Raw genomic sequence first — 144,179 nt, forward strand, 5'->3', positions numbered from 1 at the left:
TAGTCATACATAATCAATAATAATATGAAGCATAATGTTCCGTTACAAATATCCAAGTGAAATGTTACCATTATAGACCCGACGAAAATCACGCGCTATGTGTATCATTGTCGTATAAATATTATTATTTCGTATAATCTAAATTATTTGATCGTTCAAAATGAGTCCCAAGTCATGTGGTCTTTACATATATTTGAAATATCTAGAAATAGAAATTTAAACTTACACCAGGTTTGTTTACCACAACATCGTAGCAACCAATCGAATGCATTTCTATTTTAGATTTGATGTTTTGAAAGTATTTTTATTTTTTGATTGATACAAAGATGTACATTGCATCGACCAAAAGAGGTCAACATTACACTTGTTTTGTACTTATTGAAACGCTATAATTGCATATAATGTTAGTGTAACATTACCCCCCTCCCCCCATATGTTTTCAAAACCAGATGTCAGTAAATAAAAAACCATTGAGACATTTAAACGAACAAAATACGTATTTGTAAATTGAATGAACAATCATGGAATTGATATCAAATATGTTGGTTGTACTAGCATATCTTTTTTCAATAGAGGAAACATGTAACGTTTAAAATTTGTTACTTCCTTTCTCCATTTTAAAAGGATATTTTCCTTGTCAATAAAAGAAAAATCTTTGCGGTCGACCGATATTAAATAAAATATTATCAAAATAATTTTATAATAATATAGTTTCTAACTATTAACATTACAGTAAGCACATATAAGGGAAGAAGGAAACGAATGGCTTAAATAGGAATTAATAATTCTTTTTAGTACTAAGTAATCAAAATTCGGTTATTAAATGTGGGACATAATTTTAAATAGAAAAAATAACTCTGTATGCAATTTATATTTTCCCTGTGCTTATGGGTACAAATAACAAGATTTAAATTTGAAGATCTAATTAAACCCACTCGCTTTCTTAATCTCGTGGTTATGTAGCGGTGGGCAGTAGGTCCATTTTATATTTCCTATCTGCTATTGATCTTGTTTTAGTTTCCCAAACCAAAGTGTGGACAATTGTTGGCTTTATTTAAGGATAATCAAGTCTGTGTCAACAACTCCTCCTATACTACTTCATACAATGTTTTTAAATTTCTATCAATTTTACACACATATACATCAAATTATAGGCTTAAATGTACCTCTTTTTTTTGTGTTTTGATCATTTTCGTTGGCTTCCCTTACAAAAGCATGGTCTTTGCCATTGCTTATTTGGGCATAAACAACTTTTCCTTATCCTTGGATTACAATTATATGGCTGGGTGCGAAATATGACCCAGTAGAGACATCAGAGACAGAATCGACACTAATCTTCTATCTCAGAATGAATTTTTTATGTAAAAATGGTCTCAATGATCAGCATTTTCAACACTAATTAAATATATATAAGAAGATGTGGTATGAGTGCCAATGAGACAGCTCTCAATCCAAATAACAATTTATAAAAGTAAACCATTATAGGTAAAGGTACGGCCTTCAACACGGAGCCTTGGCTCACACCAAACAGCAAGCTATAAAGGGCCCCAAATATTAGTAATGTAAAACCATTCAAACGGGAAAAACGTTTGAATGGTACCACACCTTCTCCCTTTTCTATGTTTCTATGGAGTTTTAGACAATAGAATATGAGGGGTTACGTTCATCTGTTAGATTTTGAGATTTCGAAATTGCCTTGAGTTTAATTAAGATGGATGCACGAAATGTTTTGAAAGACAGCATATCTAATTTGCTTATTGGGTTTGAACATACATTGAATTATTACAAATTATATCTCTCATCTCCCTTGATAGGTAATTCTCAAGTTTTGTTTTCTCCGCGTACACATGATCCTTGTTTTGTGTTCATTATCTTAATAATTTTATCATAGAAATTAGACAATCATTTTTAGTATTAAAGAAAGAAAAATCTTCAAATCTCGCGTCAGAGAAAATTAATAATACCCAATATATTACACAATTAGAGAATTTCCTAAATTTTGTAACTCTTCTAGCAATGAAATATTTTCTTCACCAATATACGTATCTCGTTTCTAAAGTTTTTGTCAAAAAATCCATAAATGAAAGGATTTGCCATGTGGTTGAAGCCATAAAATCGTTCAATAACGGCGATAACAGGGTTGTACAGTGAACATGGTGAAATTAAGTACGATCCATGTATGTTTTCATGAATGTATAAAACTAATATTGGTAGATAGCTGACCAGGAATACTAAGCTGATCAAAAATGTTATTTTTACGATTTTACGCGACGAGGCTTCCAGTACCCTACGACGACCTTTGCTTACAACAATACTCTTGTTAAATGTTCTGCCAGCAAAGTTTATTCTGAAGTTAATTTGCTTAAACACAGTTTTGCCAATCTTCACATATATCCCGATTATTATAAAATTTGCAGCGATATAAATGATTAATAGCATAACATCATATGCAATGTTTATAGGATTTTCTTCGTCATTAATCTTACAGTCAAAATATCCTTCATTTATGAAATCTTTGTCAATAGTGACTCTACGGACAAATGTTACAGGAATAGCAAAAACAAAGGCTACTGGGACTGTCAACTTTATTATTAGGGCTGCAATCTTTGGTGTCATCTGACTTTTTGTTGGACAGCATATTTTTCTATACTGATCAATTGACATTTCTGTAACTATAAAAACAGATATATAAACAAGCATATGATCCATAGTTCTTATCACACGTCCGATAATGGTAGTATAGAAACTATATTCCATCAACATCTCAACTGAATTAATGGGCATCACAAGTCCACAAACTAATACATCTGTTATAGCGAGACCGATTATAAAAACTTGGTGTGTCGATGACTTGTATTTCCATGTTTTTATTCCTATGACTAAAACATTTCCTATTACTCCGATTACAGCAATACTGAGGCAGAATATTATAGCGGCCACGTTATCAGGCGTTCGTATGACCGTAGGGAAACTAGAGTTAGTTGTTTCCAGAAAAGATGTAGATGTTTCCGAAATGTTTTTGCTGATAGATTGGGAAAATGCAGATTCATTCATGTCTCTTTCAAGTCAAACAAGCGATGAAATAAAAACAAATGTTGCATGAATGATTTAAACCCGGGTTTCTCCAAAATTTTAATTCGAAGTAGGAAGTGTAATTAGAATGTAAACTTTTCCCATTTTTTTTATATTAGGTAGTTATAACGATTCAGTACGTTGCACATCGGATGAATTCAGTTATTTTTTTTTTTACATATTTAATATAGAGTGTAAATATCACGAAGCAAGAAATGTTACAAAAAAAAATGAAAATATCTCAATGGTGTTTTGTTGTGACTAAAGAAAAATATTATCACAGGAGGAAAATATTACTATTTTTAATTTCATTCAATCAATCATTTTAAGCTAGTTTTTCTCTTTGCACACCATTAGTGATTATTATATGCATGATGTGGTAATGTTATCGGCATTTTTTTTTTAACTACAAGTAGATCGAAATTATTAATCATTGTGGGCTCACAAGAAATACAAATTATAAACCACATTAAATGAACACATACTGACATTATTTCAAACATTAACATTATATGATGGTTTTAAAAATACCTTATCAGAGATAACAAGCTTATAATTTGGTTATGGATGACTCAGCAGTGACGCTCGAAACAAAACAGTAAGGATGCCAATTAAAACAATAAATATGACAGTTATGGGAGTGTTTTGTGAATTTATTTCAAATGTTCCAACAGGAATACATCGATTCTCTGTATATGCATGTATCCATTGGTGGTCTACGGCTGTTGTCTGCTCTATGGTCGGGTTGTTGTCGCTTTGACATATTCCCCATTTCCTTTCTCAATTTTACAAACAAGAGTATTTCAAAGCATATCACAAAAAAACAATTATGAAGTAGCAAAGATGAACACTTTTAAGTCTTTTAAAAAGTTTAAGGGCATACGATACAGGTTTGATCCCATGTTGAAATTTTGATGAAAAGTTGTTTTTATCCGTTTATGGTGGTATGGGTGTCTTGCGCCATCTTGGATTGTAAAAATCAGAGAAACTAAAGTACAGATTTTGTCTTAAGTTAGCAAAACTTGATGCAGGAATGCAGATATTTAATGTAAATTACTATTTAAAAGAACCAATTTATAAGAATATAACTTATAAATAAAAATAATTTCACAAGTGTAAAATATTTTAGGTTTGTTTTGAATGTTTTTTAATTGGCATTTTAAGGGGAGGTTTCTCTAGAACGGTGCATTTTCAGAAGGAAACTTCATGGAATTTTCCTTCTTTGTATTTTAGCTGGGAAAAACGTACGGTGACCCTGTCTTTTCTTTTGATATTCTCAAAGCATTGTCTGAAAGCTATCATTTCCTCATTTACTTTACAATTCTATCATTTTGTTTAGTTTCTAATCACAAAATGGTGTTTTTTTCTGAATAATTCATACAAAATGTGTAATTTTGTCACATTCTGAAGCTTGAGAAAATGCGCGTTGACCTATAATTTTTATTTTATTTTTGAACATCAATCAATAGATACTACGTTTTGGCAAAGTATGAACAAATTCTATCATTTTTATTTTAGACTCCCATACCACCTTAAATCAAATATAATTATATTAAAAAATATACCTTCATGTGCTACTTTTTAAGTAAAATGAGGTCGAGGTTTCAGATATTTGCTTAAATTTTGGATTTGTGGGCGTATTATTCCTACCGACAGAAATGCACAACTTTTTGGTTTTAAAAGATAAACACAAGCTGTTTTTTGTTAAATTATTTATAATTTCTCTTTTATATAAGTATCCTAAAATTTATCAAATGTTCATGAATGTAGAAAAAAACGTCATTATACGCTGTTTATTTATCAAATTAAAGAAAATAGAAAAACCAAGGCAAACGTAACTATGAAAACTGTTGCAATGTTGCTTCAACATTAAACATTCATATATTGTACATTTGTGTTTGTCTAATGAATTAATGGTTATTGCAAATAATTTAAAATGTTATCAAGGTTTCAAAAGCAATGCATATATCAATGTATATTTTTATGGTGAGTCTGCAGTGGTACACGTACGTAATGATTGTAGTTGTTCTATTTGGTAGTCAACGTTGGTTTTAGTTGACTGTTAGTAGTACAAGCTAACTTAGTACGAACATGTAATAGTATGAATGGACTGGTTTGTGTTCTATAGTACGTAAGTTATGAGACAAAAATCAGACAAATGTTTACTACTACAGGGATCAAAGGTGAGGTCTGACTGAACTGCCCAAAGTAAATGTCAATGATTTGTTATATTGTCCCATACATGAATATATATGATTAAGGGGTGGGGATCTCGACGGTTTTCAAGTTCTCAAACAGGATGGGGATGGGTGACCCCAGGAACTCTCCTTTATTTCATTTGATTTGTTATGTTGTCCCATACATGAATATATATGATGTTATATTTGTTATTCTCATAGGATTTTGTCAATGCTTAGTCCGTTTCTGTGTGTGTTACATTTTAATGTTGTGTCGTTGTTCTCCTCTTATATTTAATGCGTTTCCCTCAGTTTTAGTTTATTAACCCGATTTTGTTTTTTGTCCATGGATTTATGAGTTTGAACAGCGGTATACTACTGTTGCCTTTATGTATGGTTTAGTGGTGGGGATCTCATCGGTTTCCAAGTTCTCAAACAGGAGGGGTAGGGTGACCACAAGGACTCCCCCTATATTTCATTTGATTAGTTATATTGACCCATACATTCACATATATTGTTTAGGAATGGGGATCTCGACCGTTTCCAAGTTCTCAAACAGAAGGGGTGGAGTGACCACAAGGACTCCCCCTATATTTTATTTGATTTGTTATATTGTCCCATACATGAGTATATATAGAATAACCATACATTGTCTCGAAATATCAATGTTAGTTGTACAAGGCTTAGAAACAGGTAGAAAGCGAGGCTGTGCCGAGCATTTCTGCCGAGCATTTCTACCTGTTTCGAGCCGAGTACAAATAACCGATTGATATTTTCGAGACAATGTATGGTTATTCTTTATATACTGCAACTCTTATAAGTGTTCTAAATGAAGTATTTTGGGTAAAAACCATCATTTTTTAATTTGGAGCGGACGACGTAAAATTTCCGCGAACCTGTATGTTTTATTGACGTCATAAATAAAACTCTACGGAAACGCATTGTCAACGTCATAAACAAGGTGATATACGGTCAGTGACTGTATATCACATATGAATATACAGTCAATGACTGCTCAAATAGGACAGCTGCAGTATATATATGGTTAAGGGGTGAGGATCTTGACCATTTCCAAGTTCTCAAACAGGAGGGTGTACGGTGACCCCAGGGACTCCCCTATATTTCAGTTGAATTGTTATATTGTCCCATACATGAATATATATGGTTAAGGGGTTGGGATCTTAACGGTTTTCAAATTCTCAAACAGGATGGGATGGTGTGACTCCAAGAACTCCCACTTTATTTTTTTTATTTATCATATTTTCCCATACATGAATATATATAGTTTAGGGGTTGGGTGGGGATCTCATCTGTTTCCAAGTTATCAAAACTGGAGAGGGTAGGGTGACTCCAGCGACTCCCTCTATATTTCATTTGATTTGTTGTATAGTCCAATACATAAGTATGTATGGTTTAGGGGTTGGGATCTCGACCATTTCTAAGTTCTCAAACGGAAGGGGGTAGGGCAACTCCAGGGACTCCCCTTATATTTTATTTGATTGATTATATTGTCCAATACTATAATATAAATTGTGTTATGGGATAGGGATCTCGACCGTTTCGTTAGTTCTCAAACAGGAGGGGGTAGGGTGACCCCAGGGACTTCCCTTATATTTCATTTGATTAGTTATCTTGTCCCATACAAGAGTATCTACGTCAGGAATAGATTACCTTAGCTGTATTTGGCAAAACTTTTATGAATTTTTGGTGTTTAATGTTTTTCAACTTCCTACTTTATTTGACCTTTAAAATGTTTTTGATTCGAGCGTCACTGATGAGTCTTTTCGTGTTTGGCGTATATATAATATTTTAATCCCGGTATCTATGATGAGTTTATTTACAATCACTGGGTCGATGCCGCTGCTGCTGGAGATTTATTTCCCCGAGGTATCACCAGCCCAGTAGTCAGCACTTTTTTGTTGACTTGAGTTATCATTGATATGTTCATAATAATAAATTAACTGTTAACAAAACTTTTAATTTTTGAAATACTAAGGCTTATCTACCTCATGAATAGATTACCTAAGCTATATTTGGCAAAACTTTTAGGATTTTGTGGTGTTAAATGCTCTTCAACTTTGTACTCTATTTTGCCTTTAAACATTTTTTGATTCGAGCGTCACTGATGAGTCTTTTGTAGACGAAACGTGCGTCTGGCGTATATATAAAATTTTAATCCTGGTATCTATGATGAGTTTATGTATGGTTAAGGGGTGGGTATCTCGACCATTTCCAAGTTCTAAAACGGAAGGGGGTGGGGCGACTCCAGGGACTCCCCTTATATTTTATTTGATTTATTATAATGTCCCATACTTGAATATATGGTTTAGGGGTGGGGATCTCGACCGTTTCATATTTCTCAAACAGGAGGGGTGGGTTGACCCTAGGGACTCCCCCTATATTTCTTTTGATTAGTTATATTGTCCCATACACGAGTATGTATGGTTTAGTGGTTTGGATCTCATCAGTTTCTAAGTTATCAAACATGAGGGGGTAGGGTGCCCACAGAGACTCCCCCAATATTGCATTTGATTTATTATATTGTCCCATACTTGAATCTATGTTTTAGGGCGGGGATCTCGACCGTTTTCAAGTTCTCAATTAGGAGGGGTTGGTTGACCCCAGGGAATCACCCTATATTTCATATGATTAGTTATATTGTGCCATATTTGAATATATATGGTTTAGGGGAGGGGATCCAAACTGTTTTTGATCTGATATTGTACTTGTCTTCACGGCATCCATTGTCATTGTGTTTTCAATGTTGTTTTTGTCAGTGAGATGCGGTTTTATTCGAATTTACACATTTTTTTGTCGGCCTTTTTCTATATAAAGCTAGCGGTTGAACAAAATGAATATCGCTGTCATGAATAATAATGATGAAAATAAGTTTTGAGATCGTTTATTTGGAGATTTTGGTGAAAAGGTTTGCAAAGTTATTTTTTATTTTCTTTCAAGTGGAAGGTCTGTTGAGCGTTACTAGTAACTAAGTCGAAAGTCCGATTGCAAAAGTGGAACGTCGCGGACCTCGGACCTGCGTTGATTTGAACCCCTGCCTCCAAATTGAGAGGATACGAAAATTTCGTCTTCTAATTTGAAATTGCCGCCAACAACATGAATAGTTGAACTTGTTAATAGACTACTGAGTAGACGTAGTTGTACTACGTATTGACGACAATCAATATTCCTACGACTTTTGCCATTTTGGAAATCTTAACAACTTGTCTTTAGAGCTTTTCGGCGATTACATATTTCATACAATTGTTCTGTGACATCTTAGCCAGAAGCACAGGCGATAATAAACTACATAAGGATTCATAATGAGCACTACTTCATATGTGCTACTTCAAAACTTTTGGGTGATTCGATGATCATTGAAGGTTTTTCTGGTCATATTTTTTGTAATCCAGAATTAAAAGTATTAAAACATTGTTTAATTAGTTATATATAACATAGTAGCCAGCTTGATAATAACAATGGCACGTATTTCAGCATTTAATGGGTAGAACACATATCTAGGGTGCTCGCATAATGCAGCTTAACTGCATAAAAATCAGTGGGAAAATGCATTTATTCCCGATATGTCACAGTTTGACGTCGCGAAAATAACAATTTACCTTATCAACGTCATTACCTCCCCTGTAACTGTATCGTATGCCCTTTACTGGAACGCAACAGCCTACAACGGACCTTACTCGGGCATCAACATTTCATTTGAATATAAATATATATTAATTACGAAGACTGCAATTAAATATATGCAGCAATGCCCATCCAGACCACAAAATCTTTAATATATCATAAGATTTAGTAGTAATCGTTTTGTCTCGTACCGTCGAAGTGAAGCATGGATGTAGGACTTGTGTATGTTGTGTACGGAGGTGACAGCGTCAATGACTATTTATTATCGTCTCCGCGAGACGATATTAAGAATTGAACGATAGACAGTCTGCGGGCTGAATGCTTCTTACTATCTGATTGGAAGATATTGCTGACTCTATCGTAGCCAGCTTTTATTCATTGGTTGGGACAATTCGAAACCTAGTAAATGTACCAATTATTTTCATTTTAAATATTAATTTAAACGGGAATTTTCTTTCATCTCGGAAAGAGGGGGCGATCTTTACATAGTAAACACACGTATATGTTTCTGGAAAAAAAAGAAAGAAAAAACCTCACAGAGATCAAATATTTGAACAATTAGTATGTTTACATATAGCTATCATGCATGGTTACACTATTTCATCATAGTTGATAATTTGTTTTTACAAATATGTAAAGCATTAAGACAGTGATTTTAATTGCATGTGTTAAAAAGTATCGGCATCTAATTAGTTTCAGATTCAAACTTCAACCTTGACTTAAATAACACCTAAATTTTTTCGACCTCATCAAATATTATGAAGCTTATCTAAAGTCCTGTTCTAGCGGCTCGTCACCCCTACCTCTCAATAAAAAAACAATTATTAGTTTAGTTGAAATCTAAAATAGCACTGCAAAACTTATCACCTTCTTTATAACCAATGAGTCTCGACATTATTATAATTTGAAAAGATGAGAAAATCCGTCAGAAATATATTACTTGTGTTTCACATATATTTTTTAAATTTTACTACGTTCCAATCTCTACACATTTTATGCCTATCATGAAAGAAAAACATTCAGGCGAAAGCGCAACACTTTTCTAGCACAAGGAAGTAAACAAACAACCAAAGAAAAAGTAAACGAACAACATATCTGTGTAGAAAAATGATAGAAAGATACAAACGATGAAGACTCGTCACATCTTCTAATCCAGTGTGTTGATACATTATCCCAAAAACCTTGGTAAATTAAGCAAAATGTGTCAGCCTTCAATAATTTGGTAAACACTTTCCAATTTCATCAGCTAAGAGACGACTAGCTTTAAGAAAAGCTATTACTTTTTTTTGTATTGCTTTAAATTATGTATTACAATGCAGTATCTGACAAATCATTTCTACGGAGATAACTTGGCTGTGCCCCTCAGTTATGGACCATTGTCATTAAAACTTTTGCTTAGTTAAATATGCTAAAGTTTATGATCATGTCAGTTTGAAGTAGAATCACGAATGATAATTCAGTAATATGTATATGTGTAATATGCAGTTGCATTAGCCTTAGGATAATTCGTTTCTAAGAAGATTGTATAACCCTGTACCTTCTATCGTTTATTGACTTTGCATATTTCAGGGCTTTCCGTTTTTTATATACCATGGATTTCGGTAAATTTGTTATTTTACTTTCGTATAGTTCACGTGTTAAAATATTGGCATTTTGATTTAACATTTTCGTAATACTATCAAATTTATATAAAGCCGAAGCATGTTTCTGTGTCAACATTTTATTGTTAAAATATATTTCTTATATATTTATTCACGAAAAAAAACCCATTTATTTTTGATTGTTGGCTTGTAGTTTAGTCCAGTCAATAAATGTATGCGGAAAAGGCTTGAACATTAAAACTTACAAATCATAACAACAACTACCTGAGTTTTTTGTGTCATGGAGCTCTTCTGTATATTTGATATACAGTAGTCAACCAAGATAAGAGTAGAAAAAATAGATGAATTTGTGTTAAAATCGTGTGTTTTTTTTTTAAATTTAAAAGATCATTGATAACTGAACCAATTTTAACATTTATATTGCTGATGAAGCAGCACCGTCTTTTATTACAATATAATTTTATTACAAACATGATTGTATAAGGAAACGGACAAAATTTCCCAAACACAAATAAGTAGTGTGATGAAATGACTATTTCTATCTAACATTTAACATAATTCTAGAGTGTACAGTGTAAAACACACATATGATTGGAAACGTTTTTAACTTTAGGCCAACGCTTCGGAGGCCTAATCTTTTCATGCGTAAGACCATTTTTGGTGATATCCTATGATATTTATAGGTTCTTCAGCCAATTGATAACTTCTGAAAGTAATTAAGTGTCATCCTCTTTGTAGTTATGAACATCATTCCGACAGTTGCATTTCGTTTGTGTCATTCTAGGGAATCAAGTCATTTTCAACTGTTTTTTTAATGTTTGTTCTTATGTTGTTCTATTACACAACTGATGAATACACAAATGAATTTGTGTTTGTAAATTAGTCATTGAGCAGGGTCATTATATAATTAAAAGCACTAGTATAATAGTATACCGCTTTGCAATAGTCATGAGTCGTTTAAGCGAAGCAAAATCCGGGTCTCAAACCCAAACCGAAGGAAACACATCAACTATATGAGGAAAACAACAGAACAACAGAAACACTAAACTGCAACAATCAAAAAGATAGACAAAAATTACAGAATTTATAATTTTTGATTTTTTCAAATTTAATTGAAGATGAAATCATTTGAGGGGGGAATGTCCAAATTGGAATAACAATGACAAGTTTTGTTATATTCTGTTTTAAAAAATATGTGCAAGGATTTCAAAAATGAGATACAGAAACTGATTAACTTTGGGTTTGATTCGTAATAAAAGCTTATCAATAAGAAAACAACTGCTATAACTGTAAAATCCATATTAACATATAAGCATCATCAATATTGTTTCTTTACTATATGTCTGTGTGTTATAATTATATATTAAATGCCCTTAATGAGACTATTCTATAGCCCTACTTATACAGTTCTAATTAGTCTGTTTGAACAGTCCTTTCTTTCTGCTACTTCTCAGGCTCATGTACAATTTATTTATGGATATATTAGAAATATAAATTCTATCCACAGCGTTACAAGGTTTAGGCAACAGAGGTTTTGAGTGAAACGTCACATTTATATTTATTTTTAAATTTTGGATGATTTTGTGGAACGAAGCTTTTGACTTTAATATATGTCATAAATATTGCTTTAATGAGATTAGTTGAATCTTTCAACTCTGTACATATTTGGAAAATATTGACAAAACAATCTTAGATTTGGATAACATTTGACAAATTTTCCGGTCTCCTGTTTTTTTGAAGTAATTTCTGCATATAAAATTTAATCTGTTTCCGTTAGCAATCAAGTATGTTATGTAAAAACCAAGAGTGTTTTATACGACTTTTGTCAGGTTTTCCTTTTCCGAGATTTGTGATAAAATCTTTGAATAATAACCCCTACACATTTGATTATGACATTTATTAGGATAGTTCAGATTTCTAATGTACTAGCTGTCGTATATCTTATCTTAATAAAAACAAATAATTTTTTAGGGGGAAAATCAGAGATAAATGATAGATCTGTTTCGGTTTAATTTATGCACAATATATATATATATATAGATTTAATAGTTTTAATAGATTGTATATGACTCACTAGTTGGCCTTTGTAATTTTTGTTCAGTTGACATCTCATTGACGCATACATTTTCGAATTATAAAGGTTGGTAATAAAAAAAACAAGCGTTGCTTCTGCATGTGACAAGTTAATGCACACCAGTTAAAGAGGTCAATGATCCCGAGTTTTGACTAGTATGACGGAAGAAAGGCAGAACTGTGTTAAATTTTGAAGTTTTAATAAAAGTGGCTAATAAAAGTTATGACGGTAAATATTTTATGTTTCAATAAATGTTTGGTCTTTGTCTAACTAATTTAATAATCAAGTCAATTAACTTGTTTTTTTGAAGATGATAAATTTCTTAGTATCTTTACAAGCATGACGAACACCACATATGTATACTTTTTTATAAAGCTAACGATGTTCATTGAAAATACTTGCACATTAAAGTCGTTGTCCAGTGATTATTGAGAATGTAAAAGGTTGCTTACCAACAACCAGTTCACCACGATCAACTAATTTAATAAAGATAATTTTCCTTCTTTTTAAAAAAAAAACAAACTTATTTTTTTCAGTATGAGATCAGTTTCAAGGTATTATACACAGACATATTAGGGATACATTGTTTTTTAAAAGATTTTTCCTGGAGTAGCAATTCAGTTCGGTGATATACACTCTTTATAGACACCACGGTATGTTACTACCAATGTAATAAGTTAAAATTATATAAATATTTGTAAATGAGGCACTTGAATTTGATATTGAATATATCACAATTCTTTTATGTGATGTCATTTGTTAAAGTTTCATAAAACGCACTTAATAGATAAAATAAAATATCGTTATCTATTTTTTAAAGCACTGAATTTACTTGTACCTGAAACCGAAAGGAGCTCCTTATATGGAAATAATTCACATGTTTAAATAATGAAAGCGTTGCATAACAGAACATATATTTATTTTCCTTGTTTCTTGTAATTCGTAAAAGTGTTAAGACCCATTTGGACGGTAAGTTTTTTTTTTAATTTATCATTCTATTATCATAAGTTTGAAATATTTGATATGAATCTAAATTAAGTACAAAGGATGAAAAATCAACTATCTATAAGTAAGGGTAATTGTATCAAAGTGTATATAGCTGATATAAAAGTGGTTCACGATTATTTGGATTTTCAACAGATCATTGATTCCTTTGTAAAATATGACTTAAAACGATTGAGTCATGTATAACAATCTCAACATTTTTAAACCATTAAAAAGTGTATAATTATATTTAGCCATCAAAAACAATGATTTTTTTTAGAGAGTCTCTCAATGCAATAATTATGTGAAGTTTTCAAATATTTGGACTTTTAGGGGGAAACAATTGAAAATTTATTAAAAATTTCCAGGAGTAATGTTCATGATGCACATTTAAACGAAATAATTTGGGTTTTTAACGATCGTAAAAAAATTACAGCTGGTAAATTAATTTTAAAGAGTATCAGCTGTCAAATTTATTTATACCGAATTGACCCAAATTCTCCTATAAGATCCAAACATACTGAAACGCATATCTAAACTATAAAAAGTCAAACATAAACAATTGACAATGCATTGACTTGATAACGTGTATAAGCATTTCGTGTGTAATTAGCCTAACCGCCATCTTATTTACCACCAAGATGACCTCTGCAACGTGCAATTTGATTTTTGAAAATGTGTTACTAGTACTTATCGTATTTAAATCTATGCAAATGATTTTTCTTTTGTGTATCAAATCAGGAAACGAAATGGCTCATCCTTGTTCGACCCTCGATGTAGACATAACTTTAACTTTAACTTTAAAAAGTACATGCGCAGCAAATTTCCGGTAAAGAGATGAAATTGAAGGTCATATTTTTACGAATTCAATTGAGGTAAACATTTTCACTTGCAGGTAAACATTGCATCAACGACGATTTGTAGCTTATTTTGACAAATTTTGACCCCACTGACTTCTTATATCGCTTTCTTTTATGATTCTATTTCTTAAATAACACAAAATTGATAAATTATTTATAGTTATAATGCATGTGTTTTAAAACGTAAAATAAATGTGTATATTCACGGTCTATTTCTATTTTCTTTTTAGACATTGATTAAATGAAAGTTAATTATTTAATCAAAAGAAAGAGTTATCATGAATGTTTCGGAAGCACCAATAACTTTGGAGACCTTGAATACGGAGGAATTGATGAAACGTATTCCGACAATAGTTTATTTATCGTTGGTCATGGTTATTGGGATACCTGGGAATACTTTGGTAATTCTGATATATTTCGGATCGTTATGGAAACTCGAAGGAGCACACTGGACTTTTATTCGTACCATTACTATTGTAGATTTCCTTATATGCATAATCATTATCCCTTTTGAATTTTACCAACAGACACACCAATTAACATTTTATGCAGAAGGCGCATGTAAGTCGTTCAAAGTAATTAGTGTTCATCTATCTGTAATGGCTTCACTGTTGTTGATACTGATGTCCGCTAACAGACTGTATAGAATTTGGTGGCCATTAAAAGTTCCTTTATCATCACGTCAAGCTTTAGCTAGTGTCATTGGTCTTGGGATTGTTGTAACAGCAGTTTCCTGGCCTGAAGGTATATTAAGTGGAATAAACCTAAAACGACGAAAAAACAATATAACTGGGTATGACTGCGGTGTAGCTGACAGCTATAAGCGCACAAAACACCCCTTTGCTTACAGTTTCGTGTTGCTTGTAGGGTTTATATTATGTGTAGCTTCATTAATTACGATATATGCGATCATATGGAATAAACTCAGAAGGAGAGGAAATTTCAGGTCAACAAATTCTGCACATCTTCAGATAGACATCCCTAATGAATCAAGTGGTGTTCAAACAGTTGAATTAGAAGATGAAAGTAGCATTTCAAATAAAACTGTTAGTCCGAAAATAAATGGTTATTCTTCCAGGTCCGGTACAAAATCTCTCCAAAGACAAAGGAACGCTTCGCAAAGAAACCGTGAATCAAGAAAAGTGACAAAAACTGCATTTTTTATAAGCATTGCCTTTATTTTAAGTTATTTACCTTACATAACAGTGAAAATGGTCGCTGCCCTTTCAAACGGTCAGTACAAGTCAGATAGTATCATCCAAGGAATTATTCCAATTTTATCTAGATGTTTTTTACTCAACAACATTATAAATCCGTTTGTGTATGTTTGCCTAGATCAGACATTCCTTACACAATGTAAACGAGTATTATTATGTAGAGCAAGGTGAAATTTGCCTTAAAAGTTGCCAATTTTTCTTAAGGTACGACACATGTACACTGGGTTAATACCTCTGCTGGTGGAGTATTAGTCCACGAGGGTATCATCAGCTCAGTTGTCAGTGCTACGGTCACGGTACTTCGGTACTGACATGATTTAACAAACTTTACTAAAATTCTCCCTTTTTAAATTTTGAAATTATTAAGAATAATTAAGTTGGCTTTAGATGAATTTGGCTATTTATTTTAGGTATTTTTGACATATAGCTCTTCAACAGTTTCGGTACGTATACATCTTCGAAATTTCAAATGATTGGCTCTAAGCGTTCCTGATGAAGGTAAATCAAGAAAAGCGCTTCGGACGCAAGAAATTATTAAACATGTTGTTTTCAATATTGTATGTTTAATGTACTTTTTTTCCATCTCTGAAAAACAGATCCCCAAAGATTATTAAGATACGGTTCAAAGGAGATTATTTCGTGCATATTTACTGATTGTCTTCGCTATTTATTTATTTCTTCATGTTCATGCAAAATCTTTTGATGTTTTATTCTATTCTATTGTTCTGATTTTTTTTAATTATTTCATTATCATAAAAATAATCATTGTATGAAATTTAACACCCGCTGGGGTCAATAATTGGAAAAATAAAGAATTTCTATTTCTATAATGAAACGTGTTTTCTTATACATGTAGCCCATCTAAATAATAGAATATTCCCAAACGTAAGGCTAACCACGAACAGTTAGACTATTTATAACCACTCTTTTGATCAAATAGAACCTGTTTGTGGATACAAAATACTAAACTCCGAGGAAAATTCAAAAAGGAAAATCCCTAATTAAATGGCAAAATCAAATGCTCAAACACATCTAACAAATGGATAACAACTGTCATATTCCTGACTTGGTACTATTAGTTACATAGTGTGTTAGTGAACTAATATGATATATACGGGGTCAGTAAATTCTATATGGGGTGGGAGCGAACTCGAACCCCATATAGAATTTACTGACCCAGTATATATCATATTAGGTACATGTAACTAACACACTATGTAACGAATTTATCTAACCGACTATCTTTATTTGCTGAATTTAGACTAGAGTGGTCTCATTTGCTACCATAACACATCTTCTTGTTTCTATATTAAAGTGTTCAAATTTTAAGAACCTTCTTCAATTGGTCTGCACTAAAAAAAATAGTGTAAACAATAACTATTTATTATCAATAGCCTTAATATAATAATATTAAACAGAACTTTCGATACTTTTAAATAATCAAACAATGCCAAAGTTGTAACTCCACTACTAACCGTGTATTGAATTAAGCCCCGCCTCCCTACTAACCTAATATTGAATGTACACGGTCTCCACGAGGACGCTTTTAACCAATCATATTCCTAGAAATGTATAGAAGGTAAGATAAATGCATTTCTTAGTATGAAGAAAATGTTCTACCTTTAAACCTGGTTTTAAAGCTAGCTAAACCTCTCACCTGTATGACAGTCGCAGCAAATTCCAGTATATTGATAACAATGTGTGATTTTTCTTTTTAAGATTATTTACTTTAACTTAGAAACAAAGATGTTTTATGGAGTTTATGTATTCATCTGACTTGATATTCCATTATAATGATGATGACCAAAAAAATATTTGGTTGCAATTTTTTTATTCTTTAAATGAATCACTGTTCAACAGAATCAAATCATTAAGATAACTAAAAAGAGAAAAACACATACCACCTGATATACTAAATGTCACTGCCACAGATTACTGCGCCTCCTTTATCATACAGCATAACCGACATGTAAGGTAATTTTTATCACCAGGTTCAACCAACCACTTTTTCATAAAATGCCCTGTACAAGTCAGGAAAATGGACATTGTTATTTTATAGTTCGTTTCTGTGTGTGTTTTACGTTTCGGTGTTGTGTCTCTGTTGTGTCGTAGTTATGTTAGAGGTGGCTGTAAAAAACCTGAATTAGTCGAAAATAAATTGAATAAGGAAGACAAAAATTTTGTGTGAGGAAGTAAAATAAAGTAACAATTAAAGTCATAAACATTTATTCATATTTTAATTTTATTTTTTCCACATATTTTCTGGGTAGTTATTAGGCAAATGTCGTATAAATGTCCTCAATAACCTGGCTTAGTACAAACACCTTCAAATTATTTCGATTGGTAGTCTTGTCTATAAGAACATGTAGCTCATAGGTACATGTAAATAAAGGCAACAGTAGTATACCGCTGTTCAAACTCATAAATCCATGGACAAAAAACAAAATCGGGGTAACAAACTAAAACTGACGGAAACGCATAAATATAAGAGGAGAACAACGACACAACACTACAATGTAACTAACACACACAGAAACGGACCAAGCATCAGACAAAATCCCACGAGAATAACAAATATAACATCAAAACCAAATACATGAATTTGGGATAGACAAGTACCGTGACACGTCTTATCGCAATGTCAATTTACACTCAAAAATAAGAGAAAACAAACGACGCAACGTTAAATTGTAACACACACAGAAACGAACTATAATATAACAATGGCCATATTCCTGACTAAGATCGTGGAATTAGTATAATACTTTCATGGTGACGTTTACCTCACAATAAAAGTTCAATACGTCAGTGCGTGCTACACAAGGATACATGTATATAAATGACCTCAATTTGCACCACAAATAGTAAAAATAGATTTGAACAGGAGTAAAATGACTGTTACTTGAGGAGCAAAAACTGCTATCCATACGGAGCACCATTTTGTTGTAAGCCTTTTCTTCGGTTACCTGTTAGCAATGGTATTGTCTGTTTTTATCATGTTTTTTTTTAATGTCCCTTGGCATTTTCGCCCTTTTTCAAATTCTTGCTTTTTGTTTTGACGCTAAAAGAACACAATATTTAACAGTTTAAAAAAACAGAAGATTTAAAGATTATAAATGACTGCAGCTAAATATAAGTTCTGAGCCTAGTTTCCAGCAGTTTTGTGAAAAACAAAATACTCGAATAACAACTCGTGCAAGACAATCTGCTTCACATAAAACAGTTTTTCTTTACGGCTTAAAAAGAAAAAAAAGCACGCTATAACGGTGCGTCCGAAGAGTTTTTTCATGACTTATCTTCATCAGGAACGATTCAATGCAAACAATCAAAAAATAAGGATGATTGATAACTTGAAACGTTAAGAGCTATATGTACAAAAAGAACCTTAAAAGAACACCCAACTTCTGTCAATGTCAACTTCGCATAAGTGAGTTTCAAACTAGCAGTATTAATTTTGCTTTGTATTCCGACAGTTTGAAAGCTAGATTTTGTTCTTCAATATTCTCACATTTCTAACTGCATTTTTGCAGTAATGGATATTCCAAGGAGGTGCAAAGATATTTTACATGAAGCACGGTTTTGTGTTTGATTTTTATATGTGTCAAGCTTGCAACAACTTCGATAATATATCTTAGACTGTTGTTTAAGAAAGCCGATCTGAATTGTTAGGTGGTACAAATTTGTATGATTTTTTTAATAATTAGTGCGGATATTTTAAAACCCAAAATGGAACATACAAAATTCTATTATTTGTCTATTTGCAAAATAATAGTTTTATCTCAGAGTACAAAAAAATTCAATTTCAATATTTATGAAAGAAATTGAATGAAAATCACTTGCGTGTATGTGAGAGAATTCAATCACTGGATAATGTTTACAAATTTTAAAGTACAAATCGTGTTTTGTATTGTTGTGCAAAACAACAAACAAGAAAGTCCCAATGCGCAATTTATCTGAAAACATTTCTAATCACTTGAAGAGTTTTTGAATGACATGGCTTTTAGCTTTCAGTTGATGTCAAAGTTAATTTGACGTTTAATTTCAATACCAAGCTGCAGGAAGACATTCTGTAAAAAAAGAAAATTGCAGTAAATTTGTTCTAATTTAATAATGGTGTAATTTCACATCAATGCAACATCCATTAAAGATTTGGTAACTTCGGCAGAATCCCAACAGGAATGCAAAAATAAATGTCTTGAATCAAATTTATACCTGATTTATCTTTTGAAATTAGAAGCTTTCATATATCATTAACGAAAGAACAAATGTAGCCCTATATTTTGCAAAAATAAAAACACAAAATGGAGAATGAAATGGGGAATAGACCAAAGACCACTAACTAAAGCATCCTTTATATCGAGACCGATTATAAAACATTGGTGAGTCGATGACTTGTACTTCCATGTTTTTATTCCTATAACTAAAACATTTCCTAATACTGAGGCAGAATATTAATGTTATGTTCCTTATATCGTAACTATATACCCTTCCCTTTTCACGAATGTGACCTACCGAATTAGACTATTTTCCAGATTTGTAATATCATAAGCGACACGACGGGTGCCACATGTGGAGCAGGATCTACTTATCCTTCCGGAGCACATGAGATCAGCCCAAGGTTTTGGTGGGGTTCGTGTTGCTTAGTCTTTTTGTATCTATGTTGTGTCTTCTGTACTATTATTTGTCTGTTTGTCTTTTTATTTTTAGCCATGGCGTTGTCAGTTTATTTTCTATCTATGAGTTTGACTCTCCCTCTGGTATCGTTTGTCTCTCTTTTAACCACGTTATCAGAAAACGTTGTTCGAATGACTGTAGGGGAATTGGAGTTTCCAGAAAAGATGTAGATGTTTCCGAAATGTTTCTACTGATAGATTGGGAAAATGTGAATCCATTCATGTCTCTCTCAAGTCAAACAAACGATGAAATAAAACATGGTGCAAGAATAATTTTAACCCAGGTTTCTCAAAATTTAAATTCGAAGTAGGAAGTGTAATAATTCTGTGTTTCTGAATGTAAACTTTTCCTAAGGTAGTTATAACTATTCTGTACGTTTCGCAAGTGTAAATATCACGAAACAAGAGTTGTAACAAAAAGAAAAAAAAAAGAAAACATCTCAATGTTGTTTCGTTGCGACTACACAGAAAATGTTATTACATCAAGAAAATAATATTATCATTTTAAGCCATTTTCTCTCATTGCACACCAGTAGAGATAACTATGCTGACTGTGGTCATTTTATCGGCATTTTCTTTTAACTACTACAAAATGTAATAGCAAGTAATTATTAGCCATACAAGTAATACAAATTATAAACCATATTTATAAATGAACACATATTGGCATCATTTTAAACATAAACATGAGATTTTAGCTTAAATAATACCTCATCAAGGATAGCAAGGTTATAATTTTGTAATAGATGATACACCGCTGACGCTCGAAAAATAACAGTAAAGAGGCTTGTTTTACCGGTGAAGTCCACAATTCATCTAAAGACCATAACGCCGCTTAAGTCCATAAATTTTCGCTAAAGTCCACAAACCTTCCGCTAAAGTCCACAAACTTTCTGCTAAAGTCCACAAAATGACCTCAGCTAAAGTCCACAAGTAAACGCCGTTAAAGTCTACAATAGCAAGTTCCGCTGAAGTCCACAAAATTGTTTTTAATTAGTACTAACAAGAAAAATCGTATATTTTTTGTGTAGACGGGTAACACAGTAATAAATCGGTCAGGCTACAGAGGCCAAATAAAATATGAAGTTGTAAACCAATAAAAAACTGAAAATACCTTAAAGTTGCACCACTAGTAAAACACGTGTCCTTTTAGTTGTGACATGTCTTCTTATCATTGCACCTAGGAATATCACAGCAACAATCTTAAAACGTGGCATAATGTAAACATCTTACATTTATTTTGTGCGATAGGTTTAAGAAATTTGATAGTTTGTCCTAAGGAGAGATGGATGGGCAAAAACGACGAGCGACGAATATCAAATCATTCGTTCTTTATCTTAAGCGCTTCATTGGTATTGGAGATAATAGAAACTGACGTAAATATAATGCAATCATAAACATATATAAAAATGCAAACAATGTATATGGCAGTTATGGGAGTGTTTTGTGAATTTGATAACAAAAAGAAATTCAAACAGGATTCAATGTTCCGTATAATTATTTATTAAACAAGAAATATCACCAAAACACAATGATGAAGTAGCGAAAATGGGCACTATTGAATTTAATTCTTTTAAGAACGTCTAAACGGACCATACTCGGACATCAACGTTTCATTCGAATATATAAATCTAGAAGGCCGCAATTATATATGTGTAACCATGCCCATCCTGATCACACAATCTTTAATATCTTATTTAATATTCATGTATTTTGTCCCAAACCGTCAAAATAGTTGGGACAAAAAATGTGCATGCTGTGTACGGGAGCGGCAGCGTAAATAACTTGTTATTTGTTTGTTCACGGTAGGTATAGTGTTCGGCTAGGATCGTGGTTTTTCGAGTGATTTGATCGGGCTTTTTCGAGTGAATATGATAAAGTAAACAAACAGACTTCTTTTCTAACAAGACGTGATATAGAAGCTTGAGTTTAATATACAAGGGTATACATGATATGTTAGTATTTGAGATATAAAGATAGTATCATTCTTAAATTGCTTTTCGTTAAAAAAGTTAAATTTAGCCTTGAAATGCTTTTATTCCAAAATACCGAATAAAGCCATTTTCTTACCCATACCAATGCAAATGTCGACGGAAATGCATACATGGAATCTATATATCCGTAGATATACAGACACTTTACAAAATCCATTGTTATTGCATTGAAAACGACATTTTGAGACAAAATTCAGTTTTTTATTTCCGGTTTTTTTCGAGAGCAGTTCGGGATTTTTCGAGTGTGTCCTTTTTTATCGATTGATTATACACATTTCTTATAGCTAAATATGTTATGTGTTTACGTTTCAGAACTATAAAATAAAGGCTCAAATTAAGTAATTTCAAGGCACATGGTTTATCAACACTTGCATTTTATAAACAAGTATCGTTCATTTGTATATATTCTTTTTCTCACATCTTATAAATTGCATGTACAGTATATATCCGTGATGTAAACAATCTAATATGAGTGTTCCGGACCATATTATAAGTTATCATGCTTTGACCCAACTAACATGGTTATTTAGACGGTGTCGAAAATTGCTGAACGGTGAGAGCGAAAACAATAAAAGAAACGTGTCTAAAAAGTGGAAAATATGAATATCAATCAAGACATTACAGTGTTGTTCCTGGTGTCTTTCGAAGCACTAGACAACCTAGCTGGTGATAGCATATAATATACGAATTTTGTATTTGTCTATCATTGCTATAAGTAAACCGAAAGCAAATTTACAGATCTAACATTGTTGGGTTGATGTTTAGACGAGTTGTATATACATTATGTACACAGCCATGTATCACCATCATTGATGGCGATCCGATGGATACATCTGTTGTAGAGTTGTCACTGACTCAGACGTACTTATGAATATAATTATTTTCTGTGACTGTATATTACATTAATTTGTAGGATCCTTTACTATAGATAATTTAGCTGATCTGTAACAATAACATCTTCATGCCTTATATATCATGTACTGTAGTACGCCGCTAGATTAAAACTGACGTGGAAAGGTAACACACGGCCAGCGAAAGCTCTTTTTTTGAGAGCCCAGGTGGTCGTGTGGTCTAGCGGGACGGCTGCAGTGCAGGCGATTTGGTTTCACGATATCACAGTAGCATGGGTTCGAATCCCGGCGAGGGAAGAACCAAAAATTTGCGAAAGAAAATTTACAGATCTAACATTGTTGGGTTGATGTTTAGACGAGTTGTATATACATTATGTACACAGCCATGTATCACCATCATTGATGGCGATCCGATGGATACATCTGTTGTAGAGTTGTCACTGACTCAGACGTACTTATGAATATAATTATTTTCTGTGACTGTATATTACATTAATTTGTAGGATCCTTTACTATAGATAATTTAGCTGATCTGTAACAATAACATCTTCATGCCTTATATATCATGTACTGTAGTACGCCGCTAGATTAAAACTGACGTGGAAAGGTAACACACGGCCAGCGAAAGCTCTTTTTTTGAGAGCCCAGGTGGTCGTGTGGTCTAGCGGGACGGCTGCAGTGCAGGCGATTTGGTGTCACGATATCACAGTAGCATGGGTTCGAATCCCGGCGAGGGAAGAACCAAAAATTTGCGAAAGCAAATTTACAGATCTAACATGGTTGGGTTGATGTTTAGACGAGTTGTATATACATTATGTACACAGCCATGTATCACCATCATTGATGGCGATCCGATGGATACATCTGTTGTAGAGTTGTCACTGACTCAGACGTACTTATGAATATAATTATTTTCTGTGACTGTATATTACATTAATTTGTAGGATCCTTTACTATAGATAATTTAGCTGATCTGTAACAATAACATCTTCATGCCTTATATATCATGTACTGTAGTACGCCGCTAGATTAAAACTGACGTGGAAAGGTAATACACGGCCAGCGAAAGCTCTTTTTTTGAGAGCCCAGGTGGTCGTGTGGTCTAGCGGGACGGCTGCAGTGCAGGCGATTTGGTGTCACGATATCACAGTAGCATGGGTTCGAATCCCGGCGAGGGAAGAACCAAAAATTTGCGAAAGCAAATTTACAGATCTAACATTGTTGGGTTGATGTTTAGACGAGTTGTATATACATTATGTACACAGCCATGTATCACCATCATTGATGGCGATCCGATGGATACATCTGTTGTAGAGTTGTCACTGACTCAGACGTACTTATGAATATAATTATTTTCTGTGACTGTATATTACATTAATTTGTAGGATCCTTTACTATAGATAATTTAGCTGATCTGTAACAATAACATCTTCATGCCTTATATATCATGTACTGTAGTACGCCGCTAGATTAAAACTGACGTGGAAAGGTAACACACGGCCAGCGAAAGCTCTTTTTTTGAGAGCCCAGGTGGTCGTGTGGTCTAGCGGGACGGCTGCAGTGCAGGCGATTTGGTGTCACGATATCACAGTAGCATGGGTTCGAATCCCGGCGAGGGAAGAACCAAAAATTTGCGAAAGCAAATTTACAGATCTAACATTGTTGGGTTGATGTTTAGACGAGTTGTATATATATATATATATATATATATATATATATATATATATATATATACAAGTCTAACAGGTGACAAACCATACAATATATATGCCCACTGGATCTCAGAGTGATAGAGATACATGGTTAATACAAATATAGACTATTGGTTTCTTGTAAAACTATGACTTAATATGATTTAGTTATGTATAACAATCTCAGTCTTTCAGTGCAATTATTATGTGAAGTTTTCAAATACTTTGGACTTTTATGGAGTAAAAATTTAAAATGTATTAACAGTTTCCAGGAGTAATGTTCATTATGCACACTTAAAACGAAATGATTTGTTTTAACGATCGCCAATGAATTACAGCTGGCAAGTTAAATTTTAGGGCATTAACTGTCAAATGTATTTAAACCGAATTGACATAAATTCTCCAATATGATTTATACATACTGAAAAGCATATCTAATATCAATTAGACAAAGTCTAAAATAAATAACTAACAATGCATGAACTGGATAATATGTATCAGATTTTCTTGTGTTTTTATTCTAGACGACCTCTTATGACCTCCGACGACTGCTGAATTGTGCAATTAGATTTTTTTCAAAATAGGTAAAAAAAAATTGAGGCCCTTTATATTAAGATGGTGTGAGCCAAGGCTCTGTGTTGAATAACTATACAATACTTTGACCTATAATGGTTTACTTTTATAAATTGTGACTTGGATGGAGAGTTGTCTTATTGACACTCATACCACATCTTCTTATATCTAATCATCGTTTTTTTCTTCTTGTTCAAAATAACATATTTTTTTTCTTGTTCAAAATAACATAATATTGGGAAATTATATATGGTTACACTGCATGCATTTTGAAATGTACAATGAATGTGTATCTTCATGATCTATTTCTGCTTTTTAGACTCAATTTAATGAGAGAGTTACCATGCATGTTTCGAAAGCACCAATTACTTTGGCAACCTTAAATACGGAGGAATTAATGGAACATATTCCGACAATAGTTTATCTATCATTGGTCATGATTATCGGGATACCTGGGAATACTTTGGTAATTCTGATATATTTCGAATCATTATGGAAACTCGAAGGAGCACACTGGACTTTTATTCGTACCATTACTATTGTAGATTTACTTATGTGCATCATAAATATCCCTTTTGAATTTTACCAACAGACACACCAATTAACATTTTATTCGGAAAGCGCATGTAAGTCGTTTAAAGTAATTAGGGTTCATCTATCTGTAATGGCTTCTCTGTTGTTAGTACTGATGTCCGCTAATAGAATGTACAGAATTTGGTGGCCATTAAAAGTTCCTTTATCATCACGTCAAGCTTTTGTTAGTGTCATTATTCTTGGGATCGTTGTAACAGCAGTTTCCTGGCCTGAAGGTATACTAATTGGAATAAACCTAAAACAACGAAAAGACAATATAACAGGGTATGACTGCGGTATAGCTGACATATATAAGCGCACTACACATCCCTTTGCTTACAGTTTTGTGTTGCTTGTAGGGTTTATATTATGTGTTTCTTCATTAATAACGATATATGCGAATAAACTCAGAAGAAGAGGAAATTTCAGGTCAACAAGTTTTACAGATGCGCATATAGACATCCCTAATGAGCCAAGTGCTGTTCAAACATTTGAATTAGGAGATGAAAGTAGCATTGCAAATAAATCTGTTAGTCAAAAAATAAAAGGTTATTCTTCTGGCTCCGGTATAGAATCTCTCCAAAGACAAAGGAAAACTTCGAAAAGAAATCGGGAATCAAGAAAAGTGACAAAAACTGCATTTGTTATAAGCATTGCCTTTATTTTGAGTTATTTACCTTATATTACAGTGAAAATGGTCGCTGGTCTTTCAAACGGTCAGTACAAATCGAATAGTATCACCCAAAGAATTATTCCTATTTTATCCAGAAGTTTTCTACTCACCAACATTTTAAATCCGTTTGTGTATTTGTGCCTAGTTCATACATTCTTTACACAATGTAAACGAGTGTTGTTCTGTAGAACCTGGTGTATTTTGCATTAAAGGATGCGAATGTTCCTCGATACTTGTATGTTAAATATATATTTCTGAAAACGTGTAAATGTTTTTTTCTCTTATTCATTCATCCCATCTAAAGGTTGTATTTCTGTAAATATTGACAATGTAATTTCCCATAGGAACTCTTTTTACGACTAAAACTGTACCACTTTTACTATGAAGTTTTGAAAAAAAAATCTTATCCTAGAATTGAAAGTTCATATGCACCACAATTTTTTTCAAAGGTCAAAATATAGGGCTGTTTGACATATTTTCAACGTTTATATGCCCTGAACTTCTTAGAATTTAAACTAAATTAAACACTAATTTTCTTAACTAACCCTACCTCGAATGAAAGGTTACCACAGATTTCAATGTAAACAATATGCACATGTTTATCTACCGGTAACATTCCCAAGTTATGTGTCTGTGAGATGTAACACAGAGAGCATAACTGGGAACCAGTATGTAAACAAAATTAATTTTCTATGAATATTCAAGATCTCCCCAGAAGAGGCGTGTTTTGAGAAACAGCTGTATTTACAAAGTGCAACCTATATACTTTCGCACACGTAAGGCTAACTAGTATTGTGTGAAACAGCACTACAAGCAGTTGGACATTTTATTAGCACTCTTATTGTCAAATAGAACCTGTTTCTGGATTTTCCTTTTGATGCTTTCTTACTTTTAACTCAGAAATAAAAATGTTTTAAGGAGTTTATGTATTTATATGACTTGGCAATTCATTACAATGATGATGACCAAAACAAAAATATGCCATTTTTTAAATAAATCACTGTCCAACAGAATATGTTACTTGAGAAAACTTTGAAAAAAAGCAAAAAAACATATACCACCTGAAATCCTAAATTCTACTTCTACAGAATACTGCGCCTCCATCAACATAATGCATTATAACCCAAACTTAAGGTAAGTTTTAACAAAAGGCTAAAGTTAGCCAAAGTAAAACAAAGCAAAATCCGCACTGCCCAGCTACCAAAAGGGATGACCACTTATTGGAACAAGGAAATAAAAAGACGGCACATAATTTGGAAATGAAATATCATTTATGAGTTTGGTGCGTCTAAAACGCTTTATACTGGTGATACTGGTGATATGGATCCTTCCGTGCGTCTTTGAAGGATTCATGATCTTTGTTTTCTATGTCCTTTCACATATAATCCTGCTGGCCACGTTATTACCGGTGACCTTAACATTGTTAATAACACTTCTCTACGAAATGTGTTATCGAAAGGTGCCAAATATCGTGAGCCTAAATCCATCAATTGGAAATACAACTTTAAAATTTTGATGGATTCAGTCGAGGATTATTCCAGGCAATGGGCTAAGCGCGAGAAGGAAGACGTAGACACTCTTTCCGAATGGATCAAGGCAGTGAGGTCGTTGATACAAATCAGAATTTAGAAACTGAATGGGTCCATCAATGTCCATGCTACGTCAATCTTTAAAGACCCAAATGTTGCAAAACACCTATCTGACCTCCATGACAAATATGTTGTTGTCCCCGCAGATAAAGCCCCAAATAACATCGTTTTTGTGTGTAAAAGTCATTACATCAACTGCTTGATAAACGAATTAGGTATTGACAATTCACTTGGAAACTCAACATATACCCTCACGACACTTACCAAAGAGGAAATCCTGGATAATCATAGGTCTGTTCTATGTTCCTTTGGAATTTCAACCAAAGATGAAGAACTGGATCTTCCATCACTGTATTGGAACCTAAACTACATAAGTGTCCTTACAAACAACGGTATATTGCTCCACGAAACCTCTTTCTAAATTATTAACATCTATTTTATCAGCAATCAAAGACGGGCTTCAAAGTTATTGTGAAACTGCCTATTCTAAAGGTGGCGTGAATCAGATGTGGATACTGAAAAATTCAAAAGATCTTTTAGGGTATCTTGTCTTAGGGAGGGATAAATCCTACTTTGTAAAGAATTACTCTGATTCAAACAAAAAATTCTCTGAAACTGATATTATCAAGATGCTTGATTTCTTGATTGACAACATATTTGTTACGTTCGGAGGACGTGTTTTTCAACAGACTGTCGGCATTCCAATGGGAACAAACTGTGCCCCTCTACTCGCCGACTTGTTTCTTTATTATTATGAGGCTGACTTCATGCAGGAACTTCTTAAGAAGAAAGATAAGAAGTTAGCAATATCCTTTAACTCTACTTTCCGCTATATAGATGATGTTCTTTCACTAAACAATTCAAAATTTGGTGACTATGTGGAACGCATCTATCCAATCGAACTAGAGATAAAGGATACTACAGATACAGTTAAGTCGGCTTCATATATTGACTTACATCTAGAAATTGACAATGAGGGTCGGTTGAAAACAAAACTTTACGACAAAAGAGATGATTTCAGCTTTCCAATTGTAAACTTTCCATTTCTAAGTAGCAACATTCCAGCAGCACCTGCATACGGGGTATATATCTCCCAATTGATACGATATTCCCGTGCTTGCATTTCCTATCATGATTTTTTTAATAGAGGTTTGCTGCTCACAAGGAAGCTATTAAACCAAGAGTTCCAAATGGTGAAGTTGAAATCATCCCTTCGTAAACTTTACGGACGCCATCACGAGTTGGTTGACCGTTATGGAATAACCGTTTCACAAATGATATCGGATATGTTCCTTACGTCGTAACTACAATCCCCTTCCCTTTCATGAATATGACCTACCGAATTAGACTATTTACCGGATTTATAATCACATAAGCAACACGACGGGTGCCACATGTGAAGCAGGATCTGCTTACCCTTCCGGAGCACCTGCGATCACCCCTAGTTTTTGGTGGGGTTCGTGTTGGTTTATTCTTTAGTTTTCTATGTTGTGTCATGTGTACTATTGTTTTTCTGTTTGTCTTTTTCATTTTTAGCCATGGCGTTGTCAGTTTGTTTTAGATTTATGAGTTTGACTGTCCCTTTGGTATTTTTCGTCCCTCTTTTATAATAATCTATGATTTATTTTGATGAACGGTTTCGTGTATATACACTGGGTCTAATAAAAAATGTAGAATCGCATTGCAGACATATTCACAGTAGAACGGGTCAAGACTTTGATCCCTGGTTATTAAAACACAAGAATTCCGTCATAAAAAAAAATCACAAAATTAACCTTCTCTCTATTTAAATGTGACTGCATGCTTACTTTTATTATATTATAATGTTTCAGTAAACACATTGCAAACATGAATGTTTTTTTTTTTTTTTTACTAATATCATGTTTGGAATAAAAAATTGGTTCCTGCGTCTGTTGTGGTCTTTTGGTTTTTGGCAGATACAATATTCACTTGGCAAATATACTATAATTATATACAACTGTATTTCCTAACTTTGATATTTGCATTTTTACTGTTATTTTGTTACTATGCTTTGAATTTGGTTTAGACTTTGCAATGCAAAACGAATATAAGACTATCATGTAATATTTTTGATGTTTTATTCAAAATGTAAATGAAATATTTTGCAATTAATCACAAAACATTAATTTTTGTCATATTTTGTCATATTTCAAAGCAATCTTACAATCATGACTTGTAATCTAATTTTTTTCTATAACTTATTTAGAAGAACTAAGATTAAACGTTCTGAACATTTGTAGGAAAAACAAAATAATCTTGCTTAAAATTTCATTATACTACAGTACATTAGATAACATTTTCGATAATTACTTCCGCTATGTTTCATTCATGATTAAAAGACAGAAGCTATTACTAAGTTATCCTTCTTGAACCACTAAATTGCATTTCAATTATGACTATGCTCAAGGTAACCTCACATAATCGAAAATATTTTGCTCAGTGAGACGCAAATTTTGTGTAACAAGTTTAGCCATCATTTATGAAGTAAATGCCCTTGTGTTTAAGTTCTATTGAGTATTGTAATTATAATACTCTTTTCTCTATATGCTCTGGCTTCATATTGAACAAAAGTGATGGGGAAAGAAATCAAAGAGACAGTCAATCTTATAAAGTCGAAAATAAACTAACAAGGCCGCTGCAAAACAAAAAGAGATAAAAAAAAAAAAGCAACAGATTGAAGACAATACACGACATGGAAAACTATTAAAAGAAGACTGAGCAATACGAGTCCAAAATAACCGGGTGATCTCGAACTAATATCGTAAAAATATCCCATAGAACCCTGAGCACCAGCTATTTGTTATATTTGTTTTCGTCGTTTACTAGTGCCTGTTTATTTATTAATGGTTTTGTCTGTCTTTATCAAACATAAATTATGTTAGATTGGCCCTTGGCATTTTCTCTCTGTTTGAAAGTCATATGCTTTTTGAAATAACGCAGAAAGTACACACATTAAAAAAGAATTAAAAAAAAACATCTCAAGAAGAAGTCAAGTCAGAAAGATACACTACATATTACAAGCTTAGTCCGAAGTCGGTTCTCAGTAGTTATGTGAGAGTGTTAAAACTAGGAAGACAATCTGTTTAACATGGAAATAAAGTTTAAAAACAAAAATAGCTCTTTAGATTAAGGTGGACTAGCATACCACCATTTAAGCAATGAATATGTCTGCTAAAATTGTAGTATCATTTTTTCTTGTATGCTGTTTTTCTTTCGTAACATTTTCGTATTTCGTACTGTTTTTAGGGTATTTGATAAACTGAAAAAAATTTGTGTACAATGTATCTATCTTTCAAAAGTTTTGCTCCCGATCGTTTCATATGAAGGAATTTCCGGAAGCATGACTGCGAGTCGTGCACATTGAAAGTTAAGGTGATATAAATTTGACTGGGTTTTTTTCTATTAAAAGGTGTGGATATTTTACCAACCAAATTGGTACATATGAAATGCTAGCATTGTCAATTTTCAACATACTATTTGTACTAAAGAGTACAAATAGATTTCAATTTCAACATCCCAGCAGCACCAACATTTGGAGTATATGTGTTTCAATTAATACGTTACTTTAAGGCTAGCTCAAAGTAAGTTGATTTTGTTTAACGAGGAATACTGCTTTCCCAAAAACTGTTCAGACAGAGCTATGAATCAATCAAATTAAGGTCATCACTCAAGAAATTTTACGGTCGCTATCATGAGCTGATTGGCCATTATGACAAAAGTGTGTCAGAAATCATATCTGATATTCTTTTTCAGTCATAATAACCTTTCTTCATTACCGAGATGAAAAAAATAAATACCACGACGGATGCAGTATACGGTGCAGGAAATGCTTACCCTTCCGGAGCACCTGATTTCACTCCCGGGTTTTAGTGGAGTTCGTGTTGTTTCTTATTTATTATTTGTAACTGTTGATGTACATGTCTTTTGGTTTTATGAGTCTTTGATACTTCTTTGATTTGATTGTTATTGTCTTCAAAGTAATGTAAGAAATCTGATAAAAATCACTTGTGTGTATGAAAGCAGGGAATTTAATCACTGGATAATTTTATCTAATATTGTTTACTAATTCAAAAGTACAAACTGTGTTAGGTATTATTATGCAAAACAGCAATCTTTCAATGCGCAATTTATCTGAACAAATTTCTAATCATTTGGAGAGATTTTGAATGGCATGGCTTTTAGCTTTCACGCGATGTCAAAGATAATTTGACGTTTAATTACAATTCCAAGCTGCAGGAAGACATTCAAATGTGTTAAAAAAGAAAATTGCAGTGAATATTTTTTATTGAATAATAGTGTGCAATTTTACATCAATGCAGCATCAATATAGGATTTGGCAGAATCCCAAAAGGATTGCAATAAACGCAAAATTCAAAGCAAAATTCAGAGAAGGTTATCCAAAAAGGAAGGTCAATTTCTATTAATAATGTCAATAATTATTATACACAAAATTAATATTTTTATTAAAGTACTGTTTAAAAGTATAAAGAAATTTACAGATCTAGTAATTTTGAAACCTAGTCAATAAGTATATTACAAACAATGTTATTTTACTAAGCTTGATAAATGCCCCACGAAACCAATTTCCAGATAATCAGCATCTATATTGTAACAAATTTAAACTGCATTGCAAAGTACATATACTGTATGGGTAACTACATACTCTTGCATTTTTGGTGCGTTTTGAATGAGATATAGATACTGAAAAAAATCTAAATCTTCATCTGACGTCATTATCCTATTCATAAATATTCCTAATTTGTAATCGTAGATAAATAGATACTTTATTTCTCATAAAACCTACAGAGGAGTTAAAAACTTGAATACAAAATATATCAGATAGGTCGAATTAGATCAACTGTTTTTCATTAAACAAGAACTTACTAGTACGTAGTTACAAATATCTAAATTTTGTTAGATTAATCATAATTAATCAAAATTAAAACCACTCCGATTTAAGCAAATAACTTAATGAAACTCACAAAACCAAGACGCTTTATTAATGTGTATAGACAACATATTTGCTACGGTTTGTGGGACAAGTTTTTTCCATAGTCAATCGGCATTTCTATGGGAACCAACTGTGCTCAATTGTATTAAGCTTGATTTTTACGTCATAAGATCTATAATTGTTAACTTTTCATACACTGTGACTTGAGTGAGAAGTTGTCTCATTAGCACTGATACCAAATCTCCTTATTGATATACAAACCCAAAAAATTAAACTTATCAAATCAAAAATGTTTTTTTGTTTTATCTCTTAGACAAATTCAATTAATTATTAAGATATACTAGTACATCAATCATTCATTTTATGTATTAAATTACATGGATGTGAAATTGGGTTGTTGTTTCATATTACACATATTATATTAAGACATGGTTTACGCGAGATTATGAATAAAAGTTAATTACTTCCTGTATTCTTTATTTTTAAGTTCATTTATCCCCATTCTTTAAACATTTTGCTCTTCATTCTCTTTATAATTTATAGCACCCCAGTATTTTTTTTCTTTATTTTTTGGGGTCCACTTTTTCTGTAGATTTGACCCATTATTCTCTATGTTTTTATACCCATCCACACCGTGATACATGTTTGACGTCACTATGAAAAATGACAACTGCAACTGTAAATAAATAGTTATTAATTTTGAGGTTATGTTTTACCATGTAGGTCAGTTACATAACGATCATTTGAAAGCTGTGACAGTTGATTATAGTACTTAATTATCTGATAAAATTGAGAATGGAACAAATAAAAAGTACATAGCTATTAATGTATTCATACTACTACTCGTAATTGTGTCTTGTCTGTGAGGGTAATGGTTCCTCTACTGTCATAGGCTTCTGTGGCGTCACAAATGGTTATTTATTTAAACGATCAACCCTTCCTAACCCGGGACAGTGGTTTAACAGCACAACATGAGAACAAACTATAAAAATCCGTTGAAACAGGCTTAACCCACAGATTGATACAATTTGAAAGCAGTCAAAACATCAAACAAAAACAGACCGAAAGTGGCAGGGTATTAATATTATATTTATTCTGGTTACGAATTTAATATTTGTTACAAAATTTTTTTGTTGTGCATATTGTCATCGGATTAATAATGTATAATTTATAATGAACTTAATGTAACTACATGTATATAAAAACATAAAAAATTGCATACATTCAGATTATACATGCAAGTCCGAATAAACATTAATACCTTTTGTATGAATATGATCTATTTCATTTGTTCTTTTAAATTATATTTTAGCATCGTTCTCTTGAGGTCTTTTGTATATTATATTGAGGTACATGTATTGACTATGGGCGTGCTTTTTTTTTAAAGGTATAACAGAAAGAGATGTTAAGTATATTACACTTAAAGCTCAGACAGAGGATTCTAAATTTGCAATGTTTCCCTCATTATGAACTAAAGGAAAATAAAGACGTTTTTATTACCTACTAAAATAAACTTTTGAAATATAATTTGTCAAAAAGTTAACAGAAAGAAACAATTAGAGTATCTAAGTTTTCTTTACAGAAACCACAATAATAAAGAAAGACATAAACCAACCTGTCAAAGAACACAATTATTTTCTTCATGTGTAGTAGTTATATTTCTAGCTTAACTATTGATTTTGGTTTAATAATTTACGAGACATACATCACTGAGAAAGTTATGTAGACATACATGCACTTAAAAGAAATTAAAAAATATGTCATCTAATCTCAGTTTCTTTGACAGATATTCTGAACACACCATTAAATTTGTACTACAAATACTAAAATAACAGCAATAATTGACAGATAGAAGAAGGGATTAATGAATTCGTAAGAATTCGTGCTTCCGGGGGAAAGATACTTTGATAAGAACTTTGAGTGTATAGAATTTTACTGTCTCAAACAAAAAAAATACTGAAACTATTTCATTGATCATAAGAAGGTAATGGATTCAAACGAGACAAACCATCACATGAACCAAAATATATCAAAAATACGCTTTTGCTTTTGTTCTTCACATCTACTGTTATTTGCTTAATATTTATAACAATAAACCACCTTATAGGTGCAATAATTGTTAAGGTGGTCTAAATTGCATATCATTGAGTTTTACAACCCTTTTCGGCCAAATAATATGAGGATTCGTAAATAACATCTTCATTGCACAGATCATAGTTCATACAAGAGGAGATGATATGATGCACAATATAATATCTGATTATTGATCATAATATACCTTCTTTAAGTGACGAGGACGAAAACATCAATATTAATGAACAACTATAGAATTATTTTTAAAGAAGATGCATTCTCTAAACTACCATATTTCCCATAATATGAAATGTTTCTTGGGCTCCATGTGTATTCTATATGCCTATTATTCAACAAAAGAAAAAAAAATGTTAAAAATATGCGTGTTTTTATCTATGCCTGCTGAATGTTAATTCACGAAAAGTAATAATATTCTCAATTACTACGTACGATAAAAAAAAGGAGCTACATGAATAATATCAGTGGGTATAGACACCATACATTTTGAATTTTACAAAAATAACGTTTAAGCAATGGACTGCACGCTGTATTCTTTGCCCTGTAGCCAATATTCCGATACTTGATATAATTCATAATTCCTTAGCTAAAGAGGCAGAGGAAAGGTTATTGGCTTTATAGCTATTTTAATACTTTTCAAATGGTGTTTATTTGCAACCAATAAGTAAAAGACATGTTACTTTACATGCGATTATATTATCAATTTTGTTCATAGAATAGAAAAGCTGTTGAACATTTAATTGGAATGTATTCATGAACTGAAAGACTTAAAAGTTCGTTTTGTTTATATCATGTATACACCCTTTAAACACTGTTTTAACACTTTGAAATGACATTTATAGAAACCTTCGATGATTCGGGAAGTGTAGTTTATCCAATATGCGAGCTCTGTGCTGGATTTTCCACAATGAAAGCTTGTTCAACCATTCAATTAAACATGAAATGAACATCGATCTTTACTTGTTTACATGACTTTGGAATCAATAAAACTTTATAAATCTTTTTAAATGATGTTGAAATTACTGCTTACTGCGAAAATGATTAAAAAAATGAATTAAAGAAGAAACTTATATCTTTTAACTGATATCTATATTCAAGTTTTCAGTGCTTTGTACACAGCAAGTCTAAAATAGTCATCACTGACCTTCGAAATCTTTTACATGGATATTTTAAATGGAAGCAATAGATGTTATGGGGAAATCGTTGACTTTAATGGAAAAAAAACCTTTTTTATACTTTTCCATTTACAATTCAAGTTAATTTCTGAAAACGTATTCTTTATAAACAGAAGTTTATGTTTGTTTCTTAAATGGAGGTGGTCTGTTTTGAATTTAGTTTTGGTAGATTTTAAGGATTCTAGTATTATTTTCTAGATATACGGTATAATTCTCGACATGCTTTCCGTTATTTGAAAAAAATTCAGTTGCTTTAGGTGGGGATGGGAGGTTGGGAAGTCTAATTAAAAACATTCAAACCAAACTTTAAATCGAACTGACTAGGCGGGTTTAAAAAAACTAAATAAATATTAAAAAATAACCCATAAAAAAAAAACGCCAATAATATATTGGTAATGACTACTTCGTGTGTGTTTGGTAATGAGAAACGTTTTAGTGTGGTTATATGTAGAGGGTTACGTATCATATTCAAAAAAATTCCAAACCAATCCTTAAATTGATCTAGTTATAGTTCATCTCAACGAAATTGGTTTTTCTCACTTGAACCGGTACTGCGAAAATGAAAAAAGCAATCGAGTTGAGATGACCAATAATAATATGTTTATCGCTATTTTACCTTCGAAGACGTTATTAATTTTTATTGACATCTGGCACGTGCGCCCTTAGTTTCTACCGATTATTTTTCATATCACCTAACTGTTTTGAGAAAGGATACTATCAGTCAGTAAGATCAAAGGAAAATTTCGTAAAATAGCTACAATAGACAATATATTTTTTTTTAATTAAAAACAAACCGACAAAACACGTACACAAACCTGTGTATAGCTTACTATTTCTACCACTACGGTATTGTTTAAAATGTATCGTTTTTGAGGAACGGTGAAAAACACACAAGTTAGACGGATATTAATCATTATGAATGAAAGAACTGCAAAAATAAAATACATCAATTAATTAATCAAATTAAAATATCTCCAATAAAAAATCAAATAAAAAAATATGAAGTTGACTGAACAAGTTAGTTTGTAGTAATTCCGCCAGGTTGATAATGTTATGACTGCGATCATATATAAAAAGTAAAATCACAAAAAATACTAAACTCCGAGGAAAATTCCAAACGGAAAAGCCCATAATCAAATGGCAAAATTAAAAGCCTAAACACAGCATACGAATCGATAACAACTGTATTATTCCTGACTTGATACAGGCATGTTCTTAAGCAGGAAATGGCGTATTAAACCTGATTTTATAGCTAAACCTCTCACTTGTATGACAGTCGCATAAAATTCCATTATACTATATATCTTTTTTTATCAGTGAAATAAGTTTACACCACCTTCAAACATTAATATGGTTTGTTATTGGTATTATATATCAGAAAGCTCATATCACAATAACTTGACATCATCAGTGTCGGTTGATTATCATATGGTAAAATGATGTTCTAAAAGTAATCGTTTCATGTATAAAAAACTAATATGTTTTAGTCATTATTATTCATATAGAACATGATTAAAGATCGCAAAAGCAGGCAAAAATTGCATCTCACCAAATACCAAACTTGATCATTCTGTCCAAAAACGTGTACACGAGGTGGCTACAACTTACGTATTTAATGCTTTATTCGACGGAATGCTGCATTTTAAATTTCAAAAAATTGAATCAACAATGGCAGAAAAACGGATTATTGGTGTTATCATCACTTTATCCCACCTACAAAAGCGTTATGTATATAAAAGATTCATCAATAACTGTAGAATGATTAGGTGATTTATTATTACCGGTTTATTCTACTCCAGGGCTTGATGTGGAGAAACTGTCAATCAAACAAAGACGGACCTAACAATAAGGAACGGAATAATCATGAATTTCAAAACAATTACATGGATGATCTCGGGTTCTCCGGAGTTGTCAACATCAATGCGATAAAAAAAAGTTATTGATGTGAACAGTGAAGTTGTCTCAACAAAACAAAAACTGAAAATGCTTCCTACAGACCGGACAGCGATATCTTGTATGCTAAGAAGTATCTTACGTTTTACCAATAGCCTATATATAGGAGAACTACAAACTCGTCAGACGTGACTGAGTAACAAGAATAGGTCATTGAAAAAACGAAACCATGAAACGACTATTATTTCAAGATTTGATATTAAATTATATACAATTGCAAGTAAAACTAATTTTATCTGAAAACTTCAAACGACCTTTAATAGCTTACATGTAACAATATGATATGTCCTGTTCAGTCTTAAGCTTGATCGACAAGTATCTCTATCTTTTCCATTTGTTTCAACAAACACATAGACAGGTAAAATCTCATCCAGTTGATGGTGTTCACTCAGCATTGAACACAGTTTTTGTTTGAATAAAATAATAATAAAAAACTCATTAAATATACCCTATCCCTTACTGAATAAAACATGCATTACAATCGTAATATGGATTTTCGAAAGGGTCCATAGTTACGATACGTCATAACTTTTATCGTAACCTTCAGAGACTTGAGGAAATAACTTAAGAAGGTCTTGTCTTTAAAGCAACATCAAGAGAAAAAATAATATGACTGCTTTTGACATGCAATTCGACGACGAGATGAAAGTGTACGCTGTAACAGGGTCTACAGAAACAGCAATAACCAACTTGATTATACATGTATGGTTGATGATAAAAAAGTATATAGGTATTAACTTTAACACCCACTGACAATTGAAATATGCTGAATGTTTTAAAATGACTTAGAAATGCCAAGTAAGATCTCTTGCTTTTTCAGTATCAGTTCAAATCATGTTAGCACTCAGATACGTTAGATTTTATGACAATGAAAGCTTTCAGGGGGTAAATGTCGATGTTTATAACATTTCCAGGCCAAGTGTTTTCAACCCGATGTTCATAACATATTCAGGCCAAATGTATCCGAAATAACCGGTGAAGAAACCTTATATCCAAAGAGGGTTTGCAATAACTATATATAGATGCCAACTGACCAGGCTTGACTTCACAGCATATCATGTGAGTTTTGTTTTTTCAAACTGAGTCAGTGTCATTGACGGTGCACACATTCGCATAAAAGCTTGAATAGATGATGAACACCTCTATGTACCTAGAGGAATAACACCGTTATCATTGCATTAACCATTAAGATTATGAACATTGTAGCAAAATACCCTGGTGCAATTAATAATTCTTTTAAATCTGACTTATCCAAATCATTACAAATTATTCAACTCAAGAAAGGTACATTGGCTGACTTTAAGGGAATATTGACTATCCGTTACGGCCATGGGTTATGGCTCAAGTTCTAAATGCACGAACTTAATCCGAGAAACGATACAATATGGGATATATGAGGGAAAGATAATTTGTCGAAATGAGCTTTGTATTGTTGAAGGCTAGATTCAAATGCAAAGACAAAAGTACTGGACCACTTCCGAACGGAGTTGAAAAAAGGTGTGAGATTACCATTTATGACACAATGTACATAAACCATGGAATTCAAATACTGCGAAATTACTGTGATCATGAGAAACAACAAAACAGTTGACAATATTTCTGCAAAGAAAAATAGTCGATGCGAGAAGAACAAACTATAATCAACCAATTATTCTGTACATTTTGATTCGATATATTTTAGATCACACACCGCAATGAAGAATATGAAACATTTTTTTTTATATAATAACAAAAGGTTAAAACAAAATTACAAACACACATCAACAAAAGTATATGGTTGTGTTGTGCATAAATTTGAATTGTGTAATTGCTGCCTTGACCATTGCAAATTGTACCTGCCATTTCCGTTTAAACTGTTCCCCTTTTGGTTGCTAGTTCATGCATATAACATCTGTACATATTGTTCGCATACTTTTGTATATTATTAAGCCTTTCTTTTTTTATTTTTCAGCCTCCCATTTTCAATTTACCATATCTTCTAACAAGACAAATTAGAATAAAAACCTATCAATTTCAAAGTTATCATTTATTTTCACAGAATTGATATAAAATAATGTGTAAGAAAAATATGATTAAATAAAGGAAGTTTTTTTTTTTTTACTTTTGTACATTTTTTTACTTTTCAAATTTTGCATCAAACGGTGTATATCTGTTTAATTTCATACCACCCTGAGTTGAAGTAGAATATAGTCAGAAGCTTCAGCTCTTTTTCAATAATTGCAGATACATAGTTTTTACATTTTAAGAGAAAACGTTTTGCTACTATGAAAAAAAACCAGATGTCATGTAAATTCAATAATAATAAACTATGTACGATCGCCTAAAAACGACGATCAGTATTGAGCAATTTGCACATTGTTCATTTTGGACAAGGCATTATTTAAGTTGTCAATTTACTCCAGGAAATAAGCGGACATGTCAACGGAACTTCCTTGGTGATTTATAAGTATCGTTAATCATTAGAAAAGAAATCAATAACAATACAAGACATATAACTGTTACAGATTAAGTAACTATATCTTTTAACACAGAATGGAAAACATTTATATTCGTTTTATACTCGTGTTGCTTAGTCTTTACTTTTCTATGTTGTTTCTTGTGTACTATTATTTGTCTGGTTGTCTTTTTCTTTTGAGCGTAGCGTTTCCAGTTTATTTTCTTTCTATGAGTTTGAATGCCCCTCTGGTATCTTTTGTCCCTCCTTTTCAATGAAAGCATTAAAAAGATCAACTTTGACGTTAAACCTAGTTCACATATACCATCAGTTTCATTCGAGCTTGCTTTTTCTGTACGATTGAAAGACACTCGCTATATATTTCTATGTTTATTTGGAGACTTTTTTGAAATAGCAAGACTGATATGGAAAATAATATTGTTTCAATATTTCTTAGAGTCTATAACATTTTTCATTTCCTGTATTGTTTGACATTGTCCCTTTCTATCTGAAATGAATAAAAACAATATTATTTGATTTTTTTTATTGAGCCTATTTATTGGGACTGTTACCCCCTCCATTTGGGAATCCCATTTTCTTCTAATGCATATATACAAAAAAAAAAAATACCAGCGAACACAATACATGCAATACATTTTACTCTGCACTTCTTATAAAAGTAACCTTATGTTTACGTTATACAACATCTTCTTTTTTTTTTAAATATAACAATTTTCTCCTTCAAATACGATATAAAATAAGTAATTACTCTTTTAAAGATTACCATAGAATATTTGCTGTGTCGTTTTGCAAAACCTGGTAAAATCATAAAAAAAGCTCAATGTTCATCTCAGGGCTGAAACATTAATCTCAATAAAGCAGCATTGCATCTGGGTTCAACTGAAAGCGTCCTTTAAATAATGAAAAAAACTCTTTAGAAAATTGTTTTTAAAGATGTTTTTATTCAATATTAGTATGATGGATACAGTTTTGTTTCATTTGTACAATAGAAATCAAATATGCAGAAAAAAATTACTTTACTATACCTAGTATTTGGTTCAAACACAAAAAAATCAAACATGATATAGTAATACTTGAGTACTTAAGTAGCATCCATCCATACCTTTCATGTCATCTGTATGCATAGTATGGACTAATCATCAGTACTTGTAATGTAAAACAAAATGTTTTTCAGTGTATAGGTTGAATTTTTGATAGAATTATTTATGTTTACTTTTAGCTTGAACAATGGCTTCAAACAAAAAGTTTGAAGAAGAGGGAAAAGTATCATGGCTTTCCGAATATTGAGGTAACGCCATGCACCAATGATGTACAAACTGAAGATACAATGTAGTAAATCAAATGGACTTCCCCCTTTGATTAACCTTGGAGTTCGTTTTTTCATCAATTATATTCTTCTTAAAATTGCTAGAACATTCATGTATTTAATTCGTTTTTGTAATATATTACAAACATACGGCTTACATATTGGCTAAAATATTAGGGAAATTTGATGACTCCGTGTTATCAGTAGTTTTACCGAAAGAATTGCTAATCTATTGGCGGTTAAATTATAAAAAAAACATAGAAAAGACACACAAAAAGAAGCCAGTAAATGAATCTTGAAACGATGAAGTGGTATTTCCATCTAAATAATTTCATTTACCCTTTTGTAATTTCAGATTCCAGGAGCTAATAACAGAAAATCAGTTCACGATTTGGTTGTCTTCTATAGAATTCTCAGTTCACTTATACTAGATAACTTCGGTCATATGTCTCAATTAGACCATCGATCCTGAAAATTACCTTACAGAAAACGGACATTTATATGTTATCAATTAAGCGAAAGGCTTTGGTGATGATCATTATTTGCTCTTATCAAGTAGAGTCTGTCAGATCGAACATCAACCACTTGATGCATACATTCTTAATCGTATTAAAAAGTATTTAAGCTTGAACGATCGTCATTGAAAAATAAAGAAAATATTCAAGGTTATAAAGATAGGTAGTGAAAACACACAAAGTGTATCTTAATCGTACAAAAAGCATCTTATGTATTTGATGAAGGATTATTGTCTTGCTATCTTGCTATATCAGTCGATAAAAGTGACTATCTAAACATTACAATATATATGAATGGAGTAAACTCTATAGATCTAAAACATAATTTAATGAAGGAAAAAAAATGATATCCTGATTATTTTGTAAGACGAGAAGCAGCATGTCCGATCATTTCAGAAACAAATAGAGGAGAAAAGAGGTACAATGTTATATGACTTTAATACATATAAAATGTGGGATACAATTGTTCATTTTTCATTTAAGAGAGTCGGCAACCTCGTTTTACAATCAGTAACGTATAACCATGTACCTACATTTAAGTGGTAGGCTAAAGATGCAAGAAATCGTACACGGAAAATTATCATTTTTAAATAATAAATAACTTTACAAGTAAGCATTATATGATTGAAATATATAACAATAGCATCAGAAAGATTTTGTTAATTTTGTGAAATTGTAAAATTGTGGACTTAACCTGATAAGGCTGGTTTCTTTGATGATTTTTTTTTCTAATTAACCGTACTCCATTTAGGGTAAAACTGTCTAAGAAATCACTCTCACAACACATACTTCGATAATATTTTTATAAAATGATTGAATAAATGACCTGTTGGTGACCCTCTGCTGTTGTTTTTTATTTGGCCGGGTTGTTGTCTCTTTGACACATTCCCGGCCATTTCCATTCTCAATTTTACATATATCCTTTACATTCTATTTGTGTCTGTCTCAAGTCAGGAGCCAGAAATCAAGTAGTCTCTATCTTTCATCTTGGGTTTACGTTTTTTTGTTTATTACACAAAAGAGGGACAAAAGATACTAGAGGGATAGTCAAACTCATAGATTGAAAATAAACTGGATTGATAATTTAGTCTTAGATGCTTGATTTTTTTTTTTAACTGTTAGTGGCTTAGAACTACCTGTCAGATAACTGCGGGTACTCTCAGAGCTGTTCCTAGTGTCTTTTTGTTGTTTGGGATTTACAAGTACCCGGCCACGTCTACTTGTATTTTTGTTCATCTGATGAGTTAATATAAAAAAGAAGATGTGGTATGATTGCCTATGAGACAACTGTCCACAAGAGACCAAAATGACACAGACATTAACAACTATAGGTCACTGGACGGCATTCAACAATGAGCAAAACCCATACCGCATAGTCAGCTATAAGAGGCCCCGATATGACAATGTAAAACAATTCAAACGAGAAAACTAACGGCCTTTCTCCGTATATATATATATTGCTTTCAGATCATATAAAACAAGTATTGACGTCAAGCATTTTATTTTAACTGTAAGGTTATTTGAAAAATAAATACAACACATTAAATGTAGTGTGTTCCAGTAGGTAGTCTAACAGTCATTCAGCATGAATGAGTATTCCAAGAAATGAAGATTGAGGGGAGTTACCGGTACTGTGTACAAAATTTTCAGTACCCCAATTATTTGTTCTAATCCAAGCGTGCTCATCTCTCTTCATCCGATAGAAAACTGTCATTGAAGCAGACGTCCACGAGCCTGAATCTATCTCTTTTCCCCCGGTGGTTGTTACGACTTCTTCTTCAACTACTAACTCTGTTACAACATAATGGACGTTTACAGTAGCTACTGTCCATGAAAACATGTAAATTCCATCCTGGGGAGCAACAAATACTCCATCGTTCTTGTTGTAATGATCTCCTTCGTTAATGATTACAGTCTCGAATACAATTGTAGAATGTTTATTCAGAGTGAAAGCTCTCTTTACAATTACTGCATAAAATAAAACTGGTGGTTTCTTCCCTAAAACATAAATCAAGTAAAATATCATTGAAAAATGTTTATCCTGACACGTTTCTTCAAAATGTACAAATTCGGAAGCAATCAAGAGCTTATCTTATTATTTTTCACTTATTAGTATATATCATACAAGTACATTGTAGAGCTGGAATTCACTAGGTGGGCAACTGTTGGCACAGTAGGACAAAGGGATATTATATTGTTAATCCCAATGCGTAAAAAAATTAAATATCTAACATAGTACTTTATCTTCAAAGTGTTTAAAGCACAGTCCTGATTCCGAAAACCAAAAGAGTCGACACTCTAGCCTTTTTCCACAATTTGTAAATTTGCAATTAAATTTGTTCCACAAATTGCCAGAAATCTGATCTCACCCACTTTAAACAGCACATTGAAGTCGTATTCGAAATCTGATAAAATCATTAAAACTCCAACTTGACATTAATAAAAAAAAAAACAAAAGAAATAAGCACCGATACGTGCATATCTTATTAGAATCTGATCTCATACACTTTAATCACCACATTGAAGTCGTATCTTATAAAATCATTTAAACTCAAACCTGACATTAAAAATGAAAAAAAAGTAAAACCAGCACAGGTTTATGGAATACACTTAAACATTGTAAACGTATCAAAGCAAACAAGTGAATAAAGAACAAAAATGCAGTTGAACAGTACTGTAGTACTACAATATCCCAATACTTTCCTATTTTTTAATTAAATACATTATAGATGTAAGCTGTCACAAAACGATAATTTTAGCATTATGTTAACCTACATAGGCAAGAACATGATGCATAATACTAGATAAAGATGTGATGTGTCAATAAAACATAACCCAACAACAAAAGACACCGATGCATATATGATATATTTTCTTAGCATATTGATAATCTGTATTGCTAAATACATGTAGATCAGCAAACTTGTTTTTAATTTCAAGTTGAATTAAGTAAATAAATGTAAAAGAGGGACGAAAGATACCAAAGGGACAGTCAAACTCATAAATCTAAAACAAACTGACAACGCCATGGCTAAAAATAAAAAAGACAAACAGAAAAACAATAGTACACACGACACAACATAGAAAACTAAAGAATAAACAACACGAACCCCACCAAAAACTAGGGGTGATCTCAGGTGCTCCGGAAGGGTAAGCAGATCCTGCTCCACATTTGGCACCCGTCGTGTTGCTTAAGTGATTACAAATCCGGTAAATAGTCTAATTCGGTAGGTCATATTAATGAAAGGGAAGGGGATTGTAGTCACGACGTAAGGAACATATCCGATATCATTTGTGAAACGGTTATTCCATAACGGTCAACCAACTCGTGATGGCGTCCGTAAAATTTACGAACGGATGATTTCAACTTGTAAAGTACGTTTGAACAATGCAAATAATTGGAATTCGTTTACTTGTGCAGTTTTGCATTTTATGGTGCTCAATGAATTGTTTAATCAGTTAAATTGAAAATTGAATGTTTTAAGGAGTACAGATGCTGTTATGCTGTAGAGCTTAACTTGATCAAAGAAATAAATGAAATTTAACTACTCACATTTATCTTCTAGAGCTTCAATAAATCTTTCTATCCTCTCAACTCGACTTTCTAGCGTTCCTTCGTTGATATACGTTACATTCTGAATAGACTTACAAAAAGTTAAATGTCCCATAATACAAATCAAAACGAGGATTATACACTTCATTGTACAAATTGTCCTAAAATCAACTATCATCCGCTATTTTCAACTTTTCTTTAAGTGTTGTGCTAAACATCAACGTATATACATGCAGTTGGTATAAATTAACTGATTAAAGTTATATGCGTCTTCTAAATTACAAAACTTTGTAAACACTTCAAAACAACTTTTTTCTGAAAATACTTACCATTTAATTTAGCTGTTTTGGCACTTTAACATGCAGATATATTTGTAATGCATAACAGACTAAAATCCTAAGACAGTTTGGAGAAACTGATAGGTAAATAACTTTCATGTGAATGACTTCTTTAGCATATCTTTTAAACATGTACTTGTAATGACGTAAACACAATGATTCAGCGTACAGTTTAAGCCGACTTTAAATATTGAGTCGACAGATGTAAGAAGAAAATAGCCATCAAAATCATACGAAACAATAAAATGTCAATTTAAACGCCTATGACTCCTATTTCTGATATAAACCTTCGTCAAATAAGACTGAGACCAAAAAATTTGAAAAAAGACAATCACTTATAAAATTAACGATTACTGATATCACATACAAACAACGAATGATTCAGATAGCCCAAACTTGTATGTTCCTTACGTCGTAACTACAATCCCCTTCCCTTTCATGAATGTGACCTACCGAATTAGACTATTTACCGGATTTGTAATCACATACGCAACACGACGGGTGCCACATGTGAAGCAGGATCTGCTTACCCTTCCGGAGCACCTGATATCACCCCTAGTTTTTGGTGGGGTTCGTGTTATTTATTCTTTAGTTTTCTATGTTGTGTCATGTGTACTATTGTTTTTTTGTTTGTCTTTTTCATTTTTAGCCATGGCGTTGTCAGTTTGTTTTAGATTTATGAGTTTGACTGTCCCTTTGGTATCTTTCGTCCCTCTTTTTGTATCAGCACACAATATGATTAGATTTAACAAGTTTTACGTTTGCACATACTGGATCAACTTTTGCCTTTTTACATAAAACATGTTTTCTGCACACAAAAAAATGAAAAAAAATCATACAATTGAAATACTACACAGTTCAGATTTGCAATTGAATAGTTTATAAAATGATAACAAATAAATTTATAAATCTAAAATGTATATTTTATTTATGACAATACCAATGCAACGGCTGCAAGTGGCAGTGCACTATCACGTGGTACTGGTGTCTGAAGAACTGAAAATTAACTTTTATGTTCTATAATAATGCAAGCTTAACTGTAAAACAGATTTTTAAAGAACATCGACGTTTTCTGACGTCAAGAAGACAATTGGTAACACAAATTTAGGTTAAAAGACCTTACATTGGTAACAACAACACAAATACATCATGTAAACTATTATTTTATCTATTAAAGATCATAAAATCAAAGCTTATTTCAGTTGTACGCATTAATGACAGTATTAGGGGATTTCTAAATGTCCCAAACGGAAGGTTGTATTTAAACAACTACATGTATGCTCGATTTTCTAATGTTCCTGGAAATGTAATATTGTATATACCTACAATTTAGATTATAATGCAACACCGTTTGTAACATTCAATTTGATTGGAATCAATGTCAAAGAGACAACAACCCGACCAAAGAACAAATAACAGATGGGTTTTCAATGCAGCGAGAAAATCCCGCACTCGGAGGTGGGTCATAGCTGGCCCCTAAATAAACTGTGTATACAAATTAGTTCAGTGAAAATGGACATCATACCAAACGCCGAAATATATAAATGAACTAAAGTTATAAATCACACAAGATGTCTATTCCATAGTTCAACCTCCAAATATCACCTTGTCTAAAATGTTTATAATCAGATATAAAAATCGTCTTTTCTTATCTGTATTATTATGTGATGATAAATATACATATGTTAACAAATTACCAGTTCCCATGTATACAATGAACGCAATAGAATCATTACGTGATAAAACGAACAACGCAGTCAAGTTAAATGGTCTTAAATGATAGCACAGTCGGAGTTAATTATTGTTTAGCAAGTAATAATTGGTCACAGCAAACATAAAATCTAAACTAAATTATCTTGTCACGCAAAAAAATAATTTAGACCAATATTGAAACATGGAATACCATACAATCAAGACATGCATTATCTGTAGAACTAGAATTCCTCACTCAAACTGTGCAATTATAGTTGTCCAAAAATAGTCATTGTCATTTACCTAATAGGAAATAACAAAATAATCAAAAATTCAAATTCAATGCCAAAATTGGGAAATCTTTTTTTGACAGTTGTTTTATTTTCCATGAGATCCAATTACTTTGCTTTTGAGAAGACATATTTGATTCTAAGTGGAGTCTAAAGTACAAATCTTGTGTTTCAGCCATCATGTACACATGCAAGTGCCTTGTAAATCAATGTGAATTATTTCAATAAATTCTAAAAGCATGAACATATAGCTATGTTGGTATATAAAATTAAGAAGATCTGGTATATAATTAAGAAGATGTGCCATTGGAACAACTCTCTTACATACATTTATGTGGCGGAATTAAACATGTTTCTGGGCTACTTACACTCCTCCTTGGTCGTAACAGAACAACATTAGAACAAACTAGTATTAGCAGCTCAAAATATGTACAATACGTTGAACTCTTCATCTCAAACAAAATGGAGCCACTGGACATTAAACAACTAAATCAAATCAAATTCAATGCCACTAGATGTTAAGCAAGTAAAAAAAAAACAAGCTTCAAATCTCTTTCCAGGCATATTAAGTTGTGGCGTATCTTTAGTTGAACCAGTTAGATGTTCATTTGTGTGTATGATCCAACACGTCTGTTCGTATCCCGGTTCTTGGACTATGTTAAAATTATTTCCTAGTCAATTAGTGACAACGTTAAAGTAAACTGACACTCGCATATCAATCTATGTCGATTCGAATTCTTGTTATTTGTTGATTAATTCAATTCTTGGCTTCTAAATTGCGTTTTGATACACATCCACAGAAATTAATCTCTAGCTGTATTGAAACAGATTACAGCTGACGAATTCTATTGTCAACACTACCAAAGCTCAATTTATTTCTTCGCGAGAGAAATGACCGATTTGATAACACAGACGAAGAGATAATTGTTTTAATTGATCAAAGTGCTGGACGAAGGCAAATGACGATCGATCGATTTTTGCTGATGCTGTATCAAAATGTGTCCTGTTATGTTTTCCAAAGAAGAAGATAGATTAATTAAAAATCATGATACCGGAATATCAATTATTCAATTATTTCGTCTTCCTCATTAAACAAAAAGCTTTAATAGAACACGAAAGCATGTGAAACTAAAATCCTTGATATATATGTTATATGCCTTCAGTGTTTTCTTAAAATAATAAATTGTTGAAAGGATAAACTGCAGTTAAAACTAATCGTCAATGAAAACAAGGTGTATAATGAAATATGCGCATGGATTTGTATATATTATCTTGAAATGTAATATGGATTTTTGATCATTGTTAAAGGCCGTACGATGAGAGGCTAACTTCTACGTGGTTTGATAACTTGTATGATTGCCAGTAAGACAACTTCAAACCTTTGTCTTATTTCTATATTTTGTTAAAACAAATAACTATATCAAACATATGAAAACAAATCGCGGAAAGGAAACTAATTCACAAACCTTAACGGCACCAGTTAAATGCCACTTCCCCTTTTGATTTTTCAATCGGCTATTAAATTAAAAAAAAAATCATACTGTTTTTAGTGATGTTCAGAAGCAGTTTCATTGACACACACGCTGATCTTCCCTTATAAATAATTGACTGCGTATGCAAGTCTATAAAAAGTTAGAAAAATCAGTCAGAGGAATTTGGATTCATATGACTCACAAAGACAGCAAAACAACGAGGCAAGTAATGAAAAGGCATGCCTATAGGGGTCAAGATATCGTAATCATCTTTTCATATTTGTGACAGTGAAAAAGCGATGATGGTATCTTTAATATTCAAGGGATAAGGTACAGGTATTTGATGTACCTATCAAAAAATGTAAATATGTTAATAAAATTTAGTTTTAAGAAGAACAAAAATGTTTTAATACTTAGGAGTTGATCTCTGGAATAAAGGACATTTATCTGTAAGGTTCTATGTCACTTGATTTCTTGTGGGGAGTTTTTTCACTGGCATTGACACCACATCTTCCCTTTTTATATTTACTATAGTCTACTCTACTTTAACACTCTACAAAAAGGTATATGACAAATGTTAAAGGTCTCAAGTTGAGTGTATTTTTTTTTAAATATCACATGGCACATGATGATGCATGCAAATATACGTTTGTAGTGCCAATAGCATTCCAACATCAATCAACACATAAAACTGAGATAACCTTAATATATTCAAAACTTATTTGTAACCGTTGCCCAGTGTAAATTTCCAAAGCATAAATGCACACTATAGTAGAAAATTGAGAACAATTTGAAAATTGTAATTACGAAGAGAGACGAATTATGTAAATATTCATTGCATCTTATATTACTTCTAATACCAAGAAATAGAAATTGATAACAGATTTATTCAAACCTATTACCTCTGAAGAAACGCGATATTTTTGTCGCCATCAAAAGTCAATTCATCTTCTTCGTATGTGGAATACGATTAATATATTCTACCAGAATTTCCCTAAATACTAATCAATAATCATCAAAAATCTTCTTAACTGTCATTTCTGGTCAAAAACAAAGTGCCCGCTATTCAATTGGTTGTGGACTTTTCAGCTTTGTATTCGAGCGGTATAACATACTTTCAATTTGCTCATAATTTTCCAACGATTGTCTGGAAAAATATCTATCAATTTGTACATACTTCGTCCTTAAATAAGGTAAAATTCAGACCTACATTAATTTTGTACATTCTAAATCATTGATAACTTATTATTTGTATTACCGATTATATCATGAAGTATACTTGATAAATAAATCCCGCCGAGTTAGCTGCCTCAGTGGTATATCTGTACATTTTCATTTAAACATGCGGTGTTGCTGTAATGAATGGAAGACCGATGCGGTTATTTTCAATTTCTCAGTTCCAAGTAGAAATTAATTACAGTTGGGACTTAAAAATCACAAGTTTCAAATGAGAATTTCCTCTACCGGTCTTTTGTAATCTCGCTGAAGTACGTCAATTATTCATTTTTCATTATTCAAAATTCAATAATGATTAATGAAATAGTTCACTGTTCACTATTCAATGTAAAGTTCTGAATAATGAATGATGAAATAGTTTATATTCCATTATTCAAGTTGAAGCGGTGAATAGTGAAATAAAATTTTAAAAAATTGACTAACACTATAGCTATATCCCGTCTTTTTGAATTCGTCATTTTGTTGTAATCTAAAAATTATTGAAATTAATATCAGAAAAACAACAACGTTCTTTTGTACATTCCAGCAAAACCACATTTATACATGTATACATGAATGTACGGTATACGACGTTAGGACGTGGTAATGTACAAGTATAATGTCATGACTTCAGTTACTTGATAAAATACATTTTTTCTTAAATTGCAGCGTGCTCATGCACCGTTCTGTGCATAAATTGTAATGTTTTCTAAAGAATTTACATTTTCTCAACTCTGTTATGAACGGAATAATAATTTAATAAGATATTCTTTGCTAAAAAGCTTCATTCATATATGGATATTTCATTAAGCAATATACAATGTATAAAACAAAATGTAATTTGCATTGATGGATTGTACTTTTAGTAATATTTCAGAGCTTGACCACCGGTTACTTATTCCTTTATTGAACATTTGACAGTCTGATCAGTTAGTATATTTTCTAAATGACTGATGACAGACCAGTGGCACATATTGCGTTCCAAGTATAATAATTGCCATCGTCTGTGCTCTAAGAATTAATTATTAAAATACTTTATGCTCAGATTAATGTCAATAGTTAATAGAATATATTCTGGTGTGAACGTGATATCGAGTGTCAGCAGTCTATTGTAACGGAATTAGTCTGATATGTTACGTCATCGGACAAAATGTGCTAAAATAGTATATGAAATTTCGGATAATTAACCTTTTTTGTAAGTTTTCGATGTTTGTACAATGCATTTACAACAAAATTATCTATATCGTGAACTTGTTTTGTCAGTGAAAGCTTTATCTGTAGAGGAATTAAAAGACAATGATAAATCTTTTCATTTGTAATTTGTAAGTGCATGTCAAGGCTTTTGTCTAATTTATAAAAATAATTTGCAATATTTATTTCTAACAGATGATAAAGATATCAGGAAATTACAATATATCCGAAGTTGTCATTGCTTAATTTTTAAGTATGTTATCCAAATTTCGTACTTCTGGCATGTCCTTACTCGTGTTACTCTGTTCAAGTATATTTGTTAATATATTGATAATAGGTCTAAAGTATTAACGTAATTGTACAATATTTTTAATATAGATCTTAAATAGAATTATATTAACATAATTATCTTAGTAATAAGTATTTTTTTCAGTTGTATTAGTTGTTCTGTTAACTCTTTCCTTTGAAAACTAGATTTAATTTTGACTATATTTAAAAGCCACAATTTGATTTTTTATCAGGAATATGTCGGGCTCTCATTTCATAGAAATGTATTTGATTTGTTTTAAATCAAAAAGTCTATATCAATTGCAGTGAAGAAGTGTGAAGTGTGTTCCATACGGCCACTTCATTTTAAAACAACATATATAGTACAGCATCTAAATCACTCAATTCAGAGAACCAGGGAAATCGACAGATACGCTTTACCTGCAATAATATTGAAATTGGAAATGGGGAATGTGTCAAAGAGACAACTACCCGACCAAAGAGCAGAAATATATGCATAAACATGAATGTATTCAGTAGAGTGTGTCCAATAAATATATCACGACAAAACCTTTATTAATGCCAGATGAATTACAATACTAGATAAGAACAATAATACCAAAATTGACATAGAAAAGTGTATGGATTAAAAACAATACAACAATGATAAATAAATTGCAGTATGTAAATTGCCATTTCAATAAATTTTACTCTCGATTTCATAAACTGTTTTATTAGTTAAGGACATTCAGTTATTTTGAGGTTGGCAAAGCTCGTAAGATTATTCATGCAGGGTTTTGACACATCAGAGCTGTAAATTATCAGAACCAATTTGAAAGTCACCATCCGCTCCGTTAGACGTCTCAATCATCTTTTATAGCAAGTTTTTTTGTCAATACCTTATAATATATTCTGATTTGTACGTGTCAGTGGTATATTGTCGAAGATTTAATCCGATCTGATAGGAAACACTGCATCATTCTATAATTGACAATCTCTTTGGAAATATGTTTCTGTCATAGCGATCTTGTATCCGATTTATTGAATAATCCATTGGGAGTTACTAGTTTTATTTTGCCCACAAATGTGTTCTTAAATAAAATGAAAATAGGTATAATTTGAATCGATTATTTCATGCTTATCAGGAAATGGTATATCTGGTATCGTTATTTGACTATGTTTCCTGAGTCTATGTGAGAACATTTAAAACATACGTTATTACTTTCAAACAGGATATACCACAATAATTTAAAGATTTTTGTACATGACTTCAGAGTTCTAATTCAAAGTTTTTATTTTTAGATTCTTTTATTCTGAATTTCAAGTAGCGGAATGGATCGTAGATTTTCTTATTCCATATGGATTGTTGTTACCCTGTATTTTGAAAGGATTTATGCTGAACCCGAAAATCGGCTTACTGAAATTGTTATCGCAGGATTATTTCCGACGTCATATGACATAGAGGCCGGAGAAATTGGCCGTGGTGTTAGACCTGCTGTGAAGTTGGCACTGGACATGGTTAATAATAATACCGAAATACTTCCAGGATATGATCTGCAGATGACCTGGAATGATACACAGGTACTTATAAGAAATTACTTCAATTAGAGCTGCAGAAATTAATTTAATTTAAACAAAATGCCACAAAATTTTATGTTATTCCAATTTCACTAGGAACGAGATATATGATTTCAAAACAGTTTATTTGTTAACCCTACTATATTTATATTTCAAGAATTCATCGTCCATTAGTGTCTTGAACTGGAAACATTATTAATAAGCAATTGTGTCGCAAAACATTTCTTTAAACATTATATTTATTATAATAAGAATAAGCTACTGATCATGACTTGATATTTTAATATTTACCGAAATCCGGAAATTTTGTAGACTCAGTCCGTCAAAAAAATCTTTTCAGTTGGCCTATGTTGGAACATGTATTGCAACGCTTTATTATAAAAACGTGTTAAACTGATTTCGTTTTAATTTCTCATATAGTTATGCGTCAATTTTCTTCAACTTTTGATCTTGAAATGTTATACTTATATGGGGGTCAATAAGGGTTCGTTATGATCTTTCAAGACACCACTTTAATTTTAATAGTTCTACACGTAGTTTGTCACTTTCAATCATAGGGCAAGTTAACTGAGTTGCATCAAAACGGTTCTTCACACCAGTTAACATTAAAATTTAATTCAAACTAGAAGGTCCGTAATCAGATGTCAAAACTAAAAGCTCAAACACATCAAACGAAATGATAATAGCTGTCATATTCCTGACTTGATAGTTAAAATTTCAAACAATTATACTCTTTCATATCAGTTTTATTCAAACATGATTGTGGACACCTCAAAATTAATCGAAGCGACTTTTAGCGTAAAATTGTTTGGCCATTCTTTTCATTGAAATTTTCATTAAAGTTATGAAATGTAATCCATAGGCTTTATAAATAGAAATAATGTAAAATCTGTTTTTATTAAAGTCTAACTTGTGCACTAAGTTACAGTATCTGTCTATCAAGATTACTGGATAGACTGAGTATTCTCTGCAATGTTTAAACTTTATAAAATAAATGATAAGGAATCGCAAAATTTTGCATACCAAATGATCGGTAAAAAAACAACATAAGCTTCTTTGAAGTACAAGTAAAGTCCTTTTTAGGCGGTTTGTATATATAATATATCACTAGACCACTTTTCAAGAACTTTTCAGTTATTGTCCCAATTTTGCAATCCGCCAAATGAAGTTGAAAGTTGGAGGACCAGCTAGTGCATTAATGAAACTGCCAAACGATGTTGGACGACCCTTTTATACTGTCTAATGCTAAATATAAACCGCCAAACGAAGTTGAAAGACCCATTTTCACTGTCATATGCTACCAATATCTATAAACCGACAAACGAAGTTAGAAGACCCTTTTACACAGTCTAATGATATATATAAATCGCCAAATAAAGTTGGTAGACCCTTAACACCATCTAATTTTACATGTTATCAAACAGATGAAGTTGGAAGACCCTTTAAACTGACAAACGAAGTTGGAAGATAATTTACACGGTCTAATGATACAATTATATATAAACCGACAAACGAAGTTTGAGGACCTGTTTACACTGTATAATATATATTAATCGAAAAATAAAGTTGGATGACCCTTTTTCACTATCAAATGGTACATACAATGTATCAACCTACCAACGAAGGGGGAAACCCTTTTACACTGTCTAGTGCTAAGATTACTCTCGTTTAAAAGGAAAGTTGACCGTTTTTACAATCGATCAGTGCACTGGTGGCAAATTTCATTTACATAAACTCTGACGACACATTGTATTTTAGTTATATTAAATCTTTTAATGCAGTCACGCAGATAACAGAAGCAAAGCTAATTGTGTTTGCAGTTTCTGTGTTGAAATCAAATTTGATTAATTTCACATAAGACATCAAATGTTACGACACAGAGCGTATTCAAACAGTTAATGCAATTCTGTTTTTAAAATGAAACAGTGATTTCAGTATCACGGATAATGAACACTCTTGCTTTGAAATTTTAACAACATGAACCTTCTGTTGTATCAATTTTCTTTTCCTAATAACAAAGAAGCATCAAAGTATATAGTGCAGAATCCCTCATTCAGGGTCTAATATTATTGATAAAAGTTATGTTTACTGTTACTTTAGCTAATTAAGTCAATCATTAGTAAACAAAAATTAAAATTAAAATCAAAGATCAAATCATTCCATCGTAAATTTTACGGTTATGGAATATCCGTTTTACAGATGATATCAGATATATTCCCATTATCCTCTGTCAAATTTCCCCGAATATGATCTACCGAATTAGACTTATAACTGGGTTTATCGTAACATGTTTTATTATACATATATTTAGAATTTAATACACCGGCATACAAGTACGAGGACTAGCTAGCTATAAAACCGGCTTAAGGTGTCAGTATTCACCTCAGAAACTTACAAAACCTTTGAATAGACTTATTAAGAAGGGATATAATTACGATACTGTTGTCAAGTCATTAAAGATTGCATATTTTGGCGTTAATATTGACTCACTGATAAGGTCTTTGCATCGGAACTAAACACATGTATTCTAAAAACATTTGTTGGCATGACACGGGTTATGTTCTTCTCATATATGTTATGATGGTATGATACTAAACCCTTAACGGGAAGGATTGTGCCTGATGTTCATATGATGAAATCATAATCTTTCAGTCAGTTTAATTGAAGTCTGGAGCTGGCATGTCAGTTAACTGCTAGTAGTCTGTTGTTATTTATGTATTATTGTCATTTTGTTTATTTTCTTTGGTTACATCTTCTGACATCAGACTCGGACTTCTCTTGAACTGAATTTTAATGTGCGTATTGTTATGCGTTTACTTTTTAACATTGGTTAGAGGTACAGTTGGGTGCAGACCAAGCATTACATAAAGTAAACGCAAGTTAACGCGGCGTGCACATATTTCGTTAGTTGACTTTAAATTTCGCGTTTACTAGTAAACGCCCGTTTACTTCATTTACGTTAACGCCGTCAAAATGGAAATTTATAATGTCTACTCGAGTAAACACGCGTTTACTCTGTGTCCGTTTAGTCAGTAGTAAACGTCCGTTTACTTCAGATTTCACTAGTTTAATTTTACGTGCACGTAAAAGTAAACGGGCGTTTACTACAGATTTCTTAATTGTATTTTTACATGCACTTGAGAGTAAACGCGCGTTTACTTTTCGCGTTAACTAATTGTGTATATTATAAAATAATTGTCGGATGCATTTGTACATTTATTAACGTTGTTGAAATGACTTAATATTTTACGTATATGTGTTTTGAACCTTAACAATCAAAAATGCTTTTTTTTAGAAATATAAACATTTATTAATTGCAAAAAAGTCAGTTCCAAAAACTTTCAACAGCGGATTTTCTATTTTTCTGTTCAAAATTTACATGTACAAATATCGACTCACAATTAAACTGGCATATTTAAAAAAAAAAAAAAAAATCAATAAATTAATTAAAGAAGTGTCATTTCATTAAATCCAATCGTCAATATGTTGATCGAAAATGGACAGATGGATATTTTGATGTACCTTATCATGTGATATATTAGGTCAGTGTATCAAGGATACGAGTACAATCTACGTTAACGCGCGTTTACTACAAACAGTAAACGGGCGTTTACTTATTTTTACAAAAATAGAAGATACGCCTTTTTCGTGTTAACGCGACGAAACGACAAAGTAAACGCCCGTTTACTCTTTACAAAATTAGAAGACACGCGGTTTTCGCGTTAACGCGGAGGTAAACGCGAAAGTAAACGCCCGTTTACTATTTATGTCTACTAAAATTTCGTAGTTAACGCAGAGTTAACGCGGCGTTTACATGAAGTGCACGCGAGTAAACGCCGCGTCAACTTTTTAGGCCCGTTTACATGTAATGCTTGGTCTGCACCCAACTGTATAGGGGGAGGGTTGAGATCTCACAAACATGTTTAACCCTGCCGCATTTTTGCGCCTGTCCCAAGTCAGGAGCCTCTGGCCTTTGTTAGTCTTGCATTATCTTAATTTTAGTTTCTTGTGTACAATTTGGAAATTAGTATGGCGTTCATTATCACTGGACTAGTATATATTTGTTTAGGGGCCAGCTGAAGGACGCCTCCGGGTGCGGGAATTTCTCGCTACATTGAAGACCTGTTGGTGACCCTCTGCTGTTGTTTTTTTATTTGGTCGGGTTGTTGTCTCTTTGACACATTCCCCATTTCCATTCTCAATTTTATTTCATCCTCCATTTCTACATATGAAAATGACTGTTCTAAGACAGGAATATGACAGTTGTTATCCATTCGTTTGATGTGTTTGGGCTTTTGATTTTGCAATTTGATTAAGTACGTTCCGCTTTGAATATCCTCGGAGTTTTGTATTTTTGTTATTTTAATTTTTGATAAATGGCAGGTTTTTAGAATCTTTATTGAATTAGTTCACGATATTTCTCATCTATTGGAGATTGAGACATTGACATATATTGTATAAGGGTTGTTTTACAATTGTGTATTACTATCTGGATGTCTGTTGGTGTTTGTCTTATTGACGTATATCTCACATCTGTTTTTATTCATATCTAACAAGCCATAGAATATAATGACCATTTTATCAAACTGTGTTCATTTTGCTTGTACATTGTACCTAAGATCCGCAATTCGTGGATTCCTTGAGTCTACACAATCACGACTTGTTACACTGAACACTTTTGGTTTATTTTTTATAAAACGTTATCGTAAGTTTTTAACCAATTTCTAAACAATTTTTAACTTAAACTAGTGACGTTTTCGTTACTGTGGTTTACTGAAGACTTGATAAAGATGTGTTTTAGAAGCACATATCATTAACATTACTATCGGTAATAGTATAAGCGTAAATATTTAAACAATCTATATTTACGATTTTTGAACAGCGGTATACTACTGTTGCCTTTATTTAACTTTGTAAGTCCTAGTTATGATATCGAAATAATGAATATATATGTCGATTAAGTCAATTTATTCAAAGTAATTACGTTATATGTCTTTGATGGACCGATCTTTAATGTTTCATTTTGAACTGATATGCATGAGAGAGATAAAAAAATATATAAAAACGAGAATATTTATTTCAGGGTTCGAGAATATGTCTTAGTTTTCGTGTCTGATATCTGTAAAAATACTCATTATTGATATCAGGATAAACATTTTGTACGCCGGACGAGCGTTTCGTCTACATCAGAATCGTCAGTGACGCTCGAATTAAAAACGTGCGAATCACGTTGGTACTATTATAATTCCTCATTTATATTGTATTTCAAATAATGTAGCAGTAATTGTGTTACTCGGCAAATTCACTTTCTGGTTTATTGAATCAACAAGAATTGAAATAGAAATAGAAACACGTCTGGCAGATGTTCATACAGTATTACATCAGAAGTGTAACATTAGCATAGAACTAGATTTATAAGGTTAATGTATCTATAAGATAACTAATATCTGAACAAGATTGATGGACTACCGTCATTATTTGTCAAGAACAAATATAGGGAGAAAATGTAGAATTATAGACTTCCACTCTTTTGAAAATTATTTGAATTGAAGAAATGTATCAAACAATCATTTTTTAGTAGATAAAAAAAAAGGGTTCCAAAACTCTCCCTCTTCTCTTGCCAAGATGTGGTAAAATACATATATTGGTACATGTAAGCTCTACCAATCATATCATACGACGATAAAATAAACTGGAAAAACTGCAAGATACCTTGAAATCTAAGAGGATGGCGGACACAAGGATCACTATATCACCGGTTAAGTAAGCATTGATATAAAAATTATGTAATGACGTGCTCTTTAGGGCAAACATCGACTTAATTCTTCAACATATATAAAACAAAATCAAATGATTCAAAACATGTTAGAAATATAAATGAATGACAAAATAATTAGAATACAGAATTCTAATTTATTGTCCTTATACTCAAGCTCGCGACTTATATGGATCAGAATTTTAATCAGATTGAATAAATTGTATGCTGCATTAAATGAGCGATGCAATGTTTTTTTTTTTCAGTGTGACATGGCTAAAGCAACAAAGATATTTTTCGACATGATGCATGAAAATACAACAAAAGTAATGTTATTTGGAGATGCATGTCCTAACGTTACTGGTCCTTTAGCACAAATATCAAAGTGGTGGAATATGTCTCAAGTAAGTAGAAAGTTTTATGTTTTGGCACGTGTTGAATGCGTTGATAATTTTGATTATGTTTGGAACTACATAATTCAAAATACCTGAATTACTTTTTGTTAAATTACAGAAAATTGCATTCTCAAAACATATAACCTTTTGCAAGAAATCGGTATTTTAATATCAAACTGTCAAGTTTATGGGTTCTTTCTTTTTTCCAACTATGTTTATTATCTATGAAATTACATATTCAGGGAAATTAGAGAACAGACGTTAATATTGATATTTCATCATTTACAGTTGTCATATGCCGACACTGATCCAAAGCTGTCAGACAGATCAACATATTCTAATTTCTTTCGGACAGTTCCAAGCGATAGAGATTTTAACCCCGCCAAAGTGGCATTTCTAAAGCGATATAATTGGACAAGAGTGGCGACCTTATTTCAAGATGCATCGATAGAATCTGACAGATACGGTATTGTACGTTATATTAAAATGAAAGCTAGTTACATTTGACCGTTATTATTGAATTAAAACAGACTTAGTTAATTCCTTGAACAATAGGCAGCTCTATGGTTATGTTAAATGGTTACTTATATTTCAAACGTATAGACTATCAAGTAGTTTCGATTTATTTTTATAATTTCAAACTGACCATATGTGACCACATGAATTTCTGAACTATGAACAGTTCATTGGTGTTTGTCTTTGTTTAAACATCTATTCTTTCGTAGGTACTGCTATTTCGTTTGTGAGGTCAGTGTACTGTCCAAATTTAAAAAACAAAATAATATGTTATCCTTTTTATGAATTTTCAACTTGTGTATATGCACTTATGTATCGAAAGCCCTCTGAAAACCAAATATAATTTGCATCGAAAACTGTCTAAATCGAACATCTTTTTGAACGTAACTTATTTACGCAGTCAAAGTCATTTGCTGGAATAATGTTAAATAATTGGTGAAAAATACTAAATAACGATAACCGTTGCAGACATTAAGGAGTATTTTACATCAAAAATATTTGTGTTTTGTACGGAAGTGTATTAGCGCCACACATTTTTTTATTTTTTTATTTTTCTTCCTATGTTATACCGCAAACCTTTGCGATATAACGCAAACCTTTGCGTTATAACGCAAACATTTGTTTTATCTTATTTCTTATTTAAGATTCAAAGGAAACAGTAGTTATTAATGGAGGAGGCTGTATATATTAAAATTTATCACCTTTGTAGTCATTGCAAAGTATGTGGTAAAATGCTTGAATAATTAGATCATATCATTTACTAATAATGAGCAGAATAATATAAGAAGATGTGGTATGAGTGCCAATAAGAAAACTCTCCATCTAAGTCACTATTCGTAAAAGTAAACCATCATAGGCCAAAGTACGGTCTTCAACACGGAGCATTAGCTCACAATGAACAACAAACTATAAAGGTCCCCAAAACGATATCCAGGTTACTACTAGTATATATATTACCCAAAAAAAAATTCAGTAAATTGAGGTTATACCTAAGAAAAAAATAAACCCTGCTAATATAGCTATAACCGAATATAAATATACTTCCAAAGTAAGCTATCGTTTGAGAACTGTGTAAAGTAGGTTAGATTCAAACAAGCTACCCTTTGGCAATACATGTATAGAATGAAGATGTTTTATTAATAAAATTATGTTTTCTCTATTCAAATTGCTACCCAAGCATCTTAAAAATACTTCATTATATTAAAATGAAAATTCAATGACTTTCTCTCAAAGAATCTTGATCATATTCTGAGATTTAAAAAAAAGTTTCCTTATAAATAATTCATTTTAAAGCAGAAAGCTCATTTTATCTATTTGACTTGGAGGTTTCACAATTGTATGACATTATTTTTGATCTTTCAATTTTGAATATGACTATATACTAAACTATATCTATTTTCTTGTTAAATTATATACTTTTCTGATGCACAAATCAGTCTTAATGTATGTATAATTGCACTTCAAGTATTCCATTATTCCTATGCATATTTATTATAATGATTTGGCCTTGTATGTATGTTTCTTTTTTTATCTACTAGTAAATCACATCCGAAATGAATTACAGACGGACATATATACAAAACTTAATGAATAATTGAAATCAAGATATTTGCGTTATAAAGCAAATGTTTGCGTTTAACGCAAATGTTTGCGTTATATCGCAAAGGTTTGCGTTATATAGCGCAAAGGTTTGCGTTATAACGCAAACATAGGAAGAAAAATTAAAAAAAAAATGTGTGGCGCTAATACGCTTCCGTAGTTTTGCGCATCTTTTAGATCCAGTTTGTTAAGAATAAATATTTCCATCCACTTCCTTCTTTTTGTTCTGCTCATGTCCTGACCCTAAAATTTTATATAAAACTCAGGTTATACAATCATATCAATGAGTTATTTGCCAAATTAAATCCTTTTCAATGATATATCAGATCTATATCCTAGTATACATGTACATTTTTGTAAAAAAAAAAAAAAATGGGGGGGGGGGGGGAATCAGTCTGATTTATCTCTGGATTTAGGTGTTCCCTCAACGTTTCCAAAAAAAATGATGACCTACAGACATTAAAACTTCAAAGATAGCTGTTGGAGTTTATTGGACGTTTTCGTGCTTTTGATGTTGGTTTAATAGTCCTGTTGGCTGTTTGCCTTCACAGCAAAGTAAACATAATCATTGGAAATCCAAACAAATTAATATGAGTAAACTATCTTACACATTGTACTCCGTTGGTAACGTGCATATTGTTGAATTATATTTGTGTGAGGTACAATATATTAATGTAGGCTTTTGACTTTAAATTTTCTATGTTTTAACAAATATTAACATGATTAATACAAACTAAATTGACAAAACGGATAAATATTTTTTTTCTACAAAAATATTCAGTAAAATGTTCAATACAAATACTTTCATAACATTGAGTCAGAATTATTAAGTTTCTCTGTATCAGTTTGATCCGTTATAAATTGTATTTACTTGTAGAACTTGTGATATAATGTAATCCTGGTTTAATCAGAAGTCCATTGATTTAATTTCCCTATGCAGTTATAATGTCACCTTTGATATGTTGACTTTTCTTTACAAAATCTCGCACATCGACATGACTTCTGTTTTACTAGCTCTTTATGTTCTTAAATTTATAGAATTTATATTCTTACTGAACGATGTACAATCTTAAAGGTTTCTCAATCGGCAGCTACAGGATTAATACAGAGTTTTAATGCAAAGCTGGCAGAAGAGTTTTAGTATGTGACTTTAAATTTAATTTGTTTAATAGTTTCCTGACCTTTTACACCAAACGAATTTATTATACCAAAACAATTTCGTATTAATTGTCTCCTGTGTTTTCTGACAGCAAGCAATGACATTTTGATAACAGAACCCTAATTCATTGACACTGTATTTGATGATTGCTTAATTGTCTCATTAACTTTAATGAATATTGAACATGTAATCAATTTGATGATTCATGTGCATTTACAAATTAAATTTTGCTCTTTTGAGTCTCGAATATATACCAAAAGGATATTCAAAGGTATAAGTCGAAAAAAAAGACTGAAAACGCCAAAGCAAAACAAAAAGAAAAAAGACAAACAGCAGTATAAAACCTAAGAGATTTTGTTTCAGTGCGCATCAAGTGTTTTGAATAAACTTCATAAGGTACACAAATCCAAGAGGACACACACAAGAAAGCATTTACATGGAGTGGGATTAACATTTTATTATAACTACTGTTAATATATCCATGAAAGATGTAAGTGGAAACTTGCTATTAAGGTAGCACAATACAAAGATTTTTTTACTTCCAATCACTAACCTTTGAAATGCTGTAACTTTCTTATGAATGCATAGAAAATAACAAAAGAGGTATATAGATAGATACAAAAGATAAATCTTTTAAATGAATGCAATATTTTTATTATGCAATCATTATTTAATCAATTATTATGTAATTAGTGACAAAATGTGGGTAAGTTCACTTGAATGAATTTAGCTCTATCATCTTTTTAACTATACAGAAAATTTTAACGAAATCTTAATCAACACATCATGGGCTTCAAAAGGGTGTCTCAGATTGTCTCAACTCATCTGTAAACATCCTAACCACATAAAAGAAGATACTGTTTAATTAGGTGTAAAATTTGTTCTATACATTCTATCTGAAATCTGAGACACACTTTTGTAGATAATGGCCATAAGAACAACATATAATAAAATCGACCCTCTAGGGATACCTATGAAGAAGCTAATTTCATTAGAAAGTGGAAATTTGGTGAAAAATATTTTAGACACAGTTAATATTATAATTGGTTACATAATTGTTGCATAATACTAACATTGCATTAACTTGAAAGAGTAATCTGTTAGCTATCCAAAACTACCACTTTTATAAATTTTCAAGCATTATTAAGAAAGTTACAGCATTTTAAAACTTTGGAGTTGGAGTTATTAAAGAGCCTGTCCATGAGAAAACCATGCAAAATAGTCCGGAATCAATATTTGCTAATCTTTATGAAATCTTGTTCGTAGGTAAACCTTACCATAACTACTGTAAATAAATATAATGTTTTGATCTGATTTATATATCTTGGCCGTAGGGGGCGCCACCTGTAATTTGGAAATTTTTGGATGAAAACCAATAGAAAATACACAAAATAAGCATATTTTGAAACAATATTTAATGTATTTATAAACATATCATCATCAAAAGTGGCATCAATTGTAAAACATCATACAAAGACCTTTTCATAGCCATATATGCCATAAAAAAAAAATTGAAGTTACCCAAGGGCAGATAACTCTGTAAATTTTGCAATTTTCCAAATTTCCTATTTTCTAAAATATGCCAAAGATCATAGGGTTGTAAATACTAAGATAACACTTTTATTTCTTTCTTTTTGCTTTTTTTACAATAATTCAAGTCTTACTTGTTACCATATAACAGGTTTTGCTTTGCATTTGAATATTAAAAAAAATATTTCCAATCTACTATCCCCCCCTTTTTTAAACCTGAAAAATTGATAAAATTCCAGATTTAATAAAGCAAACAGTGACTTATTAAGAATGAACACTGGAAGTGAGGTTTTACTCAGATTATACAAGAGACTACATTAAATCAAACAATTCTTTTAAAATATCTCGGTGGGTATGGACAATTAAAAATCATGGTGTTATTGGTTGTCAACAAATTTGAGCAAAGGCAAAATAAATAAATAACACACTTTTAAAAAAATAATAATTCTACCAGATATTAAAATTTGGTCTAAATGAAAATTAATAAAAAGCAGACTACATAGAAATAATATACACAACAGTATTTAGAAAATGAAGTTTGGTTGCTTTAAGATGATTGGAGAGGGGGTGGCTAAACACCTTTTTTTGCCTGTTAAAAACAAATTATTTTCTGTGAAAGTACTTTATCAAATATTGCTGAATTATAAATAGAACATAAAAAGGTTGATATGATAAGATTCTAATACAAACCTATTGTGATAATGTAATTACAGATTTTAGAACAGTCCTATTGAAAAGGGAGATAACTTATCATATGGAGGTTAAATAGAACAAAAACACAATTTTCAGAAATAAAGTAACCCGCTTTGTTTCGAAATATTTTGAAAAGAATTCATGAATAGTTAGTTTTTCCTTGCTAAAATTTATAGCCAACTTGTTTTTACTAAAGCAGAAAAAGCTGTTTCTATAAAAAAAAAAATAACATTAATTAACAACTACATGTCTATCTGATATCACTCGCCCCTCTTCAACAGAAAGTATGATTTTTTTAACATGAAAAACATAAGTGACCCCAAAACTTTATTATCAGTTTTTGTATTTCCCTTAATGTAGCATTGGCCCATTTGATGGATTTATTAATTGTCCTGGAAATGTTAGTGTTGCATGTCTTCGGGCAGCATCATTTTTAAAAACACTAAGTCCTGGTACCAGTTTCATTAATCTTTCCTTTTTATGTTTATTTGCAAATAGGGATAAAATATGCATCTGACTTAATCTGTTGTTCTGCTGTTGATAGGATGCAACCATTGAATCAACGCCTCAGTCATTGTGTCAGGTTTGTCTTCTTTTAATGCTATCCACTTCTTGCACACATCCGTCAAAAGATTATTTTCCTGACCTGGTGCAACATACTGTGCAATCAGCTTGATAGCTTCTGTAATAATTTTGGTATGATATGAGGATGAACTTTTTGAGAGGCTAGTTCATGGCAACAGTAACTGTGAATTTTGTGCTGGAAAATTTCTGGAAAGCATTTTCATTGCAGCATTGACAATCTCTCTTGGAGCCATGTTTTCTTCTTCCCAATCAGAGGTTGTGGTCTGGGAAAATGTCTGAGTGGACTGTGTTGATAGTGGAAAGTCACATTCTGAATCTGAAAAAAACCCAAATTATAATGTTTTTTTAGAATTTTTGTACACTTTGAAATCTTAAACAAAGTTTAATTTTGGACCCCAATTTGGACCAACTTGAAACTTGGGCCCATTATCAAAAATTCAAATACATGTATAGTTTAAGCATATCAAAGAACCCCATATATTCAATTTTTGTTAAAATCAAATTAAGTTAATTTTTGGACCCTTTGGACCATAATGTAGACCAATTTGAAAACGAGACCCAAAATTAAAAATCTAAATACACAGTAAGGTTCGGCATATCAAAGAACCCCAATAACTCAATTTTTGATGAATTCAAACAAAATTTAATTTTGGACCCTTTTGACCTCAATGTGGACCAATTTGATAAAGGGCCAAAAATCTAAAATCTAAATGCATGGTTCGCTTCTGCATATTAAAGAATTCAAGAATAAAACCCCATTGAAATTGGTCAAGAAGTAAGCAATTTATACGAAGTATTATAAAAGTATTGTTTTTCAACTTTTTGGCCCCTTTTTAGCCCCTATTTCCTAAACAGTTTGGACCGTAACCCAGAAAATGATCAATCCCAACCTTCCTTTTTTTGCTATGGAACCTTATGGTATAATTTCTAAAAGATCCATTCACTAATACACAAAAGTTGTTGTCTGGATACTAGAAAAATGATTATTTGGACCCCTTTTTAGCCCCTTAATTCCTAAATTGTTAGAACCATATGTAACCCCCAATATCAATCCCAACCTTCCTTTTTTGGTTTCAAACTTTGTGTTTAGATTTTATAGATATCCATTTACTAAAACTAAGGTTATTGTCCAGAAACTAAGTGTCTTCAGACTTCTCTGACGACAGCAACGTGATACCATTAAAGGAATTAAAATTTTGTTAACTGTGCATTTGCATTCAGGTATCGCAGATCCAATTTATTCGTTCATAGTGTGTTAATTTACGTTTTTTGATTGAGTTAAGCCTTCCAATTGATATTTTATCTTGTGGTTGTCTATATATGTTGTGATGTTATGGTATTGTGTCATAAAAAGGGAGAAGGTTTGGTACCATTAAAACGTTTAATCCTGCTGCAAATGTTTGCACCTGTCCTAAGTCAGGTCCTATTTGGTCCTGTCATTCTCGATGTTGGTCCTGTCATTATCAGAGTTGGTCATGTCACGTTTTCTAAAGTTTCTTACAATTTTTTTTATTTTTTTTTCTTAAATCTATTTATCAAATGATGAAATCTTATTATATTTCAAATTTCAGAAAAATATTTTGAGAAATAAAAGAGAAATTAGCAATTTCATCTGGTCCGGTCATTGTCGAGGTTGGTCCTGGCAGTCAGCGATGGTCATGTCACATTTTCGAAATTTTTTGAAAATAAATTTATATTTTTATAACATTTTAGTTTCAAATTATGACATACCATTTTATGTTTCAAATCTGAGATAAGTCCTTTGAAAAATAAAAAAAGTTATTAGCATTTTTATTTGGTCCTGTCATTCTCGATTTTGGTCCTGTCATTATCAGAGTTGGTCATGTCACGTTTTCTGAAGTTTCTTACAATTTTTTTTTTTTTTTCTAAAATCTATTTATCAAATGATGAAATCTGATTATATTTCAAATTTGAGATCAATCCTTTGAAAAATAAAAAAGTTATTAGCATTTTTCATTTGGTCCTGTACCAATCGTTTTTTCAAAAGTTGGCATGATGCCAATTCATAACATTTGACGGTAAAAACTGTTTTATACAGTTTAAAGCATGTTTAACTTGCATTCTGCTATAAAAATGACAAAAAAAAACAATTACAAAGATGGCCATTTTTTCATAGGAAAATGCTTGTGCCAATGCTGGGATGTGTTCTAAAAATAGAATTGCTTATTTCTAAAAATAGAATCAAATATTTGCACTTTTGATGGTGTACACAGAGTCCCTACATGGTAGCCTTCCAGATACATGTCACATAACATTATATTTCGAAACTAGCTTCCGGACTATTTTTGGCATATTGCATGGTTTTCTCATAGACAAGCTCTTAAATCTTTGTATTGTGCTACCTTAATAATCAAGCTTATCTATGATATGCATTTAAACATCATTAACTAAATTTATGACCATCATTTTGGCTAGGAACTCGTAGAGACTGAATATTGCGTTGACAAACAAAGACTGCGAATTCAAATTAATTAAGTTTCCTATAATTCAAGTAACAATATGTCATACATTTAGCCAGAAAATTGTTTTTTGACATTTTAGAAATTGTTTAATTTTATTTTAAGACTCAAGAAAATCATGTTTTTGTTTGAATGATCACTGCTACTTAACGTCCGATGGCAAATACAATATTCAGAACCTTTTTTGTTTTTTTTGTAACGACGGCTTGATTTTTTTTCTTAAAGAGAGAAGAAACAAGACAATACTGCTAAAACACACTTTTACTTTGATGAGTTTTTTACTCATAACATGCATTTTTTAAAATAGGCACACAATAAGTTTATACAAGTCATCGATGATGCCAATATAGAAGTTTTAAAAGTGGAGAGTTTTCTCGATGATCCAAGCTCAGCTGTCGAAAATATAAAGGTATCCACTTATGTTTTACCAATCAGAGTTATGCCCGAATGACAACACTGGGTCAATATCGTTCAAGTTAATCTAAAATATTCCGCATTTTCGATTGAGTAAAATTTTCATCAAAGATACTAGGCTTATATTTTGGTACGTCAGACGTGAATTGTCTACATAAGACTCGGCAGTGTCACTCGAAGAAAACAGTTGAAAAGTAAAATCAAATACTTAGTAAAAAAAACATTTGAATGGTAAATTCCGAAAAAAAAACAGTTAAATGCAGCTAAGTCAATCTATGCCCGGGATATATTTCCCATAGTAATTTGATTATTTAAAGGTTTCATAAATTTTCTATTTACTGATAGTAAACAATAAACAAATGATTCTAGATAAAAACTTTAGTAGGAACAGGTAACGTAGCAATTTAAACCAAATAAAAAAATAGATATATATTACGCAAAAGGGATACATACCAAATGGATATCAAACTATAAAAAGACAAAAGACAACACGGTCACCATAGAATTTTTTTTAGAGATAACGGAAAAAACACAGGTTATAAAACACAGTAGACAGTTTGTCGAACATTAAAAAACATATTCTGGTTGTATTGCAAAACTAACTTCAAAATATATAGCAATAATACTATTATAATTCTACACTTTCCGTCAGGATTTGCTGTTTACATCTATAGATTGATACATGTATAAGGTTGACGTACTTAACTATTTTATTTTGTATTTTATTTTAACAGAAACTAGATGCCAGAATCATTGTTGGTTTCTTTAACGAAACGATGGCAAGGAAAATATTTTGTAGTGTAAGTAAGAATAGGAATAAGTTGATCTTTTGAAATCCCTCTTTTATCATAACATTTGCTCCACCATAATTTAATCACCCCTTTATCATAAAATGTCTTCCATTAGAATTATTCAAGTCCTCCACAAAAAATCGTTCACATATTTATTTTACAATTTATCTACTTTTTCCACTATATATTTTCACGTTTCCCAACCGATTGTGAAAAAAATGTTCTCCTCTCAGGTGAAATAGCTGTTCCCGGCAAATGATTAAGTCGGAAATTAATTATGACATCAAATTTTCTTGGGTTCTTCTGAATTGACCATTCAGTTGTTGTCGTTTGTTTATGTGTTACATATTTGTTTTTCGTTTATTTCTTTTATATAAAATAAGGCCGTTAGTTTTCTCATTTGAATTGTTTTACATTGTCATATTGGGGCCTTTTATAGCTGACTTTGCAGTATGGGCCTTGGTCATTGTTGAACGCCGTGCGGTAACCTATAAAGGCAACAGTAGTATACCGCTGTTCAAAACTCATAAATCCATGGACAAAAAACAAAATCGGGATAACAAACTAAAACCGAGGGAAACGCATTAAATAGAAGAGGAGAACAACGACATAACACTAAAATGTAACACATATAGACAAAATCCCACGAGAATAACAAATATAACATATATATATAACATCAAAACCAAATACATGAATTTGGGATAGACAAGTACCGTGACACGTCTTATCGCAATGTGAATTTACACTCAAAAATAAGAGAAAACAAACGACACAACGTTATAATGTAATACACACAGAACCGAACTATAATATAACAATGACCATATTCCTGACTTGGTACAGGGCATTTTTAAAGGAAAAAATGGTGGGTTGAACCTGGTTTTGTGGCATGCCAAACCTCGCACTTTTATGGCCATGTGAAATATAACATCAAAATGACAACACAGGACTACAATATAAATAAATTGGAGAACACAATTGACAAAGAATCACACGAACAACAGCCAACAAAAGGCAACAAGTTCAAAATTTTAATACGCCAGAAGTGTATTTTGTCCACACAAGACCTATGTGTGACGAACAGATACAAAAGTTTGAAAGCCGAAACGAGTACAAAGTTGAACAGCATCGAGGACCAAAAGATCAAAAAGGTTGTGCCAAAAACGGCAAGGGTTTTCTGTTAAGTTACCAGAAAATCCCTATAAATTAGAGTAATTTATACTTTTGCAAACAGTAAATTTAATAAAATGAATATTCAAAAGATGTACATGATAAAGCTGAAGTATTAACTAATTACAGGACACAACTGAAATACATTTACATAACCAGACATTTGAAACACAAAAGTAGACACATCCGAATACGTTTAAACCTCTACGCCAAGTGACGTCCTATTTGAAACTGAAAAATGACGAAAAAATGACGTCATTTGAATTAGTAAAACAGAGCATCAAAAAACTATAGTTGTTAATTTCTGTGTCATTTTGGTCTCTTGTCGAGAGTTGTCGCATTGGCAATGATACCACATCTTTGTTATATGTTACTGCTGAGAATTGGAAAACAGAAAATTGGAAAGTTGAAATCATAACACACACTTAGCTCTGAAATGAATGTTGTTGAGTAACGTATACTTTTATTCTTACTCTCGTGCATGTTTAAATTAATCGGACTTCATTAACAGGCGTGTGCTTCTAATACTAAAAAAACTGCTCACATTGGATTATAATTGAGAACGGACTGAAATGAACTCTACATATGTTTTGAAATCACATTTACTATTTGGTTGCTCATAACAATGTGTCGGTATTTCGACTCAGTAGCGACATGTTTTGGTCTTTCAAATCAGTAAAGTCGGTTGATCTGGTTTTGTTTTACCAATTTTGTCATATTTCTAATTGAGAAATGCTGACTCGGTACAAATCATCATTTTGGGTGAAGCATGCATAACAAGAGACGCTTATTCTTTCGACGCATAGTTAGCACTTCTGTATCGGTTCATACGTACGATTCCCGAAGTTTTAGTTTGCTACCTTGATGTGTGTCTTTTTCAATTGACGCGATCTGATCATCCATGCATGCCATCAGTAAAGTTCTGTTGCCTTGATTATCTTAGAAAACCTAAGTCTATCTTCTGGAATGAAACTTTATAAATATCTATCACATATTTGTTATGAATATCTTAGGTTTTGCATATGCAATAACCTCAAAATTGCCCGGGGCAAATAAGATTATATTGATATTGTGCCCTGATTCCAAATGACGTGACGTCATTGCATCCTTAACGACACTTTTGTGATAAAATATTTAAGACTTTTACCTGTTATATTTCATTAATTGTTATAATTGAATTTGTTTTCCTCTTTTCTGCAGAACTTTAATATGTGATAAATAGATTATAACTTGTCTTTTCAATATTGGCCCTGGTATCATCCTTCGACCCATATCGGCCCTCGGCTAAAGCCTCGAGGCCGACATGGGAGTCTTGGTATGATACCAGGGCCAGTATGGAAAAGGGCATGTTATAATCTATACATATATAAAAAGAACAATATTCTATTCATTAATGAGGTTATCGGTTTTATTTTAACCAAGTAAATTATTTCTTTTCCATCAACACAAAACGTGCAAGAAAAAATAAACTAAGATGTTTGAAATGTCAAAGGCCTTTTTGAATGCTTGAAATTGTCATTGGTTTATATCTTACCAATTATTATCATGAGACTTTTAATTTCAGCAGAAACTGTGTTAGTGTATCACTGTCCTTTAATCAAGTCATATACTAAAATTGCATTTTACTTGCAGGCATTCCAGCAAAATATGTACGGTAAAAAATATCAGTGGATTTTAGTTGGAGGTTATTCGAAAAAATGGTTTAGTACGAAAGATATTTCTGTCCCGTGTAGAAAACATGAAGTTTTACAAGCTGCTGAAGGATATCTTATGATGGAATCTTTAATCCTTACACACAGCAATGAACGTACGGCGTCAGGTTTGGTATGTTTTATCTGTTAAAAACTCAGACACCAGGCTCACAATTTGGCCATCCCCGTATTTCGTCTACATACACGTAACACTCGAATTAAAATCAAACCAGTTTCGCAGCCAAATAAATTTGTACATTCCGAGGCAAACAAAACCCTTAGCGATTTGAATATTCTCCATTTTATTAACAGAAAGTTTATAGAAAATAAATTTTAAATATCAACCAGGGTGATAATTGTATCAGTATGCAAGTGGCACATTCATCGATGAAAAATTGTGCTTTCAGCGTTCCTGATTTGGGTAAAGCTTTTCCGATGCTTAAAAGTTATAAGGCTTTAATTTAATTTTTAGACACCTAAAGAATACAAGAAACACTATAATGATGTCCGTGACAGAGAGTTTAGTGTTTTTCATGGTTATGCATTTGATGGAATATGGGTGATAGCTAAAGCCATAGATACAATCCTTAGAAACAGGAGATATCCTACCAATGTTGAAGAACATTTTTTCAGGGGTGATTCAATGGCACTGGCGTTAAACGAAACAGACTTTATTGGAGTTACAGTAAGTTATTATATCAAATCATACTTTTTTGTAGAAACGTTTGACTTATATACATATTACTCTAACGTACTTGTCCAAACAAAATTTGTAATACTAAAATTATGTCTTATAACATTGCAACTCACATCTTTTGGTAAAATTAAAATAATGTCATAAAAAATAATTAAATCGGGGTACCGGTATGCCAAAAATAACATTTTAAAACATAAAAATTTTGCTAGTATATATTTTCAACCAACATATACTTGTGTCGGATAAAATATATTTTTAATAATTATTTATTAGGGACGGGTACACTTCGACGGACCAGACAGAATTGGTTTGGTATCAATCAAGCAGCTGCAAGGTATGGATAGAGACAACAGTAGTATACCGCGGTTCAAAAGTTAAAAATCAATTGAAAGAAACCAAATTCGGGTTACAAACGAAAAACCGAGAGAACCACATCGGAAATGTTAGTCTAGATCAATGCAACCAAGTTGTATTGAAAAAAAGTCACTTCGAACAGAGAGTGTTGTCCGTCTTAAAATTCTAAACAGGGTTTACTTTTCAAAGTATATATATGAACCAAACACATATCATCACCACTAATTTATCTTGATAACTGTCAACATAATTCAGCTTTAAAATGTTCTTCAATGGAACAAAACATAATGTTTGGTAGTACTAACACAACAACACAGTGCAGATCAACTTATATAATGCAGTTTCAGTGGTACTGCAGATTGATTTTTAAATTAAATGAACCTAAGCGATTTACAATAAGGCCTGTGTCAAGGTCAATTAAAATCTGACTTTTTTCGTAGTTTTCGCGTTTACATATTTGTTTTTATATAACGGGGTCAACTCTACTGCATAGTAACTAATTGCAGAGTAAATGATTTTTATTAACGAATAATGATAAAAGAAATATTACTGTTGGCCAAAGGTATACACAATGTGCTGTAATGTGCTTTGATGGCCCACGTCAAATAGTTGTCCTGTTTGCGGGTATGTTGTGCGTCGCGTTTCCCGTTATTTAATTTCTAATGGTAAAATGCATACTTGCATCACAATGTGTACCCTCATTTGATGATATTGTAATAGTGTACTCGTCATCAGTGATAGGAAACAATTGCAGGTTTCTACAACCATCGAGTCAAACCGACTTCAGAACTGATGTTTGGACATTCGACATGTTTAATATTCATATTACATTATCATGTAAGCGTCCTGGAAATCTATATCAGTTATAGTTAGCAAAAAACCTAAATCGAATTTCTCAACTTCTTATCTTGTGCTCTTGTCTCAGTTCAAATTCCTATCAAATTTCTACACGCCGTACAATATACTATCCAAAGAAAACTTAACAAACATTCTGCAAATGTGGTCAAACGGTATATATAAACATAAACAATACAATTTGTTAACTAAATGTATTTATTTAGGAAGCAATGGGTTGTATATATTTTTAATCTAGAAAATTACTAAAACCACTAGATTATGCCAAGGTTATCAATATATAATCAGACGTGAAGGCACATTACATCAAATTGTTCAATAATGCTAAATGCATTAAGCAGTTACCTAATGACTCGTAGGAATTCTCTAATCATTAGAATGGATATTGTATCCACTTTGACACGATGGTAAATTGAGCGATTATAGATCCTATAGAGCAGTTTTATGACCTGTCACATAAACTTAAGTTTACATTTGTATTTATTGCCAGTAACAAAACTGAGGCATTTCGTCTAGAAAATAGGAATGGTATTAACAAGACATTTCATTCTTTAGAACAAGAAAAAATATTAAACCTTAATAGAGGGTGGTAAAGGGTTATTTTCGTGCGACTTTTTTTTGCCATTTTTTTTCTCCACCTGCAATCGTGACAAAGGTTCGTTATTCACCGTGTTTCGTGAAATCGGTAAACAGATCAACGTGCAGGAAATTTGTAATTGTTCGTTCATTTTAAAATGTCAATTTTATTTCGCATTCTTCCATGCAGATACCCCCTTTACGCCCCTCTTAATAGCATCTTTATAGTTATTATCCTTTGATGTTTAAGATATACCAACATTGAGATAAGACAAATCAAGCCTTGTTTTCATATGATATATGATGCTCCTAAAAAACATTTTACTTTACCCTGCTGTCGTTTTAAGATGGACCCGGCTTCTTGTATTATTCATTATAAAACACACATCCTCTTACTTGTTTTATACAGTTGGTAGTTCTTAAATCCATAAACTTGTCTTTTTAGATAAGAAATTAAAAGAAATTGGTACATATGACAGATCAACTGATGAACTTGTAATAACAGATAAAATACAGTGGACAGGTAATGAATTGTATATAAGTTACTAGTATTTGTAATACAAATGGTATCTGCAATTGTAACTCACAAATGTATGATATCGAATTCGAATTTGTAATGAACGTCATGCAGAAATATTCCATAAAGTTATTTGCAATTATCTTATACTTAGTAGTAAATAATAAGATAATGTAACGTTTTCGCTGGGTGTTGCTATAACGTTTTCGTTACCCTGAAGTGAAACTCTGACCCACTGACAAAACTAGACAATCCGCCAGACAAACTAATACTCGGCAATAAATACTGTTTCAAATGACTGCTCCCTTGGGTTAACTCAACCCTGTAATCCAATAGGTATATTTAAAGATACGTTGTTTCAGAAGACAGAAATAAATAATTTGTTTAAAGTTAATGATTTAATGAAGTGTTACTATGATCAGTTATAGATATGTTATACAGACAATTTCAATATTGTATCTCTTTTTACATCAGATCAACACAATAAATAACTCTTAAATAGTATAGAAATCTCTTTAATTATATAAGTTATGTCGACTTCTCAAATGTATAAGTTGCGACTCCGGGTTTTAATGTACTTTTTGTGAATATTCGACTTCGTAATATATATGTAAAGAATCGTTAATAATTACAGTTTCTATACTATTGGTATATCAAGTAAATAATACAAGAATAACTTTAACTGTTACTTTCTCTGAAGAAAAAACTATATTGACGTCTTATTTGAATAGCGACTTTAAGATTCGAGACTGCGTCGTTGAGTCTCTGTATAAAATATGGAATATGTTATGCTTCTGACTTTTCTGTACTTTTCAGTATATAATTTTGTGTACGTCTAATGATCTCTAATCTTTGAGTCTCTTATAATATAAAATTGTAAATGTATGTTTTACATAAAGTAAAACTCTGACAAAATATTTCCTAACTTTTTAAAAGTGCAAGACTCAAATTCTAAGTTACAGTGAAGAAAGGAATTATTATTTAGGCTTGTGATTGTAAGCAACCTTTTGCCACCGTAGTCCGATCACGACTAACGCGCTCAATGGTAGTTCAATATATATACAACAAAATGACTTATAAGACTTCATATTGACGTCAAAAGCGACTCAAAAGACTCTATTTAAGGTGGTACCTAACACTACAGGGAGATAACTCTGTAAAATCAGCAGAACGTTTTTATGACGTTGTGTTCATAAGGGAATATTAAGCTTCTCAATGATCAAAATAAGTGTTTGTCAAACTGCTATATAACCAGTGTATTTTTTCTGATAAAACAGGTGGTTCAAATTTTTTGAAATTTTTATATTTTTGTCAAAGGGTCAAAGTAAATACTTTGTCAAAATTTTAAGAAAATTAAACGAGCCAAATTAATTTTAGTTAAAGTGTTAGGTACCACCTTAAACGTAATATTGCCGTTCACGACAGTGCACTTTGACGGTTTACGGTAAAGCGACTCCAGTAAACATGGCGGACATTACAAGGAAAATGAGAGAATCTGAGTCTGTAGAAACTTGACCAGGTTAACTAATTCACTCAATATCATTATTTATTGCATAGCAATATAATATTTCCCACAGAACGTAACCAAAAGTTAGCATGCAATAAATTCTAATATTGCACTAGTGCAATAAATTTTCAAAATTCATGACGTCATCAACGACAAAATCTTAGTTTAATCCAATTTTTACTCTCAAATATTATATTGCTATACAATAAAAGGGTTATTGCATGAATATATTGGAATATTGTCCCTCGTAGAACATATATTGCACTCGCAAGCTCGTGCAATATAAAATTCTACTCGGGACAATATTCCCCAATATTCATGCAATAACTCTATAATATAGAGATTAAAACAACATAATACAATCATCAACAAATAAATAAAGGTAGGTCCAGTATAAGGAAATTCTGTATTTACACTGTACAAAAATAAATAGAAAGGCGACCCAGTTTCAGGTGGGACTTGACGTTATTTTTATCTTTGCTCAAGTTACTGTTCATAACACAATGTGATAATAAATTCTAATAAAAAGAAACATATTCAAAAATGTATTAGTATCTTATACGGTTTAACGGAGATTCAACTGTTATTAAAAAGGGGGAGGGGACACAAACTGTTGAACAACGAGGACGAAATCCGTTACATTCGTTACAATAAATTGTATGTGAAATACGACCAATGGCATTCGTACGTGCAGTATCAACTATGCGTGATAATATCAGTCACGGTTACATATAGATTTATAATTTATTACATTGATACAAGTAGTTTATCGGATTTATCCAATCGAGATAGTAAAATTTATAATTTAACTATCGAGATTGGATAAATCCGATAATCCACGCGTTACTATGTATAAAATAATCTGTTTCTCTAATGATTAAAAGATAAATTGTTCTTCTTTTCTAAACCAAAACCTTCTACTTTCCACGCAGTTGTCAATTTCATTAACACCTGTTAGAACATTTTGATCAGTTCAAGGAGCTAAGAAAGGTTAAGACCCTTTGACTCAGCCAATCATCTTCTGAGATCACCGGCAACTACACGTTGATTAATTTTTTTTTATACAATTGGTTTGGAAAGGGATAGATTTCAATAGAATTAGAGAAAAGGGCTTTATCAAACCCCTAATCTGCCGTCATGTCAAATAAAAAAACTTTTACGTGAGGTTTATAACAAAGTGTAAATTATATGGCTTTTTTCAAAATTGCATACCGTATCAATCCTCAAGCAATGTAATCTCTCAAGCAGAGCTCTTGTGATAATATTGGTGTCTTTTGTTGATACAGATGTGATACTGAAAAAATCATATGATATTTTCTAAAAACAATACAAACGTTTGTTTTTCATTCACGATAGTGTTGCTAATGTATTTGCATAATTTGAAGAGAAAAAATATGGAAGCTGCGTAATTTTGGAAGACGGAAAGATTTACCGAGCAAATGATAAATATTGCAACAACTTCCTTATGCAGGTTGTTGCACTGGCGTTTTAGTAGAACATTTCTTTTACTATTTGTTTCATTCCACCTCTTTATTTACATATACATGAACTTTAAGTAACGTGCATATAGACTCAATGAATCAATCAAAGCTTTATTCAAATTAGCACGTTTTTAACATATATATAAGGAGTTGTAACTATTATTATAGATAATTGCAAACATCACAATTTATCAATGATTCACAACTTCTCATAGAAAGAAAATATAAAGTCAGAATTTGAGTTACAATATTTGCATCTTCAACAGAAGCTGTAGGAATGTAGTAAAAAGTATTCTACTGTATTTTAGCACATTCCTTTTCTTTATTAAATGAATTAAAATTTAACAAAACACATTCATAATAAAGCTACAAGCAAGATTCCAAAACAAAAACATTCTGTGTATTATTTAATTACTTTAAGAAATTTAATTTTCAGGAAACGGTCCCCCAATGGACAGAAATCTAGTACGGACAGAAATGTTAAGAGTGTCACCAGTGATATACTCTGGGATAAGTGTCTTAGCTAGCATTGGAATTATTATCGCAGTCGTGTTTCTGGTAATCAACATTATATTCCGACACCACAGGTACATTAAGACGTGAAATAAATTTGTATAAGTGATTTTGATAAATATATTTATACATACAATGTACATTATAAGTAATTTAAAACAACTATTATATAATATTGATGTTCCTTATGAGACTAAATTACAAGTTTACCGTTTCTGAAGGAAACGGCGTAACTCCCAGAAGTGTCTGTTTAACACGGATCAAGTGCATGGTTGTCACGTAACGTGAGTCCTCGTATGCAAGATTCAGTCAAAGAAAATATAAGTTGTAAGATTCGTTAGAAGTTAGATGGCGATTTAATTTTCTTATTTTTTTTTACAATTTTTTAATTATTTTTTTTAATTCTTATTTTGCGATTTAATCTTAACTGATAATGACATTCTTAGGTTAAATGTTAACTTATAATGACATTCGTCGATTTAATCTTAACCTATAATGATAGTCTTCGATTTAATCTTAACTTATAATGACAGTCTTCGATTTAATCTAAATCTATAATGACAGTCTTCGATTTAATGTTAACTTATGATATTCTTTTTATTTAACAGGTACATTAAGATGTCAAGTCCAAATATGAACAATATAATAATAATTGGATGCATGGTGTCTTATGCGAGTGTTTATCTTCTTGGATCAGAGGGAGGTTCTATGAAAAGGATTCACTCGTCTTCATTATGTGTAGTAAGCAAATTCAAATCGGCTTAACTAAATTGACCAAAAAAGTATCACACTTTTCAAATGATATTCTAAACTAAACATATACTGACATCTTTTGGGGGAATCAATATTTGTCAAGACAAATATTGCAAAGACAATTCTGAACGGAAATAGAATTTGAAACAAGTGTTTAGAACTGGTATAAAGTAAGAAATGATTAGACAATATGTCTGTAATAAATAAAACAGTTATACTATATCAATTACTTCACATACACTAGAAAGACAAATCTGCATTGTGAAGTTGTTTTTGTATTATTAAAAATGACAAGCTCATTTTCAAACTTTTTTTTTCAAAGTCACTTGCAGTTTTGAATTTTAAAGTCTATAAACAGTATAATACTTGTCCCATGTATTTTCACGAATGATATATCCTTGATATCATTACACATTTCTTCATTGTAGATTCGTTCATGGTTCTTGGCAGTTGGCTTTTCGTTATCATTTGGGGCTATGTTTACCAAAACATGGCGTGTTCACGCAATTTTTACCAACATTAAATTAAACAAAAAGGTAAGAGGATATTTCCATTTTGTTTTTCTTGTAATAAGATTGTCATATATATCTGCTACTATGATGTTTGGACAATTTTTTTTTTATCAAAACATACAAATTTGGTGTGAGTTAGGCCGTCCATAATCTCGTTTGAATTTAAACGTGTTGTTTGTCGGATTGCTTAATTGTTTAATTTACGATATCGAGTTTCCTCAGATTTGGTGACCGTACTGTGACATTTCAATTGTCTTTATCTTCGCCATATGAACTCTGATGGACAGTTGTTTCATTGATAATCATACCACATCTCTCTGTTTTTATATGTTTAAATGAAACATGATTTTGAACCCCTGATATTGAAAAGCATGCAGCCTCTGGCCTTTGTTTAGTCTTGTATGATTTTTAATTTTAGTTTATTGTGTATAATTCGGAGTTTAGTATGACGTCCATTATCACTGTACTAGTATACATATTTTTTAAGTTGCCAGCTGAAGGACGCCTACGGGTGCGGGAGTCATTTCCTATTTTGTGCCAACTTGCACCTTTTGTATTCGAATTTCAAAACCTTAAACTATTTGTGTGAGCATGATACGCAAGGAAGAGAACTTGAAAAAGAAAATAGTTTAACAGACGAGTGGACAGTTTTACTATTAAAAGTTACCAATAAAATATTTTTTAAAACGCTTTGAATATGGAACGACATCGTAACTATTTTTTTAAGAATTCAGAAATCAGTTTAATATTTTCAAATAAGCTCTTACCACATTCTTTAATTTTGTCTTTCAGATTATTCATGATTACAAACTATTTTGTATGGTATTCACACTGGTATTGCTAGATGCCATTATACTGACCACGTGGCAGATCATGGATCCGTTGTATAAAGATACCAGGAATCTCAGTTCATATGTAAGACTATATAAAAGAGCTACTATCACACAGTGTATTTTGATGTTAATTCGTTTAATTTCGTTTAAAAAGCTTACAGTAGTTGGTTAATTTTATAAGGATATTGTTGCATTTGTCGGGCTCGTGGTTAATAAAAGGCAAAATATACCAGACGGGCATTCAAACGTATAAGTTGAAAATAAACTGACACTGACATGGCTAAAAATGAAAAACAAACTGACAAACTATAGTACACAAAACACAACACAGAAAACTAAAGACGGAGCAACATGATCCCTGCCAAAAGCTGGAGGTGATCTCTTGTTATAACGTAGTAGCAAAATGACATTATTTTCGTTATCCGAAATCGTCTAGGGTCGACTTTGATGGAGAGGTTACAACACTATTTTCAACACATATACATGTACATATTTTCTACAGTATCGAAATCTTGCATTGGATATGAGGTCGTACAGATGAATGGCACATGCCAATTTAAAATTGTGTGGATTTTTAGATATTAGACACTATTTTTAAATCTTATCCAAACTATAGTTGATATCATTTTTTGATTCTATGATTCGCCAGATTGTCGGTACATGTGCAATGTTTACTTCTTTTTAGACGTTTGTATTAAGTTTATTAATTTGATTTTGTTTTCGTAAGATAGAGTTTCGTTTCGTTTCGACTTTACAGTTCTATCTTTTGAAGCATGTGTCTTCTACCGTTTGACCCATTCAGTATATTGACGTACGGTAACATTTGAAGTTGGTCATTTTATAACGAATGTTTGGGCAATAACTGAAATGTCTTTTCACATTAATGTATGGTACAATCATTCATTTTATACCATGAATGAAGTAAAGTATACATGTATTTGAAAACAAAACTATTTCTCAAGTAAGTGTGCAGTGTAATTCCTGTTATGTTGAAACTTGATTTCTTTTGTATTACCGCATATATTAAGATTTATTCCTATGAAGAATAAATCCGGTTATCGGAGGAAAGTGGGCTAACGTTTTGGGAGTTGTCCCGCTTTGCACACGTGGTGGAACTTGTTATGTATTATGAGTCACGTTAATTATTTTAACCTTGATAACTGTGACGTCATCATTCTTTCTTTACCACGTACGATACAGCAGAGGGAAGACGCAAAAAATTAGGTTCCGTATGAATGAACTAATGTTTGTTTCAAAAGTCATTATTCTGAAGATATATAATATTAGGTTCTATGATAAGTTTACTTCTCTAACACTTGAGCGATATTGTTTTACCAATTAGATCATGGGTGATTATGAGGTTATACCAATAATGGAATACTGCACTAGCAGTTATATACCAATATGGATGGGAATCATATATGCCTACAAAGGACTTTTGTTGGTGAGTATTGAAGGCTACTATATTTTACATGTAAGATTGATTATTATTTTACAGTTTTAATTATATAACTATTTGACTATAGTATATCAATGAATAAGTTAGAAATATAATGAAAGGATATTTCGATGTAATGACTTAGTGCGTCTCTTAATTTTGATTGAAAACTTTTACTCTAACGATTGTTTTCTCTGTATAAAAAGATACATTGTGCATATACCATTTTGAATAGAGAGAAATGTGATCTACGAACACTTGTTTTTTCTCCATATACCAAACACTATGTATTAAAGTATTCCGAGGGACAGTGTCTACACTGCATACACAGAATATAGGTACTGGTTTTTTTTTGTTTTTTGTTTTTTTACTTAAACTTTATTAACCAATGATGATGTCAAAAACTGCATATTCTGACAACAACCGTCGTTTCATAAATGCTAGAGAGCTAAATATTTAGGATTTGAATGTTCACTGAAGAGACATTGATGGGTCTAAATGCATAACTTGTCCAGTAAAATTAGTTCAGTTGATATTATTACTACACATGTAGAAGAGTTGATTCAGTTTTACCTTTTTATTGTAGCATTAAAAACATATTTAAATACTAAGCTTATGATATTATCTATAAACAAAGATGTACAAATGTAAATACCACTTCAGTCTATGAAACATAAACATATAAGCTATCTCGAAAACGAACATCAATAAGTCACAATACGGCCTTTAAAAATCAGCATTATTATACAACAATAAATTATCATAGTCTTTAAATGTTGTGGAAGAACTGAACTCAGACATCTGGATATGTAATAAGCGAAACCGGATTGTTGTTATCAATAAAAAGAGAATATGAAACATTCTTATAAAATATCAAACTTGTATCGTTCAGTTTTATGTTTGCTTAAATTTCCAGGTATTTGGTTGTTTTCTCGCATGGGATACAAGACATGTTACTATATCAGCACTAAATGATTCGAAATACATTGGAATGAGTGTCTACAATGTTGTCATGATGTGTTTGTCAGGAGCAGCTATTTCGTTTGTGATAAATGACAAACCTAATCCAGAATTTATCATCATAAGTCTGCTGATCATATTCTGTACAACCATAACTTTGTGTCTTGTTTTTGTACCAAAGGTATAGTCGAAGGTTAAATTAAATTTTGTAAAAATAAGAACTACTTATATGTTAAGATTAAAAAAGGTTTTTTTTATCTCATTTTGCAAACTGCAAATCTAAACATGATGACAAATTCTTTGTATTTTCTCACAAATTTTGCCTGACTTTGTACGTGTAATTTCGTATGTAGAAAATGAGGTATTAAACCTGACTTGAAAGCTAGCTTAACTTCTCACTTGTATGACAGTCGCATACAATTGCATTATATTGACAATGATGTGTGAATAAAACAAACAGATATAAGAAGTAAAAATGTCAGAATATGGATACAACAGTCAACATTGGGTAATAATCTTAATTGCTATAAACACAAAAATTGTGTAACAAGAAACACAAAAAGGCAAATAGACAATTTAGAGCTTGAAATATTGTTAACAGGTACGAATAAAAGGAGTTTGACGACAGTAGAGAAAGAATGTAATGTAATATAATTAAATTATAATATTATAACTGCTGGAGATTTCTACAAACTGGACGTGACAATAGAACTGAATGTCATATGGCGCTCATAAACATAATTCGTGTATTAATTTGTAGATAGTTGAATTAAAAATTGATCCCAGAGGCGACGACAGAAGAATACGAGCTACGCTTAAAAGGAATGGAAAGAAAAAAGAAGAAAATGGTCCATTGTTTAGAAAAGATATTAAAGATGTCGAAGAACTAAACAAACACTACAAAGAAATTATTAAACAGGTATAATATATACAAATATGGAGATGTGCTATCATTGCTAATGATACAAATGTACACGTAAGTCCATGTGAATATCGTCGTTTTTATAACTATGTAACAGTTAACTGTTTGGTCCTCAGCAAATTATAATTTAGAAGGCTTTGATATGCCCTAGGAGTAACAAAATAAATGACTTAATAGTTTTCAGCTATACAAAGATACTGTTTATTGTAATTTGAAACGTCACTACAGACACCTGTAAACGAGAACATGGCCAATGAAGATCACCGTCGAAGAAAGGAAAGTAATAATGTTGAACTAGCAATTGCCTCTTTTGTCATAAGTTTTGATAGAAATTTTCTCAGTGGAAACTGAACAATTAAAATAATAGAAAGAAAACACATGTTCATATTAGAATACTTTAATGCCCGTTTCCTTGTATAAATCTTAGCTGTATTATAAATAGATGATTCTTGATAATTTAACGGAAAATTACTATCTAGGCAAAAGAAAGTGTTATGAGATTTTTTATTAGATGGACGTTTTTTTTTTGGAGTTTGATTTTTAACTGTGCGAGAAAAAAAAACCACTTTAATTAAACACGTGTCTACTATTTAAGAGGTACAATTCCATCCAATAGGATTGCAAACGAATAGCCCATACACATATACTATTTTAAAAATTAATGTAAAATGTGTTGCTAAAACAATTTTGCGATTTAAACATCTCTCGTTTTCCTTCTAGTTCAAACACACTTAGTACAAAAAAAAACACGAATGTTTAGTATATCTGTGTCCCTTTTGTTTTGTATTAAAACTGTTTATAAATCCATTTAATATATGTGGTTTTTTTTTGTATTCGCGGCTTTAAGATTGTAAGTAGTCCCGCTAGAAAACTAAGCCAAAAGATGATACTCAATCAAGGAAATTGACTTTGGATCATTTTCGATCACTAATGAGTCTTGTGTGAAAACACGCGCGTCTGGCGTAACGAATTATTTTAAAAACAATTTACACCACTGTGTCTATGCCACTGCTGGTGGACGTTACGTTATCGAGTGTATCACTAGTCCAATAGTCAGCACTTCGATGTTGACATGGATATCAGTTATATGGTCATTTATAAATTTACTGTTTGCAAATTTAAAGTGTAAATTATTCGAAATTCTTGGGATTTTCTTATCACAGGCATATTTTACCTAAGCACAACTTTTTTTGGAATTTTGGGTCTTCAAGGCTCTTCAACTTCATTTTTTGGTTGGCTTTCTAATTCTATTTTATCTGAGCGTCACTGATGAGTCTTATGAAGACGAAACACGCATCTGTCGAAACAAATTCTAAGCCTGGTACCTTTGATAACTATTTGGCCTTTTTTTTAGTTTCGTTTTGATCATGTAAGTCCTTTTCAATAGATATAGGAAGATGTGGTATGTGTGCCAATGAGACAACTCTCAAGCATTTATACATCCGTGGCGTTAAATTTTTCAATTCTTTTTTCAGGAAGGTAAATCTAGAAAGTCTCTTCGGAGGCACTAAATTTATAAATTAAAATATCACATTTTAGATTTCGTGTGTTCGTAGCGTTTTTCGACTTTTTGGGGCAAACTGGTGTACATTTAATTTACTATTTATGGGTCCAGTCCGCTGCTTGTAGACTGGCCTTTCTTTAATATTCTTGTTCTGAATACATATGAATGTTTGCAACTGCACGTTAAGCAGAAAGGTATATTTTTGTCATATTGCTGGTAGTAATAATTTCTAAGTTAATTCTGAAATGCGAATAAGCACAACCAACTTTATGAACTTTATTTCAATTTGTTGATAGAAACGTGCAGAAATCAGAAATCTACTTGAGCAACTTGGAGAAGATCCCGACTCCTTCGTTTACAAAGGAAAATATACACTGGGTGAAACACCACGAAAAACAGTTGTTGGATTGAAAATTTCTGATTCACCAACTAAAGTTTCTAGAGGTAAACATTTATGTTTTAGATAATATTGTTAAACAGAAGAGTATCATATAGAAATTCAACAAGAATAATGTCTTTGAAAGACAATAACAATCAAAACCAAGGAGTAAACAAAGACTAAAAAAACCAAAGGACATTTACATCAACAGTTATAAATAATAAATAAGAAACAACACGAACTCCACTAAAAACCGGGAGTGAAATCAGGAATGGTAAGCATCTCCGCACCGTATACGGCACCCGTCGTGTTATTTTTTTGTTCAGTTCGGTAATGATGGAAGGTAATTATGAGAGATGGTTCAACTGACAATGAGACAATTATCCACCAAAGTTCAAATGATAGAGAAGTTAACAAATGTAGGTCACCGTATGCAGGCTTCATAAATGAGCAGATCCCATACCGCGAAATCAGAAACAAAAGACGCCGAAATGACAAACGGAAAACAATTCAAACGAGAGAACCGCATGATTGGTGGGAAAAAGAACAATGAACGAATATGATAAATATCATCAAACGACAACCACTGAATCACTAGGTTTGTTACATCTTTTCAAGTCGCTGAATACTTTTGTAAAGTCAGATTTAAAACCAGTGTCAATCAAGCTCTGTGAAAGAATATTTTACTTTTTAGTCTCTTCAACAATGGAGGGAGAAGATTTGTCAATGTGTTCAGAATACACTAACACGTGGTCAGTTGATACATCTCAAGTAAGGAAACGACTGTTGCTAATGTCAACTAAGTCTGTTACAAGTTCCGAAACAACAAATACGGACAGCATAGAACTTACAGATTTAAGGTATGGGTCATTGAAAACAAATGTCGAATTTTTAGTACACCAATGATTTTTTTAAAATGTCTAATGGATAATACAATTGTAAGAGTTTAACAGAAAGTTTGTGGGATTTATGAGTCAAAACATAATATATTCTAATAAGATTACAATATATGTAAGTCCGATGTTTGCGTATTTTATGTGCGGCGTACAGTGTCAGAGTAACACATTTAAAATCATTTTTTTCCTAATAAGTATTTTCTTATCCCAGGCATAGATTACCTTAGCCGTATTTGGCACCACATTTTGGAATTTTGGATCCTCAATGCTCTTCAACTTTGTACTTGTTTGGCTTTATAAATATTTGGATATGAGCTTCACTGATGAGCCTTATGTAGACGAAACGCGCGTCTGGCGTACAAAATTATAATCCTGGTACCTTTGATAACTATTCTGATCGCTTAGATATTTGCAAAAGGGACTTTTTTAAAACGTTAATAATAACTCTAATAAACAGTTGGAGCTTTTGTATTATTATATGTAACATTTTGTTTTACAAACTAATTCAGTTAGCCTACATGAAATTCATGTACATCCTGTTCCCGCTACTTAAATCGGCCGCTAAATTGCCCCCCCCCCCCCCCCCCCCACGTTGAATATTGAACCTGTCAGTGTACATTTCAAAAGCCCAAAGTAACCTAGACATTTACAACAGCTCGTTTCTTTTGTAGAGAAAAGAAATTTCAAGCCATTTAGTGAAAAAAATAGAGGGTATTTTTTTGTCATGTCTTTGATGTTAACAAAATATTGATTAATTACACCAATGTTATAATTGTAAGAAGTGCAATAACATGTTGGAAACCAAACTAACAACAGAAAAACATTATCACTTAATCTAAGGGAGTAGTTATTTCACAACAGCATACAAAATTGAAGAAATATGTCTATCCTGTTACTATGGCTGCTATGGTATCAGTAACAGGATAGACAATAGTAGAGAAAAACTTCTTTAAAGGGTTTATAATAACATATAGTTGCACACATAATGACATGTATTGTTGTTTGAACTCACCTAAAGGTTATGTGTACTATTGTTTTTCTGTTTTTCTGTTTGTCTTTTTCATTTTTAGCCATGGCGTTGTCAGTTTGTTTTAGATTTATGAGTTTGACTGTCCCTTTGGTATCTTTCGTCCCTCTTTTATAACGTCTTAACAATTTGGCGTTTGCAGACGCAACACTGCTATCGGTAACATGATAGACAAAAAGGTTACAGGGTTGAACTTAATATGATAGTGATATATCATTAACGTACGTTCCTGGTACCAATAAACAAAACTAAACCCAAATGCGACAGATTTTATTTTGGGTTATTTGAAAGAGAGGAAAAACATTATGAATTGCTATCTGTGACTTGCATTACTGGTGGTTATTGTTATAACCTTCGAAAAATAATTTTTAATGGCATTTTTCAATACAACATAAAAAAATTGGCAAATAATCTTTTATTTCACAGAATAAATATGTATTGAAGTTTTCGCTTTTGAAAACGATCGCATTGTCTACGAAAAACAAGCTTAAAATTTTATATATAAACCTTTTCTAAATAACTCGAAATTTTATTTGAAAATGGTAACAGGAAAGACAAAATATTGCACCACCTATCGAAAAATGTTTCAATATATTCGTATATATACACCAATGTATATTGTTATATGTATGATATCATCAAAATTGCATCTTTTTATATGTTGTTCTATAAGTACTGTCTGTTGACAAGGGGTTTAAAAAAATGAAATAAATTTAGCACATTAAAAATTTGACATTTTTTTTTAAATACCCATATATCGAAATTATAAATACATGTTCATAGGAAATTTAAAACAACACTGTATACATATGATGCATCCGAAATGATATTATGTATTAAATGTTAACCTCTATCAGGAATTGTAATTGAATTAAAGAGTAGAATTGAATTGTGTGCAAACTTGATGAATTAGACTAGTATCGTCCTTCTAAATAATCATCATTGTAAAAAAGAGATATGTTATAATTTGCCTAGCTTTTGGACAACTATCCTTGAAGATGTTAGCAACTATAGGTGTCCGTGAAACCTTCAACAATTAACAAAACCTCACCACGTAGCAAGCTATAAAAAGTCATGAGATTTATTCTGATGGTTTCTGGTTTCATTGTGCTTAGCCTTATGTTATGCAGAGTTCATCTCGTTCCTGTATTAGTCTGGAAATCATGTGTTGCCATTTCATTTTACGTTACGGCACAATGATTTCGTTTTTAGCTCACCTGGCCCTGAGGGCCAAGTGAGCTTTTCTCATCACTTGGCGTCCGTCGTCCGTCGTCGTTGTCGTCGTCCGTCGTCGTTAACTTTTACAAAAATCTTCTCCTCTGAAACTACTGGGCCAAATTAAACTAAACTTGGCCACAATCATCATTGGGGTATCTAGTTTAAAAAATGTGCGGCCAACCAACCAAGATGGCCACCATGGCTAAAAATAGAACATAGGGGTAAAATGCAGTTTTTGGCTTATAACTCAAAAACCAAACCATTAAGAGCAAATCTGACAAGGGATAAAATTGTTTATCAGGTCAAGATCTATCTGCCCTAAAATTTGAGATGAATCAGACAACCCGTTGATAAATTGCTGTCCCTGAATTGGTAATTTTAAGGAAATTTTGCTGTTTTTGGTTATTATCTTGAATATTATCATAGATAGAGATAAATTGTAAACAGCAAAAATGTTCAGTAAAGAAAGATCTACAAATAATTCAACAGGACAAAAATGGTCTGTTGATCCCTTTAGGAGTTATTGCCCTTTATAGTCAATTTTTAACCATTTTTCGTAAATCTTAGTTATCTTTTGCAAAAATCTTTTCCTCTAAAACTACTGGGCCAAATTAGGCCAAACTTGGCCACAATCATCATTGGGGTTTCTAGTTTGAAAATTGTGTCCGGTGACCCGGACAACCAACCAAGAATGCCGTCATGGCTAAAAATAGAACATAGGGGTGAAATGTAGATTTTGGCTTATAACTCTGAAACCGCAGCCTTTAGAGCAAATCTGACAAATTTTCAGATGAATCTGACAACCCGTTGTTGGGTTGCTGCCCCTGAATTAGTAATTATAAGGAAATTTTGCTGTTTTTGGTTATTATCTTGAATATTATTATAGATAGAGATAAACTGTAAACATCAATAATGTTAAGCAAAGTAAGATTTACAAATAAGTCAACATGACGGAAATGGTCAATTGACCCCTAAGGAGTTATTGTCCTTTATAGTCAATTTTTAACAATTTTCATTAAAGTTGTAAATTTTAACTAAAATTTTCCACTGAAACTACTGGGCCAAGTTCATTATAGATAGAGATAATTGTAAGCAGCAAGAATGTTCAGTAAAGTAAGATGTACAAACACATCACCATTACCAAAACACAATTTTGTCACGAATCCATCTGCTTCCTTTGTTTAATATTCACATAGACTAAGGTGAGCGACACAGGCTCTTTAGAGCTTCTACATGTTCTAGTTTAACATCTCAGCTCTCACACTGATAAACGTGGTTGGAAATGGGACGTGATTCATATGAGATGCATGTCTTGCATGTCCTCCTGTAACTCATCTCCTTACTCCGAGATCAATATGACTACTGTAAACAGGGAAATTTTCGCGGTCGTTTTATTTTCGCTATTTTCGCGGTAAGAATTGAAACGCGAAAATAAAATGACCGCGAAAATATCAAGGAAAATTCTTTTTATTACATTTACGTTTACAAATTGTGACTTGTAAATACAATTATGTTAATGACACCAGTAAGAAAAGTATCACCTCGTTGAATCTACTACACAGATTAGTCAGATCGACACCTTTTATTTTAATTCATTCTTAATTAGCACAAAATGATTAGATCTACTTTTCTATTATTGTGTATGTGTTTTTACAAGCATTGAAACATGACAAACTTTTAATCTACTTTTACATTAATGAACCGAAAGCAAAATATTTCTGATTGATTTTATCACTTGATTTAAGATACATGCAAAGCTTGTCACTTTTGAAATCCTTTACGAAATTATTTATACAGGCCACTGTGAAATCGCGAATTCAAAACAGCGCGAATTTGGAATGTGTTAGTAAATCGCGAAATAAAGACTGCGCGAAAATTTCCCGGTTTACAGTACTTATTAAATGAATAATAATAACGAAGGGTAATATACTTTATTCCAGTTGTAGTAACAACTATTGCGATTCTTTTTTTGGTCTACCAAATAAGGTTTGATCAATAAGTGTATACTTATATTTTGATCACCAAGTGTGTACATAAATTAGTTGCACAACAGTTATTGCATAATGTAGAGCAGGATCTATTTACCTACCGGAGCACTAGAGATCAACTTCTGTTTGTAGTCTGAGTTCTGAAACGTTCATATTGCTTCGTTTTTTTTATATTGTTTTTAGTAAATTGCATTTTGTTGTCATTTGTCATTTTGTCGTTTTTTGCAATGGCATCGTTTAATTTAGTTTGTTTGAATATCTATCCTTTGGCGCCTGTCTTTTCAAAAAATAAAGCATGTTATGCCTAATAATTGCAAAATTTACCCCTTTTTGTTTTCAAATTATTTACTATACCTGTTACATTTTATGTTAATTGTAATCCGTTCATTTGACATTATCTAAATAATTATTTTTTTACATGTGTGAGATTCTATTTTTCTTTGAGAAGTGTCGTAGATTATTTGATATAAATCATGGCAATCATGTATATTTGACAGAAAAGGTCAGAATATCCGTATGACAAATATGAGACAATCATCTTACGACGAACAAGAGGAATTCGGAGGTGTTTACCTTGGTCCACCAGAGTGCAATAAAATTCAAAAATGTATTGGGAATACTAACGGCAGGTATGGCATGAGACATCAAAAAAATATCCGTACAAAAACATGGAAAGTTCTTACACAGTCGTAAATTTTAAGATTTAAGAATAACTATTCAACGTCCAGTGTCAAATCAAATACATATTTAGGACGAGAACGTTTTAGTGACTATGATTGGTTGTGACCCTAGCTTTAAACAGAAAAAAAAACACACTTGACCGGACTTTCAGCTCTTGTCCACAATGTAATAGTCCGCAGGAAGACCTGTCACGTGTTCCGCACCTGTAGTGAGCAGATATCGTGAGAATACCGAGGTGGTTTAACTTAATTGTGTCATTGCTATGTAAATAAAAAAAATTCTTAAAAAAAGTCACTTTCATCGCATACTTTTCTTTAAAACTGATATAGTGTACATAAAATATATAAATACAATGCATTTTTGATACATACATGTGGTGAACACATTTTAACAGTTAAAAGTTGCAAATGAATTAATTGATAAATAGGACATAATCAATAAGAGAGAATTTTAATTAAAAGCCCTGCTATACCATAACATAAAGCAACAAATTTATAATTATATGTGTTCAATAAAATATATTTTCATCTACTTTTTTTTCTTTTCACAGAAACCATGTGATTCCAAATAATAGGATTAACGAAGAAATGCGATTAACTGATCTGAGTTTGACAGTAAAATATAATGCGATCTCCGATGTTGATAGTTTGTCAAGTTTTCCAGGTATTGTATTTATCAGTATTCAGTAATATGTATAATACGTTGTCCAAGTGTTGGTGATCATACGTGCTTGAATCAAATAATAAACATGTACCTCTTTATTTTCCGTAATTCTATATCATATTCTCATTACAAAGATATAGATAATTTCTGTATAATTCCTTTGTAATCTGTTTGTTTTTCAATTTTGGAACGACTATTTGTGGATCACTTCCAGTGCGCAAGTCACTTATTCAATAAGTGTATATAAATTGAAATGTTGAGGCAGTATATGCATTATTTCCTTAACGCAAACCGATGTCTTACAACCTACAACCATATTAAAATTACCGTACTGGAGTTTTGAAATTGAAAATCTGGAGTATTTGAACATTGAATTCTGAAGTAAATCAGCAATTAAAATTTAAGAACATTACATAAAAATCAATATCAAAAAGGGCATAAGCAGACCAACCAAAATCTCTTCAGGTCAACTTGACCTTATAGAGGTCAACTTAATCTGAATGTTTTTACAGCTATATATTTATAAACTGTACTTTTATTTACAAAATGTAGCATTTTCAACCTGTCAGTCTAGACATACATATAATTGTATAATTGTTTTATAATTATTTTATTTCATTTGAGGTGACTTATAGGTCCATTGAGCCGGGTGTATTAATATTTATCATATATTATATGGTTATAATCTGTAACTAATTTACATATGTCACTATAATAAATAATTAATTTTACTTACTTACTTGCTTACAAGTAACATGGTGGATGATAAGCACTGACTCCACTGATATATTTGTAAATAATACATGAATTCAACTTTGACAGCTATAATATACTTCAACACTTTTGATAACAATATCAGTGCTTACGCACATTTGTTTCGAAATTAAACTTTATTAAGTCGGTCGTGACTTTAGGACGCGTGAAAAAGCAGATACAAAAATATACATGTTCAACTATGGTCAGCTATAGAATGTATAAATACGAATTAAATATAGAAGATGTCTTATCTATTTTGCTTCAATAATGGAAATTGTATTAAATTTCATAGCTGTATTTTGTTTATTTCAGATGAAGAGTTGACATATCTATAGACATTTTACTTTTACATTTAATTATAGTATGTGCACTTCAGTGACTTTCAATAGCCAATTGTGCATTTGTGGGAAATCCTGTGATACTGTTAAAGAATTGTAACTAAAATAAAAAATAAATATTTTGATTTCAAATTTCTTAATTATGCATGTTAAAAAATTGTCATGATTACATATACAATAGTTATCAAAAGTACCAGGATTATAATTTAGTACGCCAGATGCGCGTTTCGTCTACATAAGACTCATCAGTGACGCTCAAATCGAAATATTTATAAAGCCAAACAAGTACAAAATTGAAGAGCATTGAGGATCCAAAATTCCAAAAAGTTGTGCCAAATATGGCTAAGGTAATCTATGCCTGGAGTAAAAAATCCTTAGTTTTTCGAAAAATTCAAAGTTTTGTAAACAGGAAATTTATAAAAATGTCCACATGATTGATATTCATGTCAACACCGAAATGTTGACTACTGGACTGGTGATACCCTCGGGGACGAAACGTCCACCAGCAGTGGCATCGACCCAGTGGTTTAAATAGTTATCAAAAGTACCAGGATTATAATTTAGTACGCCAGACGCGCGTTTCGTCTACATAAGACTCATCAGTGACGCTCAAATCGAAATATTTATAAAGCCAAACAAGAACAAAGTTGAAGAGCATTGAGGATCCAAAATTCCAAAAAGTTGTGCCAAATATGGCTAAGGTAATCTATGCCTGGATTAAGAAAATCCTTAGTTTTTCGAAAAATTCAAAGTTTTGTAAACAGGAAATTTAAAAAAAATGACCACATGATTGATAACACCGAAATGTTACAAACTTCAGGTAGATGTTAGCTTGTAATGTTTTCTGACTTTTGGATATAGCTATCTTGTACTAATTTCTCACGTGATTATTTTCATAACTTGTGCATTATTATTTACAGAAAAAAATTCAAAATTTACCATATGTTCCTGACAATAAAACGTACGCTTTAATCCTTTTGTCAAAGCAGAGGTTTAAAGAAACATAGCTATACCAAAGCAATGTAATATGTATGTGTTACGTTGATTTCACATTTGTAGTTTTGTTTCGGGCAGTAAATACACAAGAAACAATCTAAGGGTTACAGATTCTTTATTTCGAAGTTATATATCGTAATCCAAAATGAATACCCTCCAATAACAATACATTATATTAATGGATGCAATAAAATTAAGTAACCGTAAAAAAGCTTTAAAACATTATGTTAACAATGTATGAACAAGGTAACTATTTACTTTTCCAACCATTTAAATAATAAAAGAATACTATATAATTTCATTAAATCGGAAATGGTGATCTTTAATTGTTTTGTCTCATGAATACATCTAAATACCAAATCTAATCATAATGCATATGCCGGTGCATTAGTAACATATTATAACAGTAATGTAATGAACGAATTTTGAATAAGCGTATTTAAATGTAACATACACAAACAAAGCTAGAACATACGTATGAACAAAGCAGAAAGCACTTTCTAAAGCAGACAATTCAATAAGCAACACGCACTTAGCTTCAATATAACACAACCTAACTCACAGGTATTTGTGAAAACTTTAATATGATGAGACTGTCGTATAAGTGAGAGGTTTTGCGCTGTAAAACCAGGTTCAATACACCATTTTCTACATTTGAAAATGTCTGTACCGAGTCAGGAATATGACAGTTGTTGTCCATTCGTTTGATGTGTTTTGCCATTTGAATTTGCAATGTGATTAGGGACTTTCCGATTGAAATTTCCTCGGAGTTCGGTATAATATTCAAATGAGAATCAGGTTGATGACAACATGGTGCACCATCAATATGGTAGATACCTGCAGAACAAATATTAAATTCATAACTAACCTAATCTGAATATCAAAATGAGATAGTTAATATATGTATCAGTTTATGACTTTATTTAATATCTGACATTATTATGAAACATTCATTCTATAAGATTCAATAGTTTAATCCAATTTACTGAAATTTAGATGTTTTATATAATTTACGGTGTTTAACCATATGCATAAGATCACAATTATTAAAGAGATTTTAAAGTTCTTTTAAGTTTTCTATGATAACACTAACATATCACTTCTACACAATAATCAATAAAATTGAGAATTAAAATGGGGAATGTGCCAAAGAGACAACAGCCCGACCATAGAAAAAAACAACAACAGAAGGTCACCAACAGGTCTTCAATGAAGCGAGAAATTCCCGCACCCGGAGACGTCCTTCAACTGGCCCCTAAACAAATATATACTAGTTCAGTGATAATGAACGCCATACTAATTTCCAAATTGTACACAAGAAACTAAAATTAAAATAATACAAGACTAACAAAGGCCAGAGGCTCCTGACTTGGGACAGGCGCAAAAATGCGGCGGGGTTAAACATGTTTGTGAGATCTCAACCCTCCTATACCTCTAGCCAATGTAGCAAAGTAAACGCATAACAATACGCACATTAAAATTCAGTTCAAGAGAAGTCCGAGTCTGATGTCAGAAGATGTAACCAAAGAAAATAAACAAAATGACAATAATACATAAATAACAACATACCACTAGCAGTTAACTGACATGCCAGCTCCAGACTTCAATTAAACTGACTGAAAGATTATGATTTCATCATATGAACATCAGGCACAAACATACATTTATTCATAACATTCATAAATCAAGCATACATGTACATATAATTATAAGTTTAGATAATTATTTTATTAGCATAAGATGAATAACTGACCTTAGAAATATAAAAACCAAACTCCAAACAGAATCTTATCAGATTTTACTGAGCATAGAAAATGGTTTCCATCACACAAAGTGACCATATAGAAATATAAACTTCCCGCCAAAGAATTGACAACTAAACGATACCAATAAAACCCAATTGAAACACCTGATAAAAGTCATACCTGAGCGAGCCTGAAATTTAAGCTCCGTACAGTTTAACCATGCAACAACATTATACTACAGTATAAATTATAATATCTTCTGAAATAAAGTTGGATTAAAAATATAAAAATTATCAAATCCTAAAATACCACTTTACCACACACTCCCCACCCCCTCCCTCCAGCTGTAAAATGATGTACCGTCATTTCTTTGGACCGAAACCATGCAGGTGGTCTTCATTCCCTTTTGGAATGTCTGAGTTCTTCCAGTGGCAATTTGTCAGCATCCTGAGGTACATCATCATCCTTAATCGTAGTATCTTCTGATGAAATACTCTCAGCATACTTGGAAGCGCTTCCAGTAGGTTCAGTCTCTTCATTCTGGCGTCCCCAGAAAGACCTGTAACCTCATCAATGTTATCAGTCTATGAAAATTTGTACTCATCAAAAGAAGACCCTGATAAATATTCAGGTGATTCTATTTTTTTTTAACTTAAATTTTATCTGTTTTCAGACAGTATGACACAAAATTAGCCAAATAGACGAAAATAAGTCGAAAAAACCTGACAAATCCGTTACCATTCTACACCGTGTTACAGATCTGGAAAAGGATTTATGCGATGCAGATATTTCAGAATTTTATTGCGTTAAAGTTTTAAAAACATTTAAAAATAATAAAAATCCCTGGTACAGACGGGCTTACTGCTGAGTGTTACAAATTTTTCTGGATTGATATACAAAACATGTTTAAGAAAGCTATGAATATTCCGTTGAAACCGGAACCCTCTAAATAGATCAAAGACGGGGTATTCTTACTCTTATTCCTAAGAAAGATAAAGATAGAACACTCTTGTCGAACTGGCATCCCCTTGATACCACTTGGTTTTTATTTTAAGATGTATTTTCTGCGCAAATTTTATTAGATTCCTTTAACGATTTTGAGAAGTGTTAAGGATCAAAAGTCATTTTTTTCTAAATCCGAAGCAACATGGATTGGAAGAAATAAGTTTAACAAAGAAGGTTCCCTTCTTACTAAATGGACGGATGGTTTTAAAACCGTAGGTTTGAAATTAAATGCTTCTGAAGAAATGGTTGGTTCTAATTTAGATACAAGCATAGAAAAAATGGAATCGATAATTAAACTGTGGAGGATCAGAAACCTTTCCTTGATCAGTAACATTGTAATTCTTAAATAACTTGCAATATCGAAGCTCATTTATGTCATTTTATCTGAACATGCAACAAAATCTTATGTAATTAAAATACAACGTGATATTGATAGCTTTTTTAAGAAATGGTAGTACATCGAAAGTTAAATCGGAAGTTATTCAAAAGTTTTCTAGCGAGGGGGTACAGAAAGGCCCAGATTTTGAAGTACAGCTGTTGTCTTTTCGTATTATGTGGGTAAAAAGAGTTCTGTCAGAACATGACTCCAAATGGAAACATGTTTCCCAAGCATTTTCCTCCCTTTTTGATTTAGAGGATTTATTTATGAGCAGATGTGAATTTGAGTTTTTAAATTAACCTCTTTTTTATATAGAAGTGGTATCTGCTTGGAAATGTTCAAGGGTATTTTCCTCCCGTTAAATACATTTCATTTTAGAAAAGAATTTATTTGGTTCAATCCGTTTATCAAAATTGATCAGAAGAGTATCTTTTGCAGCTCTTGGTACATGAAAGGCATAAGGTTCATCAATGATATTGTAGATGATAAAGGCGAATTTTTGTCTCAGGACGCTTTTAGCAAAGAATATAACCTGAATGTTACATTTGTAGACATTGTATCTATTAAGCTTCCTATACTACGTGACTGGAAAGATTTGTTATTACAACAACACATGTCACCTAACAGCAACTCATTTGGATTCGTTTTTGAGCATGAGAATAACAAAAATGCCTATAAGTAAATTATTTGCTAAAGATGTATATTCTTTTTTATCGATCGGGGAAGTCTTTCTCCTATTTCACAACAAAGATGGGAAAAAAATTTAATATAGAAATAAGTGACGAACAATGGAAAAATATTTATTCACTTGCTTTCAAATGTACTATAGAAAGAAAACTACAAGCTTTCCAATATAAACTATTACACAGAATAGTTTCACATACTAATCTTCTTGAAAAATATAAACTTTCCTTAACTAATGAATGTGCCAGTTGTAAAGAAATAGAAACTATAGACCATACATTTTTGGAATGTACAGAAATAAATCAATTTTGGAGAGATTTTTTTAATTGGTGGTATCTAGTTTTTTGAGTAAAACTATTTTTGAATAAAGACAGTGTCATTTTTTGTGTATTGAATTCTGATAACTTAGTTTTAAATTATTGCATTCTACAGGCAAAGTATTACATTAATTATGTAAAGAACACACAATTATACAGACTGTTCATATATGTGCAAGCTTTTCGTAAATTTTTGAAAAGACGTATGGAGATATTAGAATATTTATTTATTTCTAAAGACAAACACGAGTCTTTTGTCAACAGATGGGAGGGGGGCTAGAATTTATGGATCTATTTAATTAATTTTTTTTTTTAATATTGTTATATTATAGTGTATTCCAAAGTATTCTTAAGATGTATCATATACTGAGTATTCAAACCACTAACTTGTAAATTTTTACTATGCCTTATTTGCATATCAATAGTATAACAATGCCATATATGTCCTGTCATTCACTTATGTCTTGTAAAAATGTATGTATGCACTGTAGAACACCAAAAAGATCAATAAAAAAATGTTATTAGTGTTGGCATCGAAGTCTTCTGCAAGAGATGATCCTGAAATAGTTGTTACTGTGTCATCAGCTGAATCATCCTTGGTTGCATGAAACACTGGTATGCTATGGTGCTTATTAGCACGTGAGCGTGGTCTCTGTTTGATACGTTGTAAATTTACTGGTTCCTGGTCTCTGATGAAGTCAACTGGAAGAAGTACGTTTCTATGGTGTTTCGTTATTTTTCCTTCTCCATCTTTACGGATGATGGTAAATACAAGAATATCTTGATGTGGCTCATCTAATAAAACATATGGTACATCTTCCCATTTATTACCCACTTGTGTCTGCCATCGAAATATACGATCTCCACCAACACACGGCCACCCTTCTGTATAGAGGCTTCTCTGACTCCAAGATCGTATGCTTCCTTCTGAGTTACTTGTGCTTTCTTGGATGATTCTGTTGCCAGTTGATAGGCACAACCAAGTCTACTACGAAGACCTTTGATGTACTTTATGGCTGGAATCTTGGTGAAGTCCAAAAGCTAAGTCAATTGGTAGACGTGGCTGTCGTCAGGACATGAGGAAGTACAGTGCAACTCCTGTTTACTCGTGACGAGTGCATTTGTAGGCCTGAATCATGGGAGCAACGTAAGATATCAAGTAAGACTTCTTCTGTCGATCTAGTGTACCAAGCATCCCCATCAAGGTGCGATTACACCTCTCTGTCATACCATTTCCCATAGGATTGTACGGGGTTGTTCTGGATTTCTTCGTCCCAGTCAAGGTATATAACTCTTTGATCGCTTTGCTTTCAAAATTCGCTCCTCTGTCAGAGTGGAAACGTTTCGGAATTCCATAGTGAACGATGTAATTGTCAAAGAGTGCTTGGGCAGTAGTTTTAACTGTTTGATTCCGCGTTGGTATAGCCTGTGCGTATTTAGTGAAGTGTTTCATGACGATAAGTACATCTTCGTATCCAACGCTCAAGCTTTTCGAAATCAATGCAAACTAGTTCTAGTGGAAATCGGGTAGTAATGCTGAATAAGGGTGAAACGTGACTACTAACTGGTGTTCTCCTTTTTACACCTCTACCGCACTGTCCTGTCCAATCATCAACTGCCTTGTCCAATTGTGGCCAGTAGAATCTGTCACGCATTAGTGATAGTGTTCTGTACTTGCCTGGATGGCCCATATAATCACGCAGTGCCTCCAGGACGATCTTTATACATGTATGTGCAGATTGTATTACAAGCTGTGATTTCCTGTCATTACTAATCACTACGTCTGGGTATAATAAGCCATCTTTGAGAATAAAATGTTGAAACTGTTGCTCAAGAAAGGATATCCGACATCTGCTATTGTAGATTTCCTTCCTTCTCTAACATATCTCACAAACGGCGTTATCTGTGAATCCATGACTTGTGCTTGTTTCTAATCGATGATATCTTCATCTATCTTTGTAATCTTCATCATCGTAATCAGATTGCACTACATCTGGGTTGACAGCTAAACTCTCGATGAATGTGTTCGGAAGCTGTAGATTTCAGATAGCCTGTGCGATATCGATATGATTTCTTCACTATCGGAATCTGTACTTTGTGCATCTGGAATTCGGCTGAGTCCATCTGCGTCTCCATTTTCTTCCCAGGTCGGAACAAGATGTGAAAGTGAGAGTCTACAAGGCTGCTTAACCATTTTTGACCGGTGGCATCGAGTTTAGCTGTGGTCAACACATATGTCACAGAGTTGTTGTATGTCATGACTGTAAAGTTGCTTCCTAAGAGGTAGTCCCTGAACTTCTCACAAACAGCTAACTTTCAAAGCGAGGAATGCCAAATTGTGTGGTGGATATCTTTTCTCAGACTTTGAAAAGCTTCTGCAGGAGACTGCTAATGGCATATCCAAGTATAAGTTCTGACACAAGCCGTTCCTTCAGTGTTTCAAAAACTTTCAGAAAAACATTGTCTTAAACAATGTTAAATATACAGAATGCATAATTGCATTTTAAATTAAATGATAAAACATTAAGAGTTGCCTTTCTTTATTGCAAAATAAATATTTTTCCTTCCATTGTATGCGTAAATATATTTTAATTCTTGTTTAAATTTTTTTTTTGTATTGGTCTAACGCCTTTGTTTAAATGATCGGGGACTATTATTCAGACGTTATCATAGTTATTGTACAATGATGATCACATGATATTTGAGGATATCAATTTAACATGAGAATCTATAAAAGAATTAATACATGTATATAAAGTTATAAAGCATGAACTTGAATTTTAATTTGAAAATTGATATGGATTGCATTGCAGAATATGTCCGAAAATTGGCAAGGAGAAAAGACCAAAATGTTAATTGTATTTCAATAGGGAATTTTTCATAGAACACAAGTCAATTGCCATTTTGCTTTCAAAAACACTATATAAACGCGACATTGAGCTCAATCAATCCTTATTTAAATTTAAAAATGCAATAGAAGAAGTACTAGCACCATTCCTTTATGATGAATTCTTATGTGTCTCTACAGACAAGGCATCTGATAATATCAAACGACATATTTATAACGATACAAAAATTAGCAAAATATTTCATGGGATATTCCAAACTACCTAGATGAGAGATACTGACAACGCATTACAAAATAAACGAAAAACGTCGAAAAAACAAACGAGTTCACAAATAACTTCATAGAAAGTTCAAGACTAAGCAGAACCAACCCCTCCAAAGATCGGAGAGATAAGTACGTCTGCTGCACTAGTGGAACCGTTGTGTTGCTCATTCATAATATATACATAATCATCAGGTGAAGAAATTATTTCATGTGTAAAAATTGTTTGTTTGTATCATAACATGCATAATGTCTAATGACTTCACAAGCTCGGAGAGATAAGTGCTTCCTCTGCATTATGACAACCGTCGTGTTGCTCACTCATATTCCTTACGTTGAGAAATTATACTATGTCTAAAAATGGTATGTGTCAGAATGTCAAATGTCAAAAAAGTCAAATATTTGGGTTTTTTTTTTTGATTTCTATAGTACATTTACACTTGTCTATAATGCTTCGATAGATTTGGAAACTGAAAGTTATCATTTACGTTATTAATTGTTCACTTTACTTGCACATCATAATCTACTAGTCTTTATGTAAAAGGATGTAAGCGTAAGTCGATAAGTTGTGAACAATTTGTTGTGAAGTAAAACCATAACTTGTAACATCGTGTATTGCTAAACTCCCATGTCACTGGCTATGATTGTAGTTTTGCTTTAAGAACATAAGGCAAAACAAACGCCACTATACACAGCGCAGTTTTGTTTTTAGGGTTTTAGTATATATATATGTGCTTTGATAATCATTAACATCATTATTGGACAAATACTTCGAAAGAGGGATGATGCAAATTTAAACGCAACTCAGTCTATCGGTTGACAAGATCAGCCGTTTCTGTAACATCAACAGAATTAACAGAATTAGGGGATATACCAAGTGACAGCGAAAACAGTACGGGAGAAGTAAATAAAGTTCTGACAATGAATACAAACAATTCAACTACTAAATATAAAAAAAAAAACTCGTGTTATAAACCGTATTTGCCGTCACTTGCGATGACTTTACTTTCTACAATTTCAAAGGATGAGACTGTAACAAACACATGAACTCGAGCAGTAATACCAATGATATATCGTTTGTATCTCATAAATAATACAGTAAATGCCTTGTTATATAACTGGCTAGATAAAACTTTTCGATCCAATGTTAAAAAATTACCATCGAAAATATCATTGTAAGTAAAAAAAAGTATCTAGCGTTACACGTAACAAAGCTTTGCTTCTGTAAAATTGCATGTATTAGTTTTAACAAGACAAATAATAGGAGTTACAAATGATAAGGCCCAACACCTTTTGTCTTTTGTTATGTCATCTGTATAACTAAGTAACTTTCAGAAAAACTTCGCCTTAAACAATGTTAAATACAGAATGCATAATTGCATTTTAAATTAAATGATAAAACATTAAGAGTTGCCTTTCTTTATTGTAAAATAAATATTTTTCCTTCCATTGTATGCGTAAATATATTTTAATTCTTCTTTAATTTTTTTTGTATTGGTCCAACGCCTTTGTATAAATGATCGGGGACTATTATTCAGACGTTATCATAGTTATTGTGCAATGTTGATCACATGATATTTGAGGATATCAATTTAACATGAGAATCTATAAAAGAATTAATACATGTATATAAAGTTATAAAGCATGAACTTGAATTTTAATTTGAAAATTGATATGGATTGCATTGCAGAATATGTCCGAAAATTGGCAAAGGAGAAAAGACCAAAATGTTAATTGTATTTGAATAGGGAATTTTCCATAGAACATAAGTCAATTGCCATTTTGCTTTCAAATACACTATATAAACGCGACATCGAGCTCAATCAATCCTTATTTAAATTTAAAGATGCAATAGAAGAAGTACTAGCACCATTCCTTTATGATGAATTCTTATGTGTCTCTACAGACAAGGCATCTGATAAGATCAAATGACATATTTATAACGATACAAAAATTAGCAAAACATTTCATGGGATATTCCAAACTACCTAGATGAGAGATACTGACAACGCCATTACAAAATAAACGAAAAACGTCGAAAAAACAAACGAGTTCACAAATAACTTCATAGAAAGTTCAAGACTAAGCAGAACCAACCCCTCCAAAGATTGGAGAGATAAGTACGTCTGCTGCACTAGTGGAACCGTTGTGTTGCTCATTCATAATATACTGTGAAAGTACTTTAATTCGTGGGTATCAATTTTCGTGGTTTCAGAAATATTTACAAGTTCGTGGGTTTTTAAATTCGTGGATTTTATAAGTTTTCTAAAAACAAGTACTTGACAAATTAAAGCCTTTAGGAACGAAGGTTGCAAATACTAATAGTCTGGATTGAAGAAACTTGCAAAGTAAACATTGACCGGTGTAAATCATAGTGACAACACTAATTAACCCAAGATTAAAGACCATCAAAGGTGTTAATTAGGCCATAAACATGTCACCTAAAGATATCAGTAACATAAACAAATTCTATAAACGTATCTTGAATTGTCAAATAATTCTTATCAAAATCCAGCCCAGCATGAAATTATTATTTCCCATATGTACAAGAACTATGAGGATATAAAATGAACACTTTACATACTAGCATATTAATCAAGTTAATACCGGAAATCTGGCTTTCATCGATAAAAAATATTTTTTATGAAAATTAAAAGATCATAAGTTGTGCAGTTTAGGTTATTAAAGATTAAATGGGTATAATCCTGCATGCAGTTGTAGTTCTGTGACTGCTATTAGAGTATTCTCAGATTTGGGGTTATTCAATATATTCTGTAGATCATATCAGTAGTTGAACCTACATGGGGATCATCCCATGTCTTGATTTGGACAATGGTTGTTTTATTTCGTTGGACACTTAAATTCGTGGATAAAGTCATCCACGAAAACCACGAAAATTGGTACCCCACGAATAAAAGTACTTTCACAGTATTCATAATCCATTCCTCAGGTGAAGAAATTATTTCTTGTCTAAAAATTGTATGTATAAAAATGTCAAATGACTTGACAAAATCAAAAACTTGTTTTTTTTAAATTTCTAGTTGATAACGCTACGATAGAATTGGAAACTGAAAGTAATCCTTTACCTAATCAATTGTTCACTCTACTCGCACACAATGATATACGAAATATATCCTTTAACGCAGACTCCAGTAGTGTTTTATGGGAAAAAATATCAAACCGGAATTCTCATTTATAATTTTTTGGCTATTTTGAACAAAACTCTAAGTTTTACTCCTACGTGTACGTACATTCCGATGATTACCAACTACCGGGAAATCCTTTTTGATAAGATCTTGAGATTTGCATCTACGCCTAGTTCAGTGAATGTCAAATGAATTTTATCCTGATTGGTTATATACCGTTTATTCGTGACTCCTTTTTTTTAGACTAATCAACTAAAGAAACGATACAAAGCAGTGCAGTAGTACATTTATACATTTTTGTACAAATAGTTGGTAGCTAAATTGTTGACCAAGTGGTCTGTTGATTACAGAGTAATATCATTTATCGAAATCCCCGACACATCTATTTTGTAATATGAGGACATAAAAATATATTTGATAATTATAGTGTTGCAGTACCCAATACAGAAAACATCGTCCCTGAATTCCAAGTGAACTTGATGCTGAATCACTTGTAACAAAATCGTGTATAATAAAGGCAACAGTGTATACCGCTGTTCGTAATTAATAAATCGATTGAGAAAAAAAAACAAATCCGCGTTATCAACTAAAACTGAGGTAAACACATCAAATATAAGATGAGAACAACGACATAACAGAAACACAACACTAAAATGTACAACAAACAGATACGAACTATAATATAGCAGTGAGCATTTTCAAGACTTGGTCAAGGACATTAAAAAAATGGTAAGTTGAATCTGGTTTTGTGGCTAGCCCAACATCGCACTTGTATGGCAATGTCGAATATATTAACACTAAAATGACACCATTACATGACAAGAATACAGAACAAATAAATGCTAGAACATCCAGGACAGAGGGTACTGCAAATAACAATACAATATAGTAAATTTCGACAACGAAACTACAGAAACACTGATGTGAACAAAATCAAACGACAATGCAACACACAGAGAAACAAACTATACGATAACAATTGCCATTTTACTGACTTGTATAAGACATTTATTTAAGAAAAAAAGTGTTTTTTTTTATAAGAACAAAGAAGTGGTTGAATAATACATGATTGTACTTGGTCCTTAACATTATCATTGCTACTGTGAAAAGCCGCCATGCAAAAACAAAATGACCATGATTCACGTGACAGGGTCATATGCCATCTATGTATGAACATTGTTGTATAAACGTCATAGGCCTTATTAATCAGTACATTCTCAAAAGGAAGTAGCACGACATTTTAAATTTCATTGGGGCACACCCTCATGCCTAGAAGTAGTACATACATCAATATTCTTGCCTAAGATCAGTATATCTGAGTGGTAACATCTCCGTAACTAAACAGTATCTACTACAACCTCTGCCGCTGGAATCTCAGCAGGTTTACATAGAATCGTCGTCCAAGTAAGCCGTAACAGGCTTCGACAACGCACGATTCGACAGAAAGAACTATCTGTTGGATCTAATTTTACCAAGGTATAGATGTACAGACAATAAGGCAAGTGTTCTTTGGTATAATAAATTGAAAGAAATTAATTCCGAATTCGGTTAAGCGGTGAGTTAAGTTTTACTTCTCTAAAGATGTGATTTACGAACCAGCGTCGAGATATCTAAAGCTTTTCACCCACTGTCCTAGTACAGTAGGTTTTAAGATTTCACAGTGGACGCATCATGATGCTAAAAACCATGTCCTAAAGGCTGGAGCAAAACACACATGGGTATTCTTTTTGAAATTTGATTGATTAACGATTGCGCGTCGAATAAATACTTTTTAGCAGGATAATGATTGACCATGAACAGCAATGATATTCGTGCATATGCACAACACAAATGCATTGACAGAAACACAAAATTTGCCGGGTTTGGAACCCATAGATCACGAAATTGACCGCCAGCACCAAACAAATGTAACAGTTTTGCAAATCCTTGTTCATTGCTATGTATGACATTCTTGTATTAGCAAAAAATACATCTGAAATGGATGTTTCAAGGTTCGAGTGGTTCAACACATACAAATACAATATACTCTTATGGAGAGTGACATTCTACTAACTATATCGTCAACTTTTCATTTTTACAGATTCAGATTCAGATTCAATATTTTATTAAAGTCTCACCACATACAACATGATTAAAACAAGATACAATTATAAAATTAATTATACAGTAAACATAGTTAAAACAATTAAATACATGTATGTGCCATTCTTAAAAGAATTATGAGATACTATTAAAATACAAATAATTCTTATTCATTTTATAAAATACTACAAATACAGTAGTTAATGATATAAAATACTGTTTTTCCTTGTTAAAATGTTATTGCAGGTTTTGGCAACAATATTACAAATATTGGTATTTTTAAACATATATATATAAATTTTTCTTCATCAGCCAAGTTTAAAAACATATCATTTTGACACAATATATCAATAAAAAGAGCATGTCTTAGATCTTCATACAAGGGACAATTTAAAAGTACATGTTTTTCTTCCTCTAAAATATTGCAGTTAAAACAGATTCTTTCGTCTAGATTTTTCCTTTCATATCGAGGTCATTCCGATGTATTGCTATCGCCTAAATTTCCATTATGCAAATTAGTTTCGGGGTTTCAACCGGTCTATAAAAATTACAGATCCGCGGACATTATCTAGTGCAAAATAACATTCCATATCGCTTGTTCCAAATTCATTTTTTCAATGGATACTCCTGTTAATATTTTTTGAAAACACAAATTAATAATATGAAAATGTTTTGTTGTTAGATATATTTATAAAAGTATAATTGATAATAGCTATGCACACGTACCAATAAATTGTGTTCAGGCTTGCGGAAGAATATCGAAATAACGTTTTGCGATACTCCCGGCAGAAACCGGTAAATCTGTAATTGGTTTTGCGGGAACATATGAATGGCTTCTCATATCAAATCTTCTAGAAAAATCATTTTTTTTTACAGAAGACAATCACAATGCACTGGAACTGCACTATTATTAGAACAGTAGAATAGAATGCTATACAAATGGATGATAATTATATATACACACAACTGTTATATTAATCAAATATAATAACAAACCAGTGTATACTCTGGGACTATTATGCTAATATAATAATAGTCCCAGAGTATACATTGGTTTGTATCATTACAATATAATAGTTATTACGTTGCGGTCGAATTTCCTGTCATTTTTTCCTCACCCACACACGAAATTTTCTCAGAGAAAAATATATCTCTGTACATTAACCTCAGTTTCGGGTATAGAGATGTGATCTTTTTCTGTGCTTTTGACCATCAACAAGAACTTGCGGTCATCCGATGTCCAGTACTTCAGTACTTTGGTTACTAGATCTTGCCCTGTTGATCATTTTTGTGATTTAAAGTGTTTAGTTTTCTATTATAATTCAAATCATATTAGCCACAACAGAAAAATTAATATCAACTCCGTTTAGTACTGTATATAATTAAGTTTACTTTGTCTTTGTGCAGAAAATTAAATATAATTTGATGTATTATATACTGTAATAATCTGTTATTTCAAAATCAAATGTCAACCTGTTGCACTAAGTGTTTAAATGTAGTGTATTACAGTGACTAAACTTAATAATTGCTGATACATGTAGAATGAATGCTGACATAAAAGAAACAGTACTTAAAACTAATTGAATTATAGAATAAAAGAGATATACGTACAAAGTATTTCAAGTGCTTTCAGCAATGATATATGCTATCTTACGTATTCGTTTTTGAAGAGTTGTCTCATTGGCAATCATACCACATCTTTTTAATACTAGAAACGAGCGTAGGCTGAATGTTATACCGTTAAGATGAAAGGCAGTGTCCGTATCCTGGATTTTCACTTTGCTTCATAAACGTTTTCAATTCTTAATAAATCATGAATCATTTATGAAAATTTACATAATATAAGTAGATGTACAAGTGTAGGAAGAATGTAACTTACTAGATTTCCGTTCAGATAACACATATAACAATAATGAGATGTGGTATGATTGCCGATGATACAATTATCCACAAAAGTGCAAATTAATTGCATATAGTCAAGTATACGGTACGACCTTCAACAATAAGAGAAAGACTCACATGATTTAGTCGTCTGAACAAGACTCCGCCATGGAAAATAAAAAACACCATGAAACAATTCATTTACGAAAACTAAAATGGCATAATGTATAACAATATAATTTACGAAATACAAAAATGACAAACATGAACTAACGACAACCACTGAACTACAGCCTCTTGACTTGGACACAAAGTGACAGGGTTAAACATGTTTGTGAGCGCTCAATCCTCCAATAACCCTGAGACAGTGGTGTTTTGTATTTAGATGTCAGTTCACGTTTCTTTAAATTATACGCCGGCAGTAGTTTAATGTACTTTAGACGGGTTCTACTACTCTCTAATGTTTAGTTAACATGTACATGTACGCTTCTTAATTTATTTGGTCGTTCGCTGTTTTATTTTGAGCATTTTAGTTAGAATTGAACGCAAGTAAATAAATACTAGAATGTTAAAATATCAAAAAAAAAACAATTTATTATAGATCTTGAGGTTATCATTTATATAATACATTTATTCTGGCAAGAGTAGACACCGATGGTTGTTACTGAAAGTATAAGTCGATAGAAACTAACTCATTGACACAAAATCAGATTTTGAAGTAATTTTTTGAGTTATAAGACATTTTTAACTTGGAATGTGTCCTGACTCAAAGCCCAATTGTGGAGTAAAGTTTTTTTTATAAATAGTCGTGTCCATTAAAAAATTACCATGACATTGTCTATAGGTGATTTTATTTCTTATCCGTATATAGATTCTCCTATAGTTCCTTTCTGGAAAAAATAAGATAAAATATAAAAATACTGCGTAAGTTTCCAGTACATCATGCTATCAGTTTTTATGTCACTAATTATTTTTCTGATTTATTTTAATTCGTGTTCTATATTTTTAAGTGTGTATTTGGCAACACTTTTAGGAATTTTGGATCTCAATGCTCTTCAACTTCGTACTTTATTTGGCTTTTTTAACTTTTTTGGATTCGAGCGTCACTGATGAGTCTTTTGTAGACGAAACGCCCGTCTGGCTTATATATAAAATTTAGTCCTGGTATCAATGATGAGTTTATTTGTAATTAATAGGAATTTTTAAGATTTAAATTTTAATAATCTTTACATTTTGAGTTATATAAAGTCACAAATTAAAGTAATCATCGATCTGTTTTCAGTTTTCAACATTTTGGCTGCAATGTTATCCATAAACACTCTTAGACCTCAGTTTTAGTTTGTTACCTGGATTTTTTTCCCTCTCAATCGATTTATGACTTTCGAACAGTGACATACTACTTTTACCTTTATTTAGACGTATTTGGCACAATTTTTGGAATTTTTAGTCGTAAATGATCTTCAACATTATATTTGTTTTGTTTAGCTGTCTAACTATTTTAATCTGAGCGTCACTGATGGGTCTTATGTAGATGAAACGTGCGTCTGGCGTATCAAATTATAAGCCTGGTACTTTTGATAACTATTCGAATGGTTTTTTCAAAGAAATGACAATCTTACGTTGTTCTCCTCTTACAATTATTATTTTCTTACAATGTTGAACCAAATTATATTCTCTAAAAGTACGTCACTATATTTGTGCTACTGACCATGATGCGCAGTTTAAATCTAGGCTGCATAGTTTCGACGTGTACTTAATACATGGCATTGTATCTTTTTATTACTATCCCTTTTCTATATTTCTTTTAAGTGCAAAGTCTTCAGATTATACCATGCATCCTGCCTTGGATCCTTGTCCAATAACCAATGCATTGCGGTAAGTGCAACTCATAATCTTGCAATCAATCTGTCATGGTTTAAATAGTGCATTTTGTTTATAAAGTACCATTGTATAAATTTTGGGATTGTACTCATACTAAGAATACTCGTGAATTCTGATCTTTGTCTGTTATGGTCAGTTCGTTTTGGTGGTGCCACAAATGTGTCTGGATAATTATTTGAAAGTACATATTATCTCGGTTTCTTAGAGAATACGATTTAATTTTTGGTCAGTGATAAATGCCGTAAATTATGGTAATAATGGGCAGTTGTTTACATCCTGCATGGTTCCACAGTCTTTAAATTTCATCATACCACGGTCTCCTTTTTTTATATTGTTTGTGAATTGTTATGCGACAATCTATAAGTTACACTTTAACGAATTTTATCAGTTACTTTTTATTATCATAAGTATGTTTCTTCCTGTCGAACCTTGATGTTTGAGTTTCCTTTTATTATTTCCTTGATAGATAGTTGCTGTTTAAAAGGAAGCCGTTGAAACAGGGGTGTGTACAGCAGTTATCGTCAAATTGAAACTCTCTTGAAACAGACATGAATTGGTTAGTCTAGATGAACTATCTATGGCAAGCATGATCCAGGATAATATGTACATTTGATCGCAGCGATATCGTCTTGCTTTTCTTGTTTATCTAAATTTCCTATGCTTGTTTTCAATTTCTGTGTTATTTATGTTTTATGTCTTAAGACACTTCAACTTGCACATTCAATTCATTCTTAAGGGTTAGAAAATTTACACGTACAGCTTATTTGTTTTTTGTATTGTGCAAGGTTAGACGAAATATCTACAATTCCACACCAACGATTGTAACTATTGAAAATGGAAATTGGCAATGTGTCAAATAAACTCATCATAGATACCAGGACTAAATTTTGTATATACGGCAGACGCGCGTTCCGTCTACATAAGACTCATCAGTGACGCTCGAATCCAAAAAAGTAAAAAAAGGCCAAATAAAGTATGAATTTGAAGAGCATTGAGGACCAAAATTCCTAAAATTCCTAAAAGAGACAACAACCCGACCAAAGAGCAGAAAACAGCCAAAGTCCAGCGGAAATATTTTAAAATTTACGCCGACGGATATCTTTAGTGAGACGAATAATCTGTGAACCAGTCCGCAGTGAAGGAGTTTCACCCGCGTTTAGGTATGCCATCAATTAAAGTTGAACATTTTAATGTCGTTAGTAATTTTTCCATTAGTCAAGATGTGTTTTTGTTTTTCGTCGTCTTTAGTTTTTGATTGTCCTCTCGGTATAGTCTTACTGTTTTATCCCTGTCCCGAACATTGACCTATGCAACCTGTAACGAATACTAGCTATCATAATTAATCAATGAAATAATACGTTTATGTGTTAGTGCGAGGACAAGAAAGAACCTGATTTCTTAGGGTGGCTGTAGTAGTATTACACTTGTTGTGCCTGAACGTAAATTCAGTTTGTTAAATAAAGGTCTCGTCTTGTTTTTTGAATTTCGGGCCGACATTAAAACTGTGACAATCTTAAAAGTTACTTTTTATAGGTGTATAGGTTCATGATTGACATCGTATAAAACATCCTAGACAGAAATCATTTCGACCTTTTGATATACCTACAACCTTGATAATAGTAATAGCGATAAAACAATTATTATATACAAAAATTCTTCCGTGGTTATTCTCAGTGTTCTAAACAAAATAGAGATACATTTCCACAGTTACCAATGCAGAGGCTATGATAAGTGTTATAAAAAGGTGATTCTGTTTTAAGTACGGCTTCCCTATTAGTGATGGAAAACCAATTGAAAGACAAATAACCAGCCTTGTAAGTAAAAATAAATGAATGTTAAAATTCTTTAAATTTGTATTTCTTTTTTATTACTGTTTATGTTTTTTTCTAATTAATTAATTTATTCTAAATAATGTTTTCTTTCTTTGTTAAAAGCTTATTGTATATTGTCCTTTATCGTAGCGGAATCGGTTTAATACCTCTTCGTTGCTTTTTGATCTGGACAATATTGCAGACTAACTAAATTTTTATTTTTATTTTACTATACATATAATATATATATATGTATTGTATTGTTATTTCATAAATGCCCTTTCTTAATTACAATTATTTTGCATTTACTCTACCCTCAGGGTATATTTAAAAACCGTTCCAGTCTGTTTAATGATGTATCGTTCTTTTGTTGACTGTTAGGATGTCCCTATTCTATTTTTTATTAGTCAAGATGTTATATGCTCGCCTCAAGTATTTTGATATCAGCGTTAATATCTTTTGACTGTTTTTACTCTTGTCCGCGGATATGACTGAATGAGTGCATATAAGAAATTCCATTAATAAAAAGCAATTGGTACTAGGACAACTGCAACATGTAGAAATATAAGTAACCAATGAAAGTTAATCAATATAAGTTAACGTATTCATGCATATTAGAAAGTGTTAAGACAAAAATAGATCTTGAAGTTGACAGTAATAGATATACAATATTAGGTCAATGTCAGACAAATATCAACTTGTTTGTATGAGGCTGAAAAACTTGGGTAGGGCGAGGTTCTACCGAGCCCGTTCACAGTTTTGCGCCGAGTACAAACAAGTTAATATTTTTCAGACATTGACCTAATATTGTTTTTATACTGCAACTTAAATAAATAAATTCATAGCTTTTTAAATTGTAACACAAGTTTCAAACTTATTTTCATCCCTTAATGAACCCCTGACTGTGGAAAAAGTGTTCCATGATGAAATTGACATTGCACAATATAAAGCTGTGTTACTATCTTAAGGAAACAAACACAAGTAGTTGCAGTATAATATGACTTCATTTGTATAACACTTGTATGAACTGAATATAAAAATGTTACACAAATGCCTTGTTTTGTTCCTCGAAGTTCTAATCGCATTAAAAAAATGTGACAACGTTTCATTGTATTTATCATAGTGTCGATGGTCTTCTGAAGTGTATACATGATTGTCACCGTATAAAAACATCTCAGACAGAGTTGCTTTTAACCTTCAGATGTACGTATAGTCATGATAATAATAACAGCAATAAAGACATGAAAGTTTAAACAATTATTGTATACAAAAACTCTTCCGTGGAGGAGATCAGTGTGCCATCTAAAGAGAGATAAGTTATAGTTATCAATACAGAGGTTATGATAAGTGTTATAAAGGTAACTGTTTTAAGTAAGGTTTCCTTCTTATTGATGGAAAAACCATAGGAAGACAAATGACCAGCACTGTGAGTAGACATAATTGAAGATTTCAATATTATTTTGGTATTTGTAGTTTTATTATTATTTTTATGGTACTTTTAAAATTCAATTTAATTCAAAATGAGATTTCCTTCAATTCTTTAATCCAGATTTGATTTTGAATAAGGTTTTCTTTCTTTGTTAAAAGCTTATTGTAATGTCCTTTATCGTAGTGGAATCAGTTTAATATGATATGAGCGTCACTGATAGTCTTGTGTAGACGCAATCTAATTAAAAACCGATCTCTCATCGCTCCTGTTTCTGATATGTCGCGTGGGAGATCTAACGAAACCCGCTTTGAGGTCACATGTGAGTGACCTCGTAGGTGTGTCTTTTTCGACCAATGAAATTGAGTCTTCCACGATCTTGGAAGTTTAACGTAATGCAAAGGGGTGTAACTCATTTTATTTTCGACGAAATCGTCAGTCAAAATAATTCATAAACTTTTTTGATTGGCTTATTAATAGGTCGTCAACTCATTTGCATATCTTTATAAATTCATAACTTTTAGTTCACTCACATGTGACCTCAAAGCCGGTTTCGTTAGATCTCCCACGCGACATATCAGAAACAGGAGCGATGAGAGATCGGTTTTTAATTAGATTGGTGTAGACGAAACGCGCGTCTGGCGTACTAAATCATAATCCTGGTACCTTTGATAACTATTCATACCTTTACTTGATTTTTGATCTGGACTATATTGTAGACAAACTAAATAAATCTTTATTTTATTTATTTATTGTTTTTTTTTTTTTTTTGCTCCTTTTTAAAGCTATAGAATGCTATTATTTTGCATTTACAACAAAATGGTGTACACTAGTTATTTTCTTTTGGGCCTACACTCTCGGGGTATATGTATTACTTGCTCCGTTCTGTTTAATGTTGTTTGATCTTTCATTGCCTGTTTTGATTCCCCTATTTTGATTTCTATTATTAGTCAAGACGCTTTCTGATGTTATTCTTCTCATTGGTATCTTCTAGTTTTCTTAACTCCTGTCTCTCGGAATGACCGAATGTGTTCTTACAGGGCCGTAAATTACATAGAGGCATGTAGGCAGTTGCCTCCTATTGCGGTCTCACTGACAAAACAAAATAAATGGAGAAAAAAAACACTGAAAAGAAAAAAAAATGGTTAAGATCATGCATAATTTTTATAGCACTGGTTGTTAGTTAAAACAACAACTTGTTTAATCATAATTTCACGCAGGTGTGTTCAATATTTGGATCTGAACGGTCGGTACCCAACTCAACTCCTTTGCACACATACAATTTTCCCACCAAATACTATTGCATCTACATACATAGAAGTGACAATGTTGGCAATATTGAATGCATAGAAGTGCTAAAAAGATGGGATTTGTCAGTCAGAAAAAAATCACCTTAGCATTTGACAAAGCCAGAATAAAACTTTTTGGTGTATACAAACATTGTTACGTTTTAATAATTTGAACTTGATAGATAAAATTATGAGTTATTGAGTATGCATTTTCATTTTAAGGTTTGAAAATTGTGTCTTTGAAACGAAGCCAAAAATAAATCTATTTAGACAGCCAAATAAGCCGGATAAACAACAAAAAATGACCGACTTTAGGGGGCTTTAATTTTAAGTCTTTGCAAAATTTTCTCTAAACTTAAGTAAAAATATCTTGTAAAGAGTCATACAGCAGGATAAAGCGAAAACAAATCTTACTCTACCGGGACACGTAATCTAACTCTGGTTTATAACTGATTCAAATATATTCCAGGCGCATATTTATTGAAATGTAACAAACAAATAACAAGTTGTGTATTCTTGGGAGGTACATTGCATACAAGGAAAAGGTCTGAAAAAATATCCTTTTCTGCATGGAATGCAAATATATTTTGCCTCGCTCCGCGCGGCGATAATAAACTGCCTCCCCTTACAGGGCAGGCAATTTACGGCCCTGTCTTATGATAAATTCCAATGATAACAAATAATTTTCGACTCTCGCTTGACACCATTTGCGAGTATGGTCTTTAGGAAACGATGACAGTCTGTCGGAAGAGGACGATAAATGGTTGACCCATGATAAGAGAGAGCCATATCTCTTGCACGTAAAAGACACCCTTGTAGATTTCGAAAAAGAGCAGACTAATGCCGCTACAAGGCAGCACTCGCACCCGCAAATAAAAGTGGAAAGGGATTTTAATATAAGTTGCAAAACTTGATTCCCAATCCACTATAAATAAATAATGTTTAAGCTAACAAGTAATAAAAACACAATATGACTAATGAAACAGATACAAAAATTATTAATCAAAATTAAGGAATAGTCAAGAATTAGAATTCTTCAGGAAAAGCAAAAGTGAGAACAAGCTAAAGAAAGTATCTAAGGGTGAGTCTATTCATGTTTAAATGTAAATTCTGCATGGTTGTTAAATAATATAAATGTCGTCGAATTTCTAACCGACGTGAACAGTGACAACCTTTTATTTCTCCCTCATATTGTCGATGATCTTCCGAAGTGTGTAGTTTCCGTATAAAATTATCACAGACATAGTTTCCTTTGACCTTCTGATGTACATGTCAGATTCAGATAAGAATGAAGGTTTGGTGCCATTCAAATTCGATTATTTTAAACATATTTTATTCATTAAGATATGAAAAGGATTGAGCAACAGGCACAGCCTATAAAAGCTCTCTCCATATTACATGTACAAGGTATAATTCAATCACAACTGTATTTAAAATAATGCAATATAGTGGAACATGCATGCTACTTGTGAGCACACACGAGCAAATATAATTATGTTAACAGTGTTACTTACTAAATGCAAAATATATTTAAATATATAGGCGCCATTCAAATGTTTATGCCCGTGCAATTGTCTGCACCTGTCCTAAATCAGGAATCTGGTCGTTTGTTAATGCGGTTCATGAGTGTTTCTCGTTTAAAATTCTCTTTTTTTTTTATATAGATTGGATCGCTGTTTTTCCCGTTTGAATGGTTTTATACTAGTATGTTTTTGGTGCTATTTATAACTTGCTGTTCGGTGTGAACCCAGGCTCCGTGTTGAAGACAGTACTTTGACCTATAATGGTTTACTTTTATAAATTGTGACTTGGATGGAGAGTTGTTTCAATGGCACTCATAATTCGTCTTCCTACATTGTATATATATCTATATACATGTACCTAGTGTACTCATGATAAAAGTAATATCGACAAAACAATTTTTACATACTATCCTCCGTGATACACTGTAGTTCTCAGTGCGCTAAAAAAAAAAGAGTTGCATAGTTATCGATATAGAGGTTATGACTTCCGTATAATTGATGGAAAGGGCCGATGGAAAACCATTAGGAAGACTAATGAACAGACCAGCCTTGTTAGTAAAAATAAATGAAAGTTTCAATATTTTTTTGGATTTGTAGTTTTATTATTACTTTTATGGTACCGTAATAATTTAATTTGATTAAAAATGCGGTTTTCTTCCTTTGTATCAGGTTTTTATAGTTCATTGTCGTATCGGTATTGGTTTATTGCTTTTTGGACTGGGTAACTAACCTTCGTTATTAGTGGGGCATCTTATTTTCCTTCACGTATTATTTTCGTATTCGAAGTAAGCTTGTTTTTCGTTATTTAAATCGTTGTACGCTGTATGTGCATTTACAAATTGATGTCATTAAATGCAATTGGATATCCTTCATTTATCTTCAGAAATCGTTCTAAAAATACATTTTTGAAAAAGACCTTTCATTCTGAGTTTCATTAATTCTAAAATACACTGTATAGAAAGGTATGATTATTTTGCATTTACTTTAATATAAATTATGGCGTCCGTCCATTCGCTATTCTCTATCGGACTCACTCTCTCGTGATATATGTACTACTTGTTCCAATACAAAAAAAGTTCATTTACATAAGAATACCCTTTGTATGTAAACATATAGAAAGTTTTTAATTCTATATTTACTAAAAAAATACGTTATGGTGTTCATTATTATCCTGTATCGAGCATACGCCCTCGGGGTATATAAATAACTTGCTGTTATCAGCTGTATCTGTCTTTTATTGACTGTTAGGATTGTCCTGTTCTGGTGCGGTTTAAGTATCCTCGCTCTGCGGTAATCTGCTAATATATTGGTGAGGCAAGTGCATTTATATTCAGTTCAATGAGACTATAACCATGTTTTATTCGCAGATCGCAATCACAAACATTATAAGTGATTACACTGGTATGTATTGCACTGTATTACGAAATATCCTTAGATGTCCAGAGGAATTAGTTTAGTTTTTATGATCAAACGAAATCTAGATACTATCTAACGATCATATGTTATTCTAAATACAAAATAAATAGTATTTCATTACATGTGGGTTTAAAGGCATTTGGTATTCACCGCCGATTTATGAGTATACAACAGGTGTCATTTTTCCAGTAGGAGATACATGTACTTTACTTTAAGGAATAATTTAGTTCCACCCCAGTACCGTGTTCAATATTTGGTTCGATTTCGTTTTCTTATTTGTTAATATTCTGTGTATTTTTAGAGTTCTGTTTTTGTGTCTTTTGTTCCTTTTTTTAATACAGTTTTGGATGTCCTTCGACTTATTCGCCTTCTTTGTATTTTTGGTTTATCTGACATTGAACTATTAATAATTTGTCTATTAACTTCCTGTCCAATTATTCCTGTTGAGCTGATATACAGATATTATTCACAGGATGTCTTTTCTATATCTTATTGACATATGCTGACTATACTGGATTATTATATCTTATATTAGTTAAGTTTTTTAGAAATGTTTACCCTACGAGGTGAATTGCCTGGATATTTATTATCTCAAGATTATCTTAATATATTTTAATATGTTTGTATTTGAAAAGATTCTTCTTAAAAAGTAAGGTAAATTCTTAATGCAAAAGTACATTTTTACATCGGATGACCGTGAGGGCATTATGGTGTATCCCTGTCGCTTATATTTCCGTTACGTTACTTTCGTGTTGGGATTACATACATGATAAATTATACGCGGAAATTATCGAGTGCAAAATAACATTCCTTATCGCTTGTTATACATTTTATTTTCAATGGATACTCCTAAAAATCATTTTTTAAGCATACGTTTGGCGTGAAAATATGAATGCCTGCTCAAATCCAAATGATAAGAAAATCGAATTATTACGGAAGAGTTCCACCGTGCACTTGCACTGAACTATTATTCATATAATACATGTAGAATAGAATGATTATACAAATGGATGAAAAATATATATTACACATGTAACTGTTATCGAAGTGAGGTATTGTACTATACATAAAAAATTATCCTTGAGATATACGAATACTAATATTATATATAACAACAAACCAGAGTATACTGATTTGTATCACTACAATATAATAGTTATTACGATGAGGTTGAATTCCCTGTCATTTATTTATCATCCACGCACGAACTTTTTAGGTATAGAGATGTGATTTTTTCCCTGAGACAAGTGCTTGTGACCATTAACAAGAACTTGCAGTCATCCGATGTTCATCACTTCAGTACTTTGATTATAATTCGTGTTGTGAGGTTATTGTTCTAATTGATTACATGAAGCATCACTAAATCCTAAATCACGTTATTATAATGTACTTGCTACTTTAGACATTGTTTGAATAAACTTCACAAGTACGATGTAATATCTTTACAATTGATATTTCCTATAGTTTCCGATTGAATTGTTTCAAGTGATCTCGTATTAGATATCCGTTTTATGTATTAATCAATTTATTACTTACATCAAATAGATACTAGATACATGTATATTTCAGTACTGACATTTAATGCAGATGAAAATCACTGCATACATGTACTTTTAAACCAGTATTTGTTTTACTGCATGTAAATGATGTAATTATAAAGTATCTAATAAAAACAGAAAAATATCTACATTGGTCCAAACATTCTTCTGTGGTGTGTCAAACTTATTCACTTTAAATGTCAGATGTATTATAATAGCCAGTTTCCTCTCTCTACCTACATGTAACCAACCTAATTATTTCACGCGGCCACTTAACATTTCATTCACAGTACTGTGGTCAAATATGCAATTTCAATTACACTATAAGTAATTCGAAGTGACATTCTTCAGTCTTCAGGGAAGATTTATTTGAGGCATTTTCAGGTAAGAGAACGAACTTCATATTGTCGGTTTATTATAGTTTAATCATATTTGTTAATTTTGTGCCAATGTAAACGGGAGTTAACCAACAGAAATATATTTAAAAAATGCATTATAAGATTATGCTTGCTTAGGGTATAGTTTCGCTTTTCTGGCACTTAAAGACAGTCATTTTCCAATAGGCGCAAATGTAAAGTTCCGTTATGTTCTCTTCGTTATGGAATTTGGTATAGATGGCATGTCTGGCAGGTTTTTTTTCTTATAGCCATTCATTAATATCTGATAAATATATTATCATTGTTCTGAATCGAGATCAATTAATAGATTGACCCAATGTTAAGCGACTTCTAGTCTATTGCCAAAAAACCTATCTTGACCTATATACGTATACATCATAAAATGCGGCCGATATTGGTCGAGGGATGATACCAGGGCCAATATGCAAAAGACATGTTATTATAATCTATTTATCACATTTGTAAATTTTGCAGAAAAGAAAAAAAAACAGTTCAATGAAAACATAAAAGATATAATCTTAAAAATTTAATCACAAACAAAAGTGTTATGAATTGTCGTTAAGGATGCAATGACGTTTCATCATTTGGAATCAGGGCACAATAACCAACATACATGTACCTCTTGTTTGCCCCGGGAAATTTTGAGGTTATTACATATGCAAAACCCAACCTATTCGTAACAAATATATGATAAATATGTCGATTCTTTGTTTTTGTGAGAATCTGTCTTATGTGTTTTTTGGTTACTGACACTTGGGTCACAGATGAATTATACGAATATTATGTTCCAATATATATATTTTTCAATAAGTATTTTTTGTAAGACAACTCGATGTTTTTTTTTTACAAATGAACAGATTCCAATATCAAAATAAGGCGGTGTAGTATGATTTTCAATTACCAGAGACCAAATGATTAGGATGAAGACAACTATAAGTCACCGCTTGACCATCAACAATGAACAAAGCCCAAGTTATGCAGTAAGCTAAACAGATCTCTAGATGACTATATGGGAAACGAAAATTTCACAAAACTACATTGTTGTAACTGTCAGATTTCTTCTAAAAACTGTAGATGAAATTCAACTGCATTTTGTCAGTAAAACGAGATATTATGCAATTCGTGCGGGAATTTCTATGTTTGCCTTGACATTGATGCAGCACTAATGTTGAAGGCAAAAAAAACCACAATTTCCAAAAATAACACACGTCAAATAGTCTTTCAGTAACTTGTTTGACCATCAAATAGTACAGAGAATTGGCAGGCATCATGGTCGGAATAACGTAGGGTTAAGCATCAAGTATATTGCAGTAACTACAATATATATAAATATAACCAGCACTTAATTAAGTTATAATTGGTGAATGAAAGGTACGGCTGATTATTTATATAGTATATCAGTTTCATTAAGCCCGGAATGTCTCACCAAGAATTTCTTTTCTGAAATATTGCTGCTGTAAATATTAACGTATATCAACGAAACAGTTCGCAAGTAAATTTTATATACTTATAATACTTATAATGACATTGCATGCATGTTTCATTATGATACGTTATTTTGATTGGCTAAAAGCAATCTCGCGTCCTTCTGAAATTAACATTCATTACACAATGAAATGTAACATATATGATGACACGAGGTCCCACAATAAAGTGAACAGGTCAATTATAGCAAAACTTGTTAGAAATCGTGTTTTCATGATCCTAGCTAAAAATGCAATTATAAGTATTGCATGCTTCTTTTGTAATTTTATAGGGTTGTAAAAGCGTTGACCGTGCGTACATTTTTAGAACGAAGTGCTTTCGCGCTTCATACAATTTCTTCGGTCAACGCATTTACACCCCAATAAATTTACAAAAAGAAGCATTGAATTTCACTTCTTTAATATATTATCGTTGATAATCTCAACGATATCGGTTTTCTCGCTTGAGCCGGTACGACGAATGTGAGAAAAGCAATGGAGCTGAGATAACCATTGCTAATCTGTTTTTCGCTATTTTACCTATAACGACGTTGTCATTTCATGTAAATTTCATTGGCAACACCACTTGCCCCCTTACGTTTCTAGCGTTAATTTACTTGCCTCCGCTGAGAAAGGAAATTATCAATCAGCAAGATAAAAGGAAAATTTCGTGAAAACAACGATAACAACAATTATGTCTTTTTTTCTATATGTGCATGTCGACTGAGTATAAGTATAATAAATAATGTTGAAGAAATCAGATGAATGACTTCGTCAAGTATAGTTTTCTTGTGTCGTTTGTCCTATACTCTTTTGATTTCATGACATCTGTATCCCATCTTTAACGTCGTAGTAGCATGCTAGTATTCGATTGCTGGGTTTATTGGATTTGATTGCTTGGTGGATGACAAAGCAATTCCCAATGACTTTAAAATTTACCATTCACTACTACCCTACTCCGTCAAAGCACACTATGGTTCAAGCGAGGGAACATACTACTCAGATTGAAGTCAGATTAATTATTAATGTGTAATGGCAAGTTTTCCTTCCGAGTGTAACGTTGTGTCTCAGTACGTTTAAAATATGGCATATCTGTTGAGGTCAAACTTTAAGCATTGTATCTTCAAATCACATTACTACATGTATGTTGTAGTATTGCAAATTAGGTAGTCATCGCGTAATTTTTTCTCGACATTTATTTGGTTTGTAAGTACAAATGTATAACAGGTGCTGTTTCTTAAGACTTTGCATGATTTAGTATAAGGTAAGTTCATGTTGTGCAGTCAAATTTTATGTTATGAAGGTATATATACAGAAGAAGCCACTAATAGACAGATATTAAGTAATTTCTTGTTTTCGTTTTATTACGATAACGTAATTTGCTATAGTTTTGCATATAGTTAGCGGCCGGTTCGATTTTCGATATTTAAATTTTGTTGAAAATTATAAAAAAATAAAATATTTGATAACATTTAGATTTTCATAGTTTGAGCAGTGAAAAGATACATAGGAAATCGTTTTATGACCCCTTCAAGCTGTCGTAAATTTTCATTGTCCTCGAATATAAACCCTAATACATGCCATTTTTTCTTTATGTAATATAGATTTTTATCAATAAAACGACATCAAAGATGCATCAAAGATGTAATTTTATATATTGTATATAATACAAAAACAAATACCGATCACTCGAGAAACATTTAGAAATAAAAATAGAAATATTTATGGAAAGCACAAAAAAGGGAAATGTATAGTGAAACCCTGCCAGAGACCGCTTTAATGACGGTGAAACCCCCCAATGCAGGTAAAATCGACAAAATCATAGACTCTGTATATATACAGGTTGTAACAAAGGATTTCCCAGAATAATGTCATCTATGATACACTGTATATATAGAAGACTCTATAACTCTATTGCGATCTCTGTATAATTAAAAAGTTTAAAAGTGAAAAAGTTAAATTTATTACTATATTTGTATATTGGGACATTTTTCTTTTCAAAATACCAATAGGACAAAAGACATTCAGTTAATATGTAGATACAAACGTGACTTCAAGGAATTTTGGTAGACTTCTTATCTTTTATAACTATGTTTACGGAGGGCCCAAAAGTTCCAGTTAGATATTCAAAATTTTTAATGAAAACCTACCGGAAACCGCTTAAATGACGGTGAAACCCCCCTGAAATTTCAATGTCCAACCATAAAATTCGACAAAATCATAGACTGTATATTTAAAGGCTTCAATTGTCACTTTTCAGCTAGAAATTGTCAAAATTTCAGGCTAAAGGGCACAGGGCAATACTTAGACCCCTCTGATCTCTCAATCTTTCTATTTTTATGCATACATTTATTTAAAATGTGAATACAGGGGAATCTCATCGTCATTTAAGCGGTCTACGGTATGTTTTCACTAAAAATTATGAATATCCAACTAGCACTTGGGGCCCTCCGTAAACCTAGAAGACGGGGTGTCTACCCAAATCCCTTTTAGAAAATTGTGTATCTATATATAAACTTAATGTCTGCATAATATTAGGAAGATTGAGGGGTCAGGGGTCTCACTATTACCCTGTGCCCTTTGATCTGAAATTTTGACAATTTTTAGCTGAGACAATCTAGTAAGCCCTCCGTAGATATCGAAGGTGACATTATTCTGGGAAATCATTTTAATTCAACCTTTAGCTATATACAGAGTCTATGATTCTGTCGAATTTTATGAATATTGAAAGATCAGGGGGGTCTCACTGTCATTTAAGTGGTAAAATGTAGGTTTTCACTATACATTTCTTTTTTTGAGGCGTTCCATAAATATTTATATTTATATTTCTGATGGTTTTTAGAGTCAGTTTAGAGGGATCAGTTTTTGTTTTTATATTATTAATATTTTATATATAAAATCACATCTTTTGTGACGTTTTATTGATAAGATTTATTTAACATAAAGAAAATATGCAACTTATATGAGGGTTTATAATCAACAACAGCTTGAAGAGGTGATCATAAAACGATTTCCTACATATCTTTTCGCGCCTCTTAACTATGTAAATCATGCTTTTTATGTTATCAAACATTTTAACTTTTCGTGATTTTCAACTAAATTTTAGCTAGCAGCTGGTTGGATATTAAATATCGAATAACGAACTGGTCACTATAACTTCACATCTCTACGCTTCACATACATCCTTATATATCTGTAAATTCCACGGGATGATAACTAGTTTGAAGACGTGCAAATCTTGATTGAGGAAGTTATTATCATTAACCTGCAGAATGAGTCCTCCATCACAATTGAATGTTATATTGATAATATACTTTAATCATTATTAATTTAGGAATCGAACAATTCTTTATCTCATTGTAGTCGTTTTGCACTTTCGTGGTTTTAATTTACTTTTTGGTATTCAGATATACATAGATTTGGGGAAAAATCTTAATTCAGTTTTCAGCACATTCATTAGCTAATCGTTGATGTCTATGGGGGAATATTCACTTGGAATATTTGCTGTTTCTTATTTTGAATCCTAATATTAAAGATAAATGTTTCATATTTTACAATTTTTTTTTTTATGTGCGCTTATGTATCAGGTCGAGATAGGCGAGCTAGGCAGGTTAACAAGTTTCATAAATAATAATGTTTTGTTTTTTGTGGATAAATATCAAAGATCAAAGGAGATGCGATTAATTAATCAAACAGTCTAGTTGTTTTACGCAGGGTCTTTAATGTGAATCCATGTTTTCATTTATCTTACAAAAAGGTCAACGCGGTATAGGCAGAAGACAATAATATATCCATAAAGATTTGTTATGCTTTTGGTGACAAGTACTACATAGCGCCAGTGCAAATTTTATGCCTCATTCATATTCATCAACGGTATATAGTATCATGTCTTTATAAAAAAAAACTGGACCGCAGTATACTGTATTTTATTAGGGGGGGGGGGGGGGTGTTGGATGGAATATTGCGATGCTACACAAATGATAAATATTTTCTTGTTATGAAAATGTACACGGTGGAATTGAGTTTTATCGAGAAGAAAAAATTAATATATATATTTTTTATCTACTGCTTAACATTATCAAATTCAATAGGTTCGCATAAACACAAGGAAATGTGTGTTTGATAAGAAGTAGTTCTAACAACACGATGAGAGTTGACACTAAACTGATTTTAAAATTTTCTACTAAACATTTCATTGTAGTTGAATTTTAAGTCTTTACTATTTATATAAAGCATTCGACCGAATTAAAAAATATGTAGAATTATAAATCATTTAACGTGTCATATAGACTATTAACTGAATCATTATATATTAATAATTATGTTAGTGAGATGAATGGAATACAGGCTATAAATCGTTCGTTTGTTACCATAACGGTTTAAATCATACAATTATCTTTAAACTATATAAAAATAACAAATATTAGAAGGAATGTCACTCACTTCTACCGTAGTCATTGACTAGAAAAAAGGTATGTATCTTATGGTACTTAAAAACTTTTTTGCATTTATTTTAACAGTTAATATGATCTATAAAATTTAAAAGATACTTATACAGATATTGTTTCCTCTTTCTATTCATTTACAAGAATAAGTTTTTACTCAAAATTTATTAACACAAATAATAAAATCGAAGTGTAAGGTACGGCTACATTTATTACAACTACATGTATTGATTGGTGGCTTGTTTGCCTGACGTCCAGTGGCAAATATTTTATTACATTCAGGACGAATGCTATTGAATAATTGTAGCATTATATATTTCTTACTTGTACATTAAGTTACTGTCTCACCCATTTTTATCCTATATCTCTTCTTTTAATGTGTATATATATACAATGAGCATGTATGGATATTTGGAGTTTTACTTTTGAGACTCTATTCTCCTTTGTTGAGTTAATACTAAACCAATTTATGTATATGTTTAGACATTATCAACTTGTCAACCAGTAAGCTCTTCAGTCGGGTCTACATTTGTCGTAGCCCGAAAAGGCATTTTATCTCTCAGGACAGAGAGGCCAAATTCTAATTGACAACGTACAATTGAATACATGACTTGAATTTCTGAATTGCACACTTGAATTCGAAATCAAGTGTTTTGACTACATACAGAAGTCTATGTCCCAGTGAAGTTTGAGTCTTTTCAGTATAGAAGACCTCACTGTGACTTTAAGATGAAGAACAGCAATAAAAGTATTGGTCGTTTGGTTTTGAGTAATAACATCATTATCATATTCCTTAAACTTTTCTGGTTACTGGTATTTCTAATGCATTTACGATCAAGCTTATTTCGAAGTGAAGTGTCTCCGTTGGTAATACATGAGTTGCATTATTGTTTTTATTGTTATTAAGATTTTGTAGCCTCTAATCGATGGATGCTGTCCGCCATAATTGTTTTTGTTTGTTGTTTCAATACAAGTACGCTCATTGTTTTTTTTTTTCGTTGTGTTTTACATTTATTAACCCCTGGTCTTCATACAATTTTAAATCTTTTTACGTTTTTCGTTTTTCTCATTGTTGAAGTCCGTTCTGTGGCCTGTATGACTTGTTTTCACATACTTGTCTTTTGACTCTGGTTGACAACTGACGCCTTGCAATTATACCTTGTTTTATATTAGTTACAACTTGGTCACGATATAGAATAACAGTGAAAAATCGGTAACATTTCTGATCAAACGACTTTTCTGGTGTCTTACACATTGAACGAGGTATTTAAAACAATAGTTTTCTTTGCAGTACATCTGACTTAGGGAAAGCAAAATACAAGTATGTCGGTAGAAATCCGAGCATATTTTTTTTATACCGATGAGATAGAGTTCACAGATTGATCATTATATAAATAAAAGTAAACTTTTTTGGACCAAAATATTTAATCAAATTTACATATCGTGCACACACAAGTGATATGCTATTCAATGGCACACAAGGACTTCTTGATATGAAATATATAGAAGGCACATTCAAATAATTTGAGCCTTTAATAGCTGAACATGTGCTTTGTAATCAACCATATCAGTTTGTAAGAGGGCTATATAAGCAGGAGAAAACTTGCTTTAAAATTAATATCTTTAATGTATTTATATGATCTTAAATGTTAAAAACTTTTAAATGTACACCATATAATGCAATATTTTATTAATGTCCCAAAGGCAGTATGTTAAAAAGAAATGATAATTTATCAATTAAGGCCGTCTTGTCAATTTAATATGTTTGTATGTTCAAGAAATTTATTCTCAAACTGTAATTCATGTTACAAAATTGAAGGTCTTAAGATGAATAGCATTTTCTTTGTCACTACATTCAATCGTTATATTTTAATTACCTTTGTAATTGAAAGGTCAAATTCAATTTTCTTTTAATACCCCTGGTATTTATTATATTTGTCTCTTGTCAGATAACATCTGCTAATTTCCTCAATACATGTCAACTAAGTACGGAAATCCTAATACATAGTGGGTTAGAATTCAACATTTTTTTCTTCATATGAAGTACAAGGTAAATTGAATTATAATTTGCTTTATAACATTTTAAATTACTAATAATTGCATACTATTTATGTGTATCGAATGCCATGTGTACCAATTCATACTTTACGACAACGTGATATGCATAGTCTGTTTTCGGTTTTGTTTATGACGTTTCTCTTTAATTTAAGAAGTTTACGACGTTTCTATTTATGTAGAAGGATATGTTTTATATTTGAAGTTTCTACTTATAAATTACATTATTTCTTATAATACATTTCTTGATACTAATCTTAATCTGAACTTGAGGCAGGAATTATGCATTTAATTTTGAATGATAGTTTCGCTTTATATATGCATCACATCGATGTCTGGCGTGATTTATGCCACATTTTCTTATACCTTTTGTCGTTCTTTTTTATATATAAATATGACAAATCTTCGAAGCTGATATTCGTTTTGATGAAATGTGAGAAATTTAAATATGTTTATATAATTACATTAGATGTATGTTTCATTATAATACGTTATTCTGATTGGCTAACTGCACATCACGTGCTATTCCTGAAACAATTGTACTAGACAATAACATTTATCATTTATGATGACACGAGGTCCCACAATAAAGTGCACAGGTAAATTAAATGAAAACTTGATAAAAATCGTGTTTTCATGATACTAGCTAAAAAATGTAATTATAAGTATTGAATGCTTCTTTTTGTAACTTTATAGGGTTGTAAAAGCGTTGACCGTGCGCACATTTTTAGTATGAAGCGCTTCCGCGCTTCATACAAAATGTACTTCGGTCAACGCTTTTACACCCCAATAAATTTACAAAAAGCAGCATTCAATTCTTAAATAAAATAAGATTTCTGAACTTCCTTGCATAACATGATTATGTACCATTTTTCATTGAAAATATTTTACTTCCAAGACAACGTGTTTTTGTTTTCGGCGGGGTTTCTTCGCCCCTGTTATAATAGTCAAGTATCTTTAAGAATACTAACTTAATATTTGTAGATTTTTTTTTTTTTATAGACATTGATTTTTATTATATATTATAAGCATGCTTGTGTTTTCCTGTCAGAGAAGACTCTGAATCTCTGACAATGCTTCATTGACTGTGTTTACGTTTTTACATTATTTAGGTCTACACTGAGGGTCTACATTTCTTGGGATATTAAAAATATTAAACCTTGATCTATAATAATTCAAACGGGTCTTACTAAGCGAGGGTTTTAACGTAACATAAGTATGAAAGAAACGTAAACTTACTCCGTTTAAAATAAATCGATCTTTTTTCTATGGCATTATGTTCTTCATCTTAAGTTTAACCCAAAATGCATATCTATTCAAATTTGACAGCTATGCACGTCTACATGTAGTAACTTGTTGTACAAAATCATAGGATTTGAGAAATGAAAGCGGTTAAATCCCTGTGATTTCATTTTGTATTTAAACTTTCCATTTTAATTAAAATTTGTTATTGAGTTAAATTTATTACCTTGCTTAAACTTTAGACGTTTGACATAATTTCTCATGATTTATTCCAGAAATAAGATACTTTATTAAAAATAATTTATTAATCGTTTCCTTGTTGTGTTGCTATTTTGGTAGATTATACACCGTCTTATTCATACAATTACTAACTTGCCTCAACTGCTACAATTGCGTGTAGTTAGTTTTAATGATTTAATTCACATGATTTTTATTTACAATTATATCTTTGTTAATCGTTATATTTTGCCCATTTCTTTAAAAATAAATTAACTTTGCAGAACTTAACTTTTATATTTATTGGTGATATTTCCTCGTCCTGATTATGGATGAAATATTTGCAAGTGGAGATTAAGATTGCAACAGTTCATAAATTTGAATAGGTTAGACCCATATATATTTTTTCACGTACAATGTATCATATAAAAAAGAAGATGTGGTATAATTGCCAATAAGACAACTCTCCACAAGAGACCAAAATGACACAGAAATTAACAACTATAGGTCACCATACGGCCTTCAACAATGAGCAAAACCCATATATGGTTACTTTATGTTATTGTTATCGGGTTTGTAAAATTTATAAAAATAGGAAACCGCAAAACAAGTGATCCATATACAGCAGGATATACTACACTTGTAAACACACTTGTTTTTCCTTCTGTTTTTTTTTAGTTTGTACTTGTTAGCTTTTAGTTTTAAATTTACACAATCGTTTTCATTTTTTAAACCTTTTGATGAATATAAATGCTACTTGTCTTCATTGGTATAAATGCTTTTCGAAAATATGGTCACGTTAGTCGTCTTCCGACCGGCAGTGAAACCCTTTTAAAAGTAGGGAGTCCATTTTGCTGTGGGAATGTACAAGTACACAACAACGTCCGCTCAACATGGAGACGTTAAATCCGATTCTTCGCTCTTTGAAATGCAAATATTCTGTTCCTATTCAATTTACACTTATTTATCAGTGGCAATCCAAATTCTACAAACCTTCACCCTTGACGGCCTCTATAACATGACCTTTGACCTATTGTATGTTTTGTAAACATGTCTTTGTCCTGAAGATAAATACAATATTTGCAACTGTACCTTAAGTAACAAAAAAAAAACGAATACCAGGTAGCAATAGAACAAATTGGGGCATATTTTTCTCAATATATTGGGAAATTGCTTCCAACTTTTTAAAACTATGAATTTAATCATGTTAATACGACAGAAATACTACCAATATGAATGGTTTGTACCAAAATTGACAAACACGTAAATCTAACCTGTCGTATATCACATACCTATTATCTTTTTATCGGTGACAGTTATACATTTCCGGTGATAATGTCTTTATCTATCATAACGTAATTAGTTGTAGTAAACATATATACGCATTGTGTATAGGTAGTGTACATACTGTAACAATAGTATATGTACACAAGCTCCAAAGGTATGCATATCACATTAACCTATGGAAATATTTTAAAAGATCACAATCGGTATTTGGTTCACCAGTGGTAATGACATGCTCTGGTATTTATTTAATTGTTTTAATTACTCTTAATTATCATTGCAGATTTCGTTACTGGATTAATATGCAACAGGAAGGCAGTTATTGTGAGAAAAGGATTGTTTTATCCTAAGTTTAATAAACTACTAACTATACGTAATGAGGAACACAGGCCGTGCATATTTTGATTATTTAGAGTCTTAAATATATTTCGTTTAGAATTCTAACTTAAAAAGGAGAAACTTTCAAGATATAAAATTCCTGCTGTGCAAGACTTCAAATAACTTATTGCAAAATGGCGGGAAATTATACAAATGTTGAAATGACACTAGACGACTTCAATGATGAAGAAACAGCCAAAAGAACATCAGCAATCGTTTATTTATCCGTTGTTATGGCCTTGGGTATTCCAGGAAACTTATTAGTGATAATAGTGTACTTTGGATCACTCCGACGACGAGATGGCACTCATTGGATGTACATCCGGGCTTTAGCTATTACCGATTTACTTGTGTGTACGGTCGCAATACCATTTGAATTGTTTCAACAAACGCACCAGTTAACATTTTATTCTGCAGCAGGATGTAGTATATTCAGATCAATTAGCGTACATTTATCCTTGACCTCATCTCTTCTTTTAATTGCTATGTCAGGTAATCGTCTAAGACGGGTATGTCAACCACTAAAAAAACAACTAACTGTGAAACAAGGTTATGTGACGATTGCAATCGTAGTTGGAATTGCTGTGTTATTTTGTTGGCCGGAGGGAGCGTTGAGTGGAATAAGCCTTGAAAAGTTAGATTATAATTTGACCGGATATGATTGCAGTTTTTCTGACCGATTTAGTGGAAAAGACTACACTACAATATACAGTACACTCCTGTTAACAGTTTACATTTCGTGTATGCTTGCACTTGTTATTATGTATTCAATAGTTGGACGGCAAGTGCTTAAACGAACAAAATTTCAAAACTCGAATCGAGCCAGTTGTACAATACCACCGACTTCTGGTGCTACAGAGGTAACCTCATATGAACACCATAGTACCGACACAATTGATGATAAAAGTGAGTATGTGGACGATAAAAGAATCACCATTGAGATAATAAAACATCCAGGAATCACTGACAATATCGATCATAAGAAACATAAAGGGAAATGTAAGACAAAAAAGAAAACATCGAAAAAGGTTACACGGATTGCATTTGCTATTAGTTTCTGTTTTATACTGAGTTACTTGCCATATGTAGCAGTAAAATTGAATGCTTCCGTTGTAAAAGGTCGGTTTACACAAACACCGCTTACCAAAGCCATATTTCCAATCCTAGCCAGAACGTTTATCATCAATAATATCATAAATCCTGTTATATATGGATTTCTCGATCCTACATTTTTACAGCATTGCAAAATTACAATTAGATATGTCTTATGCATGAAGTGTCAAAACTAAATGAAAGACATTGTATGTGAAACGTGGTGTGTACATAAAACATACCCACGTTTGATAGTATATAAAGTACATGCACTTAGTTCATTGTTGTTAGATTTACCAATACAATGCATTGGCTGCTGACGACGATTAGCTGACGATACAAGGATGAATGACTAACGAGCAACAGCAAATACTATTGCATGTTTATTCAGGACTATAACATTTCAGTTTCATATGACGATAGTATCATTTATTTTCCTATAAAGTTATTCCTTAATGTTCTTTATTATTGCATAGCAATATAATATTTCCCACAGTAAGTAACCAAAAGTTAGCATGCAATAAATTCTAAAATTGCACTAGTGCAATAATTCTTCAAAATTCATGACGTCATCAACGAAAATTTCTTAGTTTAAACCAAGTTTTACTTTCAAATATAATATTATATTGCAATACAATAAAAGGGTAATTGCATTAATATTGGGGGATATTGTCACTCGTAGAGCATATATTGCACTCGCAAGCTCAAGCAATATAAAATTTTACTCGAGACAATGTTCCCCAATATTCATGCAATAACCCTTAGTATATTTCTGGATGGATACCACTGCAGGTGGGCTGCCAATCAAAAATTGGTTCTTCGGTACTTAGATATAGGAAGATGTGATATGAGTGCCAATGAAACAACTCTCCAGCCAAGTCACAATTTATATATGTAAACCATTATAGATCAAGGTACGGTCTTCAACATGATTTACAACATTAGCCCATTGAGAACAAAAAACAATCATTTTAAGAAACTAAGTCTCCGACCCCCGCATGAAATTTGACCTTAGATGGATGAACATGGCTTATTATAGGCCCCCTTGGTCACTTAGCTCCTAACACTTCTTTATATTTACACATCTCAGCTTTTTCATGTTTATAGATTATATAGTTTTATATTGTGTCAACTAGATAGAAAAGCGTTTCGGATGCATTGAATGTATGAAATGTTATTTTTCATCCTACAGTGCACACGATGCCACGTCATCCTAAACGCTACATTATTCCGTCCGAGCCAACTATTCATTTCAATTTCAAAACGATTTCAAAAGTTAATTTATAAAAATAATGTGATAGCTCAATACATAAGTTAAATTTTACTACACATACAGAGGCTATTGGGCCATTCCAGTTAATATCTGCTAAAGGGGGATGGATGGTCCTTTCTGAGGGGTGTAAAATTTATACATCTTAGGGGTGAAATTTTGGGTTTTTTCATCTGACACGTACACTTATACGCAAAAATTTCTGAGGGTCTTGCAGCAGTAAATAATTAAAAATAATTACATCTTAGGGGTTACAAAAAATACCTATTTCAGATCTTAGGGGTGCTTTGGAATGAAGACAGTTTCTTATCATGCATTATCTGGTATTGTATTTAAAATTCTGATGGGTACAATCCTTGCAGTAAAAAATTCTGATAGGTCAATTTTTCCCATGAAAGCCCATCCACCCAATATGAACAGAAACTCTACATCTGATAGGTCTTAATTTATAAATCTGATAGGTAGTTTTTCATGATGTTTTTTTCTGATAGGTAAAAAAAAATCTCCCCATCCATCCCCACCTGTCAGAAATTAACTGGAATGGCCCATTTAGCAGTGAGTGCAACAATTGTTTAAGGTAAACAAATATTTTATTGTTGAAGGTCTGTGTTGACAAATCGTACATGGTAGTCGTCGCATAGCTGCCAATAACATGGTGCATGCGATTTAATGAAACTGCTAATTTGAGCATTCTTACCTCAAGTTGAGACTGGTAATAAATTTTACTCAAGAGACAAAGAATCACAGTTCTATTTTTAAAACTGAATTGATTTAATCCTTAGCTTAACCCATTAGTTCTATCGTTTGGCGGGATGCTCAGTCTTTAGTTGTTTTTTGTTGTGTTTTGTGCATGTATTGTTGTTTGTCTTTTAGTCTTTTTTTGTTCCTTGTCTTGATATTGTCATTTTATTTCCGACTTATGAGTTTTTATAATCTTTAAGTATCTTTTTCCTCTCTTTTACTCAGAGTATTATAGATACAGGAAGACGTGGTATGAGTTCCAATGAGACAACTCTCCATCCAAGTCACAATTCATAAAAGTAAATTATTATAGGTCAATGTACGGTCTTCAACACAGAGACTAGGCTCACACCTAACAACAAGATATAAAGGGCACCAACAATTACTAGTCTACTATAGGTCACTATAATGAGCATTAGGACAGATACCATAATATAGTTATCAAAGGTACCAGGATTATAAATTAGTACGCCAGACGCGCGTTTCGTCTACATACGACTCATCAGTGACGCTCATATCAAAATATTTATTGATGACATATTGGCTAATAATATGCAATGATTAAATAGCTTGGTGACAACAATAAAATTATTCATTATCATGAAACTACTCTGGACCATCATTTGTTCGTTTAGAATTACATTGAACTTCTGGCCAAAGCTTAGATGGAAACATAGAATACATATCCTATATCGGTATTAGTTTTTCTTTATACTATAAACAAATTGCAAACAAAGAATATGTATAAAAATAGGCAGTGGCTATTCATCCGGCTAGCCGGACAAATTGTCAAAAATGTCTATTCATCCGGCAAGCCGGACAAATAGCATTTTTACGGTTTTTTGCTAATTGTCCGGCCATAAATATAATGATGGAGATATAGCATCGTGTTTTGAAGGTTTTAAATAAAGCACGAGTTGTTTTAAAATAATTATATTGTCTAACATCGTTCTATGAAAAAGAACTCATTCTAATAAAAAAATAAAAATAAAACATAACTATACATTTGATTCAGATTCTTTTTATTCTAATATTCTAAAGGAATTTGGGTAGGAGGGGGGATGATTCTCTCTTTTGTAGTTCTGCCTATGAATTTCATGTAAGGTAAATAGTCGGGCCAATCATTATTGGCTTTATATGATTATGCACGATTCTTCATTTAAATTGTTCGGTGATTTTTAATTCATAGGAAATTAGAGAAAAGGGCAGACACGTGCAACCTGTTCCCAAAAGTAGGATTGTGTTTTCGATAAGATTATTTTAGAAAAAAATGTGTATTAGATACAACCGAACCCTGGTGTCTTATTGATTCCCAGTCAAGGCATATCAGTATGTTCATATATCTCCGTTGTAGTATAACTTGAAAATAATGCATCCAAGCAAGTTTGATATAGTATTTTTTCCGAATGCATTTAAGCATGATAAGGTAAATGGGGTTAAATCATCAATAATTATTTCACTTTGATTTCAGGCTTATTCCTCACAGTTAACATGTACACGCTATTGTTCTGGAATCACTCATGTATACATTTGTTTAAAGCAATCACATTCTCTCAGGTTAACTCTATGACATCTTTAAATGTAAATCACGATCTCCAATTCTCACAACGTCCATTACATACGCGTGTTGTTGTTGTTGTTATTGTTGTTGTTGTTGTTGTGTATCTTTCCTCCACTGTTTGGAGAACTGTAGTGTTGAATACTCAGCACTACATATATATATGCACTGTCCCACAATTACTACAAAACTAAAAAGAAGAAGTCTATATACACTAAGAGCGGGATGGTTTCTACTGTGTTTCAATCACTCAATAATTTTAAAGTTATGATAAATGTCAATGATATGCAGGCAAGTAATTCAAGCACATTACTTGTAGCGAATGTCCAGGGCGGTACTACGTGCAATATGGAGTGCATAACATAATCCTCTACTAATACATTCCAGTCTATTGTCAAATTGAGGTAGCACTAGGTGACTAGACGAACAGTCCAGTATGATCTGCGTAAGCTGAGTTGGTTCTGGTGTTATTTGTTGGTATAATCCCGGTGACATTTCCTCGATAGCTTTGCTTAGGGCATCTATAAAGGGTTGTCTAATCGAAGTAAGATGCTGGCATTGAACTAAACAGTGAGTTCTGTCTTCAGGACCTTGCTTACAGAGCGGACATGTCGGTTCTACTTCATATTGGTTGAACTTATGTCTATTTGCTTGTAGAGTATACACTTCAAGTAGCATCCTACATTTTATAGAGGCTTTTGTTATAGCATGAGTGTTTTGTCCAGCACTACTCCATATCAGGTGTGTCTTACCAATTGAGAGACGGCCAATATCTACATATTTCAGAGAGGATTTAGATGCAGCTTCTAACTTCAGTTTGTTATCCCAATAACTATTTACTGTTCGTTTTACAAGTTCTTTCCAGGTTAATTTTCCTGGTGGGTTTTGAAGAAGAGGTGTGTGTTATCCGACACCTCATCCGGGACACTTTCCGCGTCACATGATACTTTTATTGATATTGAAGATTTGCGCATCCGCAGACGGATGGCCGGACGAATAGAGATTTTTAACTATTCGTCCGGCTAGCATTTTCTCAAGCTAGCCGGACGAATAGACACTCCGATAAAAATACGATTGTGCACCACAATCTAGATAAGATAAAGAGACAGAACAGTTACTAACTAGTTATTTTAAAATCGATTTTATAAACAGTATTGTACAGGCGGTATATTCTTTGTATATACGATAAACGAAGGAGGAGGCTGTCTGGTATGCCATATTGGCTAATAAACCTATAACAAATTATATTAACTAGTATTTGAAAATCAGATAAATGTAAATTGTTTATATATAGTTTTTATTATTGTGATACATTGTATCTGTAACAATCTCCCTGACGCCAAATCGCTGGGCTGGAATACTGCAATTATATTAATCTATCTCTGCTCCTATTCTAATTTTTACTCAAAATCTACAAAATCATAGTTCTGTTTTCACATTGAATTGATTTAATCTTCAGATCCACCGTTTATAAGGGAATTGGTGTGGTTCGTGATGCTCAGTCTATATCTTTCTTTTGTTGTGATCAGTGTACTGTTGTTTGTGTTTTAGTCCTTTTTTGTTTTTTGCCATGCCATTGTCGGTTGTTTTCGACTTATGATAAACATACAAAGACGTGGTATGAGTGCCAATGAGACAACTCTCCACTAAAGCCACAATTTGTAAACATATAGCAGTATAAATTGTAGGTCAAAGTACGGCATTCAACACAGGGTTTTGATACTCATCGAACAGCAAGCTATAAAGCCCCCCCCCCCTCAAAAAAAAAACAAAAAACCTAGTGTAAAACCATGCAAACCGGAGGCAAATGGTTTAATCTATATAAAAAACGAGAAAAACTAATGAACCACACCAACAAACGACAACCACCAAACAACAGATGAATTTGAATAACCCTTCGATATCTTTATCATCTCTTTTACTGAGTGTGTCTGTATTCTTATTAAAGACATTGCAAGAAGTGAGCGCAATGTTGAATGCGTTGACTGTATGTCACTATGATTCGTCTTCGGTCGCATAACAAATAAACTCATCATACATTGTATACCAGGATTAATGTTATACATTAACGCCAGACGCGCGTTTCGTCTACTAAAGACTCAACAGTTTATACGCTCTAATAAAAAAATGTTTAAAAGGCCAAATAAAGTATGAGATATCCGTTTTGTATCAGACACTTGTTAATCTATGAATTCATACCAAATAAAATGTTGTCTCATCAGTGATGCATACTCGTTTAATACTGTTTTACACGCCCTTCACTTTGGTGTCTTGAATGTCAGATTACGTCATAGGTCAAACAGATTTACTTCACCCGTATAATTATAGAATTAACTTCTTTGTATACAATATATAAGCTAACAGAGAGGCTGTCTGGTATGACAGATTAACTAATAAACCTAAATCAACTTATCATTACTGGTATTTGATAATCAGATACATTGTTTATTTACAGTTATTATTATTGTGATATCTGTAACAATATTCCTGACGCCGATTCACTGGGTTAGAAGACTGCAATTATGTTTATTTATCTCTGCTCCGATTCTGTACATTAATCTATATATTTCTTTATTCTCGCCCACCAACCTTTTTGTGAAACACTGGTTTATATCTTGATATCAGAAACTAGTTCTCTTTTCTGCAATGTTTTTATGCCCCACCTACGATAGTAGAGGGGCATTATGTTTTCTGGTCTGTGCGTCCGTTCGTCCGTTCGTCCGTCCGTCCGTTCGTTCATCCGTCCGTCCGTCCGTCTGTCCCGCCTCAGGTTAAAGTTTTTGGTCAAGGTAGTTTTTGATGAAGTTGAAGTCCAATCGACTTCAAACTTGGTACACATGTTCCCTGTGATATGATCTTTCTAATTTTAATGCCAAATTAGAGATTGTACTCCAATTTCACGGTCCAATGAACATAGAAAATGATAGTGCGAGTGGGGCATTCGTGTACTGAGGACACATTCTTGTTTTCCTTTATTTTCGTGTGTTATATTCGTAAAGAGAAAGATTGACACGTTTTCAAAAAAGACTCTTGGCGGGTAAAAATCAGTACACTGGTTATCCATATACCATACAGTTAATTAAAAAGCTAAAACTATTTTAGTTATAAAACTATCAGATTCTACATATCCTTTCCTCGAAAATTAACCCACTCATCTAAAATTTAAAAAAGGAAGAAACATTGTCCGTGTGAACTTAACCGCGATATCATATTGGCTATTGGGAAATTATAAAACTGCATACAATAATTGAGTCAGAACAGTTTAATATCGAAAAATATTCACAGCAAAGCTATTAGGATATGGTATATATAGCATCATACAGATAAAACATAGCCCAATTACACTGTGTGCAAACTATTGGCACATATTTTGGATAGGAGAAAGAAGAGTATTATTCTCATGCGACGAATTGGTAAGTAGGGATACATTCATCACATGTAAAATATGGGCATTTTGAGAATCAGAATATCTATTCAAGAAAAAAGCATATCCCCTTTGAAGTTAATTGGTCGTTCCCTTATGCAAGACACGCGTTTTGCCGACAAAAGGCTTATTAGTGGAGCTCGAATCACAACAGTTGGAAGATCAACTCAAATACGAAGTCGAAGACCGTTGCACATTGTTAGAAACTGTTCTAAATATGTCATTATAACTAGAGATTGTTCGTATCTTCAATAACCCTATGTTAATCTTATACTGATATCATCCAATCAAGTTACCAAACGCCATGACTACAATAAATTTGGCTCGTTTAATTTTCTTAAACTTTGAAAAATATTTACGTTGACCCTTTAACAAAAATATAAAAAAAGAAACTTAATTTTTCCTTCGCAATAGGACGTTTAAAGTGGTACGCTGATTTGTACAGAGTTATTCCCTTGTGATGTTATTTACCACCTGGTCCGAGACCACCATTGTCGTCCCTTGATTTTCGTTGTTCACAAATATAGTCCCTAGTGTTGACAGTAGGTTACTTGCCATTAATTTTTATACCCCTTCCAAATTTATTTCTCCATGTTTAATGCCTCAAATTACAAGTAGGGTGGTGAAATTACACTGTAAAAAATTTGGGTCCAGAATTGTAAAGGAAAGTAGTGATTTGGTCCAGCTGAAAAAGGTTTAAAATCAGCACTTTGGAAGCTGTCAAAAGATTTCAAGACGCCCTAAACATAAAATTGTCCATATTTTGAGTTAGAGACGATGAAATTTTCTATAATTTTGATATAATTTGTCCCAAAAGTAGTACAACACACTGTAAAAGTTTCTTTGAGAAAGCGCAGGTGGGATTTTTTTTATTTTCATTTATGTTCTAAAAGAAATGCAGTACGAAATAATTGTGTTCTCGGACCACCTGAATACGGATTTCCAAATAGACATCATGTTGTAAAGAAATACGTTTTTAACTCTCCGTTTTATTTTTAATCATAAGACTTTAAATATCGCTTGGTGACACCACAGATTGATAAAAAAAATTTAAAAAATGTACATATTAATTTGACATTTGAAAAGATTATATATATGTTATTAACCTGCAGAATTAGTATTAATTTTTCGACTACGTAGAGTAGAGAATGACGTGAGATTGCTGTTAGCCAATCAAAATAACGTTATTATTATTAGCTAATGAAGAACTGAGAGCAAACAAATACCACATACATATACGTCATAATATGTCCCCAAAATCCAAAGGTTTGCATGCCACAATAAGTTATGGTAAAATTTAAGAAGATCAAAACCTCTTTTTGGACACTGTCAATTGTACTATTATTAAAATTACTTTTTATTAAAATTTTAGAGTGGGCTGCTGAAACAACTCGAGATAGGAAGGAAGTTCTTTTGAGATATGATCGTGTTTAACTGTGATTTCTTTATACTGCATGTATACCACGCACATAACTTAAAGAAATTTGCAATTTTGAATTGATATTGGTATCTACTCGTACTCGTATTCTAATCAAACAAAAAGGAGTAACTTTTTGTGTATAACAGACCTGTTCCTTTTAATGTATAATTGCAAAAATGGGAGGAAACTATACAAATGTTGAAATGTCGCTCAACGACTTCAATGATGAAGAAACAGCAAAACGAACATCTGCAATCGTTTATTTATCAGTTGTGATGGCCTTGGGTATTCCAGGAAACTTACTAGTGATTATTGTGTACTTTGGTTCACACGGGCGACGAGAAGGGACACATTGGATGTACATTCGGGCTTTAGCTGTTACCGACTTACTGGTATGTTTGGTTGCAATACCGTTTGAATTGTTCCAACAAACGCACCAGTTAACATTTTATTCTGCAGCAGGATGTAGTATCTTCAGATCAGTAAGCGTACATTTATCCTTGACATCATCCCTTCTTTTAATTCCGATGTCAGGAAATCGTCTTAGACGGGTATGTCAACCTCTAAAATCACAACTAACTATGCATCAAGGTTATATAACGATTGCAATCGTAGTTGGAATTGCCTTGTTATTTTGTTGGCCGGAGGGAGCGTTGAGTGGAATAAGCTTGGAAAAATTAGATAACAATTTAACAGGGTATGATTGCAGCTTTTCTGACAGATTTCGCGGTACAAATTACACAACGATATACAGTACTGTCCTGTTAACAGTTTATATTTCTAGTATGCTTGCACTTGTTATTATGTATTCAATAGTTGGACGAAAAGTGCTCGAACGAACCAAATTTCAACAATCTTTTCGAAGAAAATATTCCGTATCACCGTCGTCTGCTGCCACAGAGACAACCGCAAGTGAAAACCTTACCACCGACACAATGGATGAAAAAAGCGAATGTGAAGATGAGAAAAATGCTATTGACATAAATAAAAATTCAGGAATAAATAAAAATTACAACAATAAGCAACATAAAGCAAAGCGTAAGACAGTGTCGGAAAAAAACCCATCGAAAAAGATTACGCGGATTGCATTTGTCATTAGCTTCTGCTTTATACTGAGTTACTTGCCGTACGTAGCAGTAAAACTTAATGCATCTGTCATAAAAGGTCGGTTTGTAAGAACACCCCTTACAAAAGCCATATTTCCTATCCTAGCGAGAACATTCATCATTAATAATATCGTAAATCCTGTCATATACGGATTTCTCGATCCGACGTTTTTACAGAATTGCAAAATGACAATAAAACAAATCATATGCATGAAATCTCAAAACTAAAGATATTTCATTTGAAATATGATGTGTACATAAATAAAAAAAATAATAATTTAAAAAAACGTATTTAGTTTAGTTTATTTGCTATTTTGAGAAAGAGAAAAAAATATGTGATTTCTGAGGTTGTTCAATTGTCATATGAAGAATGATTGTGATTATCTATGGATTCCTGATATATTCAGCAGCATTTATTACACGCATCTTTCGGACGATACCACTGAAATGTCACAGTTTTAGGTAAATAACCGTCATTCTGTTCAAAATGAACATCAGTTTATTTTGTTACCATTTTAACAGACAGGGTTGATATCACTGTTGGTCGATTATTATTCCCCGGGGATATTGTCAGACCAGTAGTCAGCACATTAAATTATTAAGATACTAAGGTCCAAAATCCCTCTGGCAAAGATGACCTAAGACAAAGTTGACTTTGTTAAGGCCCGTTTGGTCACCTAGTTTCTAACGTTTCTACAAACATAATATTTACTGGCTGTTAATTGTCAAGGAAGCCATTAACGCAAGAGTTCCAAGTGGCGAAGTTAATATCATCCGTTCGTAAAATTTACGAACGCCGTTACGAGTTTGTTGACATTTATAGTTTATCCGTGTCATAGATTATAGCGGATATTTTTTTTAATGTCGAAACTACAATCCCGTCCCCTTTTAACGTATTGAAATCATAACTGGGTTTATACTAACATGAGCAACACGACGGATGGCACATATATAGCAGGATCTACTTACCCTTCCGGAACACCTAGGACCACCCCAGGTTCGTGTTGCTTAGTCTTAGTCTTTAGTTTGCTAAGTTGTGTTTTGTGTACTTTTGTTTGTATGTTTGTCTTTTTCTTTTTGACCATGGTGCTATCAGTTTAATTTCCACTGAATAATTCGAATGTCCCTCTGGTATCTTTCTCCACTCTCTAGTACTTTTAGCAGCCATCCTTAGTTTTTGATTTTCGACGTATAAATTCGAATGTCCCTCTAGTATCTTTCCCCACGCTTTTGTTACTTTAAGTAGCCATCGCACGTATTTGGTGGCGTTCCTGTTGCCAGTCTTTGGTTTTCTATGTTATGTTTTATGTAGTTTATTTTCAATTTATGAGTCTGATCTAGTATCCTATGGTATCATTCGCCTTTTATTTAGAGCATAAGGTTCCAGTAGCAATCAATAGGTA

The 144,179-nt window shown here is 32.1% G+C and overlaps 1 protein-coding gene and 1 long non-coding RNA gene across 2 annotated transcripts; both read left to right on the top strand.

The window, feature by feature from the left end:
* Nucleotides 1-60,334: 60,334 nt before the first annotated feature.
* Nucleotides 60,335-94,493, top strand: LOC143084192 (gamma-aminobutyric acid type B receptor subunit 2-like). The gene is made up of 20 exons (XM_076260603.1): nucleotides 60,335-60,466; nucleotides 60,746-60,928; nucleotides 69,327-69,428; nucleotides 70,168-70,233; nucleotides 73,030-73,221; nucleotides 73,561-73,773; nucleotides 74,059-74,119; nucleotides 76,016-76,093; nucleotides 79,512-79,662; nucleotides 80,197-80,329; nucleotides 80,770-80,877; nucleotides 81,646-81,768; nucleotides 83,029-83,130; nucleotides 84,041-84,265; nucleotides 84,845-85,003; nucleotides 86,807-86,954; nucleotides 87,584-87,749; nucleotides 92,516-92,647; nucleotides 93,250-93,362; nucleotides 94,431-94,493. Exons 1-20 carry the CDS (start codon nucleotides 60,335-60,337, stop codon nucleotides 94,451-94,453), a joined length of 2,610 nt encoding a protein of 869 aa, XP_076116718.1. The 3' UTR covers nucleotides 94,454-94,493.
* A 26,448-nt stretch (nucleotides 94,494-120,941) lies between these two features.
* LOC143082880 (uncharacterized) lies at nucleotides 120,942-133,713 on the top strand. Its single transcript, XR_012980494.1, has 2 exons — nucleotides 120,942-121,068; nucleotides 132,071-133,713. It is a non-coding gene; the product is annotated as an uncharacterized LOC143082880 (long non-coding RNA).
* Nucleotides 133,714-144,179: the final 10,466 nt, after the last annotated feature.

Source organism: Mytilus galloprovincialis, chromosome 7 (assembly GCF_965363235.1).
Source record: "Mytilus galloprovincialis chromosome 7, xbMytGall1.hap1.1, whole genome shotgun sequence".
NCBI lineage: Eukaryota > Metazoa > Mollusca > Bivalvia > Mytilida > Mytilidae > Mytilus > Mytilus galloprovincialis.

Coding starts and splice junctions, on each gene's coding strand:
- LOC143084192 (XM_076260603.1), top strand. CDS start 60,335: ATGGCTAAAGCAACAAAGATATTTTTCGACATGATGCATGAAAATACA. Junction 73,774..74,058: donor CAGACTTTATTGGAGTTACA/GTAAGTTATTAT, acceptor ATTATTTATTAG/GGACGGGTACACTTCGACGG. Junction 74,120..76,015: donor ATCAATCAAGCAGCTGCAAG/GTATGGATAGAG, acceptor TTGTCTTTTTAG/ATAAGAAATTAAAAGAAATT.